The following is a 144,179-nucleotide window of genomic DNA, read 5'->3' as shown; positions in this document are numbered from 1 at the left end:
CATTTTCTCTGCAACTTTGCTCATTACATGTCCAGGGTAACAAAAATCTATGAAAGTTGCATAGATTTGAAAAACGGAATGCTTTCCCAATGCATGATGACTGCTATCTCAGAATAATGTGGCACACAGGGGCTCACACCATGGCACATGAAGAGTTAAAGATGCCCTAGTTTTAAATAATTCATTAGGAGAGATGTGTAACTAGTAATGCAGAGAATTTTTAACAATAAAAACTAGCTATTGAGTATCAAGCCTTGAAGGTCTGCAACAATAAAGTCAACTCTGCAATTAAAAAGTCTAACCGCAGCAAAAGCTGTGACTTGGACAATAATAGACTCACATAGTGTAACTTAACACACACCTGAATTGAATGTGAAAGTTCACTGCAACTTGGGCTGGAGTTGACTATACTTTCATGAAAATCACACCTCAGTTTTTGCACTTTTTCATTGGGTTACAGTAGCAGAGTTTTGCATGAATTTGGCATGAAAATGTTTAATCCCGACAACATGATCATTTATGCAATGAGATTAAAGATTTAAGTCTCCATTTATCCCACTGCTGATGTCAATGTGACTACACGACAGTCATCTTATAAGAGAAAGAAGGGGATGCATGCAGCTTCCTAAAATATATAAGAATAAAGAATTTTAAAGAATATACATGAATATGCATGAAGAGCTTTAAATAAACACACAACACACAATGTAGGAGATGGTGTACTTAAATCAGTGTTATCATGGGCTTCACACTAAGGCCATCTCAAGGTAGTTGGGTGAGGTAGAGCTGCTAAGTCTTCCATGATTCTGCGGGGGGGGGGGGGGGGGGGGGGGGGGGGGGCCTGAAAACTTGTATCTCTTCATGGCTACCAGATAAGAGCATACTGTAAAAGTGGAAATTTTCCCCATGTTGAAATTTTTGTGCATTTCACGCAACTAGAAACTAGCACGCAATTAAAGCACGCAAATATTTTTGCTTGCCGTATGTTCCAGCACTTGCTGTCTTGATTGCACAGAATTAAAAACCACGCAAAACTGTCTTCTCCGGCCAAGCGCGAAAAATTACTTACGAGAAAATACCCACTTTTACAGTACATCACATAAAAACATCTCTGCCTTGGGAGTCCCTTTTGCCTATGCCTGTTCCACACAAGCAAGCCCTGATTGCTCTTTGGAATCTCCCTGGCAATGTGATGTGCTCATGTCGGCATCCCTGGTAGAGGGTACTGGATTTGAACTCACTCTGAAAGTCTTATATCCAATCAGAGATTACAATTGCTTGCAACTTTGTCCACTATAATCTCTGTCGAAAGCCCAAGTGGCTTAGTGTGACAGAAAGGATCTTTTATTGCTATTTAGATTTCTTTTCTCTGAAGATTTGACTGCATTCATGAAAGTAGCTGTGTGAACCTTATCAGAGTCTGTCAAACTTAAAAGTCTGTCAAACCGAAAAGTATTTGAATAATTAAATGTGGACAATTCAAAGAAACCCAATCGTGAAAACCAAATACAATTCATGAAGTGTAACATTTCAAAGCTTTGATAAAAAGCATATGGACTTGCTATCATCAGCCTTAAATGCATTAAGATTTAAATACTAATCACAAGAAATTTTCTCTTTTTTTTAAATGATAAATGCTTTTCCGTGAATTGGAGCAGAGAACAGAGCATCCGTGATGTTATACACTTGCCACCTGGTGAGGATGGAAGTAGGGATTTTGTTTGAATTAAACTGCCATTTAGAAAAATATACATCTGTTGAGTGGATCATCTAACTTTCAATCCACATTTTCACGGTTAGATTGCCTACTGCATTTACCATTTCTTGAATCCTGGGGAACATGCCCATTCAATTCTCGGTATCGCCAATGCGCAGGAAACTTCTGTGCATGCTGAAGAGCCCCGTCACAGATGAATTGTGGGATTCCTTGGTGCCATCGTCACCTCCGGGTGTCTCACGCATGTCGCCATTCCCGTACAATTTAATGGAGTTATTTGTCTGCTTTTCCGTTGTTATTCCTTTTTTCTTGGCTATAATTCAGCTTTAAAAGAGTTGAAAGTTTCTAATTTTTTGCTGATTTGCGGTAACTATAGTCATGGTTCACTACTGCAAGGTTTCAATGTGCTGGTCACATCATGGAAAGCAAAGAAATCTTCAACAAAAAATACCCCTGGATAAAGACAGAACATGACCTGAGTGCATATGCAGCCAAAAACGGGGCAAGTTTGTTCCCTGAGCTATCCCATAATGCATCAAAAATGCTGCTCTGTACACCGCACGTAGGTATTGGCGATACCAAAATTGCATTATTATAAACAACTTGAGTCACTGACAAATTTAGAAAAGAAATACCCAAGGGTTGAAGAGCATGAAAACAGCCTTGTATCTTACTTGACATATTAGCTGTCATTGCCACTAACCATTTGAAGATGATGTACCAGGCATTTTGTGAAATTACTCCATGCAAGAGCAAATACAGTGTATATTTAATATGTGATCACTGTATATACAGTATGTGAATTTACATATCTGTGTATTTCCTCCATGTGGTTACAGATGTACAGCATAGCTGAAAATAAAGTCAACCTCGCATACCTCAGTGTCAGATTGGCCGAATAATCTCGAAGGCAAAATAAAAGTTCCTACTTTTTCTTAATGCATTTCCTCTTCATAAAACACAAGTTAAAGGGACTGTACAGTACTGGTTGAGGTAAGGGATTCATGTTTTGAACATTTCTAAGTGAGATAATGAGAAACCTCTTATGAAATATGAAAGAGCATGTCATTTTAAGAAGGATTCAACGTTTATTTGACGAAAATTGGTTTTCAAATGGCTGAGATGTCCAAAAAAGTGACAATAATAAAAAGCGACAGGCCACAACTTTATTAGGATCTCTTTGTTTCACCTTGTTTTTGGATATCTCAGCCATTTCAAAACCGATTTTCATCAAATAAGCTTTTGATACCCTTTAGAATTGCATGCTCTTTGACATCTCATAGAGTGGTTTCTGAATATCTCGTAAAACGTTAAAAGCTAAATCCTCACCTCGACCAGAACTGTACACACCCTTTAAGCTGCAGTAACTTACTCGAAGTTTGGCTATCTCGATGGGAAATCCCAAATCCCATCTGAATTCAACTTTTTCCCCACTTTACGTGAAGCAAAGTCCAACATTGCTCGACTATTCCCAGGCAAACAAATACCAAGATTACATGTACGCATGTGTGGGTGGCAAACTAGACAGCATCACACGTCCTTTCACACTCGATTGTAAGTTTGTGGTCAGAACAACTTTGCGTTCAACACTATACATGCCTGTACACAATATGCACACAAAACACTTTGCCAAAGAAGCACAATGTACATACGGTAATTATGACAGCACAATGCTCTGCAAAGCGCTGGAAGAGAAAGTGTCCACTCTTCTCCACTTGACATGAAGTTGTGAGTAAGTGTATACCTAGTATTGTATTACCGTACAGACATGCCACACACACACACATGCAGACACAGTTCAGCATGCATACCCTGCAACTCACGTATTCATTTTTTTCTTATTTTTTGTCGGTTTGGTAAGGGATTCAAGTTATAACCTGGAAAAAATGAAAATGAGCATTTGGAAATAAAAATGTCTACTTCCATTCTATTTATTCACATTCTAATTGATACACAACAGTGACAAACATGCAGACAATCTGCATTACACACACCATTTTGAACAGCAATACAAAGGTCCAACGTCTAACATGTTGGAGCAAATTTGTGCATGGACCCCGAAGTTCATTTAAAGGGGAATGAAACCCAAATAAATTTGTGGATGCAGTACAAGTGATGTTGATAAAAATAAACCATATTCATGTAGCGCATATCAGTGACGGAAGGAAAATAAAGAAATATAGGAAAAAAGACATGAGAGAGAGAGAGGAGAAAACGAGGCAAGATGAATAGTAACAAACTTGTGACATAGACCTACAGTGCAAAGCTGAGACCATTGACAGGTTAAAGGGATACGATAATATTTGTCGATGTGAGAATTCAGCGTTTACCAAGATACTTGAGAAACCACTTTACGAAATGAAGGGGTCAGTGCAATATAGTGCTAACCCACACAATGATAATTTTGAGATAATCGCTGTTAAATGTTTGGAAAGTCCATACATAGTACATTAATAAAACATGAATGCATGCATTTTTTACCATCTTATTGGTTGAATTAAAATATATTTTCACGGAGGTTAGAGTGAAGGGTAAGGATCATGAAAATGCATGGAACTCAATTTTGACAAAAGTGTGGGTTAGCACTATATTGCACCGACCCCTTCAAATGTTAAAGAGCATACAACCTAGGAGGAATCCAAAGTTTATAAAAATCGGTTTTTAAATGGCCGAGATATCCAAAAACAAAGTAAAACAAAGTGATCATAATAAAAGAGGGGTCCCACATTTTATTAGGATTGCTTTGTTTTGTATATCTCAGCCATTCATTTAAAAACCAATTTTTATCAAATAAACTGAATTCCTCTCAGAATTATACTCTCTTCCATATTTCATAAGAGGATTCTCATCTCAAAAAAAAATCATCAAAAAACATTTGAAACCTGAAGCCTCATCTCAGCTGACACTGTACCATACCTTCAAAGAAATGAATTTTCAAAAGACTGAATAAAATCATCTACTGTATCATCCTCTTTGACATGCATGGGTAATTTGTTCAATAACTTTGTGGTTGCTGGTTGAGGATCTTGCACTGTTAAAAGTTGTTGATATTGTGGGGTGGATAAAAGAAGTTTTGACTGAGAGTGAAGGTGTTGTGCCAGACGATGTTTAGTTATTAACTGTTGTAGATACTAGTAAAACCTATCAATGAAGTTTCAGGATAATTGACAATTTGTTGAAAAAAATGAAGCATTTTTATAGTTCAGGTGCAGCCATGGCTGAATGAGAGACGGCTGGAATGCATGATGTCACATACAGAAAACGCCAAGAAATACTGAACAGAATTTCACAAAATCTCTTATTTTAATCAAAGTACAGATTCCATTGACTTGTCACCGACATGTAATATCACTCCCCCTGCTTTCCGAAAGAGGCAAGTCAAGTGCTCTTTCATTATGCTAGGAAAGTGAAAATGTGTTGAATTTTCTTTATATTTTCCTTATATCATTGTCCATATGTGACATCAAAAGATGTTGCAGTCTTCTCATCTAGCAACGGCAGCACCAGAATATTAAAAAATTCATAAATTCTGAACAGATTGTCTAATTTTCTTCAAATTTTCACTGATGCGTTCTACTACATTGCTGCATTCACTAAATCCACATATAAATTGGGTTTCATTTTCCCGTACATCATACCATTTTCTGCAGTCCCGACTGATTCGAAGTAAAGTGACGTTGACTGTAGATGTAACATGTCTTCTCTCTCTCTCACTGTGTGGGTCTACTTATACGATTCAAACTCAAGAAGCAGACACGTGCAACTGGTAGGTTCTATACAACAACAATTTTTTATTGAAAGTCTCCCAGGAGGCAGGCGTTAAACTCCCACGGATGGAGGACACTTTGTTATCTGGTACAAAATAAATCTTCCAATCAGCTATAATACGGAGTGGTAGACTCTCATTAGTAATAATGATAATAAAAATAATAATAAAACAGTCGCCTGTTTTCACATTACACAAAACATGATTACATTTCATCAAGTGTATGCCAATATTTGTACCATGTGTCATTTCATCACAAATGCAGTACAGTCAAACTGGTTGCTTGTAGTACATCACTTCAAAATAGCATGAGACCTTAATATCAAAAAATGTTGTTAGAAAAATCATACAGAATTGATTAAATTACTTTGTAGAATGATACAGCGGGAAAAGCATAAAGATGCATTCACTCAAACTTTCAGCATTTGACAGCAACCATTGTACTTGAATGTGCCAACTTTAAGAAAAGGATAAGCTCACATTCTTCTTGCTTTTGTGCCTTGTGTCTTGGAAGAGCAAAACTTAATTTTCTTTTGAGACTTAGTTCTCTCAACTTGCCAGACTCTACATATCAGTGTGACAAAATCTAAACAACGTTTTACAAGTGTCTTCATTTTTGTTTGATAGTATATCATGACAGAAAACATGATTATGTTGTTCTTTTGTCTACAATCTCCAGTTCATTCCAAGCACTCTGCACAAGGTATATATGAAGAGTTCCTTGGAAGAAGACCATGCCACAGTGAGCTTTTACTGCAGTTACTTGAGTTATAGAAAACGCTTGCAGAGCCGAAATATGGGCTAGGGAAGTAGACACATAATGATTTGCTCATGGTATACCACCTTGTAACATAAATAAATTGTTCATATTCTACAGGTGAAATGTATATGAAACTCAGTAATACAACAAGTATTTGGAAGGGGGGGGGGGGGGGTGACCAGTAGGATCAGTGTGATATTACAGAAGCTTTATGAAGTATGGACAGCACTCAGACACTGCCATGCCCGGCTTAAAAGCAAGTATCTCCTGCAACCAGTCACTGTTATTGTACATCAACCTGGATGCTTCGTGAAGATACCATCTGTTTCATCACATCCGTCCACAACTGATGGCAGACATTGATGAATTCAGCATAAGAACAACTGAACTTCCTTCATCTCAAGGAGATGGAGGACAATTTGTAAGACTTTGAGACAAAGTGTATGGCCAGTTTACATCCTCAATACATCCATCCAAAATATTTAATTTGAGAGCTTGGCAAAGTATTTTCTTGTCAACAGGGAGTTTTTATACATTGTGTTGCATTTCAATGTCAATACAAGTCATCAAAGCAAGCCTCAGTAATATATCTGATGTATGAACTTTACATAGCATGCTCACTGACAAGGAGACTGTTCACAGTTTATTCTTTCTATCAGATGTCATCAAAGGTGGTGTGCAAATTGGTATGTTGCAGGTTGATTAAACGTCTATGCAGTTGAGTAGCATAACAATTTATTGAAGGGTTCTGTAATAGGAGCAGGTACAAGGATAAGAAGGATTTTCAAACATGATTGTGACTACTAGTATGGTTGTGAATTTCAAAGCCAGACCTACAATTGGGTTTAGGATTTCATGGTAATAAAAGGAAAATAAAATAAGAAATTCAGGCATGCTGCTCTAGAATATTAAAGTGAGAGTAATTCAATGCATGATGCTAGACCAAACCCATTCTAAAAACATTCAATCTTGCTAGACTTCTTGCTGGATGTCTGGGAACAAGCTCAAATCTCCTCAGCATCTCCTTGAATCTATATTGGCATTAGTGTGGAAGTAAACCTGCTGGAAATGACAAACATGTTTACATAGATTTATGTAAAAGTGGAAATTTTGCAAATTTCCCACAACCAGAAACTAGCACGGAAATAAAAGCATGTGAATAATTTTGCCTGTTATATGTTCTAGTAATTAATATCTTGATTCTGGAGAATTAAAAACATGTGAAATTCATCTTATCGAGCCGAAGCCAAAATATCCACTTTTACAGTATGTTTTGTCATTTCCAGCAAGATTACTGTATAAAGATTACCACATATTCGGTATACTGGGACTTGAACCACTTACTATCAAATATCAATGTATCAAATCTCCTTGGACTTAATACTATTGCAACTTTGAGTAAAGAGCATTGTGTTAGGTGAGCATTGAACTCGAGCATAACCAACATGGCCAAAGTCAAGTGTTCTTCCATCAGGGAATAGAATCTGTTTTTCTATGGGGTGGGAGGGGGGGGGGGGACTGTATCTTTTATTCCCACAGTACTGGCACACTGAACAGGAAAGGAGAAAATAGATTCATTATTGAAGTAAAGAACACCTGATATATTCAGCTATGCAAGATATGTAAGTGCTGGGATGAAGTACATGTGATTACTACTCGCAATGACCACCAATGGGACAGGCATTACAATCGAGAATGCCTCTGTGGTTTGTAATAGACGTCATAATGAAATAGATAAAGGAAAGAGAAGAAGATGATGACCAAAGCGCAAACGGCATTAATGATGAGAGTCTGCAATACAGCAAAGCAAATGAAGTCAAGACATTTCCAATGTTATGCTTTGTATGTCTGTCTGAAAAGTACTTCCCCACTGACACCTGCTTTTGGGTCTGTAATAACTCTTGTAATGTGTCTACTGCTAAGAGTGATAATGAGACACAAGTTGACATGATGTGAAATGACGCTTTTTCTTTCTTTCTTTCTTTCTTTTTTTTTTTTGGTTCATGCTTTGCAGTATCAAATGCATAGTTGTTGGACACTGCTGATGACCACTCAAAGTAAGTAGATTTCTCCCACGAGAGAGTAGAATGACCCATCTCATCTATCCTTCACCACTCCTTTGCCTCACACAGGCTTGATAAGAGTCTCTGTGGAGACAAGAGGACCCTGGATGGACTCCAAGTACTGTTGCTGCACTCATTCTTGCCCTCACTCCAGACAATCAGCGACCGGCCCCTGCCACATGCAGGAATCATAAGCACTTGTTCGCGAGTCTTTCAGACTGTAGCAAAAAAGGAAAGGGGAATCCTCAGTACGAGCTTTCAAAGAACTTCAGCTCCTCTGGTGACAGCTGCATGTCTCTGGGAGGAGTCCTGGGGGGTCGGACCGGCTCCTCGCGTTTCTCCTTAATGCGCCGCCTCGGCGGGGGCATGAGAGTCTGTGTGAAGCCCATCTGGGGGTGGTGCTGGTGTTGCTGGTGCTGGTGTTGTTGTTGCTGGTGGTGGTGGTGGTGGAGGTGATGGTGGTCTGCATTGTTGGCGGGGAAGGAGGGCACATGTCCCGTCTGACTCAACAAGAAGGCGTGGTTGTGCTGAAGGTGCTGAGGGGTGCGGGGCACCCAGGGATTGTCACTGGATGGTGGTATGGGGGGTGGAGGTTCCCTCCGTGGGATGGAAGGCGCTGCAACGGAAGACACGCCCGTCAGCGGGCCCGGCAGCGAGCCCGACGCTTTGCGCTGGAGTGATGAGTTGCGCCCTAGTGAGTTCGGATTGCGGTAAGTCCTCGGGGGAACCAAAGGGATACCCCCATTCAAGTTTTGAGAGTTCCGAGGGGGTATGGGGGGACCGGTGTTCTTTGGGGGGAGACTAGGTGGCTCATGAGGATTTGGTGTAGAGCTGAGACGAGAGCGAGGCGGTCGGGGAGGAGGGGGTGGCTCTGCAGGCTCCTCTTGTGTGAAGGACGGTGTACTTGAGTTGCCTTCAGACAAAAACAAGAGTGACAATAAGTACTGTAAAAGATAAAATCTTTGCGACGTTGAAATATTTGTGCATTTCACGCAACCACAAACTCGCGCAAAAATAAAAGAATGCAATTATTTTTGCTTGCTATACACTCCAGTGGTGCATATCTTGATTATGCAAAATAAAAACAAGCGAAACTCCTCTTGCCCAATGGAGCGCAAAAAGTTACTTATGCGAAAATTTCTACTTTTTCAGTTCCTCCAAACTTTGTAACCAAATTTTGACATCAAATGTGAATATCAAAACCCATGGCCTGCTGAAAATACACTGCATGATCAATGCACGGTACAGGGTTTATCTCAAACTTGCAAAATGACGATGATACATTATCATCCAAATTGGAAACAACTGTGATCTTTTTTTTTTCTGACGAGAGATATAATGTAGTAAACATAATTCAAAATATTGAACTGCGTATTCAAGTTGCAAGGTTGAAATGGTGTTCCTGCATAATGCATACTGCAACATTGGTGAAATATACCCATCTAATGTGACTGCTTTTCTGAAGTACACTGGAGTCCTAATTCCTGTTCCATTACAACCTAAATTACCCTGGAAATGAAGGCAAAGTAAAGCAGAATGTACAGTGTGTACAGACAATGTGTGTGTGTGTGTACAGACGGTTATTCTTGGAGGTGAATACTCACTTCCTAAATCAACACTGGAAAAGACACTGCTGTCAAAGATAGACTGAGTGGACGTGATGGTTGGTGTCCTTGGGGAAGGAGGCGTGGCACACGTTGCCTTGGGTGAGGTGGCTTCTTCGTCATGCATCCTCTGTGGAGGCAAAGGAGCACAACATCAGGGCATTGCAAGAAATATCTCTCTAACTTGCCCAAATGAGCACAGGCCCCATACATGGAACAGACAGGCCCTCTTTCATATTACTTGCCCAACAGCCAGTTCTAGTCACCATAGGCAAGTGAACGAGTGGGTATGTAGCACCTTGCATATTTACTTTGTCTTGGTAAATGCACTGATCAGAACGCACCTGTATTTTCGTTGTTGTTTTTTATCACTCTCTAAATTTCCATATCCTTCCCCATTATGTTTAATGACGCAGTTTAAAAAAAAACAACAACAAAAAAACTCATTCAGTCCCACATGATTGATTTACTGGAATATCAAAGTCCCAAAATCAACTGACCGACTGCATTTAGTAAGGGCACACACAGACCTAACAGGAACATCAGACTGCAGCCAGATTCTCCTCTCTGAACCATGATCATGCCTAATCATCAACCACAAATGATCAGCAACGTCAAAGGGGGACAAGTACAAAATACTACATGATTTTCTCCTGTTTTGTTAGTCACTAGCAGTTTGAGGGAAAGAGAGCCTAGGCACATTCCACAGGGAGCTTGCCAGCTACAAGGGGTGAGTCACTACCACCCACCTGGAAGCTTGGAGATCGTAGGTCACTGGTCAGGCGCGACGTACCGACCAGCGACATGTGTCTACTGCTTGATGGCTTGATGCCTGGAGACTTCAAGGAGTACTCATACTTTTTGGGCTGGAGGAGGAAAGAAGAAAAATTGAAAAGTGGAGGCTCTGTCATAAAAGATAATAATAATCACATACGTGTTCAAAGCCATATCATTATTTCGGACAGACCACTTATTAGAAATTATAAGCTTTATCTTTGCACAGAATGTTGCTCAAGACTTTTAAAAATGTTGTCTTGTTAAGTGCACATTGCGCTACCTTGGTGGCCAAACATGCCTCTGTGTCACAATCTTGTCCAGCAGCTGCAACTTACATATTTGGGCAGCTGCTTGCAGTTTCTGGGCTCAATCTCCAGCGACGTCTTGTAGAGGTAGTCCTGGAATTCCTTCTCTGTCATCTCCGCGAGGGGATTGAGCTCCTCAAAGAATTTCTGTCCAGATGAGAAACAAAGATGAATGTTGAAAACCTTGTTTGATGACAACATCTCTTGCCCCATTGTGGCCCAATGCAGCTACTATGTGAACTCAGCATTGCATACTAGCAGAGTTTCGGTGCATTGAGAACATTCAAATCAGGCCTCTGAGAGTACAGAGAAACTTGCAGCAAACTACAGGAAAGCAGTCAACTGCTCACATTATTCCATAGCGAATCATGTAATTGCATTAAAATAGACACAGTTATATATATGTTGATATGCACATATATACAGCATGCAGTGATCTCACCAATTTATTCCATTACAACAAAAAGAGAATACACAGTTTTATCACACAACTAATACAAAGAAGAAGAGAAAAGTCCATGACACACAATCACAACGAAATTCCTGTCACAAGGAAGTAAAAATTCAGGTCCCAAAACTATCACTCATATCTCTTTACATACTTTACTGTTGTTCAGTTATAACAAAATTTCGATGTAATGAAAGAATACTGCCAGTCCCGATGACTTTGGTTAAATGGGATTTGCCTGTATTAAAGATTTTGCCACATACACTACTACAACTATCAACACAATAACAGCAGCAATTAAAACAAAAAGGGACAAGTTGTCCTCTCACCCGTATGTCTTGTTCTTGCGACAGACAGTACGGCTGGTGCTGGTACTGCTGGATCTCTCCTGTGATCTCCGCCACTCTCCGCCTCTTGCTGAAGTTGATCAGCCCCTCGGAGCAGTTGGCCAGGAAGTCCGGGTTGCCTTGCTCGATGAAGAGAATGTTCGTCAGATACATTCCTGTGGGTGGGGGAAGGTGAGAGGGAGTGATGTACATATGAATGGAAGGCTGCGTGTGTGGTTGCTTCCCTCTGGGGGGAACTTCGCAATCTCTGTACCAAGCAGAATGAAGGACTGCTTTCAAGTCCTAAACAGGAAAACTTCAATACAGTTGCTGGCAGAGTGAACCATGTAGGAAAAATGCTTAGAAAGTAATACTTCAATAAAGATACCACAAACATTTCTCTCACAACGGTATAAAAACACACCTTTTCAAATTTAGAATTGCTAAATGTTCAATGAACTCACTGCCAGTCACTGAAAGGAAAACAGAGTCTCTTGAAACATCAACGACCTGTCTTTAAACATTATTTGTGGAAAAGTCACTTTTAAGAATGATTTTGGCATTTTCTGTTTTCCACACTACCTTTAGATAATGTAGTAGATGGACAATGCATGATAGAAATGAATTATCATCATAATCCAATGTTTGGAAACTGAACAATGAGAAGTTATGTAGATAGTTAGCCATTCAATTTGTTGGGGAAACCTTACCCAGGAAAGGCACACAGGGTGGGTTGATGGAGCGAAGCTTCTCTTGGTACTTCTTGTAGTGGTCTGTCCCAAGCTCCTTAGCCTCCTCCAGTGCCTGCTTCTTCCTCAAATCCTGCAAGACAAGAGCAGCCAGCATCAAATTGAGGGTGCTATTTCACCCACAGCATCACAACCTTGCTTCAGTTTACATGTGTTATCTAATCCCAAAGGCCCGAATTCACGAAGGTGGTTTTAAGTTAAACCATGGTACAAATTTGACCATGGTCTAAAATAAACATGAAATTGGCATACCTTTGACATGCGTGTGTCAATGTGCATTTGCTACTGGACGTATGTTGGCATATGCAATCTGTCAATTGTATTTACGCTGAAGTTTTCATAAACCATGGTTTTAATTATACCACCATCATGAATTTGGGCCAGAGTGTTGGTTTTTTCTGATTTCTAGATTTTTTGATTTCTAGATGTTTTACTGACAGCACATACAAGCAAAGCTATTTTACACATAGACATTTTGAGAAACTTTTCACAGGTGTGCTGTGCAAACACAATGTATAGATACATTCATTCATTACACTGTACTTGTGTTTGGAAATCCACAGGAAACTTGAAATCTATCTTCCACTGTAAAGGTGTAAATATTCTGACATACTCTCACACAGCAATTCTGCAAACACAAAACGTACACAGAAGGGAATGAATCAGAATCTCACCCTGAAAGTGTGCTCCAGTCTGTGGATGGCTGATGAGTTGATTGCACTTACTATTTCCAGAACTCCATTGAAGTTATTGTACTCTTGAAAAACCTGTTGAGACAAAATTCACACACAAAAGACTTGACAAATCCAGCTACAAGCTTCAGTGCATCAGATTTGTACAAGAATTTCAACTTAATGTTTATAACCTCTAGCGGCAGCATCCATAACACACAATGCAAATATTGACCAAACAAAGGCACCAAAAACAAACAAACAAAAAACAAATTGTCAGGCTCCATGCATTTTTGCCGAATACTGAACAGTCTCAGCATTTGAAATGTGCACTCATCCCCAAGAAAGTAATAACAAAATCAGAGTTCATCCTAGGAAACAGGGTTTACGCAATCTCCAAGCCACAATGAACAATGTCTGTAGGACCATATATGTAGCATCCAATAAAAAGGTATGTTGATAACAGATCATGGTGCCCACAGATGTCTCATTTTCTAGAGACAAACTGGCTATCTCTTTGGGGCAAAGCAAAATGGGCGGGGCTCTCCTTACCAATGATAGCAACCCTGTAAGGATCATTGCAGTATTCCGAGGGCTGAAAAAACATATTTTTGGTGGAAAAGCAGTATTTTCACCTTTCCTGCCATAGACATGTGTAGTAATACAGTTAGGGAGAAAGAGTACTTTCCATGAAACCTTAAGTATTTCTGGCAAAAAAGGTACAATAATACTGTAAAAAAGGGACGATTCATATCTCTGCCTTACCATCATGATTTCAATGATCCTTGAGACCACTGATATCCTCTCCTCCAGATTCGATGTCTCCACTATGCACTTCTCCAGCCACAAGATGAACTGTGGTAACAGACAAGACAGGGGGAGTAGCAAAAACCCTAGTGAGACATCACAATTGACTTCTGCAGATGTTCACTCATATTGGATGGCTGCAATGACTACAACAATTTTCGAGATGATAGAGGACAAAAAAATTGAGCATCTTAAGGCAATGGGAGAATCTTGAAAGGGTACACTGTGTATGCCATATCTGGGGATTTGTTTTTGTGGGTCGGGTGCTATTCAAGAATTTAACAACATGTAAAAATATCGGTAACACATTTGCTCCTGCGACAATTGTTCCGGTCTTATTTTCTTCAAGAACTTTGGCTTAGGTTCAAGGTTGTGATAGGGTTATAGGTTTCATTTGATGTGAGGATTAGGATTATGGCTAGAGTTATGTTTGTGGGTAGGATTTATGTTTGGCTTAGCATGCAGATTTCATGGGAGCAATTGTAGCAGGAGCAAATGTCATGGAACTGAAAATACCAACTCGATCCTGACATAAATGCCACAAGTATGCATACATTCCTCCATTCACAAGTGAACTCTAAGATTGCAAATTTAACCAGTCAGGGAATTGCCCAATTCAAGAAAAATTAGACTCACAACATATATGGCATATAAAATAATCCGTATCAGGGCAATTACCCCCTGAGGGCAATTACCCCCTGGCTAAATACTGGTTAGTGATAAGGTTAGAGTAAAGATTAGGGTTAGGCTTAGGTTTAGGGTTAGAGTTTGGGTTAGGGTTAGGATTAGGTTCAGGATTAGGATTAGGGGAAGGGGAAGGGGAAGGGGAAGGGGTAATGACCCATGGGGTAATTACCCATGGGGTAATTGCCATAGACCCAAAATAATCACATACAACATTACTGGAAGGGGTTACGATCTCTGGAGACAGTGAGACAGATCATTTTATGTGACAAGAGATGATAATCACCATGTTGGAATGATGAATCATCTTCAGGAGATTTGGTGACGTGATATTCTTGTCCTTCTTCGTCCACACACTGCCCACGAGTTCAGAGGGTTTGACTGCTCTGTACAGGTCAGACTCCAGCAGGGTCAGCTGTCTGGCTATCTCAATGGGATGGAGCTGGACAGAGAGAGATAAAATGCAATGGTCATTATGACAAATTCAAATAACATCATATCCAATAACAGACATATCCTCACTGTTATACTGGATGCCCATTGTAACTTTACCTTATGACAAGCACAGCTTTCAGCCAATATTGATCATTCCTTAACACCTTCTCTTTGTTCTATAGTGTACTCTTCCCTGGCTTTATTTTAACCCTTTCAGGCATAGCCTTTACTTGATACTCAATTAGCCTGTATTCACAAATTTGAATCCATTTATATCATATCATCCAATCGTTCTTGCTCGTATCTCTTACATAAACTTCAAGCTGGTGATCCCCCTGACATTCAAACATACATACAAACATTCTGCTCACCGTCATGAGGTCAAACTCGGTGGGAGTCTTGGCTATGTGGTGTTCCACGGGCGGAGGGTCCTTCTCAAAGGTTAGAATGTGCCTCTGCTCCTCAGATTCCCACTGGAGACAGAATACAAAGAGAACACAGATCATATATGTACTACCACATGTTTAATCAGTAATAGCAGCATGGGGTTTAGAGTATACACCACTTTGTCGGGCCACCTTGGGGGTGTGCAACAACATAGTGAAAACAGGAAGCTCAAACAAGCAAAGAAAAAAAACATACTAGAAGTATTCAGCAAATTAAACATTTTATTGGATACACACAATGGCAGAAATTATATGCACTTGGTTTGAAATCACAACTTTTGTTTGTCATCTTTCTTGGCTTGGGTGACAACTGCTACTTTGCAACACCAGTAACAGAGCATATTTTAGCAATATGAGACATTGTGATGATGATGTCACATAGTATCAGTTTGAAGACAAAAATACTCTGCTGATGACCAGATTTTTGTGTAACTTTATAAAATATATGTTAGTTTTCTGTTCTCCAGCCTGACCAAGGTTGTCCACCCCTATCAGAGAGAGTGATGACCCACTAACAGCTGTCTTACCCTCCTTGTGATGATCTTCTTGATGGACTCCACCCATTTCCTCATCCCTTTCCCCCGCACAGACTCGTCGATGAACTTCTCTAGTCGTATCAGGAGCTGCTCGTCCCGGTCGAAGTCATAAAAGTGCTGGTCCACCCAGTGCCGGAACACATTCAGTACCCTGCAGACACCGGCAGTGGAATGGTGGAATTGGAGCAAATGGTTTAGCAAACTAAAGGGCTATGGTGCACGCTGCATAACACTTAACTTTAACTGATAATGCTGATTAATTTGGTACACTGCGGTCAAGCTTTACTATGATCATATATCTGTACAGCAAGAAAAAACAAACAAACAAACAAACAAACAAAATGTCAACAACAACAACAACAACAAAGAATATGCTTAATTTACAAATCATTTGTCTTAATCACTTCTTTTCTTGTTTCATTAGTCATATGTATGATGCTATCAGCCTTACATGATTGACCTTTTCAATATATCACTTCAACCAACTTTAGAACTATCAACCTGACTTGATTCACATCTGGACAGGTGTCAGTGTACAAAAAAAAAAAAAAAACAAAACAAAACAAAACAAAACAGTTTGAAACAAAATGGTGAGAAATATGTGCATGGAATGATGCTGAAGAACAATCATACACAAGTGATGATGTTGGGTTTCAAATTGACTGCTGACTGATCTCCCTTATAGTGAGGTATGCAGCGATATTGCAGAGGATATAAAGGGGGTAACATTCCCCACCCCACCCCCCACCTACCCACCCACACACACACACACACACACACTCACACACACACAAACTGTCTAGCAAAGGTAACAGAAGTCCCACCTGAGTTGAATGGGCTGTGCATACTCCTTCCTGAATCTCTTCAAGTCCTCTCGCACCACACTGACACCTCTGTCCAGGGCAGCTTGGTCCTCTTCTGTGGGCGGAGGGTCTGGGATCTCGAACGTAGACAGGAGGTCGGTCAAGGAACTTAGTCTCTTTCAAAGACATGCTGCAAGGTAGCAATGATGGATTACTTATTGTAATGTACATAGTTTCATTGCAAAAAGTCAATATTGACAAGACCAGGTGCTTTAAAGACATTTCATGCTTTTCTTCACAACTAATCAAGTGGAGGAGGGCATGATTTTTAAGGAAAGTGTAGAGTGATAATATCTGGTAACAATGGTACATTACAAGAAACAATATTGCCACAGATGTGCCACTTCATCGCAAATGTTACCTGCTGCTGACAGCATATCTAACAGCCTATCAAAATGGGTCATTCCTGAAATTTGAAGTTGCATAGCTCATTTATTGCAACATGTCAGTTCCTTATACTGGTTGATAGAACAATGTATACAATAATGCATGGCTTGTGATGATTACCTGTTAGCATATGAAGCACTGAAACTTCATTCATTAAGAGCTTCATCAAAAAATATAAAAATAAACAAAATGTGTGCAATAATGTTGTCAGCATTCCAGTGCACTCTCTCTGTCAACAAGAAGTCTGGGCACATCATCATGTAAATAACACCGTCTACGTAAGCCATCAAAATATATACACTGCATATCATTCATTGGATGGGGACTACTGAAGATCTCTAGCTATCATCATGGGTTTGGTGCCTGGAAAATTTAAGCCTTAAATACAAGTCCAGATGACTGTGCCCACAAACTCTACAATGCTAACAGGTTCCAGATTGATTCTTTCTTGTCGGAGCCCATCACACGCAAAACCATGTAACAGCAGTTTAAAAAGGATATCTCTTGATGAGCAAAGAGAGAAGGTCCTGGGGCTTGCAGAAGGACCGGTAGGTGGTGAGGAAGGTACGGACGAAGGAGGGGTCAGCGTACTTGTGGTAGGTCAGCCGCTCGATCAGCTTCAGCAATGTGCCCCCTTTGATCAGGGGTACACCGGCACTCGACTTCTGCCCTTCCTCAAACACTATATTGTCGGGTGAGTCCTCTTCAACAAAGCTGCGGGAAGTAGAAAACATCACACAGACAAAAACTTAAGAGCGGAATTTAGTTGGACAGCTTTAATGATATGCTGGGCATGTTTCATTTTCATATAAAGAAGACAAATTGTGAAATTTGATTTTGTTGAAGAAGGAAAACAAAACAGGTATGCGTGGGTAACATGTGCTTAAATCAACAAACTGAAGCCCCCAGCTCCTACTCTTCAGGGCAGTTTGATATGTTTAGCGGTTTCAGACTTTCATATTTCAGACAGAAGAAAGTGGCAGTCTGAACACCACACCAGCTTACCAGTAGTCCTCAGCTGACGGCAATCGGAGAGGTTGGTTCTCTTCCTCCTTCTGTAGGATGCTGTCCAGCATACGCTCTAACGTGCTGAGGATGGAATGACATCAAAGTGTGGAAAACAATGGTCAAATCACTGGTCACACCTTTGTAAAGGTATACCTCTGAGATTCTTAATTAGAGTATGTCATAGGAACTCATAGGGTTCGTCAAGTGGACTCTGTAGGTTTGTCACAAGGACACTGAAGATTTATTACAAGGATTCTAGACAGAGGCAAGCTACTGCCAAGCAACCCTGCAGTGTCTCTGGCTTATATGTGTCTCAGTGGCATTATGTCCTCCTTTAGTTTTTGTGACTTCATCAACAATCAAACTTATTACTTTCACGAAGTGATCTGTAATGCTCCAATTACACACCTAAATGTGCCCAGTTTTACTTTGGCATCTGTATCTTTGTCCTGAAGACATGTGCTCTTGCCAATTAGTGCAATTATTAGGTGATCCAATATTTTAAATAGAAATAAACTCTCACCCTTTTTTATTCTCTATCATCACATTCATATCTACATCTGACATATGCATCACCACTGCAAAAGTATACTAGTGTTATTGTTGTAAGCATTAGTTTGGACCGAGTGGATGATTACCTTCTATGTAGGAGTGTGGTCAGTGCCTCCATCCAATTCGTCTTGTCTTCCGCATTTTTGGCAAAGAAAATGATGGTCTGTGGGGGGTCCTTGACCACTATTTCATACGCGTGCTTGACATCTGCAGGAGATAAAAAGCAAAACCAAAATATGAATAATCTGGAATGTCATAGAGACAGGCTCATATCAATCAAAATCCGATGACTGGAACATTACATCATTGCTCTACTGTATAAGCTGTTATTTATGCGTACAGATATTTGAGGAGAATAAGGAGATCAAAGACATGTTCGCGAGATGTTTGTTTTCGCGAATTGACAATGACACTATCGTTAGTGCACTATTACCCTAACGCATGGCGACATTTTCCTGTATTGTTAAAATCACGGTCCAACAGATATTCACGATATTCATGAAAACCATAATGATGGTAACAGCTTATACAGTATCTCTCATCCATTTCTTTCCCAAGTAGTCTCCTTGTCTGACGGCACCAGTGTATATTCCTGACAATTCCATGCAACGGGTGGTAATTTTGGTCTAGGTATATAGCATTTGAATGCTTGTGGGCATAAGATTCAAGAAGTTCTTGGTGAAAAAGACCCAAGATCTTACCCTCTGCATCCTGTCTGTCAACCACATTGACTTTCCTCAGGTAGTACCTCTCCTTGAAGCGGTACTCCGGAGACGAGCTGGAGACGGACCTTCTCGTGTTCAGCTTGCAGCAGACGATCATGCTGTCGAATAGGAAGATGTGTCTCTCTGTGTTTGGCTGTGTGAAAAAAAAAAAAACAGCGATATTGGTAACATGTAATATGACATTTGATAGTAAAATATGCTTTCCTGCAATTACAATACCATCGTAAGTTGTGGAGTATAAAATCTGTGAAGTGAATGACCTACAGCTGCTCGACTAGTTCCTCATCATTTTAAAGAATGGAGGAGTGCAAATTCTGTACAAGGTCTAACACGTTTAATTTTGTGACTGTCTTTCATTGACAATACACAATCCTCATTACTGATAAACCTATGCATATATCAAAATAGCCTGGAATAGGGAAGATACAATGGTGTGGATTCACAAATCATTCATGCAATTGACACAGATGAAGTTCTTCTTTTAGGAAATGAGAAACTAAAGAGATATCTGATCACTGAAATCATTTTCCACAAGGAATTCTCACTGCAAAGCTGCCCAAGCACTGAATTATGAAGATCATCACCACATGTGCTAACTTCTTCTCCAATATCTATCTATGATTTACATTCAAAGATTCTCTAACAATCATAATCTTGTTTAGGCTTGAAATAACATTGCTATGACAGACTTGTTGACATTGACACTGCTGCTTCATTTCAATTCACTGAAAATAATTCTGTATGCAAATGTACAAAACATTTGTTGAATTATGTATGACAGACAATCTTTCAACCTTTGTATGTGCTCAAAACTACTAGCTGGAATCAACAACCACAAGTATCACATTCCTTTTTTCTTTTTTTTTTTGATCAGGCAGTACAAGAATTGGATCACTCTGATTTGGCCTTCACCTTCGTCTTCATATCTTCTTCAAGGCATACTTTTGGAGGGAAAAAAAACCCCACCACAAACCAGCAGTTTTACCTTTCCTGCAATAGACATGTGCAGTAACACAATTTGGGAAAATCTGTATTTTCCATGAGCCTGCAGTATTTCTTAGCAAAAAAACAACAACAAAACAAAACAAAATATTGCAAAAAAAGTAACAATTGGCAACTCTGCTAACCATTAGTATACCCCCCCCCCCCAAAAAAAAAAAAAAAAAAAAAAAAACACACACACACACAGAGAAAGCTGCTGGGTGACCATCACCTACCTTCTTGTTCTTGCCTGTGTGAACCTTGCCCACAGTACCACCCATGATGAACTCATTGCACAATTGGCTGATGTCCCGCCCCTCCCATCCCTCAATGTTCTTCTGGATCTCATTCATACGTTTGATGCACATCTGCCTTGATGCCAGACGGCGGTGAAATCTCAGCGAGGATTCCCTATATCAAGGAGAATGTGAATGGACAATATTACAAAATCAAGCCGTCAGCCTCCTGCTTCTCATAAATAACTTACCACAGATTTGGTGAAAATGATAGAGAAATAAATGTTCCATGTTTGGCTTATCTATCTAATCAGTGTTATTGAGGAAAAACAAATGCATATTGTAACTTGCCATCTGCAACAGAAAAATGGCATAACAATTTTGCTGAAGACATTCCTAACATGGATTTACTCTTCCCACTAAAGCAAAATACTGGTTTCACACTTTTCTTTGGAGCTTTTCTGTCCATCCAACGTCTAATGAATTTCAACTCATATCCAACAAGAACGATTTCAGATACTTCAAAAAATAACAGATGCTAATCCCTTCAGATTTCATGCACTTTTATCACAGTGTGTGTAAATCACACCATTACATAGCAGGTGTATTTAAGGAGACACTATAAAAAAAGAAAGAAACAAAAAGTAAGCAATGATGAGCACCGAATCCCATTAATACAACAAATTAAATTAACAGAGTGCCTCAGGTACGGGAAATCCCCCCGATGAAAGATGAATCCTTTCAATAACTCAAATGAACTCCATAATTGCACAAACACTGTGATATAAAAAGCTATCCACTGATGTGACACTCACCCTGCTTTCCTCTTAGGAAGGTGGCCAGCACATACTCTTTCTAGCGCTGCCTGGATTTTCTTCAGAAGCCCAGAAGCCTGTGATAAGGAACATGGAAGTCACAAGGTATTCCAATTGGTTATGGCTTCCCATATAAAACACACTTACCCACACAAACACACACATGCACGTGCATTCAGTCAGTAACAAAAAACAACAACAACAACAACAACAATTTCAAAGCATAAGCAAACTCTTAAAGTTGGACAGGATGTAGCAATACACACTTATGATTGTTTGGAAAATCAAATAAGCGATACAGTTTTCTCAACTTTATTTATGTTTGCAACTTTATCAGTTTTGTGGTGACAGGTCACATACAGATGCTTCTTGAATTACCAAGAAATGTAATGGTGGTTTTTAACCTTCACCTAATGACCTTTGCCCTAATGAACCCAACCCTTTGTTCTGCTATTGTCTCAGATTCTTATGTCAAATTTCACAACAATACTTCTTGTCCTAAGCAGTGGTTGCAATGTGACATGAGGTAAACATAGACAGATGGTCAACCTGACAACAGATTATGTCTCTTGAACTATTCCATGGTGAAATTATATTAACAAATCAAGAGTTACAAATTCACACACTTGTTCCAACAGCATCTATGAGTTCACGGGAAAAGGGACTTGCACCTTCTCAGAGGCATGCTTTTGAGCAAAACATTCAGTTCAATATAATGCATGTTACAAATTCTTACAGAAAATGAATTTTCATCAGTAGACTAACTCACTTGTTTGAACCTATCCCGTTCCTCCTCATTTGGTGATGTCTTTAGTAATAACTGGAAGGTCAGAAAACAAATGAAAAATCGAACATAAACTAAGTCAGACAAGTCGTAGTGGAAATGTACATTTCATGGAATACTTAAAATAGTTGATTACTTCAACATCAGGACACTTACATATAGAGTTACATCACTCACAAATATTAGAGTGCTGCATGTATTTCCAACATTATGACAGGTAAAATATACACCACAGAAAAAGATACTTTTGAATGAAATAGCAAAAACGGCAATAGCCATATAAGTGAAGATTTAAAAAAAAGGATTACATATTCATTTCCTGAACTCGCAACAATCAAGCAAGATGAGTTGACCTTTTCTTTTTCTGTATCAATTAATGCAACTATGGTGTTTTTAATTTACATCATCATCACCATTCTCACCATCACCATCATCATCATCATCATCATCATCATCACCATTACGTACAACCATCACTATCATCATTACCATTACCATCAACTATCATCACCATCATCATTACCATTACCATCAACCATCACCATTACTATCAACCATCACCATTGTCATCAACCATCACCTTTACCATCACTATTACCATTACCATCAAACATCATCATCACCACCACCACCATCATTAGCTGTTGTGATTCAATGAATACAACCATGAATCCTCAACCGTGTGGTCCCTGGTTTGAGTCTGCTGGCAGAATTGGTTGTGCCATATGGCCACCTATGTGCCATATGGCAGGACACTTCTCTCTCCTTCCCAAGCCCTCTTTTTGGGAGTACTTGATTATGCAATACCAGCTCATTTTTCAACATGATTTTTATTACATAAGAGTTAAGTCAGACGAACAGAATGATAGAAGTTACATCACGATCAGACATCAAATAAGAAGGTTCATGCATTTAAAAGCATCACATGTTTTTAACACATACATCCAAAAATGGACAAAGCTACAATGTTATCACCTTACAACACACCCAATTGTTTGTTCTTTGTTCTATAAAAACTTTTGTTCTTGGTTGATACAGCAAATAGTACAACATCTTTTATACTCCAGGGCATACTTCCTAGGCTATTACAAGGCCACAATACTTTGATGCAAAGGATACATCTCATACTTGTTGACATTATGTCTACATGGGGAATTTTGAGAAAACTACAATTCAACTGGACATTTACGGGGTGATGACATCATCACCTATGCCATTTTGAATTATGTGGTTGTGACTTATAACACTGATTTGTGAGAATTTGGGTAACTTAGAATTCCACAATTTTCTCATTTAACCCGTTGAGGACGGACTGATTTTGCTACAACATGCATTTCCCATAGACATCTACCCCAGTATACTCAGGACTCGTCCTCAACAGGTTAAGATCTAATCTCGACGGAAGTCTCTGCCATTTCTGCTGGAATGATTTCACTCATTACATTAAAGCCAACGTGAGTACGGTGTGAAGCAGCACTCTAAACCCATTGGTCAAGTGATTGATCGCCTGTTAGTATTCAATTGCTACCTCACTGGCCATGTACAATGTATCCAAATTCAACTGAACTCAATCATCACTGGCATCATTCATTGAAATCAACATCATCATGACAACTAACACCAACACTAACACCAACACCATGAGAACTAATACCAACACCAACACCATGCCGATACCACCAACACCAATATCATCATCACACTCACCACCTGTGCTGACATGCAAAGGAGTACATGTGATACGATTGGGGTTACCTTTACCTTTAGAGAGTCAAAGTAGTGTATACAGTGGTAGATTGGTTCCAGGAGAAGCTTTGGAAGGACATATGTGACTGCATCTTGGATATTATGTTCCTGTAATTTGTGGAAAAAAGAAGAGATTGATACACTGAGCATTATTCTTTGCATTATTCTTTGATGGACCAAAGTGTAATATTGCTGCTTTTCACATAAACTGGATTAAGTACATCATGATGAATGCACAACATGTACACACACAATGGATGATCACTTTTTGTCCATAAAAACACTGATCAGTCTTGTTCAATTAACCAAAATGACAGTAGAATGCACACTTCCATTTTATGTTTCACACCAAGTTCATGTGGCTGCATAGCTCCATTCATTCTACCAGCACAACTAAAACTGTGTCATAGCATGACTCTACATAAAAAGATATAGCCAATTACACCCACACACGCACACAAACAAAAATATGATGGAAGGCTATATATCAAGGTGTCTCACATCACACATGAATATTCTCGCCAATACCTTGTGTGGCTTTTAGACATCTCCCCCTTGTAGGAAAAGAAGAATTTAATGCCATTCAATGCAAGGATTGACAAAGGCAGTCACCTACACATGGCCACCCACTCACATTGTGCAGGGGGTTATTGCCAGCCAGAAATTCTAGACATCATCTGGCAAGTTCCCATCACCTCCAGGAGAGACATAATACCAGTCAAAAGAGTAAAATGACGAATGTACAGAATGATAGCACATTGATAACATTTATTGCATGTCCACGGGCTCTGGATGGCTCCTTTTCACGTCGACCATTCCCTGCAAAAGAGACAGTCTCGACGGACACAAAGGGAACAACGGCGGTGCCGGAATTCCCCCTCTCTGGCCCCGCTGAGAGAGGGAACTTTGGCGTTCCACTTCTGGCATTGTGACGATAGGTTCCTGAGGGATATTGGATGAGACGACTAGCAGGATGATATGGGAGGGGGCGGAGGAACTGGGTATGGGGGAAGTTTGTTTGTAGTCAATTGAAAGCAACACAAACTGAAGACACACAGTCCAGTTCAACTCACAGTGAAATAGTTCAGGGTATCAAACTTCACACAAAGTTTTCTTCACATTTTCTTTTTTCTGACATGGAAACAAACACCAATGAAAAGCTTGCGACTAGAATCCCTGGACTGGAGACTAAGTTCACATCTTGCCATTTCTCAAGAATAATCCACTCTTGCGTTGTAAACTGAAATTTAGTAGTGTGAAATCTTGTGAGCTTATGGTCACAGGACATCCAATAGTTCCCTCTGTTGTGAGAGAATGTGTGAAGAAGAGTGAACACTTGGAATAGCTAAGAAACTTCAATTTCTCAGCGTAATTGCAAGTGTGAATAGTCCCCATGTGGTACCACAGAAGTGCAAATGTATACAATTTTGATATGTCCATTCTGTTACCTTATCATCACCACATGGCAAAGGCCCACATCTCCACATAGGAAATTTTGCCTATATGGGGGACACAATGCACCGAATGTCTGTACACTTAAACAAGGAAAAGTAGAAATTACGCGGTGCGTAATATATGTCCCCGCCGGAAATGGCATTTTGTAGCAAAATGTGCAATACAGGTCAACAATCAAGGTCAAAGGTCAAAGAAGTCAAAAGTCAAAATTCTGTGTAGAAGAGTTGAAGCCCTCACCTAGTGCCATCACATGAAGCAAACAGAATCAAAATCGGGTTAGAAATGGCAAAGGAGTAGCATTTTGTAGCCAATGTACAATATAGGTAAAAATCAAGGTCAAAGGTCAAAGAAGTCAAAGGTCAAAATTCTGTGTAGAAATTTTGAAGCCCTCACCTAGTGCCATCACATAAAGCAAACGGAATCGAAATCGGGTTAGAAATGGCGAAGGAGTAGCATTTTGTAACCAAAGTACAATATAGGTCAAAAATCAAGGTCAAAGGTCAAAGAAGTCAAAGGTCAAAATTCTGTGTAGAAGTTTTGAAGCCCTGACCTAGTGCCATCACATGAAGCAAACAGAATCGAAATCGGGTTAGAAATGGCGAAGGAGTAGCATTTTGTAGCAAAATGTACGCTATAGGTAAAAAATCAAGGTCAAAGGTCAAAGAAGTCAAAGGTCAAAACTCTGTGTAGAAGTTTTGAGGCCCTCACCTAGTGCCATCACATAAAACAAACAGAATCGAAATCGGGCTAGAAATGGCAAAGGAGTAGCATTTTGTAGCAAAATGTAAAATATAGGTCAAAGGTCAAGGTCAAAGGTCACAACTGAAATTCTGTGTAGAAGTTTCAAAGCTCCCATGTAGTGCTATCATATAAAGCAAACAGAATCAAAATTGGCTCATAAATGACAGAGAAGAAGCAAATTGAAGATTTTGATCACACACGGACGCACACACGGACGGACGGACGGACGGACGGACGCTACGACGGACACACGGACACACACACGTACGGAGCCCGTTTCATAGTCCCCTGCTCGAACTCGTTCGGCGGGGACAACAAGTTATCTACTCGCGACCCTGTGTACATATCGCATGCCTCACCTGGAGGTACTCGGACACCTCTGGCTGAGCCACTAGTCTGCGTATGGTGCCCCTGCACTCATCGCTCAGGATCTGCTCAGCGTACCGGCTGTACACCCCAAACTCTTCAGCCTGTCCAGGAGGGGTAAAAGACAAGTGGAAGTTAGTGCTATTGTTACAATCTCATTGAAGAAAAGGAGAAGAAGTCCTGTTGCTATTACTGTTGTTTATGGCAAAAAATGTGAATAAATAGGGCCCCATTGTACAATAATTTGCCCCAGGCGATACTAATACCAAATCAATCAATTGTAAGAGCAGATCAAATATCATAATTATTTTGATGTCTGGTGAATAAAAAGTCTCCAGACAGGAGCTCATAATGTTTCCGTTGGGGAGCTCATAGGACACAAAAAAATCTCCATATGGGAGCTCATATAACATAATAGGATTATGAAACACACGGAAGCTCATGTAATACCTATTTTGCATCAATCACACATGCATGCCTAATGCACATGTGCATGTACACACTACCACATACACACAAACACACAAACATGAACGACTTCCTGACTAAATCAATCTTAGTCAAAATCATGTAATATACCAGTATATCTTTTAATGTACCAATAGGAATAATGATCAATTTACGCAACACAGATTATATCACACAGAAGTAGGTTATGCTATCTTCTAAATGTAATACCAGTAGTTGTTTTCGCTCGCAAGTAACTGCGTACCCTCATGCAAACGGATCCAAGCAAAAGGCAAGCACAAGCAACCATTATCCCAATGCATAAGGCTCACTAACACATCATCATGTCTACAGCAGTAATAAATATGTCCCCAAAAAAATGCTTTGGCCCTTGTTTCAAAAATATTTTCCTATTTTAACAAATGTAATCCCAACTTTTTTCTTTTTAAAGCAATTTCTTTTTCTTCATCCCGATATCCTATTATCTTGTTATAAATTTCCTCAGGAGTAGGAATTTCACCGTCCCACCTGGATAAAAAATACACATATTTCAAAATAAAAATTATTGTATTACATTTTATGTTAAGATCCCTTCACATAACCCCAATATGGATGTCTTTCACCTCTATATTTCCAAGATCTATTAACTCAAACCTATCTATCACTTTCTGCCACAAAGGTTTAACATACAGTGTACACACAATCCCAGAATAAATGTTATGTTTCTACCATTTGCCTACACAAAGGACATCGACTATTTTCAACAATGCCAAAGTCGTAAAGATTTTCCTTTGTGTAAACAAATCCATGTAATAATTTTTTACTGAAATATACTACACTATATTATATATATGTACATGTCCAGCCACCACACACATACACAAACATATGGAGAAATTTCTGAATAAGCCAATCTCAGTCAAAATCACGTAATATACCAGGAAATATTTTAAAGTACTAAAAGGAATGATGATCAATAGGGGACCTCATAGGAAAAAAAAAATCTCCACTTGGGTGCTCACATAACATAACAAATATGATTATGACACACATGGGAGATCATTAGAGTGTTATGAAATACCTATTTTACATCACTCAATTATATTACTAACACAAGCACATGTGTGTCTATGCTATCAAATACATATACACGTATACACTCCAGAAATATACCAGTATATGTTCGATGAACCAAAAAGAATAATGATAAATTTATGCAACACCGATTATATCACACATAAGTAGCTCTGCCGTAACTTTTAAAAGTAATACTGGTAGTTGATTTTATGGCAAAACTACAATAAATGTTTTTGATTTGTAAATTGTACCTAAACACTGAAGAATTATTTCAGGTTTATGATATATATATATATATATATAGATAGATATATAATAATTACAAAGAGAGACACAGATAACTATTGAGAAATAGAAAGGGGGCACAACAGGGTGTTGTGTAGTGTACTAAGTACTGTATCCACCATATATTTCGTGAGGTTTTTATTTTCACAAATTGCACAAGTCTGGTGTTTTTTGTGAATTTATTTTAACAATGTGCGAAAAAAATCTACTCTCATCCCGACATGAATGCGACATACTCACGTAAATTTCTGCAATCATTTCTGTATTCCACAATTGCAAAGTTAAACATTCGCGAAACTGTCAGGAGTTCCCGATTCGTGAAGAATTAGACTTGCTAAATTCATGGCATAATGCAGTAACTAAGTATGGTCACAGAAGCATTTCTCTCTCACCCCACGATGCACACTCACCTCAGCCATCTCCTCAAAGCATTCGCCGATGCCGACGAAGGAGTTGCTGTCGCTGTCGTCCATCATCTCCATGGCGTCCTCCAGGAGACCCAGGAAGGAGACAGTCAGCTGGTGGACGTCCAGGATGTTGCCAAAGATGGCGTTCACATCCTGGCGAGAAGAGTGGAAGGGATGAAAGGAAATACAGATGGATTGAGAGTAAAGCAACCTTGACAAGATGATCTCGACTCATCCCGGAATCCATACATTATTTATATACTTCAAATGCACTTTCACCCACACATTGATAAAGTGTGATCAAAGGATTAACTTTTCTTACAAAACCAATATCAACGGAGAGCCATGCCCTCTTTAAATCAGTAATTAAAGGGAAGGTAAACCCAAAGAGCAATGCGGATTGAGTGAAAGCAGCAACATTAGTAGAACACATCAGTGAAAGTTCGAGGAAAATCGGACAATCGATGCAAAAGTTATGACTTTTGAAAGTTTTGGTGATGGAACCGCTGGATGAAGAGACTAATAGAGGAAATGATGTATGAGTGGACAACGATTCAAAGAAAATATAAAGGAAATTCAACAAAAATTCACTTTTCTAGAATTATGAAAGAGCAGTAGACCAACCGCTTTCAGAAAGCAGGGGGAATAATTGCTACCCTTAACATATGTCAATATCAAGTTGATGGAATTTGTAATTTTCATGAAAAATGGATTTTTGTAGTATTTTCTTTATATTTTCTTGGTATTGTTGTCCACTCATACGTCATAACCTCTAGTAGTCTCCTCATCCAGCGGTTCCAACACCAAAACTTTAAAAATTCATAACTTTTGCATCGATTGTCCGATTTTCTTCAAACTTTCACTGATGTGTTCTACTAATGTTGCTGCTTTTACTCAATCCACATTGTTCTTGGGGTTTATCTTCCCTTTAATTTTCTTTATCTACATACTTTACTGATCACATACAACATTCAAAAACACATTCAAAGAAAAAAAAAAAAACTTCTGCAAAATAAAATCGCTCATTCCATCAAATTCAAAGCGATATAAATGGAAGACCAATTAATTCAATCTACACATCCATCTTAGTCCAATTCAATACTCTGACAAGTGCCATGATGCAAACAGATTGTGACACTTTGTTTGTTGTTGTTTTTTTATACAAGTCGGTATCTTAAAGGGATGGTACAGTATTGGTGGATATGAGAATTGAGTTTTTAACTTTTTGTGAGATACCAAGAAGACACTTATGACGTAGTACAGAGCATACCATTTTAAGAGGAATTCAAAATTTATTTGATGAAAATCGGGTTTGGAATGACTGAAACATCCCAAAACAAAGTAAAACAAAGCGATCGTAATAAAGTGTGGGTCCCACACTTTATCAGAATCGCTCCTTTTGGATATCTCAGCCATTTCAAAACCAATTTTCATCAAATAAACGTTGAATTCCACATAGAATTGCATGGTCTTTCATATTTCATAAGAAGTCTCTCATTATCTCATCAAAAAATGTTAGAAACCTGAAATTAGGTCTCAACCAAAACTATACTATCCCTTTAAGACATCAATCATGGGAGTCAGTTCTAAGAAAGCAAAGAACACTCCCTCTCTCTCTCTCTGGTCTATCTTTTTATTGTACAGCATCTTGAAAAGCTGAAAAGGCAACAGTACCTCCTGCATGAAGTACTGAGGTGCGTCGACGAAGAAGTTCCTGAAGACCTTGATGATGAGGTTGAGGTCTCGCAGATACTGTGTCTCCTCCATGATGAGATCTTTCACCACCTCGTCGTAGGTCAGCGTCCCCGTGCGGCTGTCTTGCAGCTCGTCCTCCACACTCAGAGACGACATCGCCGCAGCATCATCCTCGTCTTGGTAGAACATCTCCATCAGCACCTGCGGGTGGGGGGGGGGGGGGGAATAATTCTTTGTCAAGACTTTGCATCTTCGGGATGATCCCACTGTTAGAACTTATCTTCAAACTCCTGTAATGCATTACTACACACAGTGCAGATACATACAGATGAACAGAGCCTCCACTGCTATTGCCAAGTGAACATCTTTGGTAATATTCTGATCACCCGTATTGGGCAGTATAACCATCAATATCTCCCTAAAAGGATGTTGGCAAACTTTCAAAACTTGAAATATCATAAAGAAAAATGATGAAAACAGTAACAAGCTATCCATTTGTATCACACATCCTTCATGTATTGAAATAATTGGCTATGAAGAGTGCATTTCATAGCTATAATCTATTTTTTAAAATCTTTTTTAAGTTGCAGTGTACAAAGAGGGTTTTGTCTTTAAAAATCAATATTCAGGGCTGAACTCACCTTGTCGGCACACATTGCAACTTTAATGTCCTGGAGGCTGATGTTGGTGTGGCAGATATTCTTCACGTAGTTGCCTGCCAGCTGTCATTGGCATGTAGGAAACACAAAGTCAAGGCATTGGTATGTAAAACAAGATGGTACATACAATTTTGCAACTGCTTTTTTTTAACCTCTGATGAGTCCAGGCAAACCCTAAACATGGCTAGTGGAATTGCACATGATATCTACAATCTCCTCTTTTTTTTCTACAGACGGCAGTCAATAAATAATGATTTCGTTTGGGATTAAAGGCTAATAATCAAAGGAAGACACAGCAGTTGGGTAATGGGAGGCAACTCCACATGTTCCACAAGACTTTTATGAAAAGAACTACGGTCAAGCCCATCTTAGTGGCCACCTGTCTATACTGGCCACTTTTTTCGTTTCCCTCGGGTGGCTGCTATTGACAGATTTGACTGTATAATGACTAGAATGGGAGAGGTCCTATCAAAATTGGATATATGGAAAGAAAGTCATAGAATTCTATACTTTCATGTTTTCACCAAATAATAGCGACAGTGGTCACAAACACACACCTAAATTAGTTGAGGGGAAGGTGTCACTACCTTTTACACCTCTCCAGCTGGTTTGCAATCAAATACATCATAAACATTAGGTGATTTGATAGATAGTCAAGATCACCAACTAAAATTGCAACTAGAACTTGCTTTGTTCTACAATGGACAGAAGATAAATCAAACTGTTATGACTAGTTGATGGAAAGGGGGACATCTACATTGTAGACACGAGGCACTAACCAGGATAGTAGAACGACTTAAGTCTTACGATGCAAACTAAATATTGTTTTGTCTCATTTCCATGATATGATGAAAGAAATGAGGTCCTTTTCTAGAACTGAATAATAGGTCATGTGCCCACCATCAGCCAGTAGCTTTGTTTACAAAAACATGCGTTTCATAAGAACTATGACCCTGTTTACAGTGCGAGGCTCCCACCTTCATTTCAGTGTAAACGCGCAAAAGGCCAAATGCAAGGCCAAAATTGGCCTCGCATTTGGCCACGCTCTGGAGGTGGTCTCGGCCGCGGCCAAGCCGCAGCTGAGCCCGGCCTTTTCTCAGTGTAAACGCAAACTGGGCCACATGCGCGGCCAATTTTAGTCTGGCTTCCAAACCCTCTGCCTGTACTATTTCGCTATTCAGAATATTAACCCCCTCAACGTAGAAAACTAGTATAGTTTAAGGTGGTTTTGTACTGCAAAGGATTTTTTCCTTTCGGCAAAGGCCTTTGCCCGAACAGCGACTTGGTCGCCACGGAATTCAGTTGGCAAAGGGTCTGAAAACCAGACAATACCAAATTGCGTTTGATTACAAGCAAAGCACCACTACGACAAAATATTGAAAGGTTTGAATCAAAACCACGGCCGAGCCCGGCAGTGTAAACGGACAAAATTGCGGGGCTCGGCCTCGCAATTGAGGCTGGGCTCGGCTGCGGCTCGGCCCAGCCCCGCACTGTAAACAGGGTCCTAAAATGGCATTTGGCATGACATCTGCACATGTGTCTACTGAAAACTTTTTTTGCTCTTTTTTATTTCATTTTATTTATTTTTTTTTTACTTTTTTCTGTTAATTTAACTAGTTATGACATGCTCATCATTAGCCAATTTTAGCTGTCAGATTTTAGGACTGCAAATGTCAGAAGTGACACACAGCAAGTGGAGTATAAATGGGGCATGGTTTTGGCTTACTTGCACTTCAAATACATGTATGCTATTTGTAGCATCACCATTTTTGGTCATGGTGTGAAGAACGAACATACACTGTCAAGATAAATTCATGCACATTCATATCACCCTGATAAGGTCAAACACAGTCATATTAATTGCTTGCACCTTCCTGAGATAGAATTATATATAATATGTGACCCTGTACCACAAAACACACAAAAAGTCACCAGGAATGGATTTTTAGTTAAGGGCAGATTCTGAAAGAGCAGACTCTAAGCTTTAAAATGATGTATAACTCAATTTAAATGAATTCTCCTAACCTATCTAAATATTGGAAAGAAAGCACACACTCTGGAAGAGTTTGAACTGAGAAAAGAGGCTGTGATGGTCTATTCAAGTGCCTAATCTTTACTAAGTTGTGCTACCCATGCCATGAATGGGACAAAAAAACTTGATGTAAACCACTGCAGCAACAACAATGAAGGAATTATTAGATTTAGCTGAAATTAAGCATGCTTAGTTAACACATTCTGTTCATAATAAATGTCAACTTTCAAAGCAGTAGCATTATCCATTCAAAAGAAATTAGAGTTTAAAGTGAAGAATGTGCAAAGGATTTTCAAGAAATTAAAAGGGGTCTCTAAGAAAAACCTGATCACACTACTTTACCAAAAAAGGGGTTGGAGAAAAACTGCTAAAAACCCACTTTCCCATCCAATTTATGATTCCAAACTTAGGGATAATGTAGAAGAAGAATAGCTCTTTCAGAAAATATGGAAAATTCAAAACTGACTCGGTTGACCTGTTTCACCTTTCTTGAGTCCTCACATAAAATCAAGGCGTGCGACTTTTTGTTTGTTTTGTGATGCACAGTCACAAATATACTTGCGTCAGTTTAAAGGGTGTGTACAGTTCTGGTTGAGGTGAGGATTTAGCTTTTAACATTTTGCGAGATATTCAGAAACCACTCTATGAGATGTCAAAGAGCATGCAATTCTAAGGGGTATCAAAAGTTTATTTGATGAAAATCAGTTTTGAAATGGCTGAGATATCCAAAAACAAGGTGAAACAAAGAGATCCTAATAAAAGGTGTGGCCTGTCGCCTTTTATTATCATCACTTTTTGGGATATCTCAGCCATTGGGTGAAAACCAATTTTCGTCAAATAAATGTTGAATCCTTGTTAAAATTACATGTTCTTTCATGTTTCATAAGAGGTTTCTCATTATCTCACTCAGGAATGTTCAAAACATGAATCCCCACCTCAGCCAGTACTGTATATTTCCTTGAAGAATTATCCTTCTTTTCTGCACAGAAACAAGGCTAAAATTTGTAAAATTTTTCATACAGCCCAATTAAAGTAATTTTTGAATTAGATTTATGCAGCAATAGATTGAAATGTGATGATTAGCCCTGTACAAAACAGAAAAACTGGGTACCTACTGATCTGACAGACAGGTTGGACTAGGTAGAAAAAATGAGTTAGTGTACAGCCCTGGATTAACAATGATTACCCTTTTAAACAAAGAAACACAAACAAACAAACAAACTAACAAAAGATCATATGGGTATTGTAGATACAAAGATCTTAAGTGTTATTGCTTTCCCAGTTTACACAGAAAACAAAATTGAATTGAAATCATGAGATTTTGACTCTGTGACTTCATTTAGCTTCTATGTAGACACTTCATAAACTCACACCTTATACAAAGTTATACCCTTTATACAGATAACATGACAAAGAACTCACAAGGTCAAACTTAGTGCACTTCTTACAACCTTCAACAACCAGATGACCCCAGAAATAAAGTTTGTGTAGGCATTATGAAAATGGATCACACAACAAAGGTGGGCATTCAAGGTCAGAACCATGGATAGTTCCAGGATACCAAACGGACCCTGGACCTAAATTCATAGATGCTCTGAATCCAAACAGAGAGGGACCTGGGAACATTCCCCCCCCCCCCCCCCACGCCTGTAGCTGCATACAGTCAACCCTGTTTCAAGCCCCATTTTAACAGTCTTTCATACTAAAGTTACCACGGCAACATCCAGGTAACATCAGGGTAATCTTTTTTCACCTTGCCTTTTAAAGCGGTCCCCGTAAAATGTTGCTCAGACATTGTCGCGGGAACTTTGGCCAAATTCTACCCTAGCATTGCCCTAACAACCCCGCCAACTCTTCTGTTAGAATGCAACCGCGGTAACATTGCTTTGATACACTCAACCTGCATGGACAACATTGCAGACAGAGAATGATTGACACACCGCGTGCCAATCACGTGCATGAATTATAACCACTGATCTCTATGAAGTTGAGATCAATGATTGTATGTGCACAATCTAGAACAATAGGCGTTGCTGGCCGGTAGGCGAGCTAGTCGCATCAGTGGACACACCCCCTTCATGGAAACCTACCTGGGTAAGGTTTTCAGTGAGTTACCCCTTTCAGTAACTCGTGCCTTTTTGGCCAGCTCCTGGCCCAAGCTAAATTGGCCCACGCCAAGCAGTAAAAATTGCATTCAGTAACCATAGCAGAGCAGCGCTACTTTGACAATGACCCATTCACGAACTCAGCCATGTAGGGGATAGCTACCACGGTAACTGAACACGCACTCCGGCGGAGGCACGGCCAGTAATTGTGACTTTGACCGTGCAAGAAATTTGGGCCCGAGAGTGGCGCTGCTAGCAGCTACCGTTCATAAACTCTTCGATCAGCGCCAGGCTTGGCGCTGCTACCGTTCATAAACTCTTCGATCAGCGCCAGGCTTGAGCCTGGCCCGCACCTGGTGCTAGGCTGCAGCAGCGCCAAAATAGTCCGCGCCTGGCGCGGGCCAAAAACCCATTCATAAACTAAAAATTTTACGACTTAGCTCGGGCCTGGCCTGAGCCAGGAGGGTTACTGAAAGGGGTATAAGTCTGTTAAAACGGAACCCCTCGATCTCTCCCGTAGTTTTATTGGAATTTTACAGGAATTTTGCAGAGACTCCAACCCCTAGCACCTTCTGATCTGGAGATTCTCCCGCCTGAAACCCCTAGCAAACGGGAGACTCCAACTTGATGTGCTTGGAGTACATTTACTGAAACAGCAGCACTTGACATATGTTGCAGGTTACCAAAATTGTTGTTAAAAATACCATCACTAGCGCAAAGCGCAAGTTCCTTGCAGCCGGGGTCCAGTGCCCTCGAAGCTCTATAGGGTTCTAAATGCTCTCTCGTGCTCTCTAAGGCTTATTTTTCTACATGATGAAACTAAGTAAAAAATCATTTCAAGCAGGAGACACGGAGCCAGGGTGGGAGAAAGTAAATCTCAAGCGGGAGAACGGGAGACTTTGCAAAAATGGGCTTTCGGTGGGAGATCTCCCGTCGAAAGCGGGAGAGTTGGAGTCTCTGATTTTGTTCTCCGTCACTATGTTGCCACAGTAAGGGCTTAAGAGTTTACCCGTCTATACAAGCCACCTGCATTATGAGGTCACTCAACCTCTCACGCCCCCCTCCTTTTCCTTCAAGAAAAACTTGTACAGTGGTCACCTGTCTGATACAGGTGAACAATATTTTGCAGCATATAGTAGCCACCACCTTTAAAATTCTGTGTTACTTTCTGCCAGTGAAACTGCATCTCATGTGAAAGCCCTTTTAATCAGAGCCAAATAAGATACATTTCCCTCCATTACTATGCTTCTGAGATACAAATAGCAACATGATACTACCTTTTCTACGGAAGTATATATATATATGTGGGACCCACACTTTATTACGATAGCTTTGTTTTACTTTGTTTTTGGATGTTTCAGTCATTCGAAACCCGATTTTCATCAAATAAACTTTGAATTCCTCTTGAAATGGTATGCTCTGTACTATATCATAAGTGTTTTCTTGGTATCTCGCAAAAAGTTAAAAGCCCAATTCTCATCTCCACCAATACTGTACCATCCCTTTAATCCATCTACAACAACTATTTGTCTAAAAAGACCACCAAATATGTGTCCCATAAATGGAACAAAAGGCAAGTTCAACTGTAGATCCTACAGGTATGGTACATATTTGTTTAGACTAGCTTACTCTAGACAGGTTGCTCTCTACATAATACCTGGATGGCTACACATAGTCTATCAAACATATCTGAGGGGTCAAGCATCTCCACATACTGGTGGATATGCTGAAACACATGTGGGGCACAGGCATCTTCCTAAGCCACTAACAATGACTTGCACAAGGTTTACAGGCGTAGCTTTTAAAATCTCTGCTGGATGCATTTAAAGCAACTTTCTAAATAACAGCCCTAATCAATTTCATACACTGGATATCAACATAATATCACATCCAACGAAATACAAAAAAAGACACGGGCTTTTGTGAGCTCTATTCTCTGGTAGCAACCTTCCAATTCTTCTGCAAACAAAATCGGAGGGGATAAATTCAAACAAATGAAAGACAGTCTTGATCAATAGCAGCTTAACAGGTTTGAGTCCCGCAGTTCCTTTTCCGACATGTTTGTTACATTTTAGATCAGCGGTTGCGATCTCACAAATTTCATTTGTAGAGGGAAAAAAATTGAAGACAATTCACACCTCAACCTTTACCCCTCTGCGTAATATTCTCCTGCTTTCATTAAATGCTTAACACGTTTGCAGAACTTTTGAGAAGAGGTATCTTTTGTGTAAGGAGAGAGCGATCATTCCTCCTTTCAGGTAGAGCGTGCAAAAGTCGAGTCTCACCTTTAGGATGTCAGCAGCAATATATTCCAGGACAGCTACGAGATAGAGAGAGACCTGGTAGTCAACACGGTAACCAAGCACCTCCTATTAGGAGTGAAACACAAGAACACAAACAAATAGATCAGGTGACTGGATTTTCTGCTCTCTTGGGTCAAATCTTCCTGTATGGAGTCACATTTGTTTTATGTAATCCCACTACAATGCAGCAAGTTTTCATCCTAAACAAAAGTGAAAATGTCTTTATAATACAAACAGAAATGAACAGAAGCATATATTCACAAGACCATATGGAATTTGACCACATAAATCCATGGTGGACAGCAACGAGCATTTTGAACATCAGAAATATAATATACCACTTGTCTAAAAGTGATGTATGTAATTAACTAATTTGGCTTGCTGCAAAACAACATACAATCAAACAGGTACGAACCATTTCTATAAAGCGTAATAACCTGCTTGTGAAATAAATGCAAACAGTACATGGCCAAAAAACAAAAACAAAAACAAAAAAAATAAGTCATGATGTGACAATAGTTATCAGCTTCATATTCATTGTATAATGTAAAATACCTGAACAAAATTGCACTGAAAATGCAAGATGCAATGTGCAAAGAACACCAGCGTTCATAACGTGAACATTCCTAGAGAAATAAGATTACAAAATTTCCTACCCATGTCACAAACTCCTATACAGTTTGAAGAAGGGCCCCTAAGCAGACTCTGACTGAAAGCATGCTCATGCGTCACTCATATGGCCTTCTGCAACTATTGATGACATTTCCAAACATTGTGCGGGGCAACCTTGACCAATTCCCTAGAAAAATAGATTTAAAAAAAAAACACTTTTCCCTGCTGAAGTTCAGGCTACCACTTTCCTGCTAGTTGCATAGTGATGCATTCAACGTCACATCTACGTGGAATCAGATTTTTTTTTTCCTATTCACTGGGAACTTTGTTTTGAATTTGTATCTTAAGACTAATCCTTATGGATAAACATTGGAATGTAACAGATTCATGGTGTTTCATAATCCATACTGCTCACTCCACTTTCAAGAAAGGAAAAAAAAAAATGCTAAAGAGAAACCAACTGTGGGTTGAAAGCACAAGACAAGACTGAATTCTATACACATAATAAATGAGGCAGGTTATTTCTGGTAGGTACACATTACCAAATGAGTTGTGTAAGGTCTATTGTGCCAGTATGTCAAAGATCAATCATTAGCAAATTCAACAGCTAAAAATAGAACTCATGTGTCAACTTCAAGAGCTGGGAGCCTGTGTTAATGGGGTCCCTGGAGAAGTTTCAGATTGCTGCTAGATTCTGTTGTCTTATCTTTTTCTTTCTTTTGAAGATTAATTCTGTGAAGCCTAGGATGTGTGGTACTTTCACTACACTGGCAGTGTCATTGTTCTTTCTGTCCATGTTGGGCCAGTTTCACATTGTATTCACTCTCACAGAACAGTAGAATTAGAGAGTGTCCAAACAGGCAATAACATTTCTTGTTTTCGGACTGAATCTATGTCAATTTTTGAGTGTGTGTGTGAGTGTATTCTTCGAGAAATCATGCAAAACCTCTCTTACATCTTCTTCGTGGTCATATTCCGAGGCCCCTATTTTATTTGTGTAACAAGGAAATATGAGCTTCGGAAGAGTACACACAATACACACAACTTAAATGCTGCAAGTGAATGTTAACAAAAGCAGTATCAAAGGAATAAAGTGCTCAATGTTTACATAGAGAACTGTTTATGTCTGATAATTCCCACAAATGGGTATTGTTCATCAGTGTTATACTTCATTTCATAAACTACATATATACATGACTAGCCTCTTCCTACACATGGGCACACTCATTACATTTCATTACAGAATGTATGTTACCTCACAGACTCACAATTCCAGCATTTTTTCATGCCTCACACTTGCCTCAATTTCTTGTACACAAAGACAGCCTAGTATAAATTTGTATACTTCCGATGTCTGATCCGCAGCAAACATGCATTTGAATTCCCCTGTAGAACAAAAACATCACATTCATTCATTTTAACACTCACCAGACCCACACAAGAAAGCCATTAGGACTCCAAACAAAGAAACTTCCACCACAGACTGGATACATGATGATACCCAGTCTTGGCTGTAGTGTGTGTGGGTCACTATGGAAGGCTCCCACTAGCCACAGACAAGGTACATGATACCCTCTATTTTTGGCCTCTAATATCCGTTTAGGTTTTTCTGCAATCAGATATCTGCTTTTCATAAATATCCATCCCCCAGTTTGACTCACTCGGCTCATTCGCTCGCTGATCAGCGCACACACTCACACATACACATACACACGGAAGGCTAGTGACCTCAGAGGAGACAAGAGCCTCCGACATAACGGTGGTGACATGTGGGGGCGGAATGCAGTCGCGGTGAGGATGATTCATCGTAGGATGCTCTGCCGTAGGATGCTCCCGGCCTCTCCCCCTCTCTCTCTCCCTCTCTTTCTCTGCCTGTTCCTCCCGCTGCATCATCTATCCCCTTTTTATAACCTAGCATGCTGGTGACATTGCTGATAATAATGTGCACAACAATGTCTCTCTCCTGATTCCACATAACCATGGACATTAAAATTTGGGCTTCTAGTACCTCCATAGATTGTCTGAAAATGCCTGTTCATGTGCATATTTGCAAGTGATGACAGGCAAAAAAGACCAGCCTACTGTGGGCTTATATCACACAATGTATACAAAGAGTAATCATAAGCAGATCAAGGGTTTCCATCCACAACACACAAGCACACTTATCACACAAAACACAATGCAATTTGAATTAGTGGAGATTAAACGCTTCGATCAACAAATGATGTCGCTGTTAACGCCACTCCCTTCATTCCATTTTGAATGAGAGTTATTTCTGGTAATGATGCAAGCCGAGTGATGGCACACGACGAGTCATCCTCACTTTTCCCGGAATATCAGGGCATCCAAACACCGGGCAGCTCACTATCGATGACTCAAGTCTCTGGACATAACAAGTCCCTTCAGCAGTCCTCATCCTATGGATGTGGGGTGAGAATTAACTCTCACACATACATATATCCTGGTTCATTGCAATCATGTGGAAAATCACTTATACTTCCCACATAACATGTACATTCATTCTTATCCAGAAAGAATCACCATTTCGCAACACACATGCTCCCATGAGTAACATTTTGTTGTTCTGTCTCGCTCTGTGAAATTCTAACAACAGCTTGGGAAAAAATTAGACAATGAGTATGTAACTTCTAGGTATATGCCAAGAAATAAACAATCAAAATGAAAGGCTCAGACTTAAAAGCAATATACCTTCTGCACTTGGTTCCTGCACTATGCAGAAACAGGTATGGTACCAAAAAGTCACCTGCATAGTGTAAATGACAAATCTGGGCCACTTGCATATCATGGGTAGTGGCACCGATTTCGCTGACCCGAAAATCTTTTTTTCTTTTCTTCTCCATTTCAATTGTTGAAGATTTTCACAATTCTTTCATGGCGATGTAGGTCAAGATCACTGAGAGGCAGAATGAAGGCAGTGCTGATCACAAGCAATCATTAAAGCTGACTGGCACAGACTGCGTTTTTTTTTTAAATATATATTTCCAGGTCAAAAATAAGGCTACACCCATTTGGTGTGCTTCTCAGACATTGTCATGGTAGCAAAAAGCCATTACATATTCACTGCAGAAAGATTTGTGGATGTTTCCCTACCATTTCTACAGTAATAGTCCATTCACTGAACCCTGCTACATAACAGTCATATCCACATGGGAAAAATATGTGTCGTTGATTTTTACCGTCATGGACGAATAGCAAAGAAGCCCAGGAGCAGCTCGAAGGTGGTGGTAGGGACTTTTTTTCTTTTGACTAAATAAGACACGTATTCATTTTTTAAGATATCCAATTCAAGTACCTACACCTTGACAACGCAGTAATTGTGTAAGGCTTGTCTTCACAGGGATTTAGCTTACTTGTGCAACATTCTTCACATCATGTCAAAATTGACAAACTGCTAAAATCCTGCAGAAAATGTAACCTCTTATAGATGCAGAAGTTCAACAGTGTTTTGTTTGTTTGTTTGTGCCCAATTGTATATGTACATACAGTATTCTGTGACTATGCATGCAAAGTTTGAAGACAAATTTAAGCATCTAAAAATCTAAAAATTGTGAAAGTTTGGCACATTGCTTATTTGAACAAGATCCTGTCCCCCTAGGGATGTTCCCTACCAAGTTTGGTAAAAATCCATCTTGGGGTTTTCAAAAAGAAGATGAAAATGTAAAAAAGTTTACTCACTTTGGACGACTGACGACGAATGATCACAATAGCTAACTTGAACCTTTGGCTCAGGTGAGCTACAAAGGGGTGAACGCAACAAAATGTGACAGCACGTAATAAGCCGTAACGAAACTTGGAGGTGCTCCATAGTAAGACGTGACAGGATATATGTGTTGTCTAGCCTGACAAGACGTGAGAATGGCGTCTGATAGCTACATGTTCACTGGAGCGAGGACTGGAATGAACAAGACTAGAATACAGAGGGGAAAAAGGAGAATATCGCACCTACTGATGGCTTACTACGTTTCAGGCAAACGAGGCCGGAAGGAACGTGGTGTACATACACAGCACAACGCTTCAAACTGGCACTGGTCCGACAGTCCCAGACCAGTTAAAATCACTGTTGGGCCAGTAAGTTTTGGGCAATCGCCAAATTTGCTGGTCCAACATGACTAGTCAAACGAAATGACATTGTTGGGCTAGGCGACAAAAGATCAGGACCAATAATTTCTTCTATTGCAACTGATTGACAAATTGTCCTGTATTGACGTAAATAAGCATCGAATTAGCCTGTGTTAATCAACTTGAAGCAAGGGACTGGGACAGGTCAGACCAGGAGAGAAAAAATATGGTTAGTGTGCAGCCCTGAATAGCATAAACAAGGAAAATAGTACATGAGGCTGGTGGAATGCCAGCCACTGAAGGCAGTCAGCAGGCTTTCCTTACTAATTATAGGAGAATGAGAATGATCAGCCCCAGGGATTCCCAGGTACAGCACCAAACAAAGCCAGAGGCTGGTTTCAGTTTCTTTCCTAGAATCCTGTAGTATAACCGGGGAAAGCCTGGGAAAATCCATGACCTGGATGAAAAACAATAACCCCCCCCCCCCAAGAAACAAACAAAAACAACTAGAACCGGAATTTGTCAACACTGACAAATTAGGTGATCCGATCTCTTCGAAAATCAATGATTTGAGTCCTGATCCCAATAGGCATGACCATACCGGTTTCATTTGTGTCGAGGAGACATTGGCCATGTGATGTTTGGATTCTCATTTAGAAAAGGAAGTCAGACTTGCCATCTTTGGTACCGAATTCCGTATCCACTAACAAAGATACAGAATTAAGTATATTTGACATTTGACCCCACTTTGCACACCCAAGATGGCATCTGAGCAAAAAGTGGTTATTTAGTGAAGTGATTATTGTAACATGCCCTTTGCGTGTGCAAAATATGGGAAAGACAGGACATGTATTCACCAAGATACAGGATGAACAATTTGTGACCTTTGACCCTAATTTACCTACCCAAGATGGTGTCCGATCAAGTAGTTGTTATTTTATGAAATAATGTACGTGACATGAACTAAACATGTGCAAAATATGGGGGTGATAAAGGCTGTTTTTCTTGAGTTATTGCAAAGAAAGTTTCAGAAAAAAATATCACAAAACATCGAAGATAAGCTTTAATTTCAACCAAGTTTTTGACATGATGCCGACGTTGTATGAAAAAACAAATTGCATAATACGATAGCCCAAACTCTCAGCTACAACATATTAAAATCTGGGAGAAATTCACTGAAGGATAAGTGAGCTAGTTCTCGATAAAGACAACCATGTCAATTTTCACATCTAGAAAAATTCCCTCCCATAGAGATAACACGTCATAACGAAGATAGACGAAAAAAGTACATATGACCTTTGACCCCACTTTGCACAGACAAGATGGCATCTGAGCAAAAAGTGGTTATTTTGTTAAATGATTCTTGTAACATGGTCTTTGCGTGTGCAAAATATGGGAAAGATAGGACATGTATTCACCAAGATACAAGATAAAACATTTATGACCTTTGACCCTAATTTACATACCCAAGATGGTGTCTGATCAAGTAGTTGTTATTTTATGAAATAATGTACGTGACATGAACTAAACATGTGCAAAATATTATGCTTATAGAGCTTGTTTTTCTCGAGTTATTGCAAAGAAAGATGCAAAAAGAAAGGAATATCTCAATACATCGAAGATAAGCTTTAATTTCAACCAAGTTTTTGGACGTGATCCCGACATCAAATGAAAAAATGGAGGGCACATTACCGATAGCCCAAAGTCTCAGCTACAACATATTAAAATCTGGGAGAAATTCACCGAAGCAAAAGGGAGCTAGTGCTCGATAAAGATAGTCATGTCAATTTTCATTTCCAGAAAAACTGCACTCCCATAGAGATAACACGTAAACTGGTCAAATTTGACAAGATTACTTTCAATCCATTTTTACGAGGTGATGCCGTCATCCAATCAAAATGTTGTTATTACATTAATGAAAGAGTATTTAATAAGCTACATCATACTGAAATCTGGGTGAAAATTGGCAAAGGATTAGTGTGATACGCTCGAGTGGACTTGAAACTTGATGACGTCATATTGAAAATTTACTTTTTTTATTTTATTAAGAAATTTGATATCTTTTAATCATTTTTTCAGCATCGCCAACCCATGAAATGACATGTACAACTCATCAGCTTTCAGAATATGAAAAGAAAATGGGGGGTCACCGTCCATCCTGACGAGTAATATCGGATTTAAAATTGGCGGTTTTTTGGCATTGTTGCACTGTATATCGCCATTGACGCGCGCGCGGAATTTCAACTTTGACGGGCCCGTATGACGTCATATTGAGTCGGATTGACTTGAAACTTGGTAGAAATATTCCTTGACATTTCAGGCATCCGATAAACGTAAAAAAACAAGAAATTTCAGTTGCATATGAGCTGTGCATGCGTATATGTGCGCGCGCGTACGCGTCCGTCCGATTTTTTCAATTTTTCAAAAAATGCTCGAAATGGTCTGAAACGTGTGCAAAAAAAATTTGAGCTCGATTTGAGCATACAAATATTTCAACGCGCGCGTACGCGCGCGTTTTAAGAGAAAATGTGAATTTTGAGAATATGAGTAGAATGCGCATAACTTGAAATATATGTGACGTAAATTTCATTGAAAAATTCCATTCCATTGATGAGATATGATTGAGAATGTGTTTTCATATAATGACGTCATAGTGACGTCACGGTCGACTGATCACTATGATTTTATTAGACCCGTCGTCTTTGGGACATGATACATATATGGTATAAGTTTGAAATTGATAAGAAGAACACTTTCTGAGCTAATCGATACACAAATTTTGTCCAGAAATAAAGAAAGAAGAAGAAGAAGAAGAAGAACCACCAACAAAGAATCCGTACAGATACAGAAGGTGATCCGAGAGGATACTCGGATCACCTAAAAACAAAATGCTTACACTGACTAAAGGGAAGAAGCCTGTGTGACTTGGGATACATGCATGGATGTATGGTAAGTGGTGGTGGTGGGGGGTGGGGGGGGGGGGGGAGACTGTGCTTCTGAGAAATAAGCTGTCTATGTAATGGTCACTACTGGCATGGAGACAGTTCTGCCAGCAGCTTATTTATTATGTCTCAATGAGAGGGTACTTGTCATAGAGGCTTGATATGTCTCAGAAATAGCTGCAATGATCACGTGATATTCTAAGAAAATTTCCAAAAATAAGTTCACCGACACATGGCAGAGAATGAGGTGGGGATGAATCCCAGGCTGTCACCTACTGCACACAACATGACTAATTAGAGGGGAACTACATAGGAGAATACTCCAAATGCCAACTTTCTAACAGAATATATATGCACCACATGCACCTTTGAGAGAGAAAGCATGTGGCTGTGATGCCAAATCACAGGGCAACCCTCAAAACATTAAAATTCACTGACATTAACTACACTTTGAGGAAGCCTTTTGAGCAGGATCTGATTTGGTGTCTCACATCTAAAAACAAAGTTAACTGGGCTGCCAACGTTCCCACATCAAACTTCGGAAGATTCCAAAGGGGAATCACGCTGATACTTCTGTATTACATCCAACTCAAAAGGCCAAAGTAATACCCACATTTCGGAAGCATTTGTGTCTTTATGCCAGGACTTGAAGGTTTTCGTAGATCCTCCTGTGGAATCAGGGAGACTTGTAAAATCTGCTGGAAACCCTAACATAGCACAACACATCGATGCCATCCTTCAAATGAATTCCCTACACAATGCATCAGAGAAATCATCATCACGCCATCACGAGGACTGCTTGGAATGGAATTTGAGACATTGGGGTTAGCTGACATATCGCAAATAAAGTGGTTATCATATATTTTCTTTATTACCACCATATACTTTCACTCAGACTTTCACAGATCAGCTGGTCATTTGTCATTCTTTTTAGTCACAGCAATACTCTCACCAACGTACAGTTTCCTTTCGAACCATTACATGCTGTTGTCATGCCAATAAGATTTGCCCAATATCAAGAATGCAAATTTGCTTAAATCATATACTTTATATAATATCATTCTCATTACACTGGAATAATCTCGCATGTAGCATATTGAGATTAATGTATATTTCACACAATCAGTTCAGAGAAGACATCGGTGTGCAGTTTCACAACATTTGAAAGTAGCTGCATACCAAGTTCAGGGAGAAATCTTTTCTGCAGTCATATTAGGCGCGGTCAGACTGGCAAAAGATCTAGACGTTCAAGATCGCGATCTTTAGGATCTCGAAGTTTTACCAGTGTGACCGTAAACTTCCCGCAAAACTTCCCAATCCACCTAGGGATATTTTCCCCGACCCCTGCCAAACTTCTCGATCTTTTGCCAGTGTGACCACTAGAAACTGAAACTTCGCGGTCTTTGTTGTGTGACCAGTCCACCACCTGTTTGCAGGCGGTGCCTCAGAAGTGCATGGCTATTGTGTTGTGCAGGTGTTCATTGTTTCGTCACAATCACGAGCCATCAGACAGCGCGCTCTTTCTTTCTACTTGCACATGCGCACTAATGACCCAAACTTCTTGATCCCAACTTGATCCAAAGATCAAGAAGTTTGGCTGCCAGTGTGACCAGACAACAAAAGATCATGAAGACTTCGCAATCTTGACCCCTTGAGGACAGGCTGATTTTGCTACAATACCCATTTCCCATATACCCCTGCCCAAGCATACCAGGGACTCATCCTCAACGGGTTAAACTTTTCGATCTTTTGCCAGCCTGACCATACTTTTTGAGATTCCAGACAAAGGAGTCCATGGGGAGTTTTATTGGCATGGTGACTGACCAAGTCAGAACTTTCTCTCTTTTTGAGTGATTCTCCTTAAAATTCTACCTAATAATCTACATTATTATACAGGTTTGTATTCAAAGCAACTTTCTCTTTGGGTGATTGCTTCTTTTATTGTGATTTAACTCAATAAAACAAACAACTTTTGAAACAAGGAAGCAAAGAATCTAAGCCACCACATTTGCTGCAAATAAATGTTTTGGACAATGAAAGTATGAGAGATGTAATGGAGGTTGCTTATCTTACTCCCTGGCAGTCAGAATCACAATGTAACACAAAAGACATGCCCATGCGTACATCCCAGCACAATCATGTGCATGTTACTGTTATCTCTATTCACATTTTTGTTTTTGAAATGGGACACAATGAAAGTAAATCAATGCCTGTAATGTCTGGCAAGTGTATTTGAGGTACCTTCTCTGAGAGCTTGGCAATGGGATGTTAAACACAAAAGATGCGCCCACGTGTTTCTTCCCTTACCCTTTCTCCTCCAAGGTATGAAAGACTGAACAATTACCTCAGTATTTCCACATTTCCAAGTATGGCAGGTGTATTTGAGGTTCTTTCTTTAAAATTTTGGCATTCAGAAGATGCAATTTGACAAATGGCATGCACACATGCAATTCCCAGGTTTTATCAAGTTCAGCTTCGATTACACACTTACATACATGTAGGCCTAATCATTTACATCTGTGTCTGTGCGTTGAGGCAGCAACATTACTTGGAACTGCCAAAGCCCTCCCTCCAAACAACACTGTTTTGGAGAACTTGTTTTTCCAGTGAAGAGACAATCTACATAATATACATGGCTTCTGCCTCCAGGTATTGCGACCCAGACTTGGACTGCAATTCCCAGAATCACTCGTACAGTACCACAGTTGGTATCATAGTGTTTGCCAGTATATTCACATCTGCAGATTGTTTGTCACTTGCACAGCCCAGTAAATACTGCCCTGAATGAAAACTTCCCCAGACAAAGCATACTGCTTTCTCTAGTGGGCTTCTTTTTTTTTTTTTTTTTTGAGGGGGGGTCACATTCAAAGGGAAAGTAAATCTTGATGTGCTGCTTTGTATGAAAATGGAAATATCAACAACAAAAAAGTAGATCAGTGAAAGTGTGAGAAAAAAAAATCAGCAAATAAAAACAAGAGACCCAGTGGGCCTAGCACTCACTCAAATGCTGCAAGTTTATATTCAACACATTCTGGCAGACTGTTACCTCAGAACTGACAGAAGAACATACATGTAGCAACCTTGAGGGGCTTTGGGGGCACCTCCAGGGGGCATGGTGTCCATTTGTTTCTATCATATCGACCTTGCTTTTTTTTTGGGGGGGGGGGTGGGGGGGGGGGATTTCCCCTTTAAAGCTATACACAAATCATGTGGCTGTAACAGTCCACACCACCTGTACAGCATTCCTACATCTCAGTTCTTGTTCTTATTGTACTGATCACTGCAACAACCCACCCATCCTGCTTCCATACCTGTGGTTGTCAAGTTTAGCTATGGACCTAGGGATGGTAGCAATGTGCTGTGTGGCAAGCTGTCGTGTGGCAAGCAACAAATGATGCAATTTTCTGGCTTTAAGTTTGTCATTCCCTACATATCTCAATCAGTATCACTATCAGCCTTCAAATCTCTTCACAAGTAATCTACTGCAGTAGTCTCCCCCCCCCCCCCTTGCTGTTGCTAGCCACACATTAGTTACGTTCAGACGGGAGCCCTTAACCTCGAAGTTAGGAAACTTCGAGGTTAGAGCTTGTAGTTAGGGACCGTGAAGACGCACTCGTAGTTAGCAAACCTCGAGGTTTGCTCGATGTTTCGAGCCACGAGAAATCTTATGGTTAGCGCTCTAACCACGAGCCGCGGGGGGTCCCCACTAGTAGTTAAGCACCGTGTGGACACAAAAAACAACGAACTCGAAGTTAAGAGTGACCTCGCCGTAAACTCCAGCCCCCACAATTTCCCTCTGCTTCCGGGTCAACCTCCCAAACGTACACCACAAATACACTACACGTGAAAAACCTATGACGCACGACACAACAACATCATCTTTTCTTCCCATGCGCTTGATCTCTGAAACTGAACACGTCGAACTCGCTACTGTATTCTATATTCTTCTCCGACGCTAAAAAAAAAAAAAAAAATGTTTTCGACGAATATCTTCATAAAGGCATAAAGTCATAAGTGCAGTGCTATCTCTGCATACCATGACAGAGAAAAAGAGTACCTGTAAGCGAGTCCGACAGGGTTGGACTATAAAGAATAAATAGACGCCTTGTTAGCAGTGTGGGCTGAAACTTCCGGTTTTGTGGTTTTAACATCGAGTGGGACCCACTCGTAGTTACGGGGGCAGAAGCTTAACCTCGAGGTTTCGTAACCTCGAGGTTAAGATTCGTCGTGTGGACACACGTCGTAGTTAGGGGGCAAGAGCTAAACCTCGAGGTTTCCTAACCTCGAGGTTAGGGCCTGCCGTCTGAACGTAACTATTGTCTTTCTGACGGTAATGTCCCTCGATATTGAATGAAATTAATCAAAATGTGATAGTACATGGATAAGATGCTCCCTAGCTGTCCTGGTACCTGTAGCACATTGTCATGAAATATACAAAGAGAAAGGTGGAAATAAGAGGGATTCATAAGCCATGATACAATGAAACTGCAAGGCTCACCCTCAACAACTGATGAATCTTGTCGACGGGCAGCACCAGGGGTGCCTTCTTGCGCCCCTTCTCGAGGGCGGAGCGAGCGTCGTTGATGGCCCACTGGTCAATGGGGTTGGGGAAAGTCTTCTTGACGCGGTCCTCCACATCGTGGACGCTGTGGGGTTGGCCGGCACACAGCATGTTGAGAAGGCAAATGATGAGACTCTCGATGTACTCCAATGAATCTTCGTCTGCCTGCAGATTGGCATGGACTTGTTGCTGCACCTGTTGGAAAATTGAGTAAATCCATAATTGTGAGCAAGACTTATTATGGGATCAAATCAAAGCCTAGTCTACTTTGCTAAATGCTGGGGGGGGGGGGGGGGAGGGGGGCGGTGGTTAGGAAATTTACCGTGACCCCCGAAGTGCCACAGGAGAGTTTAGATATAAAAAACACAATAGCTGAAAAGAGTGAATATTCAGCATGGAAAAATAAAAACATGTTTCTTAATATACCTCTTTGCCTGTACAAAATCAAACACAGCTTGGTATCAGTAGTGCCCATTGTCAGGGGCAAATGTGTACCCCATTCATACTACAGGTCAGTTGCAGAGGCCTCCTCAAGGTTTGAAAGCCCACTCAAAAAAGTGGTCTCCTGTCTGTATATACTGCTCGGGCTGGTTTTGCCCAAGTAGGTCCAACTGGCTCCATTTCCATGGTAACTGAGTTCCCCTATGATATATGGCATGGGCTTTTGAATTTCTTACATAATCGTGAAAGTGATTAAGTGCTAAAGTGCACACCTTGTGCGACATTTATCAGCGGCGATTGGACAAGACGGCTGGTTTGTTTACATTAGCTGGTGATGACCTTCAATGAAACCTTCGGGGGTCGGCAAAAAAGTCGAGGCTCTTCGAGGCTGCTGTAGGTTTTAGGTGTGTCTTCATCAGCCCAAAGTTGAAACTAGCGGGATATTTTGCGGTCTTAGAAAATAGCGTGATGCAGCGAATGTGCGTCTTCATCAGCTCGAACAGCCTGCTTCGGGAAATTAGCCCGAAAATTGACGCATGCGCACTTTGCATCAGTACTCTGCCTGGCTCGCAGTTCGAAAGTGGATCTCCCCGCTCAAAATCTCCTATATCACCGTATGTACGATACTACAACCAGGGAGGTGAGCAGCACAGCAAATTCTCTCCATAGGGATATTGATAACGCTACTCCTTCTTCTGTCCAGTGAGGCATCTTATATGAAATTAACGAATTGCAATGTTTAAACAAATCCAAAATACACATAATCTGCAAGAATCTTCAGCTAAGGTAGAGTGGACCAGAAGAAGAAGTTTACACAAAAAAAAAAAAAACCAGCAATGCACACGCTTTTTTTTTTCAGTTGCAGGGGAGGATGAAACTGTTAATTTGTCACTCATAAGTTTGATTGTTTTTATATTCTCCTTCCCCATCTCAGAATTTCGCCCTTGAACAAGATCTGATTTGTATATTGTAACTTAATGTTCTGCCTTTTTCTTTACAATTACTCTACATTGTTCAGTGACTGTGTTGTTGTAATCATGTTAATTGTTGTAAATAGTGTGATTTTGTATAATTTTTCAATAAAACTAAAAAAAAAGTTTACAATAAGCAGCTAGCATGCATGGCACTGAGTTTTGATAGGGAGGTGAGAGGAATCACCTCCCTGGTTTTAAGGATGTCAACAACAGTAGGCTTAGTACACACAATGTGATCCTTGAATACACCGTGCGTGTATGTACTATGCACAATCACTAGCTTGTACATGCGCTTTCCATAGCCAACTGGCTAACCAGAAGCGGGGAGGGATCGAGAAAATTTCGGGCTGATGGAGACGCACCCAAAATAGCGCGCTATTTCACGAACTAGACCAAGATTTTGGGGGAAATTTTCCCAATCAAATAGCGCGCTTTTTGCGTCTTCACTACACAGATAGCGCGCTATTTTGACATCGGACTAGTTTGGTAACCGCAAGATAGCACGCTATTTTGAAACTTCGGGCTGATGAAGACACGCCTTTTGAAACCACCCCATGAAGGTGGTTTCAGAACCTGACCTGATCGGCTGCTATACAGTGGAAACTCAGTATAGCGAGATCCTTTGGAACCAAGACAATTTGTTCTTTATGTCAGATTTTTTGTTATAATAGTAGTCAATGAATAATACAAAACCAAGGAAACAAATTCATTGGGACCAGAGAAATTAGTCTGTTCTTTCAGGTATTTTGTTTTATCAAATCTCTTTATATCAAATTTCCACTGTAGTAGGCTTCAGAACCCTCTTTTGCTTAGGTTAGATAGGGTGTTCAATTCATTTACTAGTATGCCAGGTTTGCCTTCCTGGTAGACTTAAACCAGACTGCAACAATGGTTCACTACAAAAGAAGTGGCACTGCAGACACCCACAAATGGATTCATGATTAAACAGATGGAAAAACAGAACAAAGAGAACAAGAGAGACAGACAGACAGACAGACAGAGATGGGCAAAGCGAAATGTTTTAACAAGATTCCTGGAAGAGTACTTATCTTGGCTTATCTAATCATTTGTAAATAAAAAGTCTGGAATAAAAAAAAATGAAAAACAATACATATGTAAACATTACACAGAAAGGATAGGCTTTCTACTACACGCTTCAACAGACAAAGCACATCAACCCACTGGTAAAATACAATACTATTTTTGTCATTCTTTTTTTTTTTACACTTCAAAGAAGTGTTTCTGTGTAATTCATCATTTCACAAAGAGGTCTCTTGAGAAGAGGTTTTTTTTTTTTACTCATATCTCATGTTGAGTCTGCAGATTTCTTCTTCAACAACATTCCTGCATTAATCCACCTCTTCATCGCAGATTAAATGGAAACAGATGTACAATTGTATCATTACATGTATCCTTACAAGGAAAATGTCAATGAGTGGCAGTACATATTTTTAAAAAAATGTTGAAGTTCAAAGGGCCTGTCCTTACATAGGTACCCATTACAGGCAGAGCTGAAGAAACATATCTTCACACTTGCCTCAAATTGGTAACTGCTGAAGTATCTAAGACACCCAAGCAGTGACTTTCGGTTGCCCTTAGTAAGCATACATGTTGGTTGGAAGCATCTTGTAATGTCTGAGAGCAGACCTGGAAACACCCTTATAAATCAAACATATGCACAAAGAATACACACACACACACACACACACACACACATGCATACATATACACAAACCATGTATACATTCATACTTTTAATATATATGCTCTCCATAACTACCTACCTACTTTTCTACATGGTACAAACGTATACATACATACATGTACATAATACTTTAGAGGAATTAGAGCAATACTTGAGCTGGCATTACAAACAAACATATGACTTCTGGAGTTTAACAGTGCACCAACTATAAAACCTAAACAGACAAAATCTGCATGTATTAAAACTAACAAGAGTCCAAACTACCTGTCTCACACACTATTACAGCACATGATTTCATGTTATGCATGTATCATACTCATCTTTCATCTCTTATTAGGAATATAATGGACTACACACATTGCAGATTAAATGAATGCATTCTGACATCAAACAAGATTTGCATACTTGTACATTTGTACACACTAATGTTGTTTGATATGTTTGTTGGATTGATCCATGGCTTCTGGTGAATAATTTGACATTCTTTTCATGTTTGCCTAATCAAGACACGCAAATTCTCAACCTGCACTCTAACTCGGCCTTATGAATGTCTCACAGGCTGCAGTCTGCATAATCAGCCATTGACATTTTCAGACTGTCCCACATTCATACTGTACGTGTACGTGGCATGGGTCAGCAGCCACATATTAGCTCTGTGATCATTCTGTGAATACATATTAGGCTTGGAAGAATAGTGAAATATGTTTACGATAAGAAGGTGTATCATAACATCTGATGCATTTGTACTTTATACACTGTACATGTCACCTAGAAATATTTGGGTAATCTGATTTCAAAGTTGGTCAACCGGAATGAGACGAGATCCCTTGCATTTTATGTTAAACCAAAAATAATGACAAGAAATGCCCCTGAAAAAGACAAGGATCACCAGATCCAGCAAAAAGGGGCTTTGCTTTGCTACCATTACATATGTACATTCCTTTCCTCTGCTGTTATTGAATGAAATCATTGTGTCTATTGTTGATTCTTGGGATCATAAATCACGCACACAAGTCTCTGTCTGGTTGCAAAAATGTGGTCTTTCACAATCATTTCTGTGGATAATCATCAAGCCAGCAGAACCTAGTTCTCTGCTTTCAATGCAGTATACATATTTTGCAGATTGCACAAATGATAAAGTGCACAAATGATAAAGTACACAACTGCAGCTCTTTCCAGCACTGTATAATGTTGATCATGCACTTGTACCTGCAAACTTATCATTTTTATCAAATAAATGAATAAATAAAACAGACTCTGGAACTCCTTATGGAAAATGTGTTTCTTCTAAATATATTGTGAATCACTATTTGGATAAGACCCAAACCAAATCTGGTTCCACATCACTTTTCTACACAGCTCGATATATCAAACATGTCCACTCCAGCTACTTGCACCAAGCCGACCAGGAGAGGGAGGGAGTAAGACTGCCTTCAGTCTTGAATAAGACTAGTCTGCACACAGAGACAAAGGGGGAGGTACTGGTACTCGTCAAGATGCTGGGATTCTCAGGATTCTCAACTCAGCACAACATTATGTAGATTCAGTAGAACTGGGACAGCCCCAAAGCAGTATCCTGGAACATCACATTACTATGTATCTGACGCAACTTAAACACTCATAAGTGTCACACGCAGAAAATAAAGAAAATGAAAAAAGAAAATAAAGAATAAGTTGTGTGATTTTCATAACTTCTGAATCTTTCAATCATATAATCATGAAACACATAAAATGACTGCCCTACAGTCATGTCTTCATGGCAGTAATTTTTACTGACCAATTAACTATACAATGTCAAGATATTATTTTGCAATGGAAAATAATATGTACAGTACAAATGTAGCTACAGAAAATGAGATTAAGATTTTAGCTCATTATCAATATATGAGTACATATCAAGTAAGATACAAATGTATGTATCAGCATGTAGATATTACATGTATATCATACGCAATGTGTGCATTTGCTTGTGTGTGTGTCTGTCTGTATGTATAAGCATAGAGAATACTTGCCTGCAAGTAAAGTTGCATGTTCGTGCGTGTGGGACAAATTCTGTCTGGAACTGCCCTGGGAGAGCTCGTATGAAGTGATTTAATTACCTTCTTGCTATGCGAGTTCAAAATGCTGCCAAGCACTGAAGGAACACTATTAAAGCTGCACTACAAGTTTGCAGGACATGATATCTTATTTTATACATGTTTTAAATGTGTTATATTTTTCTTTTTTGCAATGAAAGTGTCCTAGGGCAATATCCCACCCGAAAAAGAGCATGCATAGTTACCCGGTACTATACAATTGTGAATGTATAGGGCTACACATTTCATCACTGGCCAAAACGTTATGCACAAAGGGAAAGGGCAGTGAAGACAGGGTGTCTGTGGTGGCTCATTTGGATCACTATAATCTTTAAATCTGAAATTTTGGTAGCCGGAAATAAAAATGTACTGGCCCCAAATCAGGTAAGGAAACATAACAATCCAATTTGAATCTTAAGTGTTCGGTCAGGCCACCAAAAGACAGCCTTTTAAGAAAAGTTACTCCATTTACTCATGCCACCAATGTTTGACAGCAGGAGAGGGTTAAACCTTACATTTATACGGTTAGAGGGATAAACTTCTCTTTCTGGAAACAAGATTGATACATTTCAGATGCAGCCTAGATGCATTTCAAATTTCCTTAAGTCTGCTATGTTTACACATAGCATTATCAGTATACCTGTAGATTCAACTGCAATGATTGTTAGTAATTCTGTTTATGGCAAACAGAACAAATTAGCAAATTCTGCCAGCACTTCAGAACACTGTGTTTGAAAGATGATATAATTTGCTACACACATTTGCTCACCACAATGTGAAGCAGCTGTATCATCAGAATGTTAGCCATCATGCAAATTACAAGGGAGCAAGTAACATCTTGACTGCTTCATTCTCCAATAAGCCTTCATGCATACACTGTATCAGCTAATTATGATCTTAGCCGGCAAATACTACATAGGAGTCTAGCATCACAACAGTAGCCCATCACACCTTTAAATGGATGCAAGGCATGGGGGGGGGGGGGGGGGGGGGGGGCTACCAGCTGAACGCTAGAGTAAACATAGAAACCATTTCAAGTGGGAATAAGATGTTTTTCCACAAGCGATATATGCGGCTGTTTCCTTCTGCATCCCTCCAGAAAACTTTCCAAATTGCCTGACTGTTGCCATGGCAACATTGATGTCATCTGCGTCTCTTTGCTCCAGTGACAGTTTGTGGAGATTTGCTGTAAACAACCTTGAGTGTGGGGGAGTGCACGTGCTACTGGGTAAGAGAGGAAATGCAGCAATATGCCCAGCAGCGGCAATGTCTACATGCTGCTGGCACAAGATATAGCCATTACAGGGCTATTGCAGCTAATGGTGATTACAGTCATTACATTCTACGTTTGTGGACAAAATGCTGCAGTATTCAAGGGTAGCAATGGCGCTTGATATCCACATCTACCCGACACTAGTATCTAAAGAGAGCTTACAAGTATACATACATGATAATAGGAGATAATATCTGGTTGAATGACAAATGAGATGTTTTTTGTAGAATCAAATTATACTTAGAATGCACAGAATGAAACATACCAGTACATAAATTGTTTGTCAGCACAAAAATCATTGATCTGGCATTGTTGTTACACATTCTGGTACCAAATTCCACACAAATTACCTATGAAATCATTACCATAATACGGATATCAATATTAATATCAACATACAGTTGTAAGTGCATTTAAATACATACCTACAATACCTACTGTACCTACAATTGTACGATGACGCTCAGTAAGTTAAAGACTCAGTAAGTGAAAGACGCTCAGTAAGTTAAAGAGTTTAGCATTAACTGTGTCAAAAATAACCGGAAAAACATTAATTTACATCGTTACTGTACATGTAGTTCTATTGGTGTATGTGAGCTAACAAACATACAAATGTTCTTAGTTCACAGGAAACCATTTACTCTTTTTTTTTGTACTTCATAGGCTTCTCATGGCACAGATGAGTCATGTGACAACAGTGCCAAAGCATGTGAGTGAAATATAGATAAGTCTTGATCTAGCATAATTTAGACTTCAATTGCATGAACAGTCTTTGAGGAAAAATTCTGGATGAAATTTCATTTTTAATCTTCACATGCTACGTTGTACCATTTAATAAACTGCTATGGAATTTGAGAAAAATATATTGTACCAAGACAGCTCCACAAAGAAATTGAATTTCCTTGATTGAAGAAGAGGGTAGACACCACCTTCCCCAACAAAATCATAATCATAATTATAATAAATGAGTGACATCATTACCATACCAATGTCGAGAAGAGCCTTTCCCCTCTTCACTCCCTCTCTTTCTCACTCTCTTATCTGTCTGTTTATCTCTATTTTTTTTTCTAGACCTCTCTTTTTCCTCCATTGTTTTGCTCATCCTTGTTACCAAGAATGATGTGGTGTTCTTCAGGGGAATAAATCATGTTACTCATCCCTCCTCCACAGCAGAAGACAGATAGACGGTGGGCAGAGAATGCCCATCATTTCAGTAGCACACACCTCTGACTCAATACATGCACACACACCTACACACACACACACACACACACACACACACACACACACACACACACACACACACACACACACATATACAGTACTGCACTCATTCTCTCTTTTCCCACCCCACCCCCCTATTACACAATTCCATAAGATTGCAGGAGGAACTAACATCCCTTTCATTCAAATGTACATCATTCAAAGTCTGTTTTTTAGGGTCCGGGCTTCCAACTACTTCAGATTGGTCTTGTGTATCATACATGTAGTATTCCAGATATGAATTTAAGAAGTGGTTGGTCCAGTCCATTTTCCAAATTTGAACTGCCTCTGGGAAGAGGTTTTTGAGACTGTTCAAGCTATCTCAGTCTTGGTTTCAGCATGCTGCATACTGGAAACAGTTCGAGAAAATGAGCTTTAAGTAGACTAGAATCTGATATTTAGGGGCACACAGAATGATGTACACATGTATTATATAACATCCTATAAAATCATGAGCAATATGTACAGTATACATCAAGTGGGTAAATTTCCCATTAAATGGAAAAGCACTAACATGGTATCTACATACTGTAAAACATGATATTTTAGCAGCATGAAATTTTCGCATGGTGTCTCTGGCATTCAATACATACAGCGTAGACAAGAGCCTTCGCGTGTATTTTGATTTCGCGAACCTTGGCTCTCACGAAATTTGTGATATTAAAATGCACGCAAACATTCCTCGTTTTACAGTACATGTATGTTCACATACACTGTACATCTTGGAATATACTGTACATATTGGTAAGTGGCACTGGGGATCCTGAAGAATAGAAATGCATCTCAAAAACACATTGCTAGTGGCATATTAATTACGCTAACTACATTAATCACGGCAGTGTATTCTTGTACTCTTTATTGTTTATTTTCTGGCTGTTGGCATTGGTTATGCAATTATTGCAAATTACAATGATTGCAAAGCTCTTTGTGCACCTGGTCAGCCTTCCTTTACAGTATGTACTTATTCGAATTAGGCCTACATGAATAAGAACAACCCTAAAACACAAATTACAAACCAGAACACTTTTACCATTGCTACTACACAAGTCTAAGAGTGACAAGAAATTATCGGTATTAGTAACAATGATGATGGTAATACAAACAATAATTATAATAGTATCAATAATAATAAAAATCATGATAATAACCACAGTCATAATCACAAAAACAATACGGATAATCAGCGTTTGAATCACTACATCACTACTATAATCATGTTTTTTCAAGTCATACTCTTTCTGCAGCACACTAGCCTTAATTGTATCACTCCATCTATAGGGAGCGATCCATGCATGGGTAAACCAAAACAGTAAAAAGAGCATTATGAATGTTTCAGGTCATTTCAATGTTTACAACAGGCAGGGTAGTACATACAATGTTTATATTTGGTTAGTCTGTCTTTTTTATATCACCACCACAATCATCATAAAGAAGTTGTAAACCAGTTGGATGTTACGATACCAGTATTAAGTACTCAATATCAATTTCTGGTATTGTTCTGCAGTCACACATATTTTTTTTTCTTCTCTCTCTTCATTTTGTTTTTCTACCTAACCTTGATATCTACACTGGCTTTTTGGTGAGCTACAGTACGTGGCCTTTGGTACTGGTAGATACATACTGTATTACTGGACTATGTCTTATTAATAGTAATAGGATTCATTTAAGCATGTACATGTACCATCTGTAATACCTGATTCTTAATTTTGAAATAGGCATATATACATGTACGAAGTGTAAGTAGAACGCATACATGTGGTCTTGCTCTACAGCATCCTCTAAAAGCAAGGCCACAACAGAAAGCACAAAGCAAGTTAACAGGTCACACTCACCCTTCCATTTACAGATTCTTTTATTCTTATAAATGTAGGGCACCTCGATGCATCAAACAGCTTAAGCGGGGTTCCCACTATCACGATTGGCGCCACGATTGAAATCGTGGTCTTAATCGTGCAGCAAGCGTGATGGTCTTATCAGATTGTATCAGATCTTAAGGTCAATCGTGGCAATCGCGTTAATCGTAGGAAAATTTTGGACGGTTCAAAAATTTTCTACGATTAACACGATTAGTTTTTGATCGTGATCATCGCATCAGATCGTCTAGGATCGTATCCAAACGCAGCAAATCTCTTCTAATCGTGCTTCTTAATCGTGTTGATCGGGATAGACTTTTTCACTTCACTTCCGCTTATTATTATTATTGTTATTTGCCCATTTGCCCTTATTTTACTCATAAATTGATTTATTTTGTATTCTGATAGGTGGTAGCCTGCATCTTTAGATTATTATTTCCAAACGGTAAATTGTATGACGGTGTGGGGTTTAATTGTCGTAATTTTTAAGGTACATTATCAAAATCATTTTTTTAATGATTTCATAAAATGAAAGTTGTATTACAGATTTTTAGATGTTTTCATACATTATGTTAATGATGTTTTCATTAATGAGTTGCTATTACCATTATACAGACACACAAAACAGGATATGGGATAACTTTCGTAACGAAAGCAAAAAAATGAGCAAAAATAAAAATGGCAATTGTATGTCTGCACGTATTGACTAACGTCAGTACAAAGATGAGAATAATTTAATGAATCGTGCTTGAATGGGTACATATCAAAGGCAAATGGTTAATCTTTAAAAGTATATTGCAGAGTATTTTTTTGGGGGGTGCAGTATCCTACTGTTTGTGTATTGTACATAGTAATTAAGAGTTGTTGTTTCATCAGCCATCGTTTGACCCCTTTACATCTATTTTGACACTTTTCAATGTCTTTTTTTGTATGTTTGGTAGAGCATAATTTTAGAGGAAAATGGTTATTTTCAACTCTCATTATTACTGCAAATGTAAAAGTGACCATTGTGGATGTGAGATTACTCGTATGATTATGACAATGAAGATCACTCTTATCATTTTTCACAGTTAGTTATTCAATAAGTGTAGCAATATACACCTGCGAAATAATTTTGCGTAAAACCTCCTTTTTTTGTGAAAAAGTGACATCATTCTGATTAGGGAATCACTTTTCTGTTATGTGTGTGTATCAGTTATGTTAAACATTGTTAAGTAAAATACTAAATCAAGCCGAATAAACCAAACTCTTAATAACCCATGAGATAACGACATTTTGAAATAAAAAGGCATATGATACATACACTTTGCGAATATGAAATCGAACACATGAGCAATATTATCCATTCGGCCAACTTTCTTATATCGAGCTTATATAACACATAATACTATGTAACATAACATTCAAAATGATCCCATCCTCTTTCTTAGCTTCCATTTCATCGTATAATTATTTTCTTCATGTCTGCATGTATTGGAGAGAAGGGTCATTTTTGTCTTGCTGGTTTTCTTTTTTTCTGGGGAAGAGGGGCAATCATCTGATCTTATGTATTTGGGTTCGTTATTTCATTTTTTTTTTGTGAGGGGGGAGGGTGAGCATGTCGATTTAATAATCTATCAATTTCTTTACGTTTAATATTAGACGAGGGAATATCTGAGGTTATGGCTGGCCTAGGTGCTGCTTTCTCTCTGATAACATAATCGTCATTAGCAATACTGCAAAGGTTACGTTGTCATCATCGTCAACCTGTCAAGCCTTGCCATCATCAATGGTTGTGGATAAAATTAATAGGCCCAATCACTCAGCATAATTTAAGGGAAACAATGAAATCTATCGTCAGCCGGACTATAATATTCCCATTCGGGTCCAATCGCGCCTTAAATGGGGGTCGCTTCTGATCCCGATCATAAACGATATCGTATCTTATCTCAGCGGCCCGTATTGGTTCGCGGTATTCGTATTGGAACGTATCAGCATGTACCAGATCGAGGATCCTGGTCGTAATGGTCATGTTAGATCGGTACCAATCGTGAACTCAATCAGGACAATCCTGTCGGATCGTATTTGAACGGCAGACCAGATCATGACAGATCGTATCACTTGAAATAGACCAATCGTGACCATATCGCATCCAAGCGTACCAACACGTATTGACTCGCATAACCTCGTATCCAAACGTGAAATTTCAGACGAGTTCAACAAATTTTCCACGATCAGTTACGAATATCCAATCGTGGCGTTCGCAATGGATCGCACGATAGTGGGAACCCCGCTTTACTGATTCAGTAAATCCCCACTGTCTGATACAAACATACAATGGTACAATAGGACTGCCTGCCAGTACATTATTATTTTCTGTCTGTTTATCCCCTCTTCCATCCTAACTCCTTGACCAGGTAGCCTTGTCCTCTGCACTCTTTTGTTGTGCAATTCTGCAAGCAAGGCAATGAAAAAAGCACCAGGTAGTGAAACACCTTTTGCTTGGAGAAAGGTGACCCACCATTATTCTTAATAACAAAGGACCTAAAAGTTATACTTCTACATGATGCAGTTATCACTGCAGGAGAACAATAGCTCCAGTGCAGCAAGATCCATTCCAGCCCCGAGGCATTCCATACTAGAGCCTGAAGATGCACGTATACATTAAATTCTACATTTTTTTTTCTACTTCTAACAACAAAAAATGCAGTATTTCACACCATAATACCAGAAGATCAGACTTAACGAATTTCATTCCTACATGACATATTAATCTATAAATCTTACATTTCTGTTGGCTACATGTCTTCAAATCAAACAATATTGAACAGATCAATACGAATAATACCCAGCTCCTGTAAAATATCATTGTCCAATTATCAAGTCAGCCAAACTAATGATGACATTATTACAAAAATATGCTCACCTACATGGCTGACACACTCATTTTGGAGCTCCGATTTCCATGCTATTTTCACATTACTAACTGTTTGTCTTAGTCTGCATTTTTGTTACCATCCATCAGAAGAAGTAAACAAAGATTGAAGCATTTGGTGTTTCAATTTCAATTTAATTTTTTTTTCAAAGTTTTACTCTTTAGCTTTACCAAGAAAGTTAAATTCATTTGTTTTTATCATATCTTCATATCATTGTTAATCAAGAGTACCACGGTAATCTAATATTTATTCTGATAGTAATGATTATGATTGTAAACATGTGCAATGCAGCCTTTGGTTGCCAGACATGATTTTAATACAACCTGTTCAACTAATCAATCAATCCATCAAAAACAAAAAAACAAAAAAATCTTCCAAAATATTCTGAACATTAAATAACATGAAAAATGAACATCATGCCTGAAAAGTGTTGTATGTGCAATAAAAATAGCACTGGTCAAAAGTGTGATGGTACAAGATTTCACACGAGGTAAAAGATACAGGCTCTGTATTAAACGAGGCAGAGTTGAGTTGAATAGTGTGCCTCATCTTTCACCAGTGCGAAGTCTCGATTCCATTGCACAAGTAAAGACCATATACTCTGTACGCTATTTGTTATGTACAACACCTCAGATGTCAACAGATATGGTACACAATCCCATAATCTATTTTTCCCCTCTCTCATTACAATACCAATTTATGATGAAAATATGTATTTATGAGCCCAGTTTGCGGATTCAATTTTTTTTCTGAATTGATTACAAAACAATATTTTTTTTTTTAATGTACATGTACACTCTTTATTATGTACTACAACATCCGTACCTTCTGCTGGATGGATATAACTTTAAGGTAATAGAACTGAATGACTGTCTAAGATTATACTACAGCATTTTTATGAAAATTACCAAAAATCAAAATATCATTACTATCGTACATTGTACATGTAATTATGTTACGCATGTTATAACAGGGATGAATTGGCATCAGGATCATTATCACCAGTTGCTAAAATTTGGCTGCAATGATAACAGTGTGTAACTGTACATCTTAAGAACACAAAATGGCACTACGCAAAGCCGCAACCCAGGGTATGACGGTACCCTAGGATAATGGTGTGCTGAATCATAGCACAAATTAACCCCCCCCCCCCCCCCAAAAAAAAAAAAAATTGAGGTATAAACCTCCATCACCTGCACATTTCTGAACAGTTGCACTCAGATAGACAGTGCTTCATCAGAGAATATCATTTGACACAAGTTACATGATAACAGAAGTAATTCCTTGTTTTTGATAGTGGAGCTTAAAATCAATATCACATAAGAATCTTAGTATGGCTGAAAGTGGGGACTTGTGGGGGAAATAAAAGAAGTTTACTTGAATACGCTAGACTAAAACTAGCTGACTAAAAGATGACTTCAGATGAATGCTTTATTGCACAATGTACTTGAAAAAAAATCTGATCCAAGTTCAAGGTGAAGGTAGATCATCATGATCATAAGATAAACCAAACTTCTTTTGAAGATGTTGACCATCGCGGTGAATGCTATAACGATAAGGGAACAAATTAATCACTTGTCTCGCGAAGATTTTCTTTGCGAGACAGGTGATTAATTTGTTCCTCTATCGTCATAAACCAAACTTGTTTGAAAAAAAAAACCACATACTTACAACCAACACAAACCAAGAAAGAAACATCAACCACCGCAGACTGAGGGGACATCCTGATAATGCTGGATACTTTCCAGAATGATTGGCTAAATAAATGTACATTGTCTGTGAAGCACTGTCATTTCCATAACATTGAGTAATACATGTACTTGCCAGACACGGTCTAATTATAGTACTGTAGGTTTCTTTAGATTATAAGGTATCATAATGTAGGCAAACTGTATAGAATGTGATGTGACACTTGTAAGCTCATTTTTGCAAATACATGTATATTGAATATAACATTCATATCATTGGATTCCACATACACTGGATTTTTATAAGTCTGCAAAGGGTTTTTGGAAAGGCATCCTCGTCCAAGGATTCACATTGCTAAGCTTTATTTGTGCACCCTTTGCTAGCAGAGGTAGTTTCTATCAAATTAAAGCTGGATCATGAAGCAAACTCTTGTTAGAAGTCATCACAATGGTAACTAAGTGAAAAACAGTCAATTATAAAGTGTATGAATTTCTCCATCCTGCTGTTCTCTAGTTGAGTTGTTAGTCCATCTTGCGACTTCCTTGATCTGTTCAGCATCACAACATTTAGACATTCCTACCTGCAACATTTGGTTTAGATCCAGCTACACATAGAGTAGATTCCTGATAGTACAGATGTAGTGGGTACATGCATCTACGTACATGTAAAATTTGACATTGCAGTCCTCAAATGCTGTCCTTGCAAATCATTATCATCATTCTACCTCATCACTCGTGTTTTGTGACCCTTGGACTTCACTACATCACATGACATCAGAAAAAGTCACCTAACGTTACATGTGATAGTACCACATACCAGGTCTCTGACACAGACTCTGTCAAAAGTAAATAAAACTTAAATTGATAAAAACTCAAGGGATGAAGAGTTTAGGGACAGATGTGCAAAACAGCAGTTTGAGAGCAATTTTTTTCACATAACAATGACATTACACAAAGTCAGCTTCACAGGAGCTAGCAATGACTACTGCATTGTGACCTGGCTGGAGCTAGGATCACACACACTGCATGTCTATGAAGACAAAGTGATCCCTCTCAAGGTCTCCAGCTCTACATAATGACTTTTATGGGTGTCAAAAGCAAAACCAGTGAACAATACAACCACTCACAGCTATCATATTTAGTCACAGTCAGTAATGATATGCAATGATATAATATTTGCAACCACAGGCAAATTCTTGTGGCCTCCACTGCACTGCACTGGGAATATTGGAGACCTTTTCAGCCACTACTCACTCACTGATCATGCTTACCTTCCGCAAGGCATTCACAAACAAGCCCCTCCATTTCTTGTAGTCTTCCGATTCGAAGTCGACGGTGGCCATTTCTGACTGGAGTTGGACGAGCTCCGCTCAGCTCAATCTACTCGAAAAATGTCCCAGACGATCACACGCGTGTATCGATGCCCTACCACAGCTAACTGATTCTTGTAAACCTAACAAAACAATCGAACAATTTAGATAATCGCAGACTGTCCTCGCAAACAACGGGATGAGTTTTCGCATGGCATTCATGTCGCTGTGTTGATAACCTGCGAAGTTGTCAGTGCTAATCCACACTCGATCATTGTGAAAGACTAAACTCGACTCGTACACTAACAGCTCCGCTCTGCTTCTTCATGGGAAATTATCGCGAGAAATAGCTCAAAGCGAACTAATCTTGGCATAAATGTATGAGGTTGTTGTTCAACCATCAACTGCAGGGAACGCTAGATTCAACGATTTTCAGTGGACTGTAAGGAACACAGAAATTAGGCTGGCTTCCATGGCTTCGTCAATGACAATTACTGTACGAGTCAAGTGAGAAACAATATCCAAGGCCTACACAATCCACTCACTATAAGCATACACACACTTTGTACACACGTACGTACATACGTACAACTGTACATAGAATGCGATTCCTTTGCCCAATGCATAGTGCACCCTCTTTCGTCCAGGCGCATGCGTGGATCTTGTGGCAGTGAGTTCCGCATTTTGGTCAGTGTGAGGTCGCTCTCATGAAAACACACTGCGGTGCTCTCAGTGTTTCTCACTCGGGACTATACGTCTCACAAAACCAGTTCAATTCTATTCAATTCATTTTTATTCCACGTGCTGAAAAGAATACACAAATTCACATACACATATTGCACATCGCGTTTACAGAGAGAAAAGAAGAAGACAGAGACAAAAATATTATACATGCATAGCACGTGAGGGAATCAGAAAGGGCAATTTTTTATTATGATGAGACCTAGTAACACGACCGATTCCCTTACAATGAACAGGATAGAAATCGCAATCAATTCAATTCAATTCAATTCAATTCAATTCAATTCATTTGCTCAATTCCACCAAGAAAACAAATTACAGAAATTGTAATACCTCGGTATTGGGTGAAGACAAGAAATCAATGATTACACAAACATGACAGATAGCTAAAAAGAGTGTAAAAAATAGAAAATAAAAAAAAAAATATGCAGGTTCAAATTTCAATACACAGAAGCAAAGTCAAAATATTTGACACAAGTTGTATGTCACACAAATCTTTTGTACAGTAGGACCTCATATATATACATTTGCAATAATAAGCGATAGCCCAAGAAGAGACAATTTTAGCAATTAAGTTTATTCGATGGTATGTTACTATTTATAGACATCAAGTTGCAATTTTCTTAATTTCAATGAATATCATAAGTACAGACGACGCGTTGCGGCGTCGCGACGCCAGGGCATTTTGGGAGTGGGTTTGGGCGACACTGACATAGACATTGATGACAACGAACATTTTGCTCCCCTCCCCCTCCCTCCCCCACCCCCCCTTTTTTTTGGGGGGGGGGGGTGCTTCTTTGCTTGTTTCAATTTCTCGAACAGTCCCTTTCTGTTGTGGAAATGATGAAAAGGATATAATACGGATTATACTATAATGAAGAATACAAGCACAACACTGCCTTTCATCTATATTTTTGACAAGTTTGGTTAAATCTTTAAAACTGATCGACCCCCAATGGCAATGAAAACATAACACAAGTTTTCTTACAGTATTAGGCTTACATAACGTCTCCCTTTTCCTTTCAGCAGATGCATAAATGACTTACTCATTATTGTATCGATCTTTTAGTCTTAATAGATAAATTACAATGTTACGGAATGGGCTCCTACCGGGAAGTGCATTGTAATTATATAGTTTTAAAGTTATCTACTAGTATAGGTGATTGGCAGTTACATGTATCATACGTGTGTAGATTAAGGGGTGTGCGTCACCCGACACCCACGAGTCATACAGCCCCTGGAGCTATAATTATCGGCTCCGTTAGTCATACAGTCATACAAATATGGCCCATGACTCGTCCCTGTGAGTCTTTGTGCTACGGTAGGACTCGTTGTCCTTGTTTTGTCTAGTGTCAGACCAAGGGAGATTCTTCCCACCTCCCTGGTCAGACTCATGGGCCTTCTTTCCACCTCCCTGGTCACACTCATGGGCCTTATTTGCCTAATGTCGAGCTCATGGGCTGTATGACTTGCGGACTTTTTTTTTTCAAGGGTCGTATAATGACTCGTGATGTGACCCCATTTTAAGTCGCAATATGAAAGTATCTTATTGTACCTCAAAGATCCAAACTTGGACTATTCCTTTTTTGGAGTTTTATTAATGATTTGCAGTAAAGCAGGTATTGTCTATGCTTATTTGCTGATGTTACCAGTTTTCTTATATCAGATGAAGATATTACGGTTTTAAATGGATAGTACAGTATTGGTGGAGATGAAAATTGGGCTTTTAACTTTTTGCCAGATACCAAGAAAACACTTATGAAGTAGTACAGAGCATACCATTTTAGAAGGAATTTAAAGTTAATTTGATGAAAATCGGGTTTGGAATGACTGAAACATCCAAAAACAAAGTAAAATAAAGCGATCGTAATAAAGTGTGGGTCCCACATGCACTTATTATCGCTCTGTTTTGGATATCTCAGCCATTTCAAAACCAATTTTCATCAAATAAACGTTGAATTCCTCGTGGGATTACATGATCTTTCATATTTCATAAGGGGGTTTTTCATTATCTCATAAATGTTAGAAACCTGAAATTAGTTCTCAACCAAAACTATACGATCCCTTTAAGTGATGTTTATCAATTCTGAAGGGGAAATAGTTCGTTTATGGTCTATACGAGCTAATGAATTACAAATCAATTTGTCAAAAACTTGTTATATTGCATGATTTATAGATTGATATGTACGGAAATGACCCCGGAACATAACGTGAAATTAAAGATCAATGAAAGTTTTGATAAGACTAGTTTATAGTGAAAAGTAGGTGACTGCTACACTGTACTTTTCTTTTGAGTGATAATTGACGAAAATTTGAAGCGGAAAGAGCACGTGGAATGTAATTGTAGGAAGGTTGTCAAAATGTAATTGGACTTAAGATGATATGAAGCATTTATTTCATGAAGATTTTAGGTGATTTGTATAATACTTATGAATATTTTATAATATGTAATGTATACCATGTAATCTGGCATGGGGTATGTGCAACTGATTTAGTGAAAAAAAAATGTTTGTGCTACAAAAACGTGCAATTCTAACTAAATCTCATTATTTAGCTCATACACAAAAGTTTTGTTTGACGTTTAAATTTATTGAATATAGACATTCATCAATTTCAAATTGCATTTTTATGTTTTCATATACAAAAGATATTTTTACCTGTAATATTTGGATTGATCGTTTTTATAAGTATAGTCACAGGGGCATCAATATATAAGTCATGAAACCCAATCCTGTAATATTTGATTTGATTTGATTTAATTTCTGTATTTTTACAAAGTAGGCCTAAATATAACGTAACAAACAACATTCTGTAAGTACCACAATTTTTCTATAACTTAATAATATTATAATCATGGGGCCAAAACCTTGGGATGCGTTCTATGTATCGTTTAAACAAAGTAAATCTATGGATATTTTTTCGAAGAAACTTTACATCATTTTTGTTAAACTAGTCATATAGCCTGTGTTGTTATCCAAGAGCCTGTAATGTAAGCCTATTTTGTATCTAGTAACCATAATAAGTCTGTGATGGACTCATTTATGTATATCTCATATTTCGAGTCTGTTATGTACTATTTTGTATTGATATATAACTGTTGTTTTTATGGGTGACTACGCCTTGACAGGTCAAGGGCCTTTGGTAGTCCCCCTACATCAGCTGCATTCATTGGGTTGTGCTTTGTCACTTTGTTTCTTTGTTTGTTTGCCATTGCCCTTGTTTATATGACGTTAGACTTTGTGATGTCATTTTTATATCTAAGATATGTCAAAATTGATTTGAATCGAATCGAATTCAATTGAACTTTTGATTCAAGGGACCTCCTCATACCCGTTAAAATATTTATCTACCGCGCTCTTGTGCAACGTTTACAAAAATCATCAACACTATTATAGGGCCTATCAAGTTCACCGTGATATAGCAAAGTAGTACTGTAATTTGTAGAGTCATGAAAACTTTGATCTGTGTTGCTGACTATCCTGCTTAAATTTCCATCTCCACCACCATCTAACACACCAAAAATTTGTTTCTCCCTGTAATTAGAGCTGAAGCAAATCTACCTGGCGACACCATAATCACATCTGGTGTAACCTGGTGACTGGTTCCATTCAGTGAGCATTATCATGAATAATGTAGTAGCTGGCCTGGCAAAAAACCCGGCGCGCGCAACACGCGCATACTCGTTCAAAAACGCGTTCTTTCACATTCCTGAGATGTAACATTTTGGTTATAACGCATTTCCCCCCGTGCCCTTGTCGTTGACATTCACGTCTTGCATGTCTATGTTATGGAATGAGGACGCTTTGCTTCCCTCCTAGCGAGCATCTTCAAGTTGATCTGAAGTTGGACGACATCGAGCGCTCCCACAGGGTTGGCAACAGAAAGGAACATTCCCAACAAGGACAGTCCAAGAGGCATTATCATCAAATTCAAGTCATACAGAAAGCGACAAGAGTTCATCTCAAAGCGACGTAAACTGAAAGGTCAGAAGATGGCAATTGTCGAAGATCACACCTCTCGAAATCAAAAGCTGTTGAATGACACTCGGTCATACACAAAAGTGGGCAAGGCGTGGAGCAAGGATGGACGTGAGTATGCACTGCTGAAAGGAAAAGACATTCAATTCAATTCAATATTCAATTTAATTCAATTCAATTCAATTCAATTCATTTTTATTCGTCCAATTAGAATAAAAAACATTACAGGAAAACTCATTGCCGGATTTTTACATATAAAATAATGACAAAGCATAACAAATACAGTATAGAGAGAGAACAACACGGAATAATACTTGACAAATAGATAACTAACCGGACATGTATGCAAAGCTGAACTGCAAAGAACGATCGTATAAAAACGTGGCATAAAAACGGACTCCATTGGCATGATGTTAAAGACTTCAGAAAACCTTCCCTGTTGTTACGTCCCCTATCTCAGTCCCCCTTCCCATGTCAGCCCGTAATAAACTGAAACCCAAACCAACTCGCCCTGAAATACGACACAACAAACAAATCAACACGTACAAAAACAAAAAACAGTCAAACAAAAGTGATCCATAATAATGATGACCTCAAAAAGTTGTATATGATTATGATGTCGCTAATATCTCAAAATTAATGTTAAATTCCTGGTGGATTTTGTCCCCAACTCAAGTTGAAAAGACAGGTTGATTCATTTGACCCACTTTATACCTGTTCTCTCACTTTTCTTTCATTTTTTTATATGTACTGTACTTTCTTTTTTGGTTTATGTAAAAGCCTGCTTTATGTTCTTTAATTCTGTGAATACCATTACTTATCTGTTTTTTCCCCACAGTTTGTTTTGATCTTTCTGTAGCTAAAGATTGTACTATGTTGTGTTTGTGTGTCATTAATGCGAGTGTAATGTCTTGTGTATCTGGAAGGAGATCAACATAAGTTTTAACTGTCTCAGGCAAGTTGGTACATGTGACAAAATGTATACACTGTAATAAATTGCACAGATTTAGGAATTCCATCAAATTTGAATCTTACTTTTGGTATATATTTCTTATGAGTGAACTATAGAAGATATAGATCCTGATGTGAACATTTTGAATTCTTAATTGCTATACGCTGTATAGAGGGCTTTTCCCCCAACAAGACCCATGAGCCTTTTCTTCAAGTTCTCTGTTTATTTCACATTTCACTTAGACTTCATATCAAAGCTTGAATCAAAGGCGTTATTTCAGATTGTAAGTAAGAGGTGATTACGGTAAGTGTATTGTATGCATTGTTTTTGTTGTAGTTTTTATTTGAAATGGAAATAGATAAACCGAAACGAAACAAAACTTATCAAGCAATGTAGTGATAGTTGTCGTTGTTGTCGTCGTCGTCGTCGTCGTTGTCGTTTTGTAAAGAGAGAGATTGTCATTGACATGCAGTGCACCACAGCAACATTTTGAAATGCTGCTATGGTGGCTAACTGGTCGTGGCCTATAACCTGCTCCCATAAAAAATTGTAACATTGGGTGTATGCTGCATCATAAGGGAAATTCCTTAGCACAGACACTAAATAGAGATGTTCACTTTATAATGCAAATCTTACCTGTCATTAATCATGATGTCTTTGGTGAGGTCTCTATGTAGAAATTTGATGATCTGTTTTATCCCATCAATGTTACCATGACCAGTCGCATATAGTTGCCCACAAATACAGGGGCATGCAGAAAAAAAGAAATCGCAAATCATCTTTAAAAGCTCACCCCCCCCACCACTACACACACCACCACCACTACCACCAATACCACCACCACCACCACCACCACCACCACTCTAACTGGTCATAAGAAATTATGTAGACATAAGACGTAATAAGTTACACTAACACGGGAACCTATATGAGTGCTGGCATGCAGTTGATGAAAGAGTTGGTTAGGTTAAATTCGTTACACATTGTTTTTGTATATATGTCAATATGATACAGATGAACAGCGCTGGTCCTGAAAAGGGGAGAGGGATTTTTAAAGATATTCTGTTTCAATGGTGTCGAATATTGTTGTTCACTGGTTTTATTCTTCATTATTTCGATTTCGAATGTATATATCAAGTGTGTGCCGGACGTGTGCATGCAATCTCAAATATCATATTTCCTTTGTATTTTTGATAATAATTATGTATAAGAATTACGTCTCAAGTATTACGATTAGTATATGGACATAAGTAGGCCTATATTACGTCCATATTACGTCCATCCACATTTATACGTCCATACGTCGATATTGATAAGTATTTATTTCTATTTCCCCTTGTGATATGCTATCTGAATTATCCTTTCGCATACCGTCTGCACTGCTGCTTTTCATACATTGGAAAACGGCTGAGTCGCCTAAAAGTATATTCATTTTCTTTTCCGTTACGATACTTGGCCACACCAAAAGTAGGCCTGTAGAGTAGTGGGCCTAATATTTGCTTTCAGTAGTGTCGAACTCATGCATAACTCATGGGCTTTATAATTCGCGGATGTCGAACTGAATGCAATCTCAAATATCGTATTTGTTTTGTTTGTTTGTACGTGTTTTTACGTATATGGACGTAAATAGGATTGCATGTCTAGTAATAGGGCCTAAGAACATTGTTTTGTCAGAGACTGAAAACCAATTGACCTAAACAAACGGTAGGTTAAGCAGGGGCGGATCCAGGAATTCCGTAAAGAGGGGGCGCGTTTACAAAACTAAAGGGGGGGGGCGCACGCACCCCTCCCCCATTTTTTTTCTTTTTATTTCTTTTGTTTCAACAAAAAATAAAGGGGGGGGGGGCGTGCGCCGGTTGCGGTCCTCCCTGGATCCGCCCCTGGTTAAGTAAGATGACTGATGACAAAGATATAGTGTTTCTCCTGAATTGTTATCGTGTAATTTTCGCAAGACTCTTGAAATGGCATTTAACCCCGTGCATTTAGGACCTACAGGGAAATGTCCACCTTATCATTATATTTATACGATAAATGTGTACTTTCTACGGTATTTGATGATGAAAGGAAGAAAAACAAAATCTGTCATTACGGGGTTTTTTTTCCAGACACGTTTGTATCATCACGCATAGATAGGTTCAGCTGCTCATTTGATAATGACGACAGCTCTCGGTTTCTGGTGCCTGTTGGGGCACGTTTTTGCTTTGACAAAAATCTCTTTGGCTTCCATTCACCCCACCTATCCGTAGAGGACGCGCTATTGGGCAATCCCATCGGCTTCTTGTACGGGCATGTTATGAAGTGTGCTTATGTTGAGTCTGTCCACAACGTGTTGCATAGGGTGCACGGCCAACGGGATCAGAGGACGGCAGCGGGGCGAAGACCGGTAGCAGTTGAGTAGTAAGCCGGTAGCCGCATGCAGCGATTTGTGCCAGCTATTTGTAGGGCACGACTGACTGACTGACACATTGCACAACTTTACGAAGTAACCAACCGAGTCAAGTGAGTGCCTACCAAACCAGCGAATTGTGCGATCAGCCAAGCTGTTGATTCTCACAAAGACAAGAAAGCAATGGCAGATGACGAAAAGAGAGATCGACCCTTTCGGGCTGAGTATGCTAAAAGTAATCGTTCGTCATGCAAGCTATGTCGGAGTTCGATCTCCAAGGACAGTCTGAGACTGGCTAAAATGGTCCAGGTGAGTACTGTAAATTACATAATCTGTGCCCACACTGCACCATTGTAACGACATCAGTGTTGAGTTGTTGAAAGTAAAGTTTACAGGTGTAGTAAGCAATAATGTAGACAGAAAGATCCGTCTGTCCGGAGGACTCTTTTATATTTTGCCATTAACGCTGTCCTCCGTATACGGAGGGGATCCGTGAAGCCAGACATAGTCTCCGCGGAACATTCCCCGACGGACAGATACAGACCGATCTTTCGGTCAAGCAATTATACACTTTGCGGCTCATCCTCCATCCATCCTAGTAATATAATAACAATATTACACATATCACATCACATGTTTCGCAATGAATGAATGCCGATGGTCATTTATTGCACCTGTGTATTTCGATACCCATCCCATCATCTCTTTTAACTCCATAGATCATACCATGACCATGAAAAGTATTGATGGAGAACCTTGTATTGAAATAAATGAAGCTGTATGACTCGTACTGTAGGCAAATTTGTAGTACCACGACTCAACTTGCACAAGTATTAACACTGCAGTAATGCACAGCCCTGTCGAGCTGTCGCTGTACACAAGTATTGCGACAGGCGCACGAGACGCCGTGCAAAGCATGGCGTCTGGTCGGGCTAGAGTAACAGCAGCTGAGATCAGTGTACAGTTGTTCAAATCTGACTGGCATCAGATTTGTCATGTTATTATTATCTCTCGCATGATGATGACTGTCAGTCGACTTCCGCACTCAGAGTTGATTTGACCAAAGATTGGTCTGTATCTGGTCGTCTGGGATATGTTCCGCAGAGACTGCGTCTGGCTTCACGGATCCCGGGAGGAGAGCGATAACGTCCATACATGTAGATATCTCGATTCCAGTGAACCAAGTTGCACAATATCACAGGATATACTCGAAAGGTCTTATGTTTTTCCGTATCACTTACCGGTACATGAATTTCAACCACAGGTTAGTTACTGGGAAACATTGATATCGACATTGACTTTATTAATGTCGTCGCTCAAAACAAAATCAATCTTCACAAGTGATGCTGCTTGCACAATCTGAAACTGAAGCTAGCTGTCTAGTATTATGTGAACAGGACTCACGCTGATGCTTATGTTAATGCTCTATTAACAAAGCGCATGGAGACAATTTTGCGTGTCGTTAAATTCGCGATCCAACTGTGATTCGCGAAATTCGCAAAAATTAAACCTTTGCAAAAATAACAGTTTATACAGTACATATGTGTGTGTGTCTGTCTCTTTTTGTCTGTGTGTGATGATCATGCACATACAGACAGAAAAAGAGACATGCAGAGACAGACTGATTCTGTGGAATCTAGGAAAGTGCATTTCTCATATGAATTGATTCAACTTGTCATGAGCCATTTTGCCTTGATTTTCTTATCTTATTTTTCTTGCTCGTGGTTACTTGAAAGAGTTGTCACATATTAGACGGCTAACTTCAGTTTCAGGTTGTGCAGGCAGCATAGGCCGTGATATCTCACAAAAAGCAAGTTGTTTTGGGCAATGATTTGAAAGTATAACTGTAGACGTCGATATCAACGCTTCCCAATGACCAATTTGGTTCGAATGTTACGTGAGTGGTAGGAAATATGGTAATACTTATATCCTGAGATTTTGGTGCAATTTAGATCATTGGAATTTGAGATATCTTCCTTGGATATGAGAGTATACATGAATGCCCAACTTCATCTATTGGCTATATCAATACAGAGACTGCCACAGTCCTCTGATGGAAACCTCACTTTATTACGTAATTTATTTGTAACTGAACTAGTTCTCCATCTTTCTGTATTTTCTCCCCTGCAAACCTAATCCTCAACAGCTGTCTATGGCAGGATAGTCTGAGACACAGGAAGTGAATGCTGTCCCAAATTTTTTAAGAAGCAAAGAATGATGTACTTGACCTAGCTCTTCACATCTATAGCAAATGACGAAGAATTTCAGTGTTGTGACCAAGATGTCCCTTTGGGATGTGGTGTACAATGTGTAATCCTTCAATGCAGTATTACATTCAGTGATTTCTATTTTTAAAGTGGTCAATTCATCACTGAATAACCTTTTTAAAAAAGAAAAAGAAAAAAAGAAACACCTTTGTGATCTTCTGATGTCATTGATTATGACTGCATACTTCTGTATTTCTAAGTGCAGCTCCCTTATTTAGCCAAAAAGATTTTTTATTAAGATATGAAATATCCTCTTTCCATCCTGCTCCCAAACCCCACCTTGACACCGTCATGAGATGTTGCATTCATTCAATGAATTATGACAGTGATACAGCTAAGGAAATGATACTACTGTATATTGGAAACCCATGAAAAGACTTACTCAATTATCTCTTCTTTTTTAAATTGTTTATTTATTTATTTATTTGTTTATTTTTTAACTGATTACATGATATTAAGATTAAATTCTGCAAAAATATCAGGAATTGCTGCATGAATGCTGATGATAAAAGACAGATGTATTGTAGATGTCATATTAGGGAAATGTAGTGTTGGAATGAAAAGTGTTGTATTTTTAAGTCATATTACTAGTACTTAGTCATTTATGGAAGTACATGGTCCCTCTGCTCTTGTAACTTTTTCTCACCAATTTGTTTAGTGTTCTGTGTTCTTTTCACACTGCCTGCCTCTCAGCTGGTGATACAGTATCACATTGTATGCAACCAGTGGATAGCAACTGAAGCAAGCGACAGTTCATATGCTGGGAGTGACATCTGATTCTAATATGGTAGCTTTAATGTGACAATCCACTTCAATCACCATCCAGTTGTGGATTGCCTTCTTCTATCAGTTGTTCTGTCTTTACACACATACCCAAATATGATTTGAATACAGACAATTACACATGCACAAATATGCCCTTTGGACTTGTGTGATCACAGTCAGTTAGCAAACAGTAAAGATTAAAAAAAAAATCAGGACTGTATCAATAGAAAGGATAAGAGAGTGGTGCTGCAGGGGAAATAATAGAACAGAAAACAAAGACGATGCTGAGGGGGAAAAGGCCACCATACATGAACTGAATTACCAACCATGCTAATATGGTTGCCAGCTTCAGTTGACATTGGTTTCATGCCGCGCAAGTATGCCCTGCCCCAGTGAATGTGGTGAATATCTAACACACAGGCCAAAATATCATTTTAATGATAGATTTGTGACAAAAACCACAGCAAGGTCAGGCAATTTACAAAAAGTATATATGTGATTACTCCTCGTACTAATATATCACTTCGTGATATATTACTCCTGGTACTGCTGCAAAGTTTGTGGATATGTCTTTATATGAGGAGTCAGAACATAAATGAGTTCCCACCATCAGAAGCCGAAGTCATCGATAATTATGTTGAAATACTTGTTGTTGTTTTTTTTTAATACAGTCTCCGGTATTTGATGGGAAGATACCCAATTGGTTCCACTACAACTGTTTCTTCAAGAAAATAAGCCAACAAGCCAGCATGACATTGGTAATATAAATCTTTGTGTACAGTAGAATTGGTTGCCTGCTTATGCTCATGAAATAGAGAAAATGGATATTTTGCATTTTGTTTTGTTTCTCATTTCAGCAATGTGCACATTAGCTTTACACATATAACACTACAGTGTCTATAATGTCCAATAGTAAGTTTGATTATTGGAAAATGTACCCCATTGATGAATTATTTTGAATACAAATACTGTAGTAAAAATTGGCAGGTGAGTGTAATTCTCAAGTATTACCATCAAGTATATATATATATATATATAATATATATATATATATATTTTCATTCCCAGTCGATCAAATATTTCCAGTGCATAAATATAGGTTAGTCAGATATCAACTGCAATGGCTATTTCAAAAATTAAGTCAAAATGTATTGTCCATTAGTTAATTCATTTTCCTTAAACATCAGTATATATAATTCAAATGTTAAAATTGTTGCAAGATTTCTTCTGTTGTGCTCTCTCTTTAGTGAGTTTTCCCTTTAGTGAGCATTAGGGCTCAACAGAATACCTTGGAAACTTTGTTTTGGACAGAAGTATTATATTCTGAAAAGTAATTTTATAGTCCTAAAGAACTGCAAAAGAAAAAAAAAACAACAACACTTGCCATGTTTCCGCCAATTGACTCATGTTTGGATTAGCTGTACAAAATGATTTACCTAAAAGTTGCATTTGAAAGTAGAAGAAGTTTCAACCCAAATATCATATTTTAATTAATTACAGAGTATGAAGCATGTCAATAAATTGTTGTTTGTAATGGCATGTAGGAATCTATGCAAATCTCTTAAAATCTGATTTGAATTCATGCTCCTTTGTAATTCTGCATTACTTACCTCTTTTGCAAAGGTATGCTTTTCATTTTCATCTTTGGTTTACCTCATCTCTGTCTGATGTTACCATTTTTGTGAGAAAATTGTTTGACTGAGAAAATTTTCGTCAGATTTTCAGAGAGCTTGGATTTGGGCTTAGGGACAAGTTACCAGATTTGTTTTTGTTTTTGTCTTTCCTTTTAGTAAATAATCTTCATTGTTGTGATATGATTACATTCGTGACATTCATGGGATTTCTGCCATGGCAACGGTCAGAGCTCTCCCAAATGATACAGTTGATGTTTGGTGTTCTCTACAGGTGGGTTTGCTAGCCTGCGGTGGGACGACCAGCAGAGGATTAAGGACTCCATGGCAGGAAAGACGTCCAGCAAGCCAGGCGAAGAGCGCAGACCCCGACGCCCAGACGGATGATGCCGAGACGGGGCGATCCCGACCGGATCCTCGACAGGTTCTGTGTCGAGTATGCCAGGTCCGGTCGCAGCAGTGGTGTCGCATCTCGGGAGTAATATTGCTGACGTGCGTCTCTTTACCCCTCAGTGATTCTTTTCCATACATGATTATGAAGGTCTTTTGTTGTAGTGAACTGAGTCAAGATATCTCATACTGATATAATCAGCTGGTCTGTTCTCATTTGACTTTAAAAAAAATAGGCATCTGTAAATGATTGCCGAAAATGTGATGCTGCAACTAAAAATTGTCCAGACTCAGATTGGGGTTGTCTTTGTGTTTATATGGCATCCTTCACTTTTATTTCAAAATCTAATTGATAGAGAAAGTATAATTTTGTATTAAGAAAAACACCTAAAAATGATGAATTAAATATCTGATTATTATGTTTTAATTGTTTGTGTTTTACAGAGAGAGATGAGAATTGCTTTCATGGAGGAGCAGGAGGAGGAGTCCTATGGTCTGGTTGCCCGCTGGCATCATGTGGACTGCTTCATTGACTCACAGGGTGATGAGGATGTCCTCCCTGGATGGCCTCCCAGTGGCACTGCCAAGATGCTCTCCGGGTTCAATTGCCTCACTGCTGGAGACAAGAAGACCCTGCAGACAAAGTTTGGGTGAGAAACACTGTCAAAGTGACAGCTTTTCCACTCAGAAAAATTCATGCTTGGCCAATTTTCAGGGTGTCTCTCGATAGAAAAAATAATGTGTGTTATGTGTTATTATTTTCAAGATTTTTTTTTTTTGCAGTGAACTGCAAACATTTTCCATTACTTTCCAAGCTGTGACTAATTCCATGTTTGCAGTACTATATATGGAATAGGTGCTTGAGAGTAAATTTTGTTGCCAGAAATATTTTCAAGATTGTCAGAATGTGTGAAAGATGCTGTTCCATCTAGCTAGCTTACAACTCCCCCCCCCCCCCCCAAAAAAAAAAAAAAGTTACTGGGTACTACATGGATGAATTTTATCCATTGCCAAAAGTCAATCAAGAACAAAATAGTAGGGAACCATGATCAAGTTTGTGTCATCAATTTTGCAAATAGCAGAAGTTTGTATTATCTATAACATTTAGGTAAAAGGACAAATTTTTTCATACTTCCCCATTTTATGATTTCTAGACATATTTTTCCCCTAAATAAAGTCTCTGTGAAATGAGAGTGACATTTCATTTGGAAAAAAAAAGATAATATGATACAAGATTACTGTTTTATTATTTGTTTATCCTGCAGAGCAAAACCGTTGAATGAAATAAAACTTATAATCAAGACTGTTCAAATGAACAAGCTCTACCGTATGTCCCCCAGAAAATTACAACGGGATCCTCCGCAATGATATCTTTAAAAATAGTGAATCAATCCAAATACAAATTCAGGGTATGAAACTTCAACTCATTGCCCACATCTTACAGAAAACCCCATTCGATTTGTTTCAGTAGTCAAAGAGAAATGAGGAATTTTGTAGAGGATGTCAAGAATCTCTTCCCTCCAAGTTCTGTCTATTGTATTCACACACAAAAGCATTGAAGTGCTAAACTTGGAAGAATCAGACTCATGACATGCTTTCCAACAATTCACATTTCTCTGTGACCGCTTACCAAATTGAATGGGGTTTTCTGCAAAATAGAGCTAAGATGTTATATTGACTCCGAAGTAGCATTTAGACAGTTTAATCATTTTGGGTGTTATCAATGCGAAAATCTGATTGTAATTTTTTTTTTTGGGGGGGGGACATACTGTACATCCACTTGTGAATAATGACCAGGGAGTGTCAGACACAGAATTTCTCTATCTAGCTCTCAATCATTCCAACACAGAGCTCTTACCAGAGTGTACTCTTTTCCTGTGCAGGGATGTCATTCCTCAAGCAAAGAGCTCTAAGAAGGTGGCAAAGGGGGGTCCACCTGCTAAGAAGGCAGCGCCCAAGCTCAGCAAACTGGAGAAAGACCTTAAGGTCAGTCCAGCTCGCAAGTTTTCTATCAAGCATCTGGTATACACAACTTGACTTTTATTGGATCACATCCTCGGGTCTCTTCTTGTAAGAGAGCTCATTAAACACACGGCCATTAGTTTAAGGACTTACTGACCTATAGCTTTTTTACCCCACTGCCCCTCGGAAATTAAAAAAGGACTATAAAACTCAAAGTGCTGAAATGTTACCGAGGAACTACTGTGCTAAGGAAGAAAACAAGCAAACAAAATGTGGCAACTGTGCCGTTGTAATTCTACATCTGCATATTCATTCTGTGAGTATATGTAGGTAAGCAGAGCAAAGACATAAATCCATGTTATGATGTCAAAAGTTGCGAACTCGGTAGGCAAAAGAGTTTTTTTATTAGTGAACAGTCAGTGCACTTGCATTTTCTAGACCCACACATCCATTTTCATGTTGGTACTTGTTCGGTATACAGTTTATAGTTTGCTCTTGTAGTTGTGAATTTTTGAGATGTCTGCTGGTTGGCATGACCCGCAGTAAAATCATAGAATTCGCATCATGAACTGTTTCATCAAAAGGAAGGCATTGTCTTGTGAAGTGGTGTTTTATTTCTGCAACCATATCCTTACTTTTGAGCTTTTACAAAGTTAATATTTGCAGAGACTCACATAGGTGTGTGCCAAGCATTTCAGCCATCTGAAAAGTTCTTGGATTAAAATGATGATAAAGTTATTGCATATGACAGTCAACATTTACATCCCTTGGAGCAGTATGTTATCACTCACTGAAAATTAGACTAACAAACCTTTTTTTCAATAGTGCTTTTGTAACATATTCCTTGATGTAAAATTGTATGTCAACTTGACATTAAAGCACTATGGATATCATTCAGTGTAACTTTTCAGTGGAATTTCTTCTGGTTGAAATGCCTTTACAGGGCTGCACACTTACCCATTTTTTCTACTGGTTCTACCTGTCTGTCAAACCAGTAGGTACCCCGTTTTCCCATTTTTTACTGGTCCATTCCTGCAAAAGTTACTGGTCAGACAGTGATTTTCACTGGTTAGGGACCGTCGGACTAGTGCCAATGTGAAGCGTTGCCTTTTAGCTTGTAGCAGAAAACACATAATGTTAATCACTTTTCTTTGGGTTGTTTTTGCGAACATCAGGCTCAGATGGATAAATTGTGGGAGATCAGAGATCAGCTTTATCGCCAAGTGAATAACAGCGGACTGAAAGAAATTCTGGAAGCAAATGGCATTACACCACCAACAGGAGAGAGTAATGTGAGTATTTGGTTTGTGAGCTTGGGAGCTCTACAAATTTTTAATTTATAATTTTGTGTTAGTTTCCCTAATTTTTCCCAATTGAAACCTCAAATATGGTGAATTTGAATGAGATTGTTTTGTCCAGGCAAAATCAAAATGGAATCTTGTTGTTTCTCTCTGATAAAACTCAGATCAGGATTCAGTGAAACTCAGGCATTTTAAAAATATCTCTGAGTCTCAATATGCTATCATTACAAATTGTGTACACTCACTGAATAAACTTTTGATATCACAATACGATGTGAACAGTGATGTTTATTTGCAAGCTGTCCCTCAGATTTAGCTCTCTTTATGCTCTAAAGAAAGTACTACAAATGTGTGCGCTGCTATACCATTACTAGGAGGAGGTTTTTAATGCTCCTGCCATTCGTTTAGCCATATTGATATGAATAGAAGGAAATAGTTAATAATGGTAATGATAATATGAAGAATTTATGTAGCATCTGTTACAAAAAAAAAAGAAAATGTATCAAAGTACTTTACGGTTCAAAATATATTAAGAAATTAACGCTGAATCAACATTGACAATAAGCAAGAGAGTCAAACAGTTTAAAGTCAATTGCATGTTTAAATAATTCATGCATTGCATATATAACTTACAATATTATCTTCATATAGGTGAGTCTGGACTTTCTTTTTGGAATCATCTATGGGAATTGAGTCCTGAATTAACCATTCGTTCAGACAGTTATTGCATTCTGTGATAAACTGCATCTACTGTAAATGTGAAAGACACTGTAGTTAATCGTAAACAGGAATGAATTGACAAAGTCCAAGGTTCCAAGCTGGATTTTCCTTTCAGCTGCTGCTCATAACTTTCCAAGATGAAACGTGACGTCAAGTGAATTTGCCTTAAAAAGAACATGCACGCAGCATGTTAGGCCACGTAAATGATAACATAAACAGTGTAATAGTATGTCTGCGGTGTTGATCAATGGTGTTGTAACATCCTTCAATGTCAGTATCTTTGTATTTTCTACAGCTTTGATATGAAATTCAGAATGTTCTTGCAAGAAAAGAGGTGCAATTCATATAGAGTTCCAAAGTGATAATGTCACAATATTTTGTTAAATGGAACCAAGTGCAGTCAAACCTGTATATAGCAGCCACCCAAGGGACATGAAAAATAGTGGCCATTATAGACAGGTGGCCGCTATAGACAAGTTCTTTAACATACTTTTCTCTCAGAGGGAATGACTTTTAGTGGTCGTATACAGCATGTGGCTGCTATAGACACTTGGTTGCTGAGACAGGTTTGACAGTACAAGTATGGTTAGCAACAATAGTGTTCACAGACTGGGCCAGGTGAGGTTGTTTAGAACCAGTTTCCATGGCGATGAATGGCTATGACATCACACTTTTGTACTCTATAGCATTGTGCTAGTAAGTCAAAGGGAGCTGCTCTCTCCCATTTCTCTCATTCTGAAGGTACCCCTTCTCTTCCAATATCTCCATTCATAAGATAAGCTGTCAGATCTTTGAGTTGATTGTCCAAAATCTTGGGTAAAAAATTCAGAAGCCATGTCTCGTATCAACTGATAGCCAAAAAAAGATTGAGTTTTTGTTTTTGTACAGACTGTTAGACTCTTATGGAAGTGTCATATTTATTTGTGTTTAATGTCTGTTGGTCTTGCTTAGCTCCTCAACAGTGTTGCAGATGGGATGATGTTCGGGATCTTGGAACCATGCAAGGAGTGCTCCAATGGTCAGATAGTCCTGAGTGGGTCTGGCCTGGGATACCGCTGCACAGGGAACATCTCATCCTGGACCAAATGCCAGTTTCGGAGCAAGGATGTACCCAGGAAAGCCAAGTGGGAGATTCCAGAGTACCTTAAAGAAAGCAGTAAATTCTTGTGAGTTTTTATTTTTTATGTCTTTATCACGAAGTGTCGCAGGAGGCATTAAGGTTTTGGTTGTCCATAATCAATTTTGTGGATGGCCTAACTTGGCATATGAAACTTGGCATATGTGCTGAAGGTCAAATTCATAAAATTTCACAATTTCCCCCACATCTCTGCAAATTCTCTAGTCAATGCTTTGTGCCAAGTTGTCAAAGGTCTAAAGTCAAGTGAAAAATGCTAAAATTCATTTTTTTTCCATCCATAACTTTGAAAATGGGCCAATGTATCATCATGAAACTTAGTTCCTAACAATGAGTCTCTTGGGAATTTGGGAGGGGTGGGGGGGGGGGGGGGGGTAAAGAAGCCAAAGGTCAGGTTGGACTGCTAAAGTTGTACTATTTAATACTGAAATTATACTATTTTCTCCATACCTTCGAGATTTATGGTACTAAATATATGCACTTACTTAATTAACTAGATATATACATGCATCACTGCACAATGATTCCATAGGGAAATACTTGGGCGGTGGGGTCAAAGGTCAAGTGAAAATGTTAACATTTCACTTTCCTACATTTTTTAAATAGCTCACCATATTTCTGTGAAAATTGGATAGTACTTAACCAGTTATTTGAAGAAAATTGTTTGCATAGGGTCAAAGGGCAAGGATCTCTGAAACAATTTAGCCATCCAAGTGAAACCTTATTCAAGGAATGGAAAAACTCAACACGTTTGTGGTTGAGCAAAACTTCCAAACATGTCATCCCAATTTTTTGCTAATCATGAGAAACTGTCATTTTACAATGTCAAGATGTACTATGAACCTATTTGGAGAACAACGCTGCATGACAGAGGCATACTAGGCACCATAGCAATATTTCTTGTTTGTTTTTGCTTTATGGTCATTTATCAACCAAACTCCAATTAAAGTAGTAGAATTTCAATAGGTGCTGTGCAAAAACAGAAGAGTTTGGTCTGTTATCTGGAGATTAGTCAAGATTCAACTACACTATGAGTTACACATTTACAATACCACTAGGAGATGGGATAGACTTAGTTCTTGTTTGAACTTCTGATGCCATATTAAAGCAAATGCGGTGAAAATGATTGTGCCCAACTGTTTTATCATTCTATCATATTTTGTCACTGATGGTAATTTGGTTGTGCTTTAAATGTGTTTCAATCAGTTAATGCTCAAAGTCATGAATGAAGAATATTCAGTTCATGAATTTATGATTGTACGTCTTTGTCACAATGAAAATCATGTAGATTATTCAAAACCATCCATAAATTGTCATCAAATCAATCTTAATATGTGACAGATGTCTGACAAAATCCATGCCATATATACTAAGGCACCCCAGGTGCAGACCTAATGCAAAAGTTTGCCATATCTTTGTACTTCTGATCTTTCCTGTGTTGTGCTTAGGATGTAAAAAAAATGCAGTTTTCTTTATCTTTTCTCTCATTTTTTTTCAATAACTTCTTGTGGTACTTGTCTGTTTTTAGAGAAAGTTTCAAGTTCAAGCCTTACAACAAGGGCAAGAGGCTCTTTCCAGAAGATGAGGAGCCATCAACATCAGCAAGTTTGGAGGCTGCTGGAGAGGGCAAACGGTTAGTCAAATAGAAAAGGAACAATAACAATAACTACAGAGATATTTCGTGAACATGACTCTGTCATATTTAGTTACACTTCATCGTCTTGACACGTATCATTATCATAATCATTTTCATGTATGTCTCATTACTTTCGGCTGCTTTAATGCACTTCTATCAGCAGCATCTTGCTCAAAATAGAATACAAGTTGTTGATGATGTCAAACTTTTGAATGCTTCTTCCATTAGCCCAGACTTTTGCCAGCTACTGTTTTCGTATTGATAAATACCTTCATTTTTATGTTAGAATCTTTTCTTTCTCTTCTTACATATTGTTTGCCTGTTCAATTATGACATTTTTATAACCACTTATTGGGTAGTTGGCCATTTCAGCCAACTACAGTTTCTTACAAGTTTCCATAGAGATGGTGATACTTAATAGAAATGTGTTGTTTCATTAGAAAAAACAAACAAACAAACAAACAAACAAACAAACATTTTATTTCTTCTTCCAGAAGTGCTGTCTCAAATCACTAATGTGTATGCACATGATTGACATGCCTTTGGCATTCATGGGGGGGGGGGGTTAGATGTGAATGTCTTATTCATAGAATTTAAATTATTACCAAGTTTACCCACTAAAACTTAAATGGCATTAGTGAGTTTTACAAGTGGACTGTAGTATGATTAATTGAATTGGAATAACCAAGTGTACCCCCTGAACCTCCTCCCCCCCCCCCACCCCATCCCAATGCAGAAAGTCCGCCAAGAAGAAAGATGAGCTGCCTCTTCACAACTGCACCATTGTCCTCCACGGCAAACTGAGCCAGACCAACACGGAGGTGAGGGCCAGGGTCCAGGAGCTTGGGGGAGAAGTGTCTGGTACCGTCACTCCACAGACCGCCTGTGTCATCAGCACCAAGGGTAAATCCACAGATGCCAACTGTTACTTTTTACAATATTTTGTACTGGTTTTTTTTTGCAAAGAAATACTGAAGGTTTTATGTAAAATACTGTTTTACCAATTGTATTATTACACGTGTCTATTGCAGGAAAGGTAAAAATACTGTTTTTCCGCCAAAATTTGCTCTTTGAGCTTTCAGAACACTGCAATGCTGTTTTACAAAGGTGGCATCCCTGTAAATCACTTTCCTCTACTGGGCGTATCCAAAAAAAAAATGTTACACTTTTGAAAAAATTGTCTAAACTACATTTCAAAATATTTGGAAGATATTTTCATATTTATGGATGCCCAATAGTCTTATCTATCAAGTGTAATCAACAAAACAAATTTTTGTTCACGCTTGGCTGAACACTGACGCTCTTTGTCCAGAGTGTCAAAAATGACTTGCGCCAACTTGAAAGAAGATTGAAAATTCAGCCAGCAGTCCAAATAAGTGCTCCCATTCAAACAAATTGCTCTTTTGCTTAAAGCTTTGATTATGTTATGATAGTCTGAGATTTTTTTGTCAGCTTGATCGATTGAATGATTGATTGTATTGATTGAATGATCTGAGGATGCATTAATTTTGTACTTTTCTTCTTGACTGAGTGACTAGCATGTGGGTTGCGATATGTCTGTGCATGATTTATGATAATTGTGCGTGAAAGATCATGATATTGTTAATCAACCTTCCATAACACAATGGAATCATTTAAAACGTGACAGAAAATCGCCAGAAAATTCCTAAACGATCATAACATAATCAAAACTGTGAGCCAAAGAGCAATTTGTTTGAATGAGAACAATTACTTGGACTGCTTGCTGAATTTTCCATCTTCTTTCAATTTGGCGCAAGTCATTTTTCACACTCTGGACAAAGAGCGTCAGTATTCAGCCAAGCGTGAACAAAAATTTATTTTGTTGATTGCACTTGATAGATGAGACTATTGGGCATCCATAAATAGGACAAAATCTTCCAAATATTTTGAAATGGAATTTAGACAATTTTTTTTAAAAGTGTAACTTTTTTTTGATACGCCCTGTATATGTGTATGTGTGTGTGTGTGTGTGTGTGTGTGTGTGTGTGTGTGATTGTTTGTGTTTGTGCGCTTGCAAGCGTTGTACCTACCCCATTCTTCAGGTACTAAGATGTCATTACAAGTTCACATTGTAGGAAACATCATGATCCCTTGTTTGATAAACGTCATATCTTCGAGGTCGCTATCTCTTTAATTGTTTCAAATGATATTTACGATAATATCAAATGGTTCTGCCCTGCACATTCGTCTATATTTCCTGAAAGTTTGTCCCAGTTGTGAACTATGTTGCTGCTGTCTGCAATGTATTTTGGTGTGCTGAGATATGGAAGTAATCTATGAAAGTTGAGCTCCATCGTTAATTGTCTGCTTGTGTTTGTTATCCATGTTCAGCTGAAGTGAAGAAGATGAACAAGAAGATGAGGGAGGCCAAGTTTAATGATGTGCATGTGGTCTCGGAGGACTTCCTTGATGCAGTCAAGAAGGGTGGGGCAGCACTGATGATCTCTCAGTACAGCATTTGTAGCTGGGGCTCTGATGTAAGTTTGTGGTGGTGGTGGTGGTGGTGGTGGTGGTGGTGGTGGTGGTGGGAGTAGTGGAGGTGGAGATTTTGGAGGTGGTCCAGAAGAAGGCAGAGGCCAAAAGTGGTAGTGTTGGTGTATTAGTATACAAATGACGCACAGGTCTGAGTGCGTCAGTCGGAATTGTGTGCATAAGGTAACTATGGAATGCTTAACCCACGAGGCGAAGCCGAGTGGGTTTAGGCTAAATTCCATAGTTACCGCATGCACACTTTATATCCGACTGACGCACGAAAGACATGTGCATCATCTGATTTATAGAATGGGTAATTTTCTTGTCAAAAACCCATTTTTCTATCGTGTCACCCGATGACAAAATTACTGGATGCATTTCCTTTTGGCTTGCTGTAAACGGGCATGCATACCCGTGCTTACCGTTTTTACTGGATGCATGGCCAGCAATGCATCAGTTTTACTGGATGCATGGCCAAGCTGAGTGCACGAAAGCTTGCTTTAGTGCGCGAACCTTTGTTACAAGTACGCGTACTCTTGCTAAGTGCGCGATAACATGTTTACCACTGTGACTCAGCGTGCGGCCAGTAAAAATGAACACATAGCTCTCGACCAATCAGATCGCAGGATTATTGCTACCCATTCTATAAAAGTTATTATAACTTCAGGGGATAGTTGAAGTGGTGACATTTATTGTTGGTGTGGTAACTGTGGTGGTAACTGTGGTTTTTACACATGGCAGTCTTGCATTTGATGTTTTCAGAACCTTGTTGCATTTTGTTTAAATGCAAACAAGTATCATACAAGTATTTTTTTTTCAGATTTCAGACATTTAATGGCTTCTAATGGCAATGGGTCATATCATGTGTAAAGACTGTGCATGTTACTGTGTTGCTGACACCATTTGATAGATACAATACCTTGTACTGCAAACACAAAATCAGTTAACAGCTTCTTCATTAGCAAACACATCTGATGATCTGACATAATTCTCTTAACCATTTGCCAGTAGCAATGTAATCATGTTTTGTATTGAACCAGAGATTCAGGTAAGCAATCAAGAAAGTGAGTGTATCCATGGTATGTAAAATTGATCCCTTTGTACTCTCTGTTGTGATTTAATTCAAGAGATTATTTATTTATTTATTTATTTATCTATTTATTTATTCAAGATTTCATGCATGTTCACAAAATAGGAATGCATACAAATGTATGCAAGTACATCTCATATAGCCAAGACAGGATATTTACAATAAGTATACATTGATAAGAAGCAGTTACAGGATAGTATACAATTCCATTAAGAGAGCTACATTACTGTGCACACAATCTATATGATTGCAAATAGTTTAAATGATACTTGATAGGAGTTGGGGGGGGGGGGGGTATTTACAAAGAGAGCATGGGAACATGAGGGGGAAAGAAGAAATGCATGTGTGGTGCCTATTTGTCCTGTCAGACATTGACAAGAGAGAGCAAGAAAAAGTTTAAAGTTGTACTGATTAAATTGATTAAATTTCTCATAAATCCCATTCAAATGTCGATTTTAGGGGAAATATATGATCACAGCAAGTTTAATAGTTGATAGTATCCAGGAGTTCAGCGTGAAGCTGATAATAGAATATGTTTGATCGACCTTTTGAAAGTAACTATTTTTTTGTAAATTACGAACATGCTGAGGTAGCGCATTCCAGACATCAGGACCGCTATGTCTGACTGATTTATAGGCTAGTGCAGTACCAGGGTTCACTAAATGTATATCTGATGCTTGTCTCGTGGGATACAAGTGAACTGCACTGTTAAGTTGAAACATTGTCGAAAAAGAGACAGGTAATAGGTCTTGCTTAGAACGAAACATGAAGAGGGCAGTCTGTAGGAAATGTATATCATCTACTTTTAAACATTTCAATTTCAAGAACAATGGGTCTGCATGTTCTAGGAAATCAGACCCTGTATATATGCGAACAGTTTTCTTTTGCAACAAAAGGATATTATCTGTCAAACTCTTTGACGTTGCCCACAGAATATTACAATACGAAATATAAGATAAGATAAGACCATCCCAAAACAAGCCTATGCATGCTTTCTGAGATGTTAGTATCAGATGATATCCTAACTCGGAATTCATCACCAGTGTTGAATGTCTTGCCTTTTTCCAGCCAACCAGCAGAATCACTGCAACCACCCCTGTGGCCACTAAGAGCGCAGGACAGATCCAAAGAGAAAAAGATGGTAAGATTTGTGATACATTTAATATCTTGCCAAGCTCTAACTCCTTTTGCTGATGTTCAATCATGCAAGTAAATCTTAAGTAGAAATCTATGCAAAACTCACATCCTTTTCCATATGATACATGATATGGTATAAATATATGGTGCAAATGACTTGTGTGTAGGTACTCCTAGACAGGAGATATGTATTTTGTGTACCATACCTTATTTTGTATATTTGCACATTTGTACATCTGAACATTCAATTAGAGTGTTCAAGTGTACTCCTTGACAGAAGATGTTATGTTTTGTAAACCCAGAATATCTGTTAGTGAAAAGGATGGAAACATATTTGGAGATGCTTCCATTATGAAGAGGGAATTAATGGTCGATCCTTAGTGGTCAAACGGTATTATCAAAGAAAATTTTAATTGCCTGTAACCAGGGGCTGTACTTTGATAGAATATTAGTGATCATGTAAGAATGGGGCATTCCTGTTGAATGACCATGGCAGTTCTATTGTTCTGGTTTAACATCTAAATACAGTTTACTAGTGATGGTAATAGTACAAATGTCTGTGTGGAACTTGAGCAGTTTTCAATAATTAGAAGTTTGCACTTGTCCAATCTTCAAATAGTTTACTAGTATTCTTTATTTACCACAGCACCTGGTAATGGTCTCATCCAGAGAGAATACAAGTTTACATTATGTCATTCTCTTCTTGAAACTATATTGTAGTTTCTGCAGCTGTTCACCAAGACTGGCATTTCTGGGTTATTGTCCAGATACTGTTTTGTGCCTCTGCCACGAAGTGGTGCCGGAGGCATTATGTTTTCGGGTTGTCCATCCGTCCGTCCGTCCGTCCTTCCGTCCGTAATGAATTTTGTGGACAGCGTAACTAAAAAACCTTTTGAGGTATCCTAATGAAACCTGGCAAGTATGTGTATTAGGGGGTGAAGTTGTGCCTATCAACTTTTGGGTGCACACGCTCAAGGTCAAAGGTCAAAAGGTCAAGGTCAAATACGTAAAATTTCACTATTTCCTCCATATCTATGCAATGCTTAAACTTAGTGTATACATGTATTACCCAATTAAGATTCTCTGGTGAAAGTTTGGGGTCATGAGGTCAAAGGTCAAGTAACAATAGTAAAACTTCACTTTTTTTCTCCGTAACTTGGAAATTGTTCCAGGTATCTTCATGGAACATAGTATATATGTACATGTACTGACTGGCAGTGATTATCTAGAGAATTTAGGGTTCATGAGGTCAAAGGTCAGGGGTCAAAGGTCAAGGGCAACACTTCAACATTTTACTATTTCCCTCATATTTATGCAATGCCAGCAGGATTATTTTATTTTTTACACTTGGTGTATGCATGTATAACCTAATAGAGATTCTCTGGAAACTTTTTTTTTTTCGTTTTTTTTTTTTTTGCCTCAAAGGTCAAAAGGTCAAAGATCAAGGGAAAGTGCTGAACTAACTTTTTCCTCCATATCTCAGAAGTGGCTCAAGTTATCTTGAAACTTTCTACATATTCATGCATGTTCTGCCTGACAGTGATTATCCTATGAATTTTAGGGTCAAAGGCCAGATGAAAATGGTAACTATGTACTTTTCAATACAGAAATTGCACTTTTTCTCCATACCTTGAAAATTACTCAATGCATAAACTTATGAATGGGCAAAGTCAAGTTAAAGTCCTTAAATCCCCAAATACATGCTCTCCTATTCATCCAATTAAACCTAGGTCAAGGAAGGTGAACATTCAACACATTTGTGACAAACGTGTCATTTTAATATTTTGCCACTTTTGTGAAAATGTAATCACACATTGTCCACATGTACTATAGACCTATTTGGAGAATCATGCATTATGGCGGAAGCATACCAGTCGCCTTAGCAACATTTCTAGTTCCTGTTATGATTAGCCTTGCAATTAGCTATTTGCAGCTCTGATAATCCCCAAGGACATTACCTTGGCTGCCTCTCTACAAATGGACAGTGCACAAACAAAGCAACGAAATTGACTGATTAAGAAGAGAGCTTTGTTTGCAGTGCATAGCATTCATGTTTGTTTGTTTGTGTTTGTGTGTATGTGTGAAATTATCAGTGTGTGTATCCATCTTTAAGGAAACCAATAGAATTGAGCGGCTTTGTTTTCAGGAAAGGGGCTATCTCTGCCTTACTATGATTATCAAAATGCCGAGAAAATTTGCCTTGAAGTTTGATATTTTCCATGGCTGTAGAAGTCATTAAACTTTAGGTTGGTCATCAGTTTTCTTCTAGAATGTTCTGTACGCTTCAAATTTTATCTGATAATTTCCTTGTCTCAAACTTTCCCAAATCTTGTTGAATTACTGGTTATATTCATATACACCACTTTGCATCCACTTAGTCATATTAACAGGTACTGCAACCCATTCTATTTTTGACAGAAGGGCGTATCTACAGACACACTCTTCTGCCAGATTAATGTATTGGCAGTGTACCAAGTAATTATTTAGGCAAAAAGGTTATCCATAGATACACCCTTCTGGTATCTCAAGATACATCCTTCTGCCTAATTTTCAAGCACTCTCCCAATTATTACTACAATTTTACATAGGTGTGTATCTAGAGATATGCCCTTCTGCCAACTTTTTTAACACTCTCCGTGTGAATTCAGTTTTGTAGTTTGATACAAATATCCCATTTTGCCAAATCAAAAGGAAGAAAATTGCTAAAAAGGTAGGGAATTGTCCCAAATATCTTGAAGGCACAAGTTTCATGACTTGTGAGAATTGACATTGTGATAATTTCAGCCTTTGAAACATATCAAATGGGAAAAAAGGAAACACCCAACATTCATATCCCCCCCCCCCCCCCCCCCCCTTGGCCCTTTTACCAACACAGGCTTACTTGAAAGATATGATGAAATGTTTAAATCTAGTTTCATGCATGCGTCATTGCTTTTGAATAGCCAGGTTCTCTTTCTCTTTCCATGTACTTACATGATGTAGGTTCATTGTATATTCATCTACATAATTAATCTTGATGCCATCTATTTTATCTTCTTTTTCTATGTATCTCTGTCTGTTCTAGCCGATACTAGATTAATTTTTATGGAAACTTTATTTCATGTTTAAGTTGACTGTATACAGTGAAAGGGGGATAGTCAAATAAAGGGGTCAGGGAAATTTCATTGCAATCAGATGCAAATATCAGTAAGACAGATGTAAAATCTCTAAGTTCCTGATATTTTTACCAACCAGTGATATCCGATGCGATCATATGTAAAAATTTTAAATTAGATAAGGTGACAATGTCCTTGCTGTACAATTACTCCGTTGATATGTAAATCATATTGAAGATTTTTTTTTTTAAATGTCAATAATTTGGCATATTTTGGTATCTAAGGATTAGGTTGCCAGGTTGACTTTCACTGATATGATGGTTGTGGTTACTTTAAAGTTATCAAAAGATAGTTTGCTAGTAATTACCAATTCAGATCTCTCTCATGATTTGGCCCTTCCAAATACTGCTCGGTACCCTTACATTTTTTATTAATAATTAGACTCATTGGCCTGATACTCGTTGCCATTCTGGATGTGTAGTTGAATGCTACATTTCATGAGTGCAAATGTTTGCAAGTACAAAGTCTATACTTCCACAGTAGCAATATCAGTCAAGCCCATAAGCAAATACCATTGAGTGATAGCAGGGTAAATGAGTTTTAGTATGTTTATGAGACAGAAAGAAGCCAATGGCAGTAAAGTGATTGTTTGAATCCTGATGATAACTAAAATCACTAAAATAAGTAGTCATAGTGTTTTGAATCTGTTACTTGACCAGACGTTCTCAAACATGGTGTTTAAGAATATCTGGCCAATATTGTAAAATGTTGCATTATCTAGAGGTGTTTTCAATAGATTTAAAAAGATTTACAAACAGGTTTACTGCAATGGAGCTTGTGAGCTTTGCCCAACTGGCCCAATGAAGTATGAAGTCATAACACAAAAGATCTTCATTCAAATGAAAGAATTATTTTTTTGATTAGCCAAGAGTATATACTTGTTTCCTTTTTTATATATACATGCAGTTGAATTTGTAGAATGACTCTTTTCTTGAATGTTTTGAGTCTTAATAGCCAAAACCTGTGTTATATTCTCATTAATTTCATAGATTTCTGTACACAGTATTAATAGTATTTGTTTGGCACACTTTTAAACATAAAGATCAAAATCTTCTTTCAATTAACAGAGTGTATTAGCTGATTTGCACATTGGGAAAAGTAGCTGGCAGTCACATTTATCACTCGAATAGTTCTCAGGTATATGACTGGTATCTGAAATTTGAAAGCATAGAATTTGAACATCTCTTACATATTTCAAACTTATGAAATTCTTCCGTCAAGATGTTTTCATTGCAACTGATTGACAAATTGCCCTACATCGAAGTAAATAAGCACTGAATTGATCATTGTTTTAGTAGTAGCCATGATAGGAAATCATGGGCGTGTACATACTCGAGCAGGATTCGAACATACGACCTCCTGATGTCCGAACAGGCGTCATCTCCACCAGACCACCGACAGCAAGTGTTGGTTCTATTCCTCATAGCATGCAGCGGGTACTGCGTAATTATTCCTGTTCTTGGTATCAGAGAGAAGCAGACAGTCAAGTAACAGTTAGCCCTTTCTCTGGCATAGATTTTATGGACAGTTTATACAACACTGTGGAGTTTTTTGGTGCCTAGTGGCAATCAAAGCACACAAAGGGTTAGGCAAAACATTGTAATTATGAGTAGTTGCCATGGCAATGACACCATCATCCTTCATTTGTCTCCTCTTGTCCCCAGAGAACAAGTTTGCTGCCATCATGCCCAAGAGCTCCAAGATGCAGGTGAAAGGAGGAGGGGTCGTTGACTCAGATTCAGGTAAGTGCATCACTTCCTTCTTCCCATTCTTCTGTTGTGGCTTAGTGGACCAGACCTGTAGGACCTTCAACCATGAGGTCCCGGGTTCCAAGTCAGCAGTATAGTGTCAGTGGGCAAGGCACCTCATCCTCGTTGCATATCCCTGCCAAGAGGACTTAAAGCCATCAGGTCATTTATCCCTCAGCTTTTGATTGCTCCCTTCTTTGCCATGTATGGTGGATTTGAACTCAAAATGTGGTACATCTAGGCATGAAGACAGTGACATTATCAGTAGCTCATTTATGAGGACACTTTTGTCACGACAGAACAAATACAGTATGAATTAAAAAAACAAGAACAAGTAGGATTGGTGGAGAATTTGCATCTGAACTGTAAATGGAAAGCAAACGGTTTATGGAGGCACTAGGGACACTTAGTGATTCACTGTAATGTGCAGATTACATGATGTTCATTGTTGAAGTAAGTCTGAATGAACACAACTGTGCCAGGGCTAACTTTGCCACATAGATTTTGTATACTATTTACATAATCAAACTGGCAAAGGTTAAGCAAAGGACTGAAGGATAAATGCATCTGCTTAATACCAAAACAATTATTGCAAGTTGTGTGTCAAATCATTTTGTCTAAAATAAGAGGATTATTGAAGTAACTATCAAAATATTTTACACCAAAACAAGTAGAATAATTCATCACCAAATTTTCAATCTGGCTTAATTATCAATGGATAAACACAGATTCTTGTTCACAGGCAGGTACATAAGAGTACCATCCACTTAATAGATGGAATATGTCATGTATTATTCAAGCATATTAATGGACATAATATTCACATATCATGCAGATTAAGATGAAGAGTAGTTGGAGAAGTAAATGGAATATCACATACTACTATAATTATCACTAGTTGGCCATATATGAGAAAGCGTGCACAATACCTTAAAGTACCAAATATCTCTGTCCATCAACATTGTTTGCATGTTGGCTAATTCATGTCCAATATCTTGTGCAATGCAATTAATATACTAGTACTGTAGTTCAGAGGTCTCCTCTCTCTCTATGGGCAGGGTAGTGCAAAGGAACAAATATCAGATGTGATTTCGTTGAATATCATATAGCATGTTCCTGTATTCCATCGTTTTGTATGAATGCTCAATAAGCGTGAATAAAACTTCACGTGAATGAGTGAAGTGTACCGTGGAGGTACCCATGTGGCAAACTTCAAAAGAATGAGACTGAACGCTCCCCGAACCGTGCCAGTCTGTGCCACCACCATGGTAGTGTCGGGATCACTCTGGCATGGTAGTGCTCTGACATGGTTCACTTATTTGAGGCTGAACGCATCCCAGGTTGCTTTTCAGTCCCATTACTCTTTGAATTAATTTTCGACTTGTACGCTAGCTAAATTTTGAAGAATGAATCAAAGCCGGCTCCTCTGTTTTTTAGTAGAGATTCACTTAATATTCACACTTAATTGACCCTCAGATCCTGCCCTTTGCATAAATGTCTCATGATTAAACTGGAGTAGCTCATCAGTATAATGTAGTCAGTGACTGTTCTTTTTGGTGTTCAAGTTTATTTGTGTATATCTTCTTGGTTAAGTGTGTTCATTAAAAAATGCTGTAGTAATTTGGAAGGTGCTCAAAGCAACACAGATTGTGATGTAAGACATGCAAAGCAAGTAGAAGGCTACTTGCAGTATTAAATGGCATGAAGATGCTGTTTTTAGGGGAAAGAGTGATGCTAAGGGTCATGCTAAGTTAGATCTCGTATAAACCAGTCAGGACCACTACCATCTCAATGTGCCATTGAACTCATTAATAATGAGACATTTGATTACTCTTTGTTGAGGTGGGGGAAAAAATTAGGACTACCTAAAGTGTAATAAAAATGATCTTTGCTATTCTTTAGAAAGATTCAGACATACACTCTCTGACAAACTGCCTTATTAAAGGACAAGTTCACCTTCATAGACATTTGGGCTGAGTAAATGCAGCAATCTTAGTTGAATACATCAGTGACAGTTTGAGGAAAATCCGACAATCCATTCAAAAGTTATGAATTTTTGAAGTTTCTCGCTCACTCAAGGCTGGATGAGAAGACTACTATAGCTTGTGATGTCACATGTATACAACGATATAAAGAAAGAATAAAGAAAATTCAACATATTTTCACTTCTCTCGCATGACAAAAGAACACTTGACTTCTCTCTTTCAGAAGGCAGGGGGAATAATATTGCCCTTAACATATGTCAGTACCAATTTGAAGAAATGTACACTTTATTCAAAAAGTGAAGTTTTGTGAAATTCTCTTTTTATTTCCTTTATATCGTTGTACGCATATGACATCATACACTGCAGTAGTCTTCTCTTCCAGCATTGACTGCGCAGATACTTTAAAAATTCATAACTTTTGAATGGATTGTCCGATTTCCCCCAAACTTTCACTTATGTGTTCTACTATTATTGTTGCATTCGCTCAATCCACATGTATACGAAGGTGGACTTGTCCTTTAAATGTTGATAGAGAGCTCTATTTTTTAATGCAAGATAGTCTTGATATGAGAATAGCAAAGAAAGTGAAAGGAACATTTATATTTGGTTTATCCAAGAAGGTACTAAGCTTGCCTAGTACCTCCCTGTACCTCCTTCGTTTATCATATCAATGACAGGTTTATCAATTAACTCATTGCTGTAGTCAACAGTAGTTAAAAACTGGATGATTGAAACAAACAGTGGTAATTTGTTATCTGATATTGGCAAAGCCAGGTAAAATGTTTATATAGCCCCATGGAAGACTACAGCTCCAGTTAAAACCCAGGCGTTAATTTTCTGTGAAAATCATTTGAGCTGGTCTTTTCTCTGTCTTTATTTTTTATTCAACAAAAAATAACCTTTGTATCATTTCTTTCGATAGATTTGGTATGTTGCTATAAGGTTAAAGCTAATGTTTATAATACATTGCAGGGCATTATAAAAGTATATTTTTGCCCTTCGCCCGAAAGCCCATGTGGGCAAGTATCCTGTGCATTTAATAGGCCAGTACCCATTCATTTTTATTTACCCAAATGTGAGTTCTTGTTGCTCTAGGCAAGCAAGCAGGTGTGGCCACTTTCATTGTTGTGATGTTGAACAGAATTAGCTTGATGTGATTTAATTTGTCAAGCTATTATGTTATCAAGTAAACATGTAGAATCCAAGTTCTTATAAATCAGAAACTGGACTTGAAACTTACATCATGTGAGAGATTCCGAGCTGTCTTTCACGCACTGGAAGCGCATCAGTGCGTGAAATTCCTGCACAACTTCACGCATACATATTGTATGAGGACCATTCTTCCACTTGTCGGATGCCGGAAGAAGCTGATTTTTAATTGGCGATACATTGCATGATGTAAGTTTCCCGTCCAGTTTCTGATTTATAAGAATTTGGTGGTTACACTTCGACTGGATGAATTATAATCTATCAGTTTAAGCGTGTTGCATGTTTCAGATGTTTATAATGGTCTGGCACTGTAAACGAAAAAAAGAAAATGTTCATATAGCTATGAGAAAATATCTGAATATCAAAAAGGAAATGAAAAATATAAAAGGATATTTGTCATAGTTATCCCATTATGTAAAGGTACAGTACTGACAAGAGACATTTTTGCACCAGACCAGGATGCCGAATATAAAAAGAAAGAAAAGATGAAACAGGATGATATTAGTTTAGTCATGATCAATCAATAGATATGACATATGAGAGAAGAGAGAAATAGAGATGTACAGTTTCCCTCTAGTGGTGCTACCGGATAATAAATAACATTTGAAATCATATCGCCATTGACATCAATTTATGGGTTCTTTGAAGGAAGGCGACTAGAACGTGCAACTCAAGAATCTAAATAGGCAGAAAGGGGGCTTGGGTTAGACGGTCCAAGTAGGAAGAGGTGAAAGAGGAGAGATAAATTATCAGAATGGAGATCAAGGCAAGAGCGGTTAGAAAGTCTCTGAGAGGAGGTACATCCAACGGGGAATGGTGTTTAGGGGCTTGACTGGAGATAAAGACCAACATCTTAATGTACCCTGTAAATTAAGCTTGGAGTGGGAGTGGGGTAATCATTCGTCTGGAGCTTGGTGTTTTAGTGTCCTTTAGATGGCGCCTACAGTATGTGCCAAAGTGATTTACAATTAGGGGAGGGAGGGGGGACCCACCCCACCCCACTTGTTACTTCCAGCTGGAGCTGTGTGATTTTCACCTTTTACTTGAACTAAAACAGTTTGCACGGATATGATTAGTGAAGGGTTATTGGTATCAAAATTTTTATTTTCTGTTGTCAAGGTTCTTCTGTTGGCTGAGAAGGAATTTGGTATCCTATCATGCTCCAGAGGGCAGCACTGAGAAAATATTAATAATACTTTCATCCTAATATTAATTTCTTGACTTGCAGCACAAATTTGAGACTTTATTAGTCAAAAAATGTGGTAGATCTGGCTTACATGTACATTACTGTCCAAATCATACATGCATTATGTCAATTGAACACATTGATTTTTTTTTTTCTTTTTACTAGAGAAATATCAGTTGTGTTGATGAGTGAAGAATATTAGTCTTGGGAAAGAGTAGCATTGAGCATATTAGAAATCACTGTATTACAAGACAGTGGCCTAGGCATATAATGCATCCGTGCATTTCAAACAAACCTCGAGATTGAATGTATGTGATAAATATGCTTAATGGAGGATGCAGGGGTGCAGTGAAATATGCAGGCCTGTCATCATGCCACAAAGTGAAGCATTACAGTCGAACGAAATACTTGCAGTTTTTCCCGTGATGGATGAAAGCGCGATGTCACTGTAAATAGACACGCCACATTATGGCCAGACGGTGCCAAATACGGATGATGTATCTCATCTTCGATTTATGCCCCTACTAGCACTACTCTTGTCTGTGTCTGTGTGTGTGTGTGTTTGTGTGTGTGTTCTGCTTTGGAGAATGTCATTGACCATTCAAGAGCACTCTTCTGAGAAATAAACAGAAGTGTGCAACCAGAAGGTAAAAAAAAAATGATGAACTATGGCAGTATCCCTTAATGTGTCTTCTATTTGTTTCCCATCAAGTTGACAATTAGTCTTTGAACTTTTCCCTGTGCTAGTAAGATTTGGAATACCTCAAGGTTGTTGAACACATAGTTGATGATTCTTTCCTTAACACAGATGGTTTGGATATTTTTTTTTTTGCTTTGCATTGTATTCTTTTGAATTATCACTGTGTTCATCATTGCATACCAGGTGTTTAGTATGCGTAGCTCACCCTAGTCTCTTCACCCTTATTTTAACAGACCTTACCGTGACAATGTCATGCCAACATTCATAGAACATAATACCTTGCCTCGGGCGATAAAACCACAGGAGAGGGTTACAGTTTTAACAGAGACACACCAAAAACCTCCTCCGGGTAGGCTTCCATGAAGGGGGTGTGTCCACTGATGTGACTACCCCGCCCATCAGCCAGGGCGGCCTATTGTCCTAGATTGTGCACATCTACATATGTAGAGAGCCAATCATGTTCTGAAGTACACAAAACGTTGTTACACTTGTACAATCACTAATATGAGTGATATCAACTATGTAGAGATTAGTGGTTACAATCCATGCATGTGATCGGCGCATGGCATGTCAATCATTCTCTGTCTGCAATGTTGAGCATGCATAATGAGTGTATCAAAGGAATGCTACCACTGTTGCATTCTAATTGGGTCATTGGGATAATGCTGCGGTAATTTCCCTAGCTGGCTGGTCACAGACATTTTCGCGAGATGTTGTTTTCGCAAATTGACACCAACGCCAGCGTAAATGCGCTATTACCTTAGCGCATGGCGATATTTTCATGGGTTGTTAAATTTGCAATCCAACTGTGATTCGCAAAAATACAGCTTATACAGTAATTAAGATTGTTATTTCAGATTTCATTATGTAATTATTATAATAATTATTACCATTGCTAATATAACATTATTTTGTGAGTGTGTGAAGTGCATTATGTTTCTGTTCATGTGTATTTGGGTGTAATTTTTTTATTGCAGTGTTGATGTTCTTTGTGTTGTGTGTATTGGGGGGGGGGGGGGGAATGATGGGACGGGTGAAGGTTTTTTCAGTATAGGGGGCAGTTCACCAGTATCCCTGTCTCGTTCAGCTTCCATTCCTTGTCACGTTTGCCTGTTCCCAAACATTTTTGATAGCATGACAAGGCAATCAATCTTTCAGTATGTAAGTGTGATTAAAATTGGTCACAATGGTGGGGTATGTCTCTGTGTTCTAGTTTTACGGTTACATGATGCGTATTGGTAACTACAAATATTGTAGTCTTTATTTTCAGACTCTAGGTGGCATCTTAAATGTGTCTCATGATGTGCATTCAGAGTGTCATTGAAGTAAGCCACAGAATTGAAAAAACAAATATGGAATGTTTCAGAAATCTCTGCCTAAATGACTCGTGTTGGGGGTATTCTTTAGGGCAATGTTGAATGATGCTTCCAAGTGTTTTATGGAAAAAAATATGATAGGAAATGATTGTAGGATGATTTATAAATTTAGCATTTTGGTGAAGAAGCAACTTGGCAGTGACTCCAAATACTTAATTGGACATTAATGCCTTTTTGACTTTAATAGCAATATGATGTGTTTCAGTCATTATCCCACTTTTACTCAATTTGCAGAACATCGTCTAGGCCACTTAATCATTAGATTTGCTGTCCCACAGAAAGATTGAATATCAATCATAATGTGAAGGCAAACTGTGCCCAAAACAAACAGTCAATCAAAACTCTTCATAATAAAAGGGTGCTAACATTTGAGTGATTAATGCAGGCATTAGATTCCCCAGTGCCAGCCTGAGGATGCACAAAGCATCATTTAGAAACCTCTGACTGGTTAAATATTGAAGAGAGTAAAACTTACCTGATGACAGTTGAAGTGGACTGTCATTCCAACTTTGTATTAAAAAAGAATGATGAGTATTGATCACGTAAAAGCGCATGTATCAGTGAGACTGTTTGTTCTATAGTATCTTCTTTTTTTTTTGCAATTGAAAACTACCAGTATAGCTTATCCATCTATGATAGAAACAAAAGATAATATGTTAAATATATATATTTACATGAAATGATCTATATAAATACTGGTCTATGAATGGTCATAATGTAGTCACATGACTAATGTAGTAAGGATCAAAATTGTTATCTTGCAAGCAGTGTCATCCCGTCAGGTATTATAAAATTTTCCAGGATTTGACTGGCTGCTAGCTGGGCAAGAATGAAATGTTGTGTATTTATGTAGACTATATTATATAACAAATATTGCCTTGTTCATTGTTGTAATATAGTGCTTGACAGTCAAGCTTCCCCTTGAGACAGGGTTTTCCCTCAGTGCTGTCCCGGGGGAATATAATCTCTCAGAGATGTAAAATTTTAGGCCCTACATTACATCGCTATGAGGCAGTGTCTGTATGATATATAGATATAAGATATAAAATATGAAATACAGGCATATGTTTCTTATTCAGCACATCAAGATATTAAAAGATAATAGAGTAGACCTGTTCACACTAACCCTGTTATCAGGTTAGTAGGACTTCTCGTGGGTCGTACAATGATACCCCGGTGTGCTCTTTATTTTATCGAGGGAAATAATGACGAGAACTGCCGGAGCTGCCTGTTTATGTACACTGGGTCCATTGGCAGGATTTATAGACGCCCTTTGATGAAAGTGCCGCAGGCAACCATGAAATCTGTCACATTTTGGTGTCTGAGCTTGTCGTCCCCCAAGGTTGGAGGCTTGTGAGCGATGTCGAAGGAGGAGAAAGTTCAGCCTGCCCGAGATGCACTCTGAAACAGTTTGCATAGCACAAGTGTTTGGCATTTTTATATACAAATGGCTCGGGAACAACCATCTAGAATTTATTGTTTTCCCTTCAACTTTATGATGCCATCATTTATTCCTTCTCATTTTGCTTTCAGTTTCTTTAGTCAATCCCTTTAGTATTATGTTTTGTGCTCTTCTTAATCTTGCATTTTTTGATATTCCTTTTCTCCCTATCATTGTTATAGACTGCCATTTTGCAATGTCTAGCCTTGGGTTAGAGCCACTATTTAACATTGGGAGCAGTGATTAAAAAAATGTTAGAATAATCACATTTTATTCTCTATGAAATAGTTCAGTTGTATCACAAAATGCCTTACCGTAAAAAAATTTCACACTTAAGCTACAAAAAAATAAGGAGATATCACTAATTCTGTCAGTAATCCGTCTCAGGGATGGTTTATTCTAGAAATTTTGTTTTTAATAAAGCTATGGTTCATATTTTGTAATACTTAACATTGATTGTACTGATTGACATTTTCATGTTGGTTATTTTAATCCCTAATTCACATTTAAGAACTATTTTGAAGCATGAAAGCTGGGTTTTATATTTCTTCTTTAAGTCTTAGTAAGAAGCTTTAATTCATTTTTTTAGTCAACTTCTGCTTTCTGGAAAAGATTCTTGTACATTGAACCCATTCCTTTGGTAGGGTGTTAAAATGGTTTCTAAAATTTATGCATTATTGTACTAGATTGAGATATTAGAGGACATTGAGAGTTTTGAATGATCATTCGTCCAGAAAAAAAAAAAAGCTTCATGTGATCAGATATGACTTCACAAACCTTTTCTTAATTGAAGTGAATCTTCCACGTTAACCTTGTTAATTCTGTTGTATTCACATCTCTCATCACACACAGTTACACAGACACACATATACACTTGTACACACAAAACATGTACAAGTACCACTCACAGTCAACTGATCACACACAGATGCACACATACACACACACTGTCTCTCTCTCCCTTTCTCACACATGCTCTCTCCTATCTCCAGACACTTTTTGGTGTATGTGAATGGTGACAAATAAAATTAATTTCTGTATCGCAATGCAAAAACCAATACATCCAGTGTTTGAATACAGCTAGTGATGCAATGTTTTTATAACAGTTGAACTTGAGAGATAAATTTTTCTATGTGCCAGTTCAACCCTCTCAGAATCAAAGCTGAGCCTTTCATGAACTTTAGCAATGGACATTTAGAAGTGGTGGTTACAGAAGTGTTAACTCACCCTGGTCATCTTTACCACTAGGGAGAAAAGTCTGCCAGCTGGAGTGTTAGTGCTAGCCAGTCTGGTGTCTGGGGCACCAGTGGGTCTGGTAGATTTTCCAGCTGTTCTGGACGTTTAAATGGTGCAATATTGAATGTAAAACCATAATGCCCTTTTAAGTGCAAACATTTATTCCTTCTGCAGTTACCCTTTGATATCTTCAGGTACATATACAGTAATTTCCACCATATATTTAGATGTCGACGATATCGTGAGTGATTAAATTCACGATCGGGAGTACAGTACTGAATGGAGAAAAATATGCGTGCACGTAATGTCGGAATCAGAGTCAATCATTGCGCGTGTTTACATTTGCAAAGAGCACCGTACTCAAGAAATTTGCACACAAAAAAAAAACCTTGCAAAATATTTGGCATATACAGTATACCATGTAGAATGAAAGTTCCTTTCGGTGTGTGAGCTAGGTGTGTGAGCTGAGAGACAGTTATCAAATTTCTTTTGTGGGCATCACTTGTTGGTTATTATACAGGAGTAACTACCATGTGTTTGTCTTGACGTCAAACTACATAAAATTTGTTTTACACACAGACTGCATACTGCCCATTTGTCTTTATCATTAGCAGTCAAGTCCTAATGAGTTATTAGGTTGGACTACTGGAGCATGTACACAAGTTCATTCCAAAGGAATATTAGAAAGTGAGAGAGGTTTCTGTGCTGGGGGGTAGGATGGGGGAAGGTGGGGGAGGGGAGGGGGGAGGTGGAAGAGAGTAGGGATTTCTGTATTATGAAATATCTTATAGGCTAATTGTCCCCGCCGAACGAGTTCGAGCAGGGGACTATGAAACGGGCTCCGTACGTGTGTGTGTCCGTCTGTCCGTCTGTCCGTCTGTCCGTCTGTCCGTCTGTCCGTGCGTCCGTGCGTCCGTGCGTCCGTGTGTGATCAAAATGTTCAAAATGCTACTCCTTCGCCATTTCTAACCCGATTTTGATTCTGTTTGCTTTATATGATAGCACTACATGAGAGCTTTGAAACTTCTATACAGAATTTCAGTTGTGACCTTTGACCTTGACCTTTGACCTATATTGTACATTTTGCTTCAAAATGCTACTCCTTCGCCATTTCTAACCCGATTTTGATTCCGTTTGCTTTATATGATGGCACTAGGTGAGGGCTTCAAAACTTCTACACAGAATTTTGACCTTTCACTTCTTTGACCTTTGACCTTGATTTTTGACCTATATTGTACATTGCTACTCCTTCGCCATTTCTAACCCGATTTTGATTCCGTTGGCTTTATGTGATGGCACTAGGTGAGGGCTTCAAAACTTCTACACAGAATTTTGACCTTTGACTTCTTTGACCTTTGACCTTGATTTTTGACCTATATTGTACATTTTGCTACAAAATGCTACTCCTTCGCCATTTGTAACCCAATTTCAATTCCGTTTGCTTTAAGTGATGGCACTAGGTGAGGGCTTCAAAACTTCTACACAGAATTTTGACCTTTGACTTCTTTGACCTTTGACCTTGATTTTTTACCTGTATTGTACATTTTGCTACCATATGCTACTCCTTCGCCATTTCTAACCCGATTTCGATTCCGTTTCCTTTATGTGATGGCACTAGGTGAGGGCTTCAAAACTTCTACACAGAATTTTGACCTTTGACTTCTTTGACCTTTGACCTTGATTTTTTTACCTATATTGTACATTGGCTACAAAATGCTACTCCTTCGCCATTTCTAACCCGATTTCGATTCCGTTTGCTTTATGTGATGGCACTAGGTGAGGGCTTCAAAACTTCTACATAGAATTTTGACCTTTGACTTCTTTGACCTTTGACCTTGATCTTTTTACCGATATTGTACATTTTTGCTACTAAATGCTACTTCCGGCGGGGACATATATTACGCACCGCGTGATTTCTACTTTTCCTTGTTTGGTTTGCAATCACTCCTGTTAAGTGCCCCAACAGAGGCCATTAAATTTCACCGTGAAAACTGTGTTATCTTATCATCTTACTGCATTTACCGGTGCATATGAAGGAGGTATTTGTTTCATACTTTAAGTTCCACTAAATATAACCGGCATGACGCACGCTCTAAGCTTCATATGTCCTAGAGGCACCATGATGGGAAGATTTGACTTGGACTGTAGAGATGCCGTTTGCAGTCTATTGATTCCATTAGGTGGCAATTGGGAAGGTTGGCGGATGTAGGGCAGCTGTCTCTGCTGCAATGTTTGTTTGCTGGTGGTTGTTTCTAAATACTGTGCACACATTTGTTGTCTTTGATCTATGTGTCACAAGGTTCTGGTAAGGATTTTAAATCTCACTGGCTCCACTCAGATTTATGTGTGCATTCACTGTCTATTGACAGGTGTCAATAACCAGTGTGAAGATCAATTATTCAGACTCCAACAAACCCAAAGTGCATTTAAATGGGTTCCCAAGAAGTATTTTTCACTTGCATGATGTTTTCCTTTTTTTTCTCTTCTTTTTGGCAACATCTGCAGTGATTGGTTTTTGTTTCATTTACTATATATGCCATATATTTAGCGAGTCTAAATTTTCGCAAATCGGGACTTCCCGACGATTTCACGAGTGGTTAAATTTGAGATCGTGGAGAACAGTACTCTACATAGAAATGCATACGTGTGCGTCACATTCACATCGGGATCAGAGTTATTATATTTGTGTGTCTGTAATTCCGCGAATGGCATCTGACTCGCAAAATTCACAAAAATAATAACCTTGCGAAATATTTGGCATATACAGTTGTTCTCATCAAGCAACGACCATTTGTGTGTGATTACTGAAAAAAAAGAAAGTTATATGAAAATGGAGGCATTTTCACATTTCAGCTATGTTGGTAATGATAATGGTAGCAACAATGTCATTATGATGGATGCAATACTAGTACCACCGCCATCACTGTTCTAAATTTTTTTTGTAGAATCATATCTTGACCAGAATATTGCTTCTCTATGACCCCGTTTACAGTTCGGGGCCGGGCTCGGCCGCGGCTGCAGCCGAGCGCGGCCTCAATTGCGCAGCCGAGCCTCGCAATTTTGTCCGTTTACACTGCTGGGCTCGGCCGCGCTTTTGATTCAAACCTTTCAATATTTTGTCATAGTGGCGCTCTGCTTGTAAACATACGCAATTTGGTATTGTCTGGTTTTCAGACCCTTTGCCAAATGAATTCCGTGGTGACGAAGTCGCCGTTCGGGCAAAGGCCTTTGCCGAAGGAAATAATCCTTTGCAGGACAAAACCACCTTAAACTATACTAGCTTTAGACGTTGAGGGGGTTAATATCCTGAATAGTTGCAGGACAAAACCACCTTAAACTATACTAGCTTTCGACGTTGAGGGGGTTAATATCCTGAATAGTGAAAGATACAGTCAGAGGGTTTGGAAGCCAGACTAAAATTGGCCGCGCAATTGGCCGCGCATTTGGCCCAGTTTGCGTTTACACCAAGAAAAGGCCGGGCTCGGCCGCGGCTCGGCCACGGCCGAGACCACCTCCAGAGCGAGGCCAAATGCGAGGCCAATTTTGGCCTCGCATTTGGCCTTTTGCGCGTTTACACTGAAATGAAGGTGGGCTCGGCCGCGGCCGAGCCGCGGCCAAGCCTCGCACTGTAAACAGGGTCCTTAACAGCCAGACTTTGACAGGAGTGAGATGGCAGAACTAAAAAAATGGCATTCATATTGATGCTTTAATGAGGTCATGAAATTTCACACATATTTCTGAACATTGTGTCCACATCTTACTCAATTATTTGTAATAACTGTCTGTAATAGATTACTGTTAAATGGTGTAAAAAGGCAAAACAAAATGTTGTGCAGGTGTGTTTGGAGGATGAAAACGTTAAACATCTCTCATGTTGTGATATCCAGAAGATGAAGAACTTCATGCCTTTCCATAGTGTATCTAATCAGTCGTTAACTGAAGCTTTCAGTTCAAGTTTTTTTTAATATAGTCACACTTGTCAACGTGAAGTTTGCAGGGAATAAATATCTGTGGCTTTGTTATAACCACGTGCCATTGTTGCTCGCTGGTTGGTAATGTTTCCTGGTCAAGCTCCCATTCCGACAGCTGCTCCCTCTTCTTATAATATGTCTCCGGTTGTATCGACAGCACAGGATGTCCCAGCACTCGTGCCTGAAGTTAGGGTTGATCATGGAATAGAGAACAGGATTGAGCACAGAGTTCAGGTAGGGCAGGATGTTCCTGCAGATGTACACAGTGAGTACCTTCACCATTTTGACGTCTTCTGGCACGAAACTGTGGTAGATCTCCAAGATAGTCCTTGGCAGCCAGCATGCCACAAAGACGGCAATCACAAGCAGCAAGCGTTTGGCAACAATGTACCTTGTCTGGTTCATCTGCCTGCAGCGGCTTAGCTCATTGTCTGTGCCCAGATTACGTTTTGAGAGTATGAAGAAGATGCACAGGTAGTTGATGCCGATGATCGCCAGAGGAAGAAAGAGCGTGACAGTGGCATGACCCAGGGCCAGAAATATGCGGAGCGGGGAGCCGACCGGTGCACTGTAGCGGCAACCGGGTACCTCGTAAATGAAGACGGACGGACAGGCCACGAGAATGGAGAACACCCATATGCTGATGATGATCTTGCGCACCAGCCGCGAGTGGATGCGCATGTCGAAGGGCCGGCAGAGGGAGTAGAAGCGGTCGATGGAGATGCCCACCAAGATCCAGGAGGAGCACACCAGCGTCTGGTGCCAGCACACCATAATGGACTTGCACTCCACGGCGGTGATGCGGCGGTGCATGGCCACCACCTCCACATAGATGTGCATGGGCACCACCACCACGCAGACGGTGAAGTCGGTGACAGCCAGGCTACACAGGAAGTGGTTGGCTGTAGACTGCGTGCGCCGAGAGTTGCGGAAGTACACCATGATGACGAGGATGTTGCCGACAGACCCAAAGATGAGGAAGATGCACATGAGCATGAGGTCGATGATGGAGTGGATGGTCCCTGGCTGGGGGAAGGAGGATCCTTCCAATTCTGTATGCATGTGTGCTGTTGTCAGATTCACCATTGCATCGGCTACCAAACGACGTGTCACATCAGTGTCATAGTCAGTAACATATGTGACTGCTTGCACACTTGCCGCCACCTCAGTTGACAGTTCACCAATTTCCATGATGTTGATGTTCTCTTCCACAAACAAATTAGGTTCCAATCATTTAGATGATTCCAGGTAGAGATTATATGCAATTGTCACACCAAACTCCAAGCCCTGTAGATTTTTCATGTTCCTTGATTGGGGCACTAATGATAAAGTGATGCTGTCCCAGGATTAACAGTGACTAGGTCCTTGGGATGATTCCATTTCTACAATTCTTTGGAGTCATAAGTCCACTTTTTGTTTGTGGGCGTAACCCTCAGCTGATACTAAGGAAGGAGTGTCGTGATGAAGTTCCGTCAGCTGCTTCCATGTCTCAGGTGCAGGAGTGTAGTGGATGTTCTCTGTGGAAAAGAAATGAGAATAGGTGACATTTGGTATCAGGTACAAGTTGTAACATATTCATTATATTTGTATTTCCCTTGATGAGTGGACAATTATGTCAATGCAGATGTATGAATAAAAAAGTGGAAAAAAAAGTTATGGTCATTTCCCTTTTATAAAGACCCGAATTTCTCTCTTTGACTTTTCAAATACTAGCATGTACACTACGTTCATATCTTCATAAGAGCACTCAATATCTGTGTGCCATACATTTGAATGTATAAATGCATATTTTGTAATGCTACATGCTCAGTCTGTATGACAGTACAAAAGCAAAACACAAAACATTACATTCATGTCATGTTATTTGCATCTGTAAATTTCATTTATGCAAATACATGTGATTTTGCTATTTTGATATGATGCATTGGTAAAGTACACACACACACACACACACACACACACACACATTAAACAGTACATTTGAGGAAAAAAAAAGAAGAAAAATCACATTGACATTTCATGGATGGTCCTGTGAAGAAGATGAAATAGAATAGGTACATGTAGTAGAGGACCTGCAGATATGAATAAGAAGAGTTTAGTGTGTCCAGTCCGATGATTATCACCCCTCCCAAGCCCCTCCAACCTCCTATCGCACCATGCACCATTGGTAAGGTGGAATCCATCTTGTCCTCAAAACCAGCGAAGTGAAAAATCTGTTCTCTTTATGACCGGCTCTTCCATTTCAGGTATTTTGTTTATACTATCACCACTCTACCATGCAAACAAGTGCCATCATCGATTTTGTTGAAGTTTTGTTTCATATGTCCCCTTTCACTCGTGCTGCTTTGCGTGTTTGTTGTGACATGGAATGGTGCGTTATCTTCATTGGACATCTCTCTTATTGCCTCGTTCTCATATATCACAAATAATGTTGTGTGTTGATGGTGCCGATGGTGATGGTAATGACAGTAACTTTGATATCATATACAGTAAAAGTGATGAAGATGTAGTTTTTTTACACTCTTTATTCCTACAATGGGAACGAATTTACTGTTACCATGCAGACCAGTTAATTTTTACTGTCAAATGTGCTGCCAAAGGCCGTAACTGCCATGACCATCCGTGAAGTTAAAAACACATGAAATTCATCTTACCAAGCTGAGCATTTAGGAAAAATACTTGTACAAAGAAAAAAAAATCCGCTTTGAGCGTAATAGATCCATCCCCCATAGGTTTTATATAGCATATCAGTTTGGCCAGTAAGACCAGTCAAGGGGAATGGGGCCAGTTTACTGACCATTGGATGTAAGAAATTATTTGCCACTGGGGCATTGGGTTGCCAGAGCTTGTAGGTCAGTGGCATGATCATGGATACCTCCTTTGAGCTCTGCAGATAAAGAAATGAGAGAGGAGAGTTGTGGCTGGTCCTAATTAAAACACTAATTGGATACTTGGTTTCTCCCATTTCTGAGATAAAGCATTAGGGAATGGTAGGAGTGGGTCTTGTAAGTTTGTTTGGATGATGGGGTGTTTTCAGTTGAGAACCAATCATTTTCATTTTTCATCAACAACTGGAAAATTATAATCATGATAGTTTCTATATGGAAAGGCATTTGGCATTGAAATCAAAGTAGATGTGATTCAGTGATTTTTGAACACCCTGTTTTGTTTTGGGTTGTTTTTTTTTTTCAAAGAAATATTAGGATGGATGAAACAGATTTTATTGAGAACAGATCTTGAATCAACTTTGCTAGTTTTGAGTTTCTTTATGATGCTTCCTTAGCAGCATGATTTAAAGAAAATGTCAAATGTGAGCAAAAGATCAAGAGGAAGAAACATTAAATGAAATATTTTTGTTTACTATGTCTAGATTATGCAATTTTGTTACCTTGTACAGTGATACCAGTTTAGATTACTGCCTTACATGTTATTTGAATGAATTGAATAGATACCACCAATACAATCATTGTAATGTTTGACAAGACTTTTGGCTTTATAATTACATGAGACAATCACTGGTAAACAGGTGTATAAAATTTAAATATGTCTTTATGAGGTTTTATGACCCTTGCCAAGGTCCCCTCCCCCAACCCTGGGACTTGAAATATCTCCTGAAAAGTTTTCATATTAGTCTCATGAAAGGTGTGTGAAGTGAATAGAAGGTACCCCTTACCCAATCTCTGCAGGTTGTGCAAGGGCAAATAAATAGAGTATCATTCGGTTTGTCTGTACAGACCTGTGACCGAGGTTAATTAGGGAATTAATAATTAACAAACACAACGTAATTAGGCAGCACGGGCTGGCTACCTGGAAACCATCAAGATCATCATGAATAGGGTGATTCCCAATCAGGAATGTTTTGAGTAAAGTTAAGTAGAGTGTACTCACAGCATGATAGTTGTGTTTTTTAATCACCGTAAATATGCACAGGGTTTGGTTCATGCTGCGTTCAAAGACCTTAACACGGATGCAGGGATTGTCAGCTTATTCCTGTGCTTCAGCAGTAAAGTGGCAATCTAAAAAACAGAAAGTTCTTTGAAGCTGTACAGATCTTGCACATAATTTCTTTGAAGTTGTGATGAAATTTACAAGAAAAGATGCTTTGTAATTTCCTAATATGGAAAAAAAAATATGCACAGTATGAAATGGACGAACAAGCTATCTTTTCAGTGATTTTAGATATGAACCCTCATGGTTTGTGTACCATGGGGCAGAGGAGTTGGGGGATTAGAGAGATAGGCTTCAATTTACTACAAGGGCTCATTTGAAAATCCTCCGATAACGCAGCTTGTTATCTCATCCGACGTCTCCAGGTGTATGTTGCAGACCTAATATACAGAATCTACTCTGCCAAACATGAAGTACGGTAGCTGTGCTATTTACTTAGTTGCATGTGATAGCTCAGAATTGACCCAGCAGTCACCCAAAGGAGCATCTCTTCATTCATGGCAATAGAAATTTCCCTATTATTCACTTTTATATTATAAAAGTGGTTTTTGATTGTCTTATGGGAAACAAAATCTGGGAATGTCCCTGAAAAGTATCATGATTTCCTCGCACCTACAGGAAAGGAGAGAAGGAAATATATATCCATGAAGTTACATGGTAACATTGTAACTGTGAGGCTGTGTCATTTTAATCTTTTAACCTTTAAAAAGATTCTTGATGGTGCCTTTAAAATTCAATGAAAGGCCAGTACCTTGTAACACTTAAGTCCTCAGCATCAGTATGCAGTCTGAATGTTTAGGATTAGAAAAATCTCCCTCAACTTGATCTGCTGTGGATAAATTTCAGAGGTTCTAAAGAAAAGAGTATGGAAAACAGGAAATTAGTAAACTGCCGTGTGTTCTTCTAGAATCTGGCAATGCTCCAGTAGTATTATGAATTGAGTTTTCCTGTCGTATGGTCGATTGAGTTTCATCTTGTGCCTGTACTGTGAGGAGTATTATCAAAATAGTAAATTGGCAGTGAGCGATATGCAACCTGTTTGACGACATTTCCTTAATGTCTTCAAAAGTGTTTAATGTATGGGCATCACAATCAAAGATGTATTTAGCTTTAATCATGGATGTATTTTAAAACAGCATGGATTATGCCTGTCATTTTTTATAAGTCCAGTGTTTGAATGCCTCAATTGTGACATAAGATATTTTTGAACACATTTGCGGTGCCATATGCAAACTGTCAGCCATCCACCTCATTCGTTACATGGAATGTGCACCATCCCTCACATATTTGCCACATTATTATGCTAATTTTTCTCATCTATTTATGGAGGAGAACCTTGGAATTGAATTTGCAGAAAATCCTGTCTGTCCACAGACAAGTGCCTGCATTCAATCATGTCTAACTGGGCTATCAGTGGCACGTGCTGACAGACACATGTTCAGGGGGATATTGCGGTCCGCGCCAAGTCACCACCTACCCCCTCATGCGTGCCGCTCTGTGCGTAAACATTCTGCATACCCGTAAGCTCGCTGAAGTCGTGAAATGACTTGGATGAAGAATGAGAGGAGTTCATGTTGCAATCTCATGTAGTGGAGAGAGAACAAAAACTGTATTTTTTCTTTTTCAGAAACTGTAAGATACATTCTCCCCCCTGCAGGCTGGCTGGGAAGAGAATTTACATAATTCCAGACCGGAAATTTGAAAATTTGAAAAAATGAAAAAGTGAACAGTGAATAGGATTGTAGCATACATATAGAATAGTCAACAACAGTACTAAATTGTAAGCCCATGGAGTAACTGTTCCTGGAAGTAAGAATTAACCAATTTATCTGACAATGCTTGTGATTTTTTAAAGCTCCCTTAAAGATGATGAAGCATGTTTTATGGCAGTGCATTAAAAGTGATGATTTGCAGAATATTAAAAGCTTTATGAATTAAAATCAATTCATTACTATTTCAGGAACAAGACACAATGGACAGTCAATGTAGTTGATACTGATAGGATTCACTTTGAATAGTATATAATCAGTTTCTATTCTGAATGTTGTTGCAGTATTTGTATTGTGATATGCGAATACTGGAGCAGCATGTAGTTAGTGTTTTTGGACATATTCATCATTGCACGTTTTTGTAATTTATTCATTAGCAGATTCTGGTTGTTGTGACCAGTGCAGTTCAGTGAACAGCACCTCCCAAGTCCCACATATTCATTGTGATGCTGGGCTTGAAGAGGGAAGAGCTCATCTTCACTGGGGAATTTATCTAGGTATGATAAACATTGAGTGATTACAACTCAAACATCATTCCATACCTCTTCCCTACTAGCTGGCATATGACTCGATACTGTAAAGTCATCCATCTCCCATTCAGTCAGCTATTGAGGAATCCTAGAGCTCCTCTCATCACATAGGTCGATATTATTGGTGCCGTGGTCTTCTACTGTTTCAGACAGTGAAATGTCACTTCCCGCCATTGCTCTCTGCATATATCTAACTGGACACGGGTCTGTCCCTCAAACGTTGGTAGAGCATCGATTTTCTTTCCGGCGCACAAACCTTTTTCTAAGAATGGATGTCAACTTTCTGGTCTGCCTTTCCAGGAAGAGCCATTCTGAGACGACCATTTTCCAGCTCAAATAGATTGCATTTAGTGTATTTCCTCAGAATGCAAGAGCAGTGTAGATGGCTCCATGAGACATAATGACACTGCAGGGTAATCAACTGCTGATGCAAATGGAGTAGATCAAATCAGGTGCAAAGTATGGTAGAGGACCTGTCATCAACCTCATCTTTATATCGAATGACGCTATCAGGACTAGCCTCGTCTCTAAATTGAATGACGCTATCAGGACCAGCCTCATCTTTATATTGAATGACGCTACCAGAGACTTGATGTGTTCAAGGGAAAGAGCAGACTATGCTCAAGTTGATGTTAGTATCAAAAGAAGAATATAAGATGGTTTGATCCAAAGAGTGAAAAACTGTTTGAATTGCATTTGAGGAAAAAAAAAAATGGAAGCTGAAACTTGCAACACACAGAGGTGCCAGCTGTTCCTGTTTTGTACTTCTCTCTCCCCCCCCCCCCCCCCTTTTTTTGGCCAAAATTACTGCAGGTTTCATGGAAAATACTATTTTTCCACCAAAAATATGCCATTTCAGCCCTCAGAATACCGCAGTGCTGTTGACAAGGTTGGCATCTCTTAACACTGTGATATGTGTGATTTTATACTATTTGTGAAATCAACATATGCATGGAGTAGATTTTTATACCCCCGCCAAACGAAGTTTGAAGGGGGTATATAGGAATCAGCGGACGGTCGGGCGGTCGGGCGGTCGGGCGGTCGGTCGGGCGGTCGGGCGGTCGGTCCGTTGCAAGTCTTGCGTCGCGAACTACTTCCTCAGTTTTCAACCGATTCCCATAAAACTTGGCACAGATGTGTGCCTTGGGTTGTAGATGTGCAAGACGTATTTTTTGACAGTACCCAAAAGTACGTTGCCATGGTAACGGCATATTATGGGCAAAAATGGGTACAAATCTTGCGTCGCGAACTCCTCCCACAGTTTTTGATCAATTTTTATGAAATTAGGTACAGATGTTCGTCTGAATATGTTAATGTGCAAGACACATATTTCCGCAGTGGCAAAAAGTGCGTTGCCATGGTAACGGCATGTTATTGGTAAAATATAGGGCAAAATGCTTCATGGCAAAACTGCTTCATCAGTGTTCTTCCAATTCTCATGGAATTCATATTGAATGTTTGTCTTAGGATATAGGTCAGCATGACACATTTCTTGACAGTGACAAAAAGTATGTTGCCATGGTAATAGCTCACATATTATGAGCCAAAATGATGGAAAATTTTGTGTTGCAAACTACTTTCTCAGTTTTTGCCCAATTTCCATGAAACTTGCTACAGATGTGTGCCTTTGGTTGTAGATGTGCAAGACGCATTTTTTGACAGTACCCGAAAGTACGTTGCCATGGTAACGGCATATTAATGGCAGAAGATCAAGGAAAGATCTTGCGGATTTAACTACTTCCTCAGTTTTTTGACCAAAGCTTATGAAATGTGGCACACACCTTGATCTTGGTGGGAAGATGTGGAAGACATATTTTTCGGACGTGTCGGAAGCTGCGTTGCCATGGTAACGGCATATAAATGGCAGAAGATCAAGGAAAGATCTTGCGGATTGAACTACTTCCTCTGTATTCGACTGAAGCTCATGGAATGTGGCACACACATTGGTCTTGGTGGGAAGATGTGCAAGACATATTTTTTGGACGTGTCGGAAGCTGCGTTGCCATGGTAACGGCATATTAATGGTGGAAGATCAAGGAAAGATCTTGTGGATTGAACTACTTCCTCAGTTTTTGACAAAAGCTTATGAAATGTAGTCTTGGTGGGAAGATGTGGAAGACATATTTTTTGGACGTGTCGGAAGCTGCGTTGCCATGGTAATTGCATATAAATGGCAGAAGATCAAGGAAAGATCATTCCTTGGGTAAGACTGTCGTCACGGGGCGGGGGTATTAATCACCTTAAGTGATATTTCTAGTTGCTTTAAATTTTGCTCAGAAAAGTTTTTTTGATGTCCCCCCCCCCCCAAAAAAAAAAAAGGAAAAAAAGAGTGATGGTTTATGATACAGGTAACGGGCTTATCAGTCCACTGTCTCAATGAAACTCTGTTCCAACGAAGGGAAAATTTGAATTAAAATACAGTGATACTCAATATTTATTATCACTTGAATGAAGTCTGCTTTCTATTTATTGTTTCACTAAGTGCTTCCATTTTTAGAAGCCATGATAATAAAATTACACCAGCCTCAGAGTATTATTTTCATTCCATACTTAAACATCATCATCATTATCTCTTCTTGAAGTCTATCAAGACTTTGGTTGCACAAGTAAACTTTTACCTGAGCTGTATTTGGTAGTGTTTTTTCTGATGAAGGATCTTTTTAGATTGGAAATTTAGTCGTTGAATACAGATCTATTTTCATCATAAAATTGGAAATTTGTTGAATGAAGACAAAACGTGTGTAGAAAAGTCTGTTGGACACAGATAGATACTACTCCCATGCAAATAGGACCAATATTTGTCACCAATACAGCACCAAACTTGCTTTTTGTTTAAAGTACACTGATTACAACCTTCAGTATTGTCATCATCCTATGCTGAAATCAGAACACTGTCAGTGCCTCATATAATTGAATACTAGTATTCAACACAGAACGCATAACTTAATACTTGAGACTGTACCATGCAGACAACATCTTTTCCCCTTAATTGGCCTCCACTTAGCTCTGCCTCTCACAGGAAAATGCTTGTCTTGTGCCTGCTGTACATCTTGGAGTATACTGGGAAAGAGATAGTGTAACATGTCGTTGCCTATAGGAAGGTAAAGACAGTTGAAAAGAGAGTAAACATGAAACCTGAGAGGCCTGTGTGTTTTGTAATGCATAATTAATTGACGATTCTTGTCAAGGAAGTGTTCCTCCTTGGTATGTGGGTCACTGCGATTGATGAACCCATGAAGCAAGTTGCAGTCCGGTACTGCTGCTACAAAAACCATCATTAATTGATTTTATTTCCCCGCTCTCAACGTGACTGAATTTAAAGGACAAATCACTCCACAGTGAAAGCCGTTTCAAAGTGAAGTCAGAGAAGGTAGCAGATCTTGGAATAATGGAGGAAAATTTGACAAGTGCCTTGCAAGTAATGGCAGCATAGATGTGTGCTCATTGATAAATATTAAACATGGCATTTCTTTTATCCCTTAAAATGACCATTTTGTCGATGTTATTACCCAAATCCTTGTTTGCTTTGTTTGCAAAAAGAAAAGAATCTGATTTATCTTAGAATTAACATAATGGGATTTTCTAACAGGAGCAGAGTCATAAATAAAATGTGTTGGAAAGAATATGAACTTATATAACCAATGATGTGCAAAAGAAAATGTGGAACTTTTGGAAGTGAAGTCTTAGTCTCGTGATCAAGATGGCTATTTCTAGGTATCCTATTTCGTTCCATGACATCTGCCTCTGCGACAATTGTTGCGATGAAATATCTACATGCCAAGCCAAACGTAAATTTCTTCCCACAAACATTACCCTAACCTTAATCCTAATCCTCATATCAAACTAAACCTAAAACCCTATCACAACCCTAACCCTAGGTCCTTTGAGTGAATAAGACTGGAGCACTGGTTGCAGGAGCAAATGTCATGCCCCCATTCCATTGAGCCATGATTACAGATGACTCACCAACATTCAAGTAGTGTTACCTTGTTTAATGTTTACTGTAGTTTGCTTCTGCTTTTATTGATCTGGTCTTGTTTCTCAGCAGTTGTGTAATTCAAAGCTCTCAGCTCAATACATTGTGCTGTGAATATTCAGGAAGCATTGCCCTCAATAGAAAGATGAGCCTAAGTCTGAATGATCACTGATCACAATTTTTAAAATTAGTGTAAGATTAAAACTACAAGATTTATCATGTTTAGCTCTCTATCCGCTAGCTGCAGGGGGTCCCCACATCTAGTTTGGAGTTGTGTGGACGGGATGATAGCAAACTCAAAGCTGCTGTATCATTGCGCATTACTGAGGTTATTGTTTTTCACAGTGTGCGTGTATTTCTTCTGGTTCTTTGGTTGAAACATCAAGTGGAGCTCTCACTTAAAAGTTTAATTTTAAATTTATTAATCTAATGATTTAATGATGAGGTATTGCATGCATGCTCATTGTAGTTTAATGGCTAAGCCCTTATCATCAATGATTAGCCTCCACAGGAACGTACCTAATGCAAGAGTGACAAGGAAATATTGGTTGAGACATGGAACAGGGATGAATATCTTTGGATTCAATTCGTTTTGTAATTGCAACCATACCCCCCCCCCCCCCTTTTCCTCAAGAAAAGTGTGTAGACTCGTATGCTTATGAACAAGCTCACTATGTGTTATTGTTCTGTTTTGGGTCAGTACATAAGATTGCTCCGTGTTGATAGAAATAAGAAGAGTGCTTTCAGTGGTCCTCTCTCCTACCACTAGATGCACTATAAACCAACCTGTGCATGGTACAGCTTATCTGCATCTTTTTTCTTTTTATTCTTGTAGAAAAAAGAAAAAGCCCTCTGTGAATCAGTCATCACAATTTCATCATATATGTCAGATTGGTATGTCCTGTGCACATAAAGTGTCAACGTCATTCCTGGGCCCAAGAGACTTTCCATTATCAATGGGGCATTCCTGTAGAGCAGTGGAGCATCGCTGGACCCAATCAAAGGGGGAGCCAAAGTTGACTGGGACGAAGAGAAGAGAGCGTTTGAGAGAGAGCAAGAAAGAGAAAAAGAGAGTTGGAGAGAGATTGGGAGAGTGAGAGAGAGGTGGTGTGGGGTTGATGAGTAGAAATAAAAAGCCTTTAAATTCACAGCGGAGAAAAAAATATATAATTTATATGTTTTAGATGTTTGTTGGGAGTTTATGCACAAAGGCCCATGCACTCTTAAGACGCCCATGGCTTTCGTCAAATTAAATTTTTGCCAGCAATGTTGATAGAGAGCAAGAGAAAAAGAAAACAAAAGAGAGATAAAAAGAGACAGGCAGGTGTAGACACAGATAAACGTATCATGGAAAAGGAGAGAGACATACTAAGATTGCAATAATATACCCCTTTCTAATAATATACCCCTTTCATACCAAATAATTACAATGGATGCACCTAGATGCACCCATCACATTTCTTCTTCTTTCTTCCTTTTTCCCCCCTTTGAGGAGGTGGTCTTACTGAGTAGTTCAGAGGGAAGTAAAGATGACATGCCAGTGAAAAGCCGATGAAAATTTGGGCTAAAGTTAGCCTTGTCACTATCCCCTCCACACACACATACATTGTACATGTAGCAACTCTGCTTTAAACATGCAGCTTTCAGTACACATGCATGCTATCATACATAGATACTAGTAGATAGATAGGTAGAAAAAATAAAGATAAGCATTGAACTGAAAAATATATCAACACAAATCACTGATTTATAATTTTATGTGATATATATGCCTATGTATACTTTCTGTCAAGAAGTATCAGCGAAGGATGTTTAAAGAAAGCAAAAAGAAAAAGAGCAAAAAGATGATAGGAAAATAATTATTCGCACCCAATTTGATTGACTGTCGTTTACTGCTAAAATGATGTTGATTTATTGCTGCCTGGTGAAAGACGCTCTTCCCCAAGAGGAGGAAGAGATGTTAGGAGGTGTTCTGCTTGTTGGTGTGCATAGCCTACGAGCCTTGCTTTACAGGTTTAGATTTAAAGGGAGACTTCACTCCATGTCCATGCTGACTTTTCATGCTAAATCAGACATACAGAACAGCAAAAGTGTAACTGAAATATTGCACCCACCCCCCCCCCCCACACACACACTCACAAAAAGACATTTATGTTTATTTATATGAGACTTATGGAAGATGAAAAATGTTTATGTTTTTGCAGAATAGTGCTATCGGTCAAAATGACATTTATGCAAATTAGATGAGATGATAACACTATCCCTTTGTTTTAATCCCATTGGCTTTCACACATATCTTGCTAGATTTGCTTTTCATTAAGAAATTTTATCCCTCACATCAAATTACTTTTGAGGTATAATGTTTTACAATGTTGACTTTTGAGAGGAGTTGAGGCAGAAGTAGAGGGATAGGTAGAGTTAGAGTTTTTAATTAATGACAAAAATATTTTTTCAACCCTTCCATGTATCAGAAAGGGTTTTGTGAGAATACTGCACTATGAGGGCCTAATATCAGTCATTGAAAAGAACAGTAGCCAAGTGTGTTGATGAAAAGATGCCTCCTTCATTATGTGAAGAGGTAGAGAAGGGCTAGGAGCATCTCAAAAAAGTACCGATAGTTTCAGTTCCAGCCTAGTCCCCTGCCCAACCCCTCCCCACCCACGATTTGTTTGCTGACTTCACTCAGGATATCACTCAACTGACAATGTTTGGAGATGTAGTTATTTGTTAAGATGGACATTTAAGTGCATGGTTTGTGTTTAGTTTATAGTCTATACTCTCAATTAGCAGAAGAACAGGGGGATTGCCTGTGGGATAGTATGCAAATATGCAGTACCTTTCACAAGTGTAGCAAAAAAGATATGAGTTAATGAAGAGGCAGAGGTAGTAACTTTCCCCAAGGGCAAATTTGTATCAAACTACAATTTGTAACTATCTACCCGAGGTTTGTTGAGGGTATAGTATACGAATAATTTATGAGTTGTGAGTGCATAGGGCACGAATATCGCACGAGGCGCGAGATGAGCCACTGGTCTATTCAACAAGGCGCGTAGCGCCGCGTTGAATAGACCAGTGGCGAATCTCGCGCCGAGTGCGGTATTACGTGCCCCAATGCACGAACAAAATCATAAATTATTCGTTTTATACAACACCTTGTCCACAATCACAATACAAAATTAGTGACCGCCAACTCAGGAAGGCCCAAAAATAAATGTAACAATTAGGCAGAGAATTGTAAACCACCCTGTGTACTGCTTTCAAACACTCGTCATGATTCGACCACACAGTCACAGGAATCACGAACTCCGCAGGGTCTATACCCATTCCACGCTAACGTTAGATCGAGTTAGGCCTGATCACTGTTAGGTCGATCTGAGATGTCGGTAGATCTAGTAGTAGGTCTAGACTTTGTCTATTTCCGAAAATGATTTTGTATAAAAACACGGAAAAATAATCAAATTACGGTTTACAATTTGAAATGAAGTCTTGATGTTGGGATCACTGTGGTCCACGTAGCAGATCAGAGTCAAAAGTAAAAACACAGCAGTACCGCTAGGTGTTACAGGCCGCGATACATGCAACTAGCTAGGTAAAGTAACTGCGCGTACACGTTAACGTTGCAGTACTCCGCCGCGCCTGGTCTGTGAGACTTACCGGCAGCGCAGCGCAGCCGGCCAGCACGTACACTGTACAATGTAGTTTGCTGGCGCTTTGCTACGGGTGTGAGCCACAGAACTCTGTGAGCGGCCATGCATTAGTAGCCCCCCGCGAAGCCGTGCTATAGTACCTTCGAGCCGTGCTATAGACCCATGCCAGGGGCCTATTGTATGGCTGTCACTCTCAATGAGTTTGATAGGTATTTTCTATTGAATGTCATATGACATGTTCTTGGCCAATCACAATTCGACATCATTCTGAGGTGTTGTATAATACATATAATGAAACTTTGCCTTGAGGGGGAAGTTACTATTTATGCCTTTGAATGCTCATAGTTTGCTAGAGCCAAGAAAGATATTTTATATTTGTTTTATATCCCTCCTGAACATATCAAATGAGTTTGTAGGCTAAATCGCAAAGCCTACACTGTTCCTTCCTGTTGTATTCACCATTTTGATTCCGAATTCTGGCAAAAAGCTGCAAGAGAAGTAGGTCCTGGGCGTCGCCATAGAGATTATGAGCAAAACCCGCTAGTTCCTTACAAAAATCCCCAAACACAAAAAGTCCATACCTTATCTGTTTCTTTGTGTTTTTGCTGTCATTACCTTCATTAAATTTCAACAAATCTTTGCTATTTAGCAGGTGAAAACTAGAAGAGCCCCACCTTAGTACATTACTGTTTTCATAGTTTTCATGAAATGTTTCTGCATATGCCAACTAAGAAATCTGGGGATATTTCATGTCATGCTTTCATTTTCATGTATTCATATTTTAAAGTAGACAAAGCTTTTTCATTCATTTTTTAAAGTAGACAAAGCTTTTTCATGCATTTAGACTCATAAGGAGGCTGCGGTAGTAACAATAATTTCTATTGTCATTGTTCACACTCAGCTAACTTGACAACTGGGAAAATGTTCAAAACATTTTCAAAGGAAAGTTCTCCTGGACATTGCTTGAGATGTGGGCATGCAATTTTGGTTGCAACACATGGGAGTGTAGAGCATGGGATATCGTGATGTGATGTTAACATCACTCGTTTTTACAGGCTATTCGCCTCAAATCAGTATTCGACAATATATCCCAGTCCTTTCCATCTACTTCACCTAGTGACCTAATAGACTGCTATCTCATAAAAAAGGTTGTCAAGTTCTATGTCACTACTCTGTAAATCTTCATTTTTTTCTCTCTCTCCTGCACCTGTTTGGTATCCTCTGTTAATGGTTTTAAAAAAAGGATTGTCATTATGGCAGATGCTAAGCTGAATGAAAAGAACATTGAACCTCTGGAGATGTCAGTTGGACAAGGTTCATCAATCCATGAGGGACACTACAGAGAGAATTTGTGCGATGACCTAAAATATTACAGTCTCGAGTTCTCATCTCACAATAGTAGGATGAACTTTTCTATAACAAACTCTGAGCCAGAGGAAAATATCTTTGTGGTGAGATTTGGGTTCTTCTTTTTTTCTTCTTCTTCTTTCAATAATGTGGAATTTTTTATTGTGAAGCCCTCATTATCTTGATATGATTGCATACTCAAGATCTTATTACACACACACACACACACACACACACACACACACACACACACACACACACACACAATCAATAATAATAACTGTACATGGGCCTGTTGAGTGTGTTGCAGTCAGCAGATGCAAGTGTATACAGAATTGAAATCATGTGTGCAATTCTCAAACTGTTGTGAACTTATAGGCAAACACAGTACAGTATGTGTACACATACAAATCAGAGGTTCCTTAGATATTGGTATTTCTTTGAATGCAGACTTTCTGAGTTTTCCAAATTACTGTCTTTGCCACAAGACTAGAAAACAAAAACAGATGACACATGAGAAACACCTGAAGCAGGCGGGCCAATAATCAGAGTAGATACATAGTAAAGAGTATATTCTATACACAGTTTGTGCTTCCTAAAGACATGTTACTCATTTTGTCAATATGCACTCAATATTACTTTGACAAAGCTTCCCCAGGGGTTTTTGTCTTTGGTGGTTAAGAGAGCAAACATTCTGTGCTGGTCATGGGGCAGTCCGTTCCATCCGACCCGGCATGGTGAATCAGAACAGACGAATGCGAGTGGTGTGCAAATAGACCACTCTTCAGGAAAACGGAGGAAAGTAAAGTGATGGTAGGTTTTCATTTTACTAGAATGTTAGCTTGGAAGGGGATGAGTGGTGAAATTTCCTTTCACGCTACTGAAGCCTTTTGATTAATATTTTAGAAACACTCCAATTTTTTTTTTTATTTATTCATTTGAAGGAGGGAGGAGTGTTTGCAAAATTTCTACAACCAGAAAAGAAAAGAAAAATGATAATAATAGCAAAGAGAAAGATGTATCAAAATGTTGGAAGGTTGAGTTGAGTTTTTGGTATTCTCATCTTAAGTCTTTCAAAATGTGGATGTTTCAAGCCAAAATCTCCACCCCCCCACCTCCCCCCCCCCCCCCCCCCCCCCCGTTGTCACATCACAAAATGTTTCGAGTACACCTTCAGTTTCACCGTCAGTGTTTTATGGATTTTTGTTGTTTTTTCATATGATGAAAGAATGCAGAACTTGATTATCTTCCTAATAATCTCACAGAATACCCTTCCCCCCCTTTCTTTACAGTGAGGATTTCATGTTCAAGTTGGGTAGTGCCTCATGAGGGGGATATTTTTGCAATTTGATAGATGAATCTGAAGTTTTCCTTTTGTCTTATAATTAGGCAAGAACTTTTGGTAATATTAATGATTCTTTTTTGTATAACTAATGTGTGGGATGAGTGTGGGATACTCTCTAGGCTTTTGAGATCTCTCCATGCTTCTCAAAGATGTGATGTCCAAAGAATTAAATCGTGAGAGATCATCTTGAGTATGTGTGAGGATGACGCCACCTTTCGTTTTCAGAGTTAATATTAATATTCTGAGTGCGTTTTTGCCAACGGATTGCTGTGCCTCTGGCACATGATGGCTGTATGCTTCTGCATTGAGTCCGCCGCATTTCTGGACGTGACAGCCCCCAAGTAATGTTTGCTGAAGTCACCCCATTTGACCATAAAAATGGTCGTAACTACGGCGTTGAGTGAGACTCAATCTTCTCTCCTGCCCATCAATTTCCCCAGCCTTATGGTTCTTTCGTGCTCCCACCTCCAAGATGAGGTTTTGGCGATGATGAATTTTGGCCTTTATGCAGCTGTTATCGTGCGATGGTCTTGGTGGCATTAGTTACAAGAAGTTGCGCCACGTGTCTATTCACGTCCTTCAGTGTGTTTGTTCTTGGAGCCGCTTAGTTCTCTATATCCCCTAACTTTTTTGGTCTTTTTACTGCAAATCATCTGTCAGGCAATCATCTATCAGGGCACTCGCTTAATGTAAGAAATGAAAGATGGGTAGATTTAATCATTCTGCCACACCTCCCCCACCCAACCATAGTGCACTAAGAAAGGAAGAAGTTGGGCTTATTGAAATAGAATGGTGCTGGTGGGAATGACTTATAGACTGTAATGAAGAAGTGCTCTTTGAGACTGACATTGACACTTTTGGAGATTCAATGTTATTGTAAGTCCTTAATGTCCATTTTGATATGTTTAAGATACAATTGTAAATATGTCAAGATACAATTGTAAATATGTCAAGATAAAATTTGACTTTTGTATTGGGTTTTACGACTGCCTGTTGAAATTTGCCCTTTTTTCTGAATATTAACAGATTTATCTTTTTGTGCATCACTAGACAAACAATAAATATTCACAATAAGATGATTGAATATATAGATTTTAGGATGGTTCATTTTGTATAATAAAGCTTTGAGTTGAATCAGCATATCTTTTTTTCTTTTGATTTTGATAGGTTTAGATCAGTGTTTTGAAAAATCTCAAACAGTGTATTAAAATTAAGTACATATCTTATGTTTACCACATTCAGATTGTATACTTGTTTGTGAGCAGTACATCCTTACAATGTAGTAAAAGCAAAAACAGCAAATGCGAAGACAGGTATGATCATGAGTGACTGGTGTGATTTGGGGGAGGGTTTTTTTTCTTTTGCTTTGTTTTGTTTTGTTTTTGTCTCCAAAGAATGAAATATCCATCATAATGTTTGGCTGCTGAACATTCTTCTTTTTGATACCATGATAAATTATATCATGATGTCCTCTTCAATGTGATAGAAAAGAAAATAATTTGCAGCAATGTGAGTTGCGTGTCTTGGATAAGGATCTAGAATGGTGCCTTGGGCATCATCAATGGATGTAACATTCTAACTGTAATATTATCCCCATTGCTGTGAAACGTGGATAGTGGCAATGCTGGGTTAATTGGCTACTTGAGGTACCTCACTTTCTAAGAAAGTATGATATTAACAGAATTTACTTTTTGACCCAAAAGGAGGTGCCAAACTGCTAGCAAATGCCACAAAATTTTATCAGTACTTGCCTAGCATTTCAGTTGGGGTTTGGTTTGTCCTAAAATACATATTGGCAAATAAATATGTGATAATGTGAATTGAGATTGGTATTAAAATTCAATTTGAGAAATTTCCAGTCACTTTGGATGATACCTCTTGAAGCTACAAAGTGGCGTACACTACGTACGTGTATGTTTTAATCTGGAGGTAATTAAAGCTGTGATATCAAGTGATATATAGTACCGCAAAAGTATCTTGTCTTCAAGATATCATTTCAGATGATAACAAGCTGGAAAGGTATGATAAATATAATGGATGCTACAGAGTATATTCATCCAGGCGCATACATCTGTTAGTAAGAAGAAAGCAAAAGCACAAGATAAGATAACTTACCACTCAGCTCTGAAGAAGTACACACAATCCAACGTTCATGAGCACCGTAAGACCCTGTTTCCTCCTTGTTATCAGCCAACTGAATGAGCTGCCTGCTTAATAAGTGTGAAACAATGTCCAGAGCATCCCAGATTGTCACTTGAAGAAGAGGAAGATCAAAAGAAACTGGAGAGAAGGTTCAGTGATTTCCTGTATGCTGATCTCCAGCGTAAATAGTGTAGTCTTCTTCTCAAATAGGATTTTGATATTGGAGTTGGGCATCCCTCTCAGCTCACTAGGCTCACTCAGTGACTCTTGGATGAGTGTGTGTGTGCATGTTTGTGTGTGTGTGTGTGTGTGTGTGTGTGTGTGTGTGTGTGTCTGTGTCTGTGTGTGTCTGTGTAGTGCTCTCTCATTACTCACCCTCTCACATAGAGCCCTGCTAGAGCTCTGGCCTCATGAATATTGATGATCGAGGGCTTTACTCTTGAGAGTGTGTCTGCCAATTAGGGACTTCGGCCAGCATGGCAGTGGGTTTTGATTGGCTTATTGCAGCAGAGTTCTCAGTTCACAAGAGGTTAAACCTCAGTGGTGATTAGTGTAGATACCAAATCAGTTTGATCATTGAGCTGATCATGAAGAGGAGATGAGATTTAACAGAGAATTAAAGACTACATGTCATTATTAGGGTATGGAATTGAAGATTACATTTTGGTGATGAAATCTATTGGCACATATAAAGTACTTTGTTGTTATCTCATCATGATTTAGTGATCCCTTTTGAAATTTAAAAAAAGTGATATCCATCAAAGTCACTTTATCCAAATCTAAAGAAGTAATGATCTGGCATCATTTTTTACATTTTCTTGCCATTCAAAGCTTCATTAAAAATCAATAAGTTTCTTGTTTCATGAATTTCAGAGAAGAAGAAATCATATATTTGGCATCAAATCAATATAAAGCTGTATTGGTGTAGCAATGATAAGTTTTCAGTAGAAACATCAAGGTGCTTAATTTGGATGAACATTTTTCATGGAAAATCTCATCACAAACTAGAAAATAAACTGAGAAAATTGTGTCATGATTATGAATAAACGCAAACAGAAAAACTGACCAGAATGAATATTATTTATTAGTGGAAAATTTAGCAAAGAAAATGGGATTCCCAGTGGAATCCCATTTTCTTTGCTCAATTTTCCACTAATGATTATGAATACACGTGAAATATGTATCAAAGTTCCATGCTATTGTATGTTATATCTAACTGCCTTTAAAATCCCAGTGTTCATACCTTGTTGTGTATATCAAAGATTGGTGTGAGTGTGCCAAAGAGTTGCTCTTAAAACAAAGTAAGTTGTTTCTGGATAGTAGCTGTTGGAGTTTTCGCCAATCACATAACTTACGCCCAGATTTCCACCATTATGTTGGCAGGACTGGAGCACATGGCCCATGTGTACAAGGAAGGCTCCAAGCTGTACAGCGCCACCTTGGGTTTGGTTGACATCAGCAGGGGCACCAACTCATACTACAAGCTGCAGCTCTTGGAGCGGGATGGTGGTGGAGGGTGAGTTATTTAACCTCCAAGACACTGTTCTACCTGTTTCTCTTCTAACATATTTCAGCTGTCTATCCTCCAATATGTTGGTCCACCAAATATAAAAGTGACTCTTCTCTATTTTCTTTCAAGATTTTAATTAATAAGCATTTACTGCTGTATAGAATTATGAATTAGTGACTCAGATGTTGATACATGACTATGTTTTCTCTCCTTTTTTTTTTCTTCCTAAGTTACAAAACTCCTCCTGAATAATAGGAATGTAATTCCGCTAAGTGAAAATTCCCAACAATAATAGGATCCACACTGTAGCAACACACTGTGCCACAAAGATATGCAGTTTCCTTTGAAAGTATACTAAGTGCAAATCATTATTATAATGACACCCGTACGTCTGTGTATTTTGGGGGGCTGCTGTCGCTTCAAGCATACATGTATGGCTTATGATAGTCTCACTTTCAGCATCAATCACAATTGTGTTTAAATTTTATTGAACAAGGCTTTTATATCAAATGAATTTCTTTCACTGTATAATCTGTTTGTTCATCATCCATCAATTTGTCATCACATTATTATTGTTAATATTTATTTTGCAATAAATGCAGGAAAACATCGGCAAGCAAACAAACCTGAACACTTTATATCTAACCTCAAGAAGAATTTAACAGAAAGGAGAAAAAAGGATTAATTTAGAATAATCCAACTGCACACATATGGCTTTCAAACCATCAGATTGCGGGTATTTTTCCTTTTATTGAACTAATAGGAAGGAGTTGCGATAACACAGAAGCAAATCGTTCCTTCGTGTTCTTCCGTAATAGACAATAAGGCCTCAACGAACAAGTGTTCAACTTACTGATGGAGCCACCTTGAAAAACTAATACTCTTTTCATGCTAGTCACTCTGGTGATCACCAGGGGGTATTCAACGGGGAATCTAAACGGGAACACCCACAAAAAATTTCTTTCACACAGTTAGTGAATTAGCACCCACTTCAGTTTGTCTTGCCCGCTCTTCTGCAGCACAAGTACATGCTATGGCGCATGCGCGAAACAGCCTGCAAGACGTTGTTAGCATGCTGACCATCGCTTTTCACCCAAGAGTTTGCCCGCGATGCCTTTCATGCTACAGCATCACCTGGAAATAAGCAGGAAATTTCAGGTGAAATTTGCCAAGCAGGAAAAGTTAATGAGCCAATACATAGAAATGAATAAATAGATAGCCATGTTCACTTAGTCAGTTATCATCAAGATGCAACAACAGATCGTAACAATGATATTTCAGTCACACAGTCACTCACCTCAAATTGGAAGCCCTTGAGGTACTATCATCAAAGTTACATTGACTACATGTTAACCTATAAAGTCATAGCAGTGCTGTGCTAACGTGTACATTTAGCAAAGGTTTGATTTCAAATGGCTACAATGACTGTCGTGCAAGTTTTCTTTTGTGACGTCAGTGTCAGAATGCCATGAATTCTATTTTGCTAGTGAAGAATAGCCATTATACACCAACAACAAGCAGAGTCACTGTTCATGTCAAGTGTAATATCCTACTTTTCTGGTGATGAGGTCACAATAAAAGTATGCCAATTTAATGTGAAATTGGAAATTACTGGGCAGACTGAGGAATAAGTGATTGTAGACATTAAGCATTTTCACATCAGCCCAATGTTTCAAAGTAGTGCACTGTTTTCAGAATCTCAAGCTTGGATTTTCATTACCTGATAATGAAATAGTGCAGAATTTGATCATGTGAAAGCTTATCTTGGGATTTGTCAACCAAAACAAGGGAAATTTCAGAAATAGCGGGATAATTTGTACACTAGCGTGCTTTTTGATAATGTCAATTTACCTCAAGAAATTATAGTGGGGCAGATATGTGAAAAAGATGCTCACATCCGGCGGAAAGTATGATATTTTGCATATAGAGCCGCGCTGATTTCAAAAATTGCCGGATCCAAGAAATCTGGCCGTGGGGTCGGCCGCCATTTTGAATTCCAATATGGCCGTTGTCAAAGATCCCTTTCTTCAGCTCTGAATGACATAAGCCATTGAAATTTGATACATAAAAGCGTGGTGATATGATGACTTCAATAACAGACTTGTTTGATATTTCTGACAAGCTGCATGGCACCCGATTTGAATTTTCCTATATAGTTGCCATGTTGGAGTGTTGAAAATCTCTATCTCAGGTTTGTAAATTAGGCTACCTGATTGAGCGCGCGTTTGTAACTGATTGAGTGTGTGCTACTGTATTTTCATTGTGATGTCAGTGAAAGGTGCATTATGCTTCATATTTGCTGCACTTTTTGGCATGCCTGTAAATGTTAGTCGTGATGTTTGTCTTCGCAGCCATATTAGAATTAAAAATAGCGGGCATTGCGTTTGTCAGACACATCACATTAGTCCATTTTTTAACACAGTATGTTGAAGTACTTGTTTGCACCTAATTTCAGCATCACTCACCACTTAGAACTTGAGATAGGGATTTTGAACATTTCGTCGAGTCGGCCATATTGGAATTCAAAATGGCAGCCATTTGATGTTTGTCAGACACTTCAAATTAATGTCATCAAATTCAATATGTCAAAACGCTCTTGTGTACCAAATTTTGGTGCCACAGGTCATTCAGAACTGAAGATAAGGATCTTTAAATTTGTTTTATGATGGCGGCCATATTGAAATTCAAAATGGCGGCCGACCTCGTGGTCAGATCTCTTGGATCCGGCAATTTTTTAAATCAGCACCCCAAAATACCCCTATATACAAAATTTCATACTTTCCGCCGGATGTGAGCATCTCGACCAATTTTTGTTACATATCTGCCCTACTATTAGTGCAATGCATCCCATCATGCCTAGCATGTGTGACCCGATCGATAGAGGCAATCTGAATATGCATTGCAGGTAATTTTTTGAAGGCACCTGCTCTGCCGACGTTTACACATGCTCAGCTATCAAATTAGCTTGAAAATTTTTGGGCTAAATCTCTTTGGGCTGATGTTAATAGGAAACGAAATAGCGTGCTTATTTACGATTGCAAATAAAATCTGAGCTTTGATTTTCATCGGGCTGATGTGAAAATGCGTATTGAGGAACTTTGAATAAGTTTGCTTGTTAATGGTAGTGTGAGGAGTCTGGTTACAGAAATGGAATCTATCACTTGTATGCTTCTTTGCTTATTGTGGTAATAATTGGAACAATATTTACAACTGTTTGGAACTGTGTTGGGGAGGTGTGGGGAAATGAAGTTGCTATAAAGGAACTTACTTAACATTTATTTTAAGAGGTATGGATGAAGGATCACACAAAGGAATGTTTCGTGGCAGTGAAGATATTGACATTTCCTATTGGGGAAATTTCAACAACATTTTTGACAAAATCCATTTTGTTTCTGTTGCATGCTTTGATAAACCAATTAGTGACAGGTTCAGTTAGGTAGATTTTGCTCATTGTGATTGTACCTATGACATCTTGACAAAATTTGTGTTTATTTGTGTGTTTGTTTTTCTGTTAGGTACTGGGTCTTTCGCGCATGGGGCCGTGTTGGCACCACGATCGGAGGGAAGAAAACAACAAACTTTCCTCTGTCGAGGGCCAAGGAGGAGTTCAAGAGTGTCTATCTAGACAAGACAGGCAACTCGTTCGGCACAACCAACTTTGTGAAGCACCCAATGAAGTTCTTCCCATTGGATATCAGCTATGGTGAGGTAGGGCAAGCACAGACTTTGGCTACCTGACATCCTGGCATGATCGCAAACTTGAGATGGACTCGTCTGAAATAAAAGAGAAATTTCATCTGTTTTAATTTGATTGAATTTGCTGGCTAGAATAATCATTCTCATTGCCACAATTATGTAAATGATGCATGCTCAGATTTGACTGACAATCTGTATAAACTACAGTCACCAGATACATGTACTTTTATCTCAAATAAAAGCAATGCAAATAAGGTTACTTTATAACATTTATTGAGAGTAGCATGGTGAGATCAATTTATACACTGTTTATGCTTTATGTTCGTATGTTTGTCAAAAATTGTTCAACGCTACAGTGGACATATTGACCATGAGGTGGGATAATAAAATTTGTATGCCTTGTTTATGCCTAATTTTGATGTAGGAAGAGGAACGCATCAAGTCTTCAAAAGAGAGGGCTGGCAAGACATCCAAACTGCCAGCTGAAATTCAGGATCTGCTGAAGATGATCTTTGACCTGGATGCACTGAAGAAGACCATGTTGGAATTTGAGGTGGCAATGTAACATCTATTGACAAGTTTTTCATCTCTGAATGTCCTGCTGACCCAGTGCATGCATTTGATTCTCTGATTGTACAGAATCTTGAAAGCAGTTCCACAATTTTGAGCAGCTAATTGTACTCAATACTGGCAGCTGAGTGATAAAAGTAATTGCTGGCCAGTGAGAAATCAGTACATTGAGAGGCAGAGTTGAAGGGTGTGATGCTATGTGAAACTTTTAAAAAAAAGAAAAAAAAAGGATGAATGGACTGGCCGACAAACAGCCATTTTGGCTGAGCCGGTACCATGATAAGAATGTATGATAAGAATGAATGAATGAACGAACGAACGAACGGACGAGGTGGAGTTATTGTTCCTCAGTAGATGAGCATGGAGGAAAGATGGATGGGAATTAGATGGAGCGAGAATTGGTTGTGAAAGATAATGAAAAGATTAAGAAAAGTGTTTGAAAGCACTTGTAACAGTAAAGATGTCACATCATCTATCCACCAAATGAACACCACAAAAGACATTGACGAAAAATATACTGCTCACTATCAGAGATGTCTCCATAACATCTCTACTACAGTACCCATGTGATGGGCAGTCTTCAGTCTTGTGAGATATGGATGATGAAATTGAAGCCAAGTTTGCTTGTGCATGACATGTCATGCAGCTCATTTGAGAAATTCATCGTTTTGAATGGTGTTCTCCATTTTGTCTGAAAAGTTTCCATCTTGATACATTCTATATTGTGTTGAAAGATTTCTGTGTTGAGAATGACAATGAAATGCAAGGTTATCGAAAGCTTGCGTAGTAGCCGCTGGTGTTGCTTCACTCAAAAGATGGCATCTTTCTGTCAATTTCTTCCCTAGATTGACCTGGAGAAGATGCCTCTAGGAAAACTCTCCAAGAAACAGATTGAGGAGGCCTACTCAGTGCTGACCAAGCTACAAACGGTGAGTTGTAGAGTCATGCGATCATATTCTTTGAAAAAAAAAATTATTTCAACTTCAGACAAGCAAGACTAGACACATTTTGATGTACAATTATTTGTATGTTATAAAATTTTGAGGACCTAGATTTTAAAGATCTTTGTGAGTCATTCTCCACTTGTGTATTTATAGTTGTAGGCTAGTAATATTGATTAACATTGTGATAGCAAAATCAATGACAAACACTGGACAAATACTTTCAGGGATTGTTTGCTTGTGTAGTCACAGTAAAAAATGGTGTAAATTCACTCTCTGTGTCATACCACTACCGTTGGTTTGTATGTTGGTTTATTTGTCCGTGTGCAAAATAACTCAAAAAGTGATGAACAGATTTGGATGAAACTTTCAGAAAAGGTTGAGATGACACAAGTAAAAGATGATTACATTTTGGTAGCGATCTGGAAATATTTGTAGATTTTATGAAGGATTTTCAATATTTTGGCAGGTAGGGTCAAAGAGTTTGGAGTTCAAGCTCCACATTTTTTAGGTTTTCACACGCACACTAGAGTGCATACTCTAGTTTGTGCTAGGGCGAGGGGCGCTGCGCAGCTGGAAGTTGATGACATGACAAGTGGCTTGTATGTTTGAAAATCAGGCGATTTTCAGCATGTATACGTATGGGTGGAAATCACTGATCTCTATGGAAGAACAAGATCACTGGTGGAAATGAGCTGCCTGGCAGAGGTCTGCACTCTCTAGTGTATTATGTATTGTTTGTTTGATTTTAATCATGCAGTTGGTAACTGACAAAGCGCCACAGTCGGCCATCTTGGATGCCTCCAACCAGTTCTACACCCTCATTCCACACAACTTTGGTCTGAAGTCAATACCACTGCTGGATTCACTTGACGTCATCCAGGTAGGATTTAATAACGACACCAATCAATGCTATGTCATTGGTATGTCTTGCAAAATTGTGTTTACATGGTGGAAGACATTTTTCTCCTCCACCCTTTGCTGTGAAAACTTGGGTGCTGGGTTCTTCGGGGAGAACTCACTGTTTTGCAAAGAAGAAATAATGAGAATGAACTCTCAGTGGTAACTAACTAAGGACTTCTTATTCATTTGGACTATACAACAGTTGATTCTGCTTTCTTAATGCAAATAACCATGTAAAAAAACAAAAAAAAAACCCATGAAAAAACCTATTTGACAACATCTCAGTATTGACTGTATGTGAAAGTACCCTCTAGTGCTGCATTGAAATTTGATCAAATGACATTGTAATGGCTGGAAGTTTATAGTGTGTTAGAAGTGTTTTTTTTTTTTTCCTGTTTAATATCGTCGGGTGCCCGTGCATTGGCCGCTAACGCAATACAAATTGTATTGCGTTAGCGGCCAATGCACGGGCACCCGACGATATCCAACTGGGTCTAATGCATCAGGCATTAAGCTTCTTTCTTAAAGGACAAGTTCACCTTCATAAACATAAGGATTGAGAGAATGTAGCAATATTAGTAGAACACATCATTGAAAGTTTGAGGAAAATTGGACAATCCGTTCAAAAGTTATGAATTTTTGAAGTTTTTGTGCAGTAACCGCTGGATGAGAAGACTACTGCAGTGTGTGAATAACTTAGATGTCACATGCGTACAACAATATAAGGAAAATATAAAGAGAATTTCAGAAAATTTCATCTTTTGCAAAAAGTACACATTCCCCCGACTCGTTACCGACAAATGTTATGGGTAATATTATTCCCCCTGCCTTTAGAAAGAGTCAAGTCAAGTGCTCTTTTATTATGCGAGAAAAGTGAAAATATGTTGAATTTTCTTTACATTTTCTTTATACTGTTGTACGCATATGACTCACAAGCTGTAGTAGTCTCCTCATCCAGCGGTTCCAACACAAAAATTTTAAAAATTCATAACTTTTGCATCGATCGTCCAATTTTCCTCAAACTTTCACTGATGTGTTCTACTAATATTGTTGCATTCTCTCAATCCTTATGTTTATGAAGGTGAACTTGTCCTTTAAGTGTCATTGTAGAGATTATTGGCAATCTGTAATGCAATGTTTCATGCAATAGACGTGAAGCAATTATGCTTTTGGGTCTTGTGTGATGTGTATTTAATCAAGTTACTGTTGTTTTGTATGACCTCTGTAAGGGAGCCTTGAATGTTTATAAGCAAGCAACCAGGGGACTGGCAGCTTTTAGTCCACCCCAAAGGACTAGGCAATGGGTATAGTCCTGCTTAGAGGCACAACAGTGCTGCTGCTGGGGGACTTGAACCAGGGACCTCTTGATTGATGGTATGTGGTCGCAACTGCTAAACCACAACAATGTCATAGAAAATCACACCCATGAATTGATATGATATAATAAAACACACCCACACACATTCACACAAAAAATACTAGTGCTCAAAGGTTTGGTTGTCATGGAAACACCTTCCCACACAGACCAAGACGCAGATGCTGGATAACCTTCTGGACATTGAGATTGCCTATGCCATGCTCAAGGACTCAGGAAATGAGGTCAAGGATCCCATCGATGTCAACTACGAGAAACTCAAGTGTCCGATGGAGGTAATTTTAGCCCATTGTGCATCACTCACATTTCTCTCCAGTACAAGAACATTCAGTTAGACCAATATGAATGGTCAGAGATAAAGAGAGAGAGGGGAGAGATAGAAAAGAAAACCAGATTTTTTTTTTTTTTTTTTTTTTTTAAGCTGGCCTATTAACAGGACAAGGTATTGCACTGTTGTGATGACTGTTTCAGATGAAAGAAAAAATTTTCAGCATGTTGGCCACTGTCATATCCAGTTTACAGGTGTTTTTGCTATAGTTTATATGTGCAAAAATATGCACATATGTAGCCATCAGTGGTAAGTTGGAAATTGATGGGGGTAGTGCTCTCTTTTAGAATGAACATATCATTTCTTACTATTGATAGGAAGAACGTAAGATTTATATATATAAATTTTTCTTCTTGTGTGATCTGTGATCGGGGCATTGTATTGAGGCAGTGAAGTGAATGTGATATGTATGCTAGCTCCTGTAGTTATAAATAGGATGAAAAATTGCAGAGTAAGAACTTCTGCATACACTCTGACTAGTATCACTTGGGAAAAGAACATCCTCAAGTCACTTTCCTCTCCCTGCCCATCTTCTGGACGACCCCTAACAGGTGGTGGACAAGAATAGCGACGAGTACAAGATGGTGGCGGATTACACGGAGAACACTCACGCCCCGACCCACAACTGGTACCACCTGGAGCCAATGGAGGTCTTCCGCGTAGACCGGGAGGGGGAGACTTCCCGCTTCAAGCCATTCAAGAAGCTGCACAACCGCCAGCTGCTCTGGCACGGATCCCGCCTCACCAACTTTGGTGGCATCCTCTCCCAGGGACTCCGCATCGCCCCGCCTGAGGCTCCAGCTGTGAGTGATCAGAAGAACTTTTTTGCTTCCCTTATTTGGTACCATTAAATCACCTGGTCTGAACTTTTACCTGTTCTCCATTTCTCTTTCACAAACACTGATTATCTGGGGCTTTTAGCCAAACAAGCTTGCTTTTATGTAGGTCCCATCATACTTCTCTATGTACAACCCCACTTCGATTTCGACCAGTTATCATTATAAGTACTGTGTTATTATCATGTATGCATTTTTTCGTATTGTTGACAAGGTAGAAAAAGAACTTGTGCTGTTATTTTTGATGTATTATAGATAAACGAGAAGTATGAAAATAAATTGAAATTGAAATTGGAAGTTTGCATCCCCAAATCCCTACTTTCCTCCCTCTAGCCCTCTTTTTATGATTCAAGTCATCACTTTTATTGAGCTGCCAAGTAGTATTTGTTCACAATATTAATATTTATATTATATTAAGTTACTTTTTCTTTGATAATGAGAAAATGTTCTTGTAATGAAAAATGTGGTTTTGGGAATGTTAATGTAATATACAGAATATGTGCAGTTTTTCCACTTTTAGACCAAAGTGAGATGTCTTCTCTCAAAGCAAGTTTTCTCCCATGCATCAGTATGTTTATACGTATGTGAAGGCTAGGAGTCCTGCTTTTCAGCAATGCCTTGTTTTATCTATATGTTCCATTTATGATGTACAGTGGTGTTATCTCTTTCAGTGGTGGCTATCATGCTGTCTTTTATGACTTGACAGATATTGTTTAGGATTTGCTAAATTACAAGGCAGACTTAATTTGTGATTTTTATTGTTGGGATGTTTAGACAGTAGTTTTTGTGTGTTTTGTCGGATAAAATTGATTCATATGCAAGATGATTTCCTTACGAACCATTGTCTTTTCTTTTTGCTGCATTTCATTCGCGCAGACGGGCTACATGTTCGGCAAGGGCATATACTTTGCCGACATGGTCACAAAGAGCGCCAACTACTGCTTCACCAATGCCAGCAACAACATTGGTCTCATGCTGCTGTCTGAAGTGGCACTGGGAGATATGTATGAGTTGCGGGGTGCCCAGGGCATGTCCAAACCCCCAGCAGGCAAACATAGCACCAAGGGTATGTGTCTTGGTCTTTGGTCCTCAGGTGGCGTCATTGTTAAAACTATTTGAGGGGGTTTGAGTTTCCATCATTTAAAATCAATGATTGCAGATGAAACTGATTAGTATGCTTTTATTTAGGGCTACCAATGATTTACACAACTTTGAGCAGAAATACAAAGGTTGAAATTTGCACAGAATTGATAGCAGTATCACCATGTCAAACGATCTTTGGCATTGCTAATTCTATTACACATGCTGTGTACGTGCCAGCTAATAAAAGCCATACTTTACATCCATGTCTGTCCGGTTATCTCTTGTATTTTGATACTAGAGTGCCGAATTGAGAATTAAAGCTCAGTGGTTACAACATCTGCTTTATCATTTAATACTCTCAGTGAGAAGAAATTGAATTCCTTAGAGCATGTTTTCAAGGGGAATTTACAAATAAGAAAAACTATCCTTAAACCTTTAATTTGTCGAAAGAAATGGTTACTGTAAATGCTCTTTTTTTTTTTTTTTGGAAGGAAGTGTAAAAATTAGGAACACTTGAGAAAAGGCTACACTAAGCAGACTATATTGACAACAGAGGTGACCCCAGTCTCCATGTATAGATCTTTATTATTTTCTTCCATCAAGTTAATCTGTCATTACAATCATCGATTTGCGCTGATGTAATGACAATTGCATGCAGATTTGTTGATCGATGAAGAATTATCTGTATCCCTTTTTTAATTTCAATATTCAGCACTTAGCAGTGTCAGTGGTGTTGTGATATGATGGTCCAAAGAATGGTCAGTATAGCACTGAATGATTATCATTTTGCTTTTACTGCCCCAAAGGAATGGGTCGAACTGAGCCAGACCCAACGGGAACCTGCACCGTGGAGGACAACCTGTTGGTTCCCATGGGGAAAGGCATGGACAGCAACATCAGCTATTCCAGTCTGCTCTACAATGAGTATCCTTTGCTTTGTAGCAACTTCTTGTTGGAATTATTGGACCGACAATAAGTTGGCTTGAACTTTGACTCTGTTGAACATACTCTCTATTAAAGTTAGAATTCTGTCGTTCCAATATCATCAAAATCAAAGGTTTTCGTCTTGTCTGCCAGATTTGGCAAAGTTAAATGTCTTGGAAGGAGTGATTTGTGATTACAGAGCTAAATATTTCTTCTTCTTTTCTTTTTTTCCATTTTCCTCTGATAGTCAAAATGATCCGACACTGATTGCGGTGAATGTCATTTAAATCATGTTTTATCATAATAGCTCATACATATTGTTACCAAAATAATTGATTTGAATTTTCCCAAAGGAAGTTTACCTTGAATAATGTGTTGACTTACATTTTAAGGTATTGTATTATTCATGGGAAGAATAAAAATTAGAATATATATATATATATAACTCCTGTGGAAAATTTCCTTATCTAATTAAAGAGTGACTTATTGAATACTTGTTCAGGCTTGTTTGCATCTGTGTTTGTAAACACCACCTTTTGATTCTTGCCAGGATATGATCAAAAGTAAAGCAGGATGCTAGCTCTTTTTCTCTGTGACAGAGTATATTGTTTCACCTAGTGGCCCACTAGAATCCTCATTAAAGTATGAAGTATAAAAGAATATATAGTTTTCATTTTAAAAGATTAAATTTTATGGAATTTTCATTGCTTTTCAAAGGATTGTCTGATTTTCGTCAATCTGCTGGATTCACTCAATTCACATGTTTATTTAGGTTTTATTCCCCTTTAAGTGGATCTGTTGGAGTTTTGGGATCATTTACATATACACTGAAAACCTGTTGTTCATGTGCAAGCCTGAAGTATGAGATTTCTCCTCATGGCATGTGTTACCTTCTCCTTAACTCTCTGCTTCTCCCTTCAGATACATTGTCTATGATGTTTCTCAGGTCAAACTGCGTTACTTGATCAAGATGAAATTCAACTACAACTGCTAGTGATGCACCCCAAACTCCGTAGAAGCCATCCGGGAAACAGGAAAACTCCTAAAAAGTGGTACAATTTAGTCTTTGAATAAGCAATAATCATTGATGGACGTGCAGACGAGTATCCTTCTTCATTTTGACAAAGTGACTTACAAATTTATTGTTCAGTGATCATTGCTGCTAGTTTAGAAGTGTGAACAAAGTGGCTTATAGTTATCATGCCATGAAAGAAAGCATTTAGGTTCACAGTAATTCTTGTTTGTGACATGATGATCTTATTGTGTTAATATTATTATTATTATTATTATTATTATTATCATCATTATTATTATTATTCTAGCTGATCTTCAGTAATCATTACAGTTATTATTTTGAATCATCATGCAATATTAATTGTGTGTGACTAAATCACATTAATGAGCCATAATGGTGGTGAGACTATGTTACTGATTGAGAGGGAAACTCAGTATGGTACAGCCTTGAAGTCATCTACGGAACCATACAGACAAATCAAATATATATTTTGGTTTCAAGTTTGACATTGTGTATATATTTAGTGTAAGAAAGGCATTGTTTGCAAAGAATATAATTCTGTACTTTGTTTTTTGTTTTGTAGGTTGATAACCACAAGTTATCAGTGTAGACCTGTACATACCAGTAAAAGTGGTAATTCGTTTCCTGTGAAAGTAGAAGTAGCTCAATAGAGCTTTTATGTGCTTGCATTCAGAGTTTGTTCATGTGTTTTTGTCTTTCCATGGCATAAGCCTCAATATGTTTTGTCTTTACAAGATGCAAATTAAGAGTTCTGCAAAGACAAATAGCGGTGTTAAGTGGTGGAGAGTACATCTAATGTATATGCACTGCCTAAAGATATGAAATGCTCCCTTTTTGGTAATTAAGACAAACAGGGGTGGTCCAGTGTGATGATATCTGGTGTTTGTTGCTAGGTAACACCATTTACCAGAGTTAGAATCAGGTGCCTTGGATATTCACAGTGATGACAGATAGTTGCCTGTTTGGCAGGTAAAAACTCTTCAATAAGCAATGATCACTTCAGTTTTTGTAGATCATGCGATTCTTTGCTAATGGCTTGTAATGCTGGATGTATTCATTTCTTCTTCAGCAGGGACTGGATTTGTTACTGAAAACAAATAAAAAAAGTTGCTCCCTTCCCATTTCATTGCGTTGATAGAGCAATATCAACAATATCATGATTAGAGTGCCAATTGCCAAGCATTCTTAACATTGACTGTGTGACAGTAAAAATATCCCTGAAATATTTTTAGTGAGAGGAAAGTCCATTTTTAGCTTACCTGAAGACTGAGGCCAAGGTTTGTTTGTTATGTTTCTTTATGTTGCATGTGTTGTTTTGACTGGTTTAAAAGTAGAACATGAATATGTAGCCTTTTTATTTAAAAGTAAATTAAGTACACAGTTCTAACTTTCCTTACTTATGATAGAATATATTTGTAGATTTGTTTCTTCGTGTTGCCATGTAGATGTTTCGTTGTTGTTGATTCCGTCATTGTTTTCACGCATCTCTTTGCTGCATTGATTGATTTAAAGCTGTAAGCACAACCCTGATTATGTGAACAACAAAGAGCAGTATATCACAAATACAAATTATTTCATGCAGATTCAAATCTTTGGTAATGGATCACTGTATGTACAAAAGAGCAAATCCATGTTTAGGACTACTCTGCATGACTGCTTACCTTTCCATAGTTTTTGTCGAGCCCACCGGAGGTGAGGGAAGACTATAAGGGATCGCCTGCGGCATCTGTCAGTCCGTCGTCTGTCTGTCTGTCCATTGTCTGTCCATTGTCTGTCCATCCATCATCCGTCTGTAATGCTACAAAAACTTGAATAACTCTCTACTGAGGACTTCAATTTCAATCAAACTTGGAGGGAAGAGTGGTTATACAAAGTTACATATTTCACCAAACATGAAGGTCATCTCAAGGTCAAAGGTCACAGGCAGGGGTCAATGAACCATAGGGCCTAATGTTAAGTTTTTACGGCACGTTTCGATTATGGCTCATAACTTTTGACGTATATGTCCATTTGTGACCAAACTTAGATGGTAGATGTCCCTTGGGGAGTTGAAGGTCACCACAAGAACAAATGTCACAGACAGGGGTCAGCCAACTTTTAGGGCCCAATGTTAAGTTTTTACAGCGCATTTTGATTATGGCTCATAACTTTTCATCCCTATGTCTGTTTGTAACCAAACTTGGATGGTAGATGTCCCTTGGGAATTTGAAGGTCACCCCAAGGTCAGAGGTCACAGACCGGGTCAATTAACTTTTTGGGCCCAATGCTAAGTTTTTACGGCGCGTTTCGATTATGGCTCATAACATTTGATCCATACAAATTCTGTTTGTGACCAGACTTGGCTGATAAATGTCCCTTGGGGAGTTGAAGGTTACGACAAGGTCAAAGGTCATAGGCGGGGTCAATGAACTTCCGGGAGTTACGAAAACATAAATTTCTTCTACACGAATGGGCGAGACACATTTTGGCACTTGCTTTGCTGCAAATGCTCCATGTTTTTTGCCAGAGCTTCAGACTTAATGAATACTCAGATGTGTACAAGTTGGACTACATCCTGACTGATTTGCCTGTGGTGGGTACTTTATCCATCTTTGTGAGCATCACTGCTCAACAACACAGAAGCAGAAAACTTTTCTTCCTCGTTTTGACATTGTAGCCCACTGTGACAAAGGAATACACTGTATTTGAATCATGCTAGTATTTAAGCCAGTAGATCTTTGTTAAACACAATGATTGCATCACACCAAGAAGAATGTATACTGAAACAGTAAAACTATCAACAATCTGCTCCCACACAGAGGCTGTGCACGCATGTAGCATGGCCTGCCATCACTGCTAGGATAGACAAAGATTTGGAAAATGCCTGGATGCCCACTTCAATGCTGCACAAACAATGCAATGTGACACCTCGCAGTTTGGGGGATAAGTTGTCAGTTTTTAGCTCACCTGAGCCAAAGGCTCAAGTGAGCTATTGCGATCGCCCTTCGTCCGGCGTCCGTCGTGCGTCGTGCGTCGTGCGTCGTCCGTCGTCCGTCGTCCGTCGTGCGTCGTGCGTAAACTTTTTACATTTTCATCTTCTTCTTGAAAACCCCAGGACCGATTTTCATCAAACTTGGCAGGTAGCATCCCTAGGGGGTTAGGAACTCAATTTGTTAAAATGGGCACCATGCCCCACCCAGGGGGCCCCCAGGGGGGCCCAAACCCCCCAAAATTAAGGAATCTGTAAAAATCTTCTTCTCTAGAACCAGAAGTGATAGAGCTAAGTTAATACTATGAGTTAGTACATTGATGACTTTAGTTTTAAGTTTGTTCATGGCAGAATCAGGGGTGCCCCCCTTTGGGACCCAGGGGAGGGGGGTGGGGAAGGGTTCTAATGGGGCCTAAATTGTACATTTTCATCTTCTTCTTGAGAACCCCATGACCCATTTTCACAAAACTTGGCAGGTAGCATCCCTAGGGGGTTAAGAACTCAATTTGTTAAAATGGGCACCATGCCCCACCCAGGGGGCCCCAGGGGGGCCCAAACCCCCCAAAATGAAGGAATCCGCAAAAATCTTCTTCTCTAGAACCAGAAGTGATAGAGCTAAGTTAATACTATGAGTTAGTACATTGATGACTGTAGTTTCAAGTTTGTTCATGGCAGAATCAGGGGTGCCCCCTTGGGACCCAGGGGAGGGGGTGAGGAGGGGTCCTAATGGGGCCTAAATTGTACATTTTTATCTTCTTCTTGAGAACCCCATGACCCATTTTCACCAAACTTGGCAGGTAGCATCCCTAGGGGGTTAGGATCTCAATTTGTTAAAATGGGCACCATGCCACACCCAGGGGGCCCCCAGGGGTCCCAAACCCCCCAAATGAAGGAATCTTTATAAATCTTCTCTAGAATCAAAAGTTATAGAGCTGAGATAATACTACAAGTTTGTTCATAGGAGATCCAGGGGTGCCCCTCTTGGGTAGGGGGGGGGGGGAGGGGGGGGAGGGGGGGGGAGGGGGGGGGGTGGTTGGAAGGGTCCAAATGGGGGCCTGAATTGTACATTTTCATCTTCTTCCTGAAAACCTCATGATGGATTTTTGTCAAACTTGGCAGGTAGCATCCCTAGGGGTCAATATCTCAATTTATCAAAATGGGCACCATGCCCCACCCAGAGGGCCCCAGGGGGCCCCAATCCCCCCAAATTAAGGAATCTTAAAAAAATGGGCCCTTGATATTGTACATTTTCATCTTCTA

The 144,179-nt window shown here is 38.9% G+C and overlaps 3 protein-coding genes across 3 annotated transcripts; 1 reads left to right on the top strand and 2 right to left on the bottom strand.

The window, feature by feature from the left end:
* Positions 1-7,777: 7,777 nt before the first annotated feature.
* On the bottom strand, positions 7,778-65,972 carry LOC139709935 (son of sevenless homolog 2-like). The gene is made up of 27 exons (XM_071621891.1): positions 65,417-65,972; positions 49,896-50,153; positions 37,746-37,829; positions 31,306-31,386; positions 30,644-30,865; positions 28,973-29,122; positions 26,747-26,857; positions 24,207-24,299; positions 22,431-22,481; positions 21,662-21,738; positions 20,847-21,021; positions 19,606-19,762; positions 18,991-19,111; positions 18,350-18,433; positions 17,846-18,058; positions 16,919-17,041; positions 16,086-16,245; positions 15,484-15,585; positions 14,964-15,119; positions 13,952-14,041; positions 13,190-13,282; positions 12,477-12,588; positions 11,770-11,942; positions 11,023-11,139; positions 10,660-10,776; positions 9,911-10,040; positions 7,778-9,219 (listed from the first exon to the last, which is right to left on the bottom strand). The coding sequence occupies exons 1-27, from the start codon at positions 65,486-65,488 to the stop codon at positions 8,552-8,554; spliced, it is 3,990 nt and encodes a 1,329-aa protein (XP_071477992.1). The 5' UTR covers positions 65,489-65,972; the 3' UTR covers positions 7,778-8,551.
* Positions 65,973-73,472: 7,500 nt separating this feature from the next.
* Positions 73,473-139,971, top strand: LOC139709934 (poly [ADP-ribose] polymerase 1-like). Its single transcript, XM_071621890.1, is given in 25 exon segments — positions 73,473-73,820; positions 77,215-77,269; positions 77,272-77,301; positions 78,449-78,516; positions 78,518-78,589; positions 78,591-78,652; positions 79,011-79,214; positions 80,448-80,550; positions 81,702-81,818; positions 83,499-83,713; positions 85,211-85,315; positions 86,055-86,221; positions 87,671-87,816; positions 89,970-90,042; positions 94,858-94,935; positions 128,133-128,265; positions 131,775-131,967; positions 132,380-132,508; positions 133,371-133,454; positions 134,227-134,349; positions 135,894-136,019; positions 136,624-136,875; positions 137,785-137,974; positions 138,798-138,915; positions 139,837-139,971. Coding segments are annotated over 25 exon segments (3,042 nt in total). The 5' UTR covers positions 73,473-73,694; the 3' UTR covers positions 139,910-139,971.
* LOC139709933 (probable G-protein coupled receptor 19) lies at positions 108,094-109,180 on the bottom strand. Its single transcript, XM_071621889.1, has one exon. The coding sequence runs from the start codon at positions 109,129-109,131 to the stop codon at positions 108,094-108,096; it is 1,038 nt and encodes a 345-aa protein (XP_071477990.1). The 5' UTR covers positions 109,132-109,180.
* Positions 139,972-144,179: the final 4,208 nt, after the last annotated feature.

This window comes from Diadema antillarum, unplaced genomic scaffold (genome assembly GCF_040938485.1).
Source record: "Diadema antillarum isolate AM-2024a unplaced genomic scaffold, OU_Dant_1.0 seq00001481_RagTag, whole genome shotgun sequence".
NCBI lineage: Eukaryota > Metazoa > Echinodermata > Echinoidea > Diadematoida > Diadematidae > Diadema > Diadema antillarum.
The sequence above is the reverse complement of the archived record's forward strand: the minus strand, read 5'-3'. Positions and strand labels throughout refer to the sequence as shown.

Excerpts from the sequence above, each read along its gene's own strand:
- LOC139709933 (XM_071621889.1), bottom strand. The coding sequence starts at position 109,131 with ATGGTGAATCTGACAACAGCACACATGCATACAGAATTGGAAGGATCC.
- LOC139709935 (XM_071621891.1), bottom strand. The coding sequence starts at position 65,488 with ATGGCCACCGTCGACTTCGAATCGGAAGACTACAAGAAATGGAGGGGC. Across the intron at positions 29,123-30,643 it reads CTCAGTACTTCATGCAGGAG|GATGTGAACGCCATCTTTGG; the intron begins GTACTGTTGCCT and ends TCTTCTCGCCAG. Across the intron at positions 21,739-22,430 it reads AACGGGATAGGTTCAAACAA|GCTTCTGGGCTTCTGAAGAA; the intron begins GTGAGTTAGTCT and ends TCCTTATCACAG.